At 33.4% G+C, this 108,535-nt stretch overlaps 4 protein-coding genes and 1 long non-coding RNA gene across 6 annotated transcripts; 1 reads left to right on the forward strand and 4 right to left on the reverse strand.

The window, feature by feature from the left end:
• Positions 1-32,042: 32,042 nt before the first annotated feature.
• On the reverse strand, positions 32,043-34,698 carry LOC105336962 (E3 ubiquitin-protein ligase TRIM71-like). Its single transcript, XM_011441478.4, has 2 exons — positions 34,553-34,698; positions 32,043-34,286 (listed from the first exon to the last, which is right to left on the reverse strand). Exon 2 carries the CDS (start codon positions 34,262-34,264, stop codon positions 32,597-32,599), a length of 1,668 nt encoding a protein of 555 aa, XP_011439780.3. The 5' UTR covers positions 34,265-34,286; positions 34,553-34,698; the 3' UTR covers positions 32,043-32,596.
• A 2,144-nt stretch (positions 34,699-36,842) lies between these two features.
• On the reverse strand, positions 36,843-83,189 carry LOC105348046 (E3 ubiquitin-protein ligase MIB2). Its single transcript, XM_066073016.1, has 19 exons — positions 83,038-83,189; positions 71,066-71,279; positions 70,722-70,893; positions 70,039-70,145; positions 69,295-69,501; positions 68,535-68,659; positions 67,455-67,565; positions 64,898-65,002; positions 64,184-64,388; positions 63,530-63,675; positions 62,761-62,909; positions 60,137-60,293; positions 55,111-55,268; positions 52,278-52,404; positions 45,821-45,923; positions 45,272-45,348; positions 44,294-44,445; positions 42,772-43,020; positions 36,843-37,414 (listed from the first exon to the last, which is right to left on the reverse strand). The coding sequence occupies exons 1-19, from the start codon at positions 83,044-83,046 to the stop codon at positions 36,991-36,993; spliced, it is 2,997 nt and encodes a 998-aa protein (XP_065929088.1). The 5' UTR covers positions 83,047-83,189; the 3' UTR covers positions 36,843-36,990.
• A 1,430-nt stretch (positions 83,190-84,619) lies between these two features.
• Positions 84,620-87,094, reverse strand: LOC117683487 (uncharacterized). Its single transcript, XR_004597483.2, has 2 exons — positions 85,936-87,094; positions 84,620-85,353 (listed from the first exon to the last, which is right to left on the reverse strand). It is a non-coding gene; the product is annotated as an uncharacterized lncRNA (long non-coding RNA).
• A 1,016-nt stretch (positions 87,095-88,110) lies between these two features.
• LOC105348036 (lysosomal acid phosphatase) lies at positions 88,111-99,456 on the reverse strand. 2 transcript variants are annotated; one of them, XM_034452713.2, is made up of 12 exons: positions 99,264-99,456; positions 98,323-98,418; positions 97,805-97,900; positions 95,017-95,166; positions 94,298-94,396; positions 93,822-93,908; positions 93,432-93,564; positions 92,560-92,645; positions 91,281-91,479; positions 90,375-90,500; positions 89,930-90,035; positions 88,897-89,118 (listed from the first exon to the last, which is right to left on the reverse strand). In XM_034452713.2, exons 1-11 carry the CDS (start codon positions 99,375-99,377, stop codon positions 89,947-89,949), a joined length of 1,275 nt encoding a protein of 424 aa, XP_034308604.2. In that variant the 5' UTR covers positions 99,378-99,456; the 3' UTR covers positions 88,897-89,118; positions 89,930-89,946. The 2 variants fall into 2 exon arrangements, with proteins under 2 accessions (XP_011455598.3, XP_034308604.2); XM_011457296.4 differs by lacking the exon at positions 89,930-90,035 and having other exon boundaries at positions 88,111-89,118.
• A 189-nt stretch (positions 99,457-99,645) lies between these two features.
• On the forward strand, positions 99,646-105,683 carry LOC105348024 (esterase OVCA2). Its single transcript, XM_066073153.1, has 8 exons — positions 99,646-99,696; positions 100,947-100,969; positions 102,295-102,365; positions 102,623-102,697; positions 103,080-103,198; positions 103,753-103,834; positions 104,113-104,253; positions 105,472-105,683. Exons 1-8 carry the CDS (start codon positions 99,688-99,690, stop codon positions 105,624-105,626), a joined length of 675 nt encoding a protein of 224 aa, XP_065929225.1. The 5' UTR covers positions 99,646-99,687; the 3' UTR covers positions 105,627-105,683.
• Positions 105,684-108,535: the final 2,852 nt, after the last annotated feature.

Here is a 108,535-nt window from a genome sequence, read left to right on the forward strand (position 1 = left end):
AGCATGTTTATTGCCCCCTCGAGAGCAATTACATCCCTCGACTTGTCTCGGGGGACAATAAACTTTCTATCGTCCTCATAGCCAGAAAATATGTATATAAAATACATCTGCACATGACCTAGGATGTCAATATCATCTGATTTTTCTCTACATTAAACTAAAATAAGATCATCCAAAAAATATCGCGTTTCTAAGTTTTTCGTCTATGGCTTTCGGCTAAAATGTTTGTTTCATAACACTCAATTTGTATGTACCAATTCGTCGCTGCATGAATGATATGATAAAAAACTATTATTGATTTTAAGGTCAATAAGATGATTTTGTTACATGTACCCTAAAAGTACCATATTCACCGAGCCGGAGATGATTTTGATACCCGAAAAGAAAAATATTCATCGAACTTCTGACTCGGTGAATATTGTACTTCTCGGGTATCAAAATCATCGTACTGACCTAAAAAAGGCAATAATTGTATAATACATTAATTGTATATATCAAACATCGTTGGTCCTTTAAAATCACATAGTCACCAATTGTTGTCAAAAATATAATTCAAACGATTTGGTTGATAAACATGTAAGATAAATAATTGCTATGAGGACCGGTTGATAGTAACAGAAGCAACGGTTCTATCTATACAGAATAAAATAATCAGATAGAAAAAATGCTGACTTTTCAAATTACAGAAAATTATTTTTATCGGGCAGATTAGTTGTTTAAAAGTGTTAATTTGGTAATTAAATTATCATGGTAACTACACTTAAAACATTTTTTCCCTTTTCTAGCTCACCTGAGCTGAAAGCTCAAATGAGCTTTTCTGATCAAACTTTGTCCGTTGTCTGTCGTCGTTGACGTTGTCTTTGTAAACTTTTCATATTTTCACGTTCTCCAGAACCACTGGGTCGATTTCAACCAAAATTGGCACAGGAATCACAAGTTTGTTTAAATGAAGGGCCAATCTTTAAATTCAGAATTATTAAAAATTCACTGGTATTTTTCAAAAACCTTCCTCTCAAAAACCATTTGGCCAGGAGAGTTTAAACTTGTGTGGAAGCATCCTCAGATAGTTTAGATTCAAATTTGTTCAAATCATGATACCCGGGGTATGATGGAGCTACATGTGAGGGTGGGGTTAAATTTTTACATATGAATATATAGAGAAAAATCTTTTTAAATCTTCTAGAAAAGCATTCAGTCCAAAAAGCATTAACTTTTGTGAAAGCACAGGTTGTGCAGATTAAAGTTTGATCATACTATGATTCCTCAGAAAAATGTGGGGCTTTAAAGTGGGATGGGACTGAAATAGAAATAGAGAAATTTTTTCTTAAAAATGATAAAACAACAAAAGAGGCTTGGTATTTACTATAATAATATGTTAGTAAAAATCGACAGAATTTTAAGTTTTTTGAGCAATATCTATTCTACTATACTTAATTGTAAAGATATTTTGATTTTGAAACTGTAATGCTGATTTAATCAGAATTAAGGCTATTGTTGCTAAGGTGAGCGATGTGGTCCCTGGGTCTCTTGTTTAAAACATTGAACACTTTCAATCTCTTCTTTTACTTTTGCAGCAAAGATTATACTATGAAAATTGTGGTAACAACACTAAAAATCATGAAAATCTGCATATTTTACGGCATTTTAGAAGACCTTTTTCTCATAACTGATGTTATATTTTATGCAATTTATTCTATTTTGTGGGTATTAATATAACGTATTCATATCATTAATATTTAGGCTGATATTCAAGGTATGAACACTTGGATTCATGCACTTAATTCAGATAAATTTATTCCCAACCCTCCCTCTCCCTATTTTCTGGACTCGCGTCTGTTTATTGACAAAAACGCAAAATATCACATTAATGTTTGTAAATCACAAAGACTGAAAATAAAGCATTGTTTTCATAATGATTGTGATGATCTGGCGATGATCAGTAACTGGTCAACGTAAAATTTTCCTTATCATGAACCTTTTCTGATAGGGCGATGATATATTGTAACTAAATATAGGGTCCTGCAAATGGTAAACTAAAACTGTAAGCGGATAATAATTCAGTTTTTCTATCTCAATATCACCATCATTGACATGCGCTGATGCAAAAATACATGCATGAAAATGAATCAAAATGAATTATATTGAACTCCTTTACACGCAACCCACATACGGAATCAGCTCGGCTTTTGTACAGTTTTCATGAGAAGTGTTTGCATGTGCACACGACCACCTTACTTAAATGGGTCAATCTTTAAAACGGAAAATCTAACAATGTCATTTTTAATCTTAACATGAAACCAAGAGCCCGTATATGTGAAACTTTGAAATCGTAAAGGTTTTATTACAAAAAATGGCGCTTCCCAGAGAGACAGAGAGACAGAGAGACAGACAGACAGACAGACAGACAGACACAGAGAGAGAAGAGAGCAATCACAAATTGACATGATTTCACACTTTCATAACTAGCAGAAGCAATTTGGTTAATATAATTAGATATAAGTATATCAGTTATACATTTTTCAGCATAGCTCAGTTTATTTGCACGCATGATATATTGGTAACTGTAATGTCAACGAAGCGTATACGTTCAACTGATTTGTAGCGAGCGGCTGACATAATTATACATGTATATGATACGTCGCCAAAAATCGGCGCTAACTAATCCGAAACAAAATATATTAGCTTGTTACACAGATACGCGATTATATTACTAGTGTTATGAAATATTACATTTCTTTTAGATTCACCTATTAGAATGTTCTAGTAAATATTGACACCCTGTAAATTTCTAAGCACGTTTCAAGTATTATGTTCATTATTGTGGTTATTCATAATGTATTGTTAAGATTTGTAAGATCCGTATCGAAAATTCACCATAAGCCGCATTATTCCAAGATGTTTATATTTTAGACTTTTTTTGTTCGCACCAGAGAATTGGCCAGGGTTATAATCAATTAAAGGGACTTTGACACGATTTAAGATCAACTTTTAAATTTTCATTTTTTATGTAATATAAAATGGTTTACTAGACATTTTTAAAGACTGACCAATTTTTGAATGTTAGAAATAAAGTTATAAGGGAGATACAGAGGTGAAAACTCATGGTTATGTATACAAAGCTAGAGTCTTATATTTGTTTACTAATAATGTAATGTGGAATTACCATTTCTTTGACATAATAACTCTTGGAATCAAGGCAAACCTATTCAATTGATTTATAAAATATATTAATAATAGAAGAAGCAACATTTGATTGAAACTTATACCTAAAAAACACATATGTAAACAATAACAAGGCTCGCGCATTGTTTACAAAACAAAGAATTCCAAACTCTGTATTTTGCTTTTAACTCAATATATGACTTTCAAATTTTCGCAAAGCATTAAAAATAACCATATTATCCATTCTAAACATTAAAACTGGAAAAATAAAATTTAAAATTTTGATCTCAAGTCCCTTTAAGCATACTTTTAAACAGGCATTTTTTGCATGAGTTATCAAAGAGAGTCGAAATTCGGAATAAACCCACAAAACTGATGTGTAGATTATAATGCTCTAAACGATGCATTATGATGAATGTACCTGTGCACGGGCATAATATTTGCTTTAATTTGATAATTCAAGCGATTCTTTCAGTGATTCTAAAATTAAACAAGCGTACGTATGGCATGTAGACAAGCTTCAGATTTATCCTTTCACCTCCTTATAACTCGGTTAAACGAATTTGTAATGATTACAGAATCCATAAATCTTAAAAATATACCGAGCCACCGTCTGTTATTGCACGGGTAAGCATCGTATTCAATATGTTAACTTTTTTTCAATTCATGCAAGCGTAATACCTTACATACGTATTTGAACCCACTACACAAATGGATTCATACATTATATCATTCAAAGCATCGCAGATCTTATCCTGTGGGTAAAATTTAAATCAAGGTGACAACAAAAAAGATTTAGTTTTGGGGAAAAGTAAGATGGTGCAGCATAGCTTTGATATATTTCCATTTCAAAATGAATAACAATACCTGGAAAAAGCTTTTAAATGTTCTTGATTGCTATGAACTGGTTATCGATTTTTTTTGTAAGAGATAGAGGCCAGATTTTCAGACTAAATGTATTTACTTAGACTATGTAAATAACTTTAAAGTGTCCTTATCTATAAAGGATCAAGAAAAAAAAACAACGAAACGAAGTTAAGATTATCATTTTTTTTATAAATTTAAAATGAAACTGCGCTATCCAATAAAGGTGGCATTTTCAGTTATAGTTTGAACGAAAAATTCGGTACAGGATATTTTAAATTATTTTAATTGACAGATAACTTCCATAGGCAATTAATTAAATTGTGGCAATGTACTTACATATAAATTATATTGTTCAATAAACAATTCGCGACGCTGGTCTATGTTCTTTTTTGCGATTTTGATAGACGGGTCGAAACAAGTATAACATCATGTTAATTCTTTAAATTAGGTTTCATGTTAAGATTAAATGATATGCATAGAGCAAGTATTCAATTAAAAACGAAGTCGAAATTTCGTTGCTTCATATCTATCACAACAAATCAAACCTATAAATTTAAGGTCTTCAGTATCCAGTGGCACAAAAGAGGGTGCAATCGTTACATCCGGTTTTGAATTCATCCCCTATCTAAATTTTTAAAGCCATATGTACTCCCGCTCTGACAAAAGTTCTTAGACGGTATTTGATCACTATGTAAAGGACAAGCCCCATTTTAATGGCGTCAAACGGAAACCCTTTGAATTTTGCACAACTGTATAATATATATCGTTCCAAGGCAAATACATCAACACAATTATATATGTTTTAAAACGGTTTTTAGGAACTGATGTCCATGTGAGCGATGTGGCCCATGGGCCTCTTGGTTTTTTTTATGGTAATTAATGGAAAGGACAGTAACTTATTTTATAAGTTATTTTCTAATGAAATTGACAGTTGTTTTCTCCATAGGATTGCGGTGCGCAAAAAAATTATGATTGCAGTAATAATACACTAAACAAAGACTTACATTAAACTGTAGGTTGCCTTTAAATTGACACATCTTGATACATAAACTGTTAAGATTTGGTATCCTGTAAGTCGAACGTATTTAAAATTAGTAGTCTGAAAAAAGTTTAAGTGATTGGCTTAGAAGTTCAGAATGTAGCTTTTAAGATGACACCATGATAATAAACTGACAAAGTGTGATGTTTCTATAATCTATTGATCGAAAATTATATAACTAGTTTAAAAAAATGCATTGAAATTAAGTTGTCATTATCCTTATATTGGCATTTAAATCACTTTGAATATAAAAAGCTGCAAACTTGTTAAAGCAGATCTACTATTAGATCATGAGGCCTACATCAGGATTTTAGATGCTCCAACTGCAAGTTTGATGTTTCTTATTCTAAGAATTTGCAAGTTTTTATAGTTTCAACAGTTTGTCTTAAGGTAGTCCTATACTCGGCACTAAATGGGCTCAATCATTCAAAAAGCTTACGCAGTACAGTTAAGGCGGTCAATAAAAATATGGGCAAATTTTTGTGATGAAAACACGTATACTTTAGTTAAACTGGCATGTCCTTTTTAAAATCAATAACAGTCACTCAAATGCAATATATTTCTGAAATATATATATATAACAGTACAATATTTTATGTTCATAGTGGTCACGTGATATGGCAGTCGCATGGTACAAGCAGATGTTTTTGTGGTTTTGAGGTCATTTAAAAAATTCAATATTGCAAGGGCATAATCATGTCAAAATTCACAACTGAATTATGAAATAACTTGATGTTATATCGTAGATTTTGAAAAACGGTGCGAACTTTTTAAGATAAGAATATTTGTTAGTAGAAACCGTAATTTATAATGCATATGTTGAATAATTTTGAAGGTCATAGGGTTAATTTCATTAAAACATAATTAATTTGTAAGATTTTACAAGGATCGTAGAAGTTTTTAAGTTACATAGCATATTTCAAATTCACATGTAAAAGTTTGTCGGGATCAGGTAAGTGTATGCCCTTGCAATTAAGTGATTTATTTAGGTACTCAGATTTTAGATATACGATATTTTATACAAAACCGAGGTGGCTTCTTTATACGATGCATACTTTTAACAAAATGAAAATAAGACAATATAAGTAGCATTCTACTACTAATAATTTTAAACAAAATATTCATTTATACTTTTCCGTTAATTTATGACATTTATTTTTCTTCGCTATAAAACTGCACGATAGCCTTCAATGATTTAACTTAATGCGTCATTTTGAAGCATATGACGTCATATTTTGTAGTACAGCGAGAACGACATCTCGCTTATTTTTCAGTGTGTACGATATAACGGACATCAAAATTGTAAGTTAGGGCATTTGTTGTTTTAATTAAAAGATTAGTATAAGTTAATTTTACTTATAAATAGATTAATAAGTATTTTCGAGGTTTGTAATATACTGTGATGTCATAATGCACATTTCCCGTACTTTTTGTCTGAATGGAGTTTATTGACAGCCTTAACTGTGCTGCGTAGCTTTAAATGATAAATATACATTCTAGCAATACATATACAAAAGAAAATATGTATGTTTACATGCTAGAATGTTTGTTATCACCTCTCAGACGGGTGTCCCCCTTGCGAAAATTATTGACAATTATGAAATTTGCCAGACGTCCGTTTTTCCTAAAAATAATTACCAATTTTGGAAAAATTAGAACTGAACATACAAAATAGAGTATAAATATTTTTTTAAGCCATATCTCATCAATAATTTTGCGCAAATTTTTGTAAGTAAGTACGCTTTATGGACCTGATGTATCAAAATAGAATACCAAAAATGCAATGCTAGTATCGCGTTTGGTAATATTTTTACTATTTTATGGACTCAAACTTAAATTCATGGTGTTTATTCTATAGATTGACATCTTAAAAAAAGATTTGGTAAAATAAATTATATGTTGACGGATTACTTTTCACGCTATAAGCTCTAAACCAGGTAGACCCTGACGAAAAAAATCCGTAAAAATCACATTTTGCTATAGTTTTCTGCCTATATCTGTCAACAATGTTAGATATCATTTAAACATTAATTAATTGACGATTGATTAAATTCGAAATAGCTTCTGTCTCTAAATTTAAACTGGCTTTAGTAAAAGAAAAAGAAAAATTCGGGGGGGGGGGGGTCAAAACAAAGAAGATATAAGCATACCTAAGATCCTGGTTAATCAGAAACTTCGTTTGTCATTTTACTTTAACAGAATCGAGTTTCTCAACATTAATCATTTCTATCTCTCATAGAATACATATATTACCATTCTAATTGCTTATTATTGCCATTGTTTACAAAAGCGATGTAGAGCAAAGTCAATACCGGGTATCAAAAACGCTTTGTAAAAGTCGAACCAATATTGTAAAATCCGTATTATGACGTAGTGCGATACTCGGACTACTTTAAAAGGCCATGAAACTTTGAAGGGACGCTTGTGTTATCCAATTGCTGTCATTGAATTTATTTCAACTTCCATGTAGGGATTATCTTTTAATAGGAAATCAGCAGAATCTTGTTTCCTAAAAAGCAATCATGCTACACCATTCACAGACCATCAATGATACGTGTTTAAATACTTGTGTAACAGTCGACAATAATTTATTTGAACCCAACAACAAATGGATTCATGGATTTTATCATTCAAAGCATCGCAAATTTTATTTCCTATGTCGTTTATAACGCGAGGTCTGATTGGTTAACAAGCCCGATATGTTTAAACCCCGCTTGGGACCCCAGCTTTGGTCCGAAGGTCACGATTTTTACAATTTGGAATCTTCACTACTTGTATATATCCAAGCTTTTGTGTATATATTTACATCTCTAGTGCAATGGTTCTAGCTAGAGAAGATGATTTTAAAACATTTGTTTACGTATTTTTATCTTAAAATTTGAACCACGCCTGGGGCCCAAGTTTTGATCCGGGGGTCACGATTTGTAGAATTAAGAATTTTCACTATATATACAAGCTTTTGTGTAAATTTAGCATTTCTGGTGTATTAGTTCTTGAGAAGAAGATTTTTTAAGTTACACTCCCTATACTCACTGTTTCGCAATTATCATTCTTTTAAAAGGGTTAAGCCCTTTATCTTAACAATTAAAAATCCCTTTCCCATAAAATTGCTTTGTAGTACGTTTGGTTAAGTTTTTAGAGAAGAAGTCAAAAATGTGAAAAGTTTACAGACGGACAGTGTGATCAGAAAAGCTCACTTGAACCCTCAGGTGAGCTAAAAATACGTGCCTGTAGCATAAAAATTCTTTTTAATGAGAACTAATGCAAAATTTATTTTATATATATATTATTATATATATATATATTAATTAGATTCAGGTCTCTATACACCGCGCCTTATAGTCTATTCGATTTTGAGTAATTCATAGAAAATCAACACAGTTTGTTTACATGTAATATTGAATTTTCTTCACTTTTCCTCTGGCCCATTCAGTCACAAAGAGGTTGTCTCTGGGGTCCACACATAAACCGTATGTACCCTCTAAATGACTGCTATCAATGTAACGGATTAACTGTCCGTTCTGATCCAGGATGTGAATACTATTGTGGTCAGCATATGCTGTGAGGATCCGACCCTGCCTGTCTGTTGTGATACCGTATGGATTGAATGATCCTTTGGTTGTAAAGGGAGGACCAGTGTAGGTAAACCGGAGTTTCCCGGCCTGATTAACCACCACTACTGCACGAGCTCCAAAGTCTGATACACGTATATCTAGGTTCCTGTTCTCACAAATGTATTTAGTGGAACCGTATGAATAGAGAGGTTGTCCTTTGTCATCGTATTGAATACATTGTTTTTCTTCATAGCCAGAGTAACGCACAACTTTCGTTTGTTTATCATTACTTTTCATAACAACCAGGAGCTCATCAAAAGAGGTAATACAGACACCGCGAGGACTCCACTCCTGTAGTGTGATTGTTTCTATGTGTTTATTCTTTACTTTGTTCACAGTTCTATCACTCTCATCAGTATAGACTAGATCCCCACTACTTGTCACTGAAATGTCCTGGGGTTTGTTCCCTGACTTGGTTTGGACTGATTTCACTAATTTTCCCTGCGGGTTAAAAAGTTTCATCGTTTTGTCATTGCCACAAGTCCATATGTCTTCATTTTTCAGACAAGACACAATGCGCAATCCATCAAACTCGGTGTTTATATCTCAGAATTCCTTGATGTATAGGCGGAGACGAGGCTAACATCATTAGACTCTAGCAATTTCTTCAGATCAGCAATGCACTGTTTGATTTCAGAAATAGTGCAAGTGATTTCGTTTTCCCGCTTATCTAGTATAGCCAAGTGTTTGGAGTCCATTTCATCAAGATCTGATATTAGTTTTTTGATCACTATGTCTATTTCTTTGTGAAAGTCATCTCCATGTTTGTTGATAGCTGTTGTTAATTTCTGAGAGTTTTCATTCAATTCAGCTTTTTGAATTGATAAATCAGATGCAATCTCGTGATATTTATGACAAATGGATTGTTCTAGCTCTTGTAAGTCTTCTAGTATAATTTCTTTATGGTTGTTTAGTATTTCTACCATATAAGCAAATTCATGACCTTTGTGTTCTTTAGATGAAGAACACTGAACACAAATAGAAATGTCACATTGTTTACAGTAAAGATCGCATATTTTGGATGAATGTTTTTGACATTGGACGCAGATACTAGCTGTTTAAATGGCACCAGGTTGTGTTGTGTGGATTCATCTTAGATATGTTTTCCAAAACAGGCTGTACAGAAATATAGATCACAAACGTCACAGTTTAAAGGGAGTACCGAACTCGGGACTGACACAAATTTGACACTTTAACACATCCTGGGCACTACGTCGAGAGTCCATTGTCAGACACTTTGACGGGTTTTAAAGAGAATTATGAGAAAAAAATTGTTGTGTTAGCTCGCTTATTATTTACACTGTTCTCAAAAAATCTGCAGTGATGTAATATATCCTTAACATAAAACGTAATTGCAAAACGTAAAATTGTTGAAATGCGCACTTAAATCAGTTTGTGTTCTTGATTATGAACTTTTTAAGATCTTTAAGCAACGTTTCTGCTAGTTTGGATATTTTGTTTGTCGATTATGATCAAAAGTTATACTACTGTGATAGAATATACAAAAACTTACTGCATATTATATCTGGAATGTCACTAACTTTAGAGGTCGTGAACAAATAACAATCCTGCAAAATACTATGACGAATTTGATATTTTCTCCTCCTATTCCTGCAAATTATCACGTGATTCATTTTGATTTATGGTAGTGCTGTATTTTAAGAGACTTCTCCCTAATGCACACATTTTCATCTTGCACAGAGCAATTGAAATGTAAATGTTGATAAAAAAAAGTTCTTGATATGGCTTTCATAAGATCACAAGCGTCTCCGTTTGCTTCTATTTTGGTTGTAGTTTACTGATCAGTCATTTGCTGGCATAAAATGCATATACCTTTAATAGTGTTTATACATTTTACCTTGAACATTAGTCACTTAAATTAAAATTCTGCAACCAACGCAAACGTAAACAATACTATTTCTCAGCTATTTGTTTACATGATATAACCTGATTGGTGCATTAATGGGACACAATCTCTTAATGTACATGATTGTACGTTAGTTTATTCCTCCTCATTGCACACAACGTTGATGGAAAATGCATTTAGAATTAACTTCTACTTCTTTTAGTAACTATTTATTTCAAGTTGTAGCTCTAATTTTCTGAGATGTTTACGATGACAATATGTACTTTTTGCTGTTATAGCCAAATTATAAACTCGTTTTATTATTGTGTTACAAAAAAACGTTACTCTGCATCTCATTCATATCCTTAACCTGTTTATTTTAGAGTTCATTTTCCTAATTATTGGATTTTTTGTAAATGTATATATTTTTGGTCATTCAACGGAAAAAAATGTCTGAATTTATAAATTTACACCTCAATCCACATGTAGACGATTTGCCATCATACCTTAATAACACTACGGGCTATCTCCATAAAACGCCTTCCTCTGGCCTTACAGACCATACCCTTCTCGTAACAATGGTTGCTTTTTGCACCATGCAAAGAACTACGAACGCTAACGCCCATATCACGCCTACATAATACATCCAAATATATTGGAATTTCTGTCAGATATTATAAAACAAAGTAATCTACTATAGCCTGTCCCAAGATAATTTTGCTACACATTTGGACGATTTTTTTTTATTAAAATACACATACCTGTGAAAAAAGTGCAATTGAAATCGATGAAAAAGAATATTTCCAAGACAACTTCATTCACACATTATCATTTTCCCCTCTTTATTCACAGGAACGAAAACAGATTTCCTACAAAGATTCATAATGGGGAATTCATAATGGGAGATCTTTTTTCCATTCGAAGTCAATCGGAATACCTCGCGAATTTTTTTCAACGTTATCATCCGGGCTTAAGAATGGCTGATGCAATGCAAAATCCCCGTAGACTTTCTATTTTTAGCCGTGTATTGAAACCTGACAAGCTAGAGGGGACATTTTGGGATTTTTTGATAATATTGAATGCACATCGTCTTAATCAAGAGGTATTTATAGATATTGAATACACTAAGAACATATGCAGCAAAAATATCTTGGGACAGACTATGAAAAGTATAATTAATTCCTAACTGATTTATGCTAGAATTATTCATTTTTCAAACGATAATTTTACTTACGGGTGGGGGGGGGAGGGGGGGGGGTGTTTAAACATTTCTTCAGTGAAATCGGTCTCTATGAGTGAAGGAAATATTTAGCAATTGATAGATGCATAAAAACTTAAATAGTACTTGCAGCCAAGCCGATGTGAAATTTATGTAATATAATATATTTACCAAAATTTAATGAAAAAACCCCCACATCGAAATCGATGCAAAGATAACAGAGTAACGCCGCTTCAAATTCGCTATTTTGGCTTCGGCCGATCACATTATTACTTATTAGGTTTGTTACTGACTGTTTTCAGAAATTGCTGGGGCCGGTAAAGTCCACAGGGTTTATTCCCACTTAGCCAACATTCTAAAATTCTCAATTCCCACTTGGCCAACATTTTGATTTTCACACCTGAGTGATCAGGAGGCTATAGTCTTTTTTCACATGTAAGTGTATTTGTTATCAATTACCTGAGAATAGTTTATTGAAAAATTGCAAATAACAAAATAGCATTTAATTTAAGCTATAACATGCATATGATATTTAAAATAAATAATTAAATAAAAATAACCAAAGCATATTTTTTTCCAAAAATAAATCAGAAATTTTCTGCAAGATTATTACGTAACACATTTTATATGTATTAACCAATGCCAGTACTTGCACGATTAAAACATTTATGTAAATTAACAAACTGTTTATAAATTGGATGTACATGTATATATACATTAATAAGATAGATCAGCAGTTTTTAAAGAATAGACTAGAAACATGTATTACTATGTCCTAATATAATATTATATTTAATCAAACTTTTGACATTACAATTTAACACAGTTTTGTACCTCATGTACATGTGTATTTTAATGGTTTGAGAGAATAAACAAATTGAAATTGATAAGCAATATTAATTATGATTAATTTACAGAATCAAAAGCCTGAAAATTATGACTTCTTATAATTGTTTTATGGACTGTTAGTTGAAAGATATAAAAAGTAAAAATGCCCGATATTCAGATGCAGGTCAACTTTAAAAAAAAACGACAAAAGATGATTTTATCTTTTTAACTAATGATGTATTTATCATCATACAATGAATCTTATAAAATGTGAAGTATCATCGTTAGGAATATAATTAAGGACTTAATTTACTCAAGCGTATTTTTGTATTTTGTTAATTTCATATTATCTAGATTGGAAATATTCAATATTATCATATAAACCAAATAAATTAAGAGGACGAATTAAGTTTTTATAACTTGTGCCCAATCCCATTGCAATATATAATGCAATAAAATATGTTCAAATCAAAACCAAAGAAAATTAAAAAAAAAAGAATTGAAATATGACCTATATGATTTATAGATAAAATTTTAAACGTGACTCTTATAATAACAATATGTTTCAATGCCATGTTTAAAAGGCAGCTTATATAATTATCTCAATAAATGATGAAAATAGACAAACCATGATATTTGTACCTTAATCAAGGGCATAAATTATAGGGGAATGTGTAACAGTTAATTTTTTAAAATTATATTTTCATCTGAATTAATTATATAATGTACTAGGACAGAATCTCAATTCATATTTATTCCTCTTTTATTTTATTTCTCCTACTTTTATCTGAAAACAGACTATAACTTAACTGTAATTAAATTCTTTTGTTCTCCACCTGCACCCCATTCCCACTTAGCCAACACAAATTTACCTGTATCTTACCTGTATTTTTTCAAAATGTTGGCTAAGTGGGAAGACACCGTCCACAGAAGGCAAGGTGGAGCTAAGTAATTCTTTTGTTTTGTCCAGGACCTAGAGTTTGATATGTAAACAAACAAAAGATGATATATATAACAATTAAATTCATAGCTTAATTTTCTAATTTTTAAAGCGCTAAGCATAGCTCAGCGCTTTATTGTCGTTAGACTGTGTAAAATAAGGCGTTCATGATTGTAAGCTAATCAATGTGTATAGTCCGTAGTCCAAAAATGACAAAATTTACAATTCAGCAATTTAAATCTGTTTCTATAAATGTAATCAAGCTATTATTTCGGAAGTAATTACGTTGATCTTCAATTTGGTCTTAATTTCTTATCTAATAAAGTGCAACTTTCTTTCGAGCGGTATGGTCAGCACTTATACTCCATACAGTTTAAATTGTTATACTGACACAGAATCATAATGAATATCTGAATAAACATTGACAATTTTGACAATTGATGTAAATAAGTGTAAACTGAAATTCCATTATCGTATTTTTAAAGAATACGAGACAGACTTCATCATGCAGCTATCTTGGACTTTCACCCTGATCCGTTTATGATCCTGTGTTTGTTTATATGCATGCTATTTTGATTGTTATTGGTACGAAATCAATATCAATGACTAATCGGTCGCATGGTTATAATTTTATGTCTCATACGAGGAATGAACCCCCCGTTACCGTTTACAAAATATGTATAAGTTATCAATATTATTGATGTCATGGAAAATCACTTGAAAGTACATGTATGACAATATTAACAAGTTTCTTAAAACAGTAGTGCTTTGATTGATTGTCATTTTGCAATATAGACTGAATTAATAGGCTATTTAAAGTGTGTTACATATTTGCTGCAGCTATAGTATGTGCAAAATTTAAACTTTTTCTCAACATATGGTTGTTCATTCATGAACCCTCTTCATATCTTTCAGATATTTAAATCTTCAAAATAAGTCTGCACTGCGCAGTTCGACGGCTCTTCTGAGTGATTAAAAGGCATTATTTTATTCTTGTTTGCATAATTTGCATAAACATCAACCATAAGAACCTTGTATTTATTGCTTTTTTTTTTATCTTTAACAGTTTTGGTCAGTACTGGGCAGAAACTAACCAGTTCAAGAAATGGTTACATTTTTATCCTCAAATGTACAAGATGGCCGCACATCCCCCTGAAGGTATCTGATCCATCCTAGGACCTAATTTTTCTAACCTTGAATACCCATCATGTATTAAATAGTCTGATTTTAGTTCAAAGCATTGAAGAGTAGTAAAGGATTTCCCGGGATGTAGAAGTTGAGAAATTGATTTGACAGCGTGTTATTGTTTATTTGTTTGTGATATATGGATGCATGGTACGGTGGCTGTCAAAGGACATATGCTTGAGATATTTTTTTTAAATTCGTGGCCACGAAATAAAAGTCGTTCCCACGAAATAAAAGTCGTGGCCACAAATTAAAAGTCGTTCCCACGAAATAAAAGTCGTGGCCACGTTGTGAAGTTGAAACTTCGGTCGAAGCGAAAACCGTTTTTGGTTCCGACATTTACACGTTTTCCAGAATCAAATTAGGAGGGCTTGTGAAGTGGATGTAGGCTATGTCTGTCCACCTCTCAAAAGAGAATATGGAGACAAGCACATTTTTTGAAGAAAAAAAATAATTACTAAAAATATTTTAAAAATGCTTCAGGGGAAAAGATGCAATTGATCATGAGGAATACAAAAACTATGGGAAATGAATTTTATACCGTATATTTTTTTATAAGTGATTTTTATATATTAGAAGCAAAGGAGGTAACTCTTCAAGAACTGGAAAAGGTCATTTATTAGGACACGTTCTGCTGTTACAAACTGATACTTAAAGATGAAAATTATGTCCAAGTATTCTGAGTATAAATCCAACACTATTACTTATCAGGTTTGTTGCTGACTGTTTACAGAATTTTGTGGGGTCGCGAAAGTCCATAGAAGGCAAAATGGAGCCGAGCCTTCTATGGACTTTACCGACACCTTAAATTTCTGTAAACAGTCAGTAACATACCTAAGAAGTGTTTTGTTTTGTCGAGGACCTAATGTGTGATATGTAAACAAACAAGGGATAATATATAATAATTAAATTCGTAGCTAATTTTCTAATTTTATTTATCTTCCTCGTCAGTCGACTGTGCAAACCTGGATGCCATTGTAGGCTCGTAATAAAACGTCAAGGGCAAAGGAGGGGGCCACTTTAGATATTTTGGGGATTGAAAATTAAAGGTATGGTTGAACGTTTGTGTAAAAAATCAGCTCAAATAACATATCAATTTTGATGCTCGCCGTGTAAAGAAATTTATAAGACAATCACTTGACGCGATTCATCCAATGACGTCGGGACATTCTAGTCCGAGGCAAAACAAATATTAGCTTGCCTCCAAATTCATTTAATCTGGGGCTATTATGGATCGGATACCTTAAGTTATTTCCTCTTTAACTCGTGCAATAAAAATGAATACTCACTTCTTGCATACATATAAGTAGTCGTACTGTCAGTTAGATCTAAAGTATTTTGATTATGTGAATAATTCTTTTAAGAGGTATGTTTGTGTGCCTTGTGTGAGGATCTTAGGTATTGTTTTCAATCAACACTTTACTATGGAGAATTAGGAATCCTCAAATGTCAAGTCGTATCAATCATTTTTAGATATGCAACTTCGGGCGTATACGGCGCTTCCTCACAAAAAAGCCTGCAAAACCATGGTTATTGCTGTAATCATCGCCAGACTGAACTACGTGAACTGTTTCTTATTTTGAGTTGCAAAGCATACCCTCAAAAAGATTAAATACGTACAAACACGGCAGCTCGTCTTGGTACGAGAACATCGAAACAAGAGCGTATCACCCATATCCTGGCAAATTTCCATTGGCTACCTGTGTACTTTCGTCCGCAGTTTAGAATACTGACAGTATATCAATCTCTCCACGGGTTAGCTCTTCGACAGCAAGGGCATAATACATGTACTGAAAATAAGCTCAGGAATCATTGCGTTCTGAGTCAATGTCAAGCTTTGTGAGTCAATAAATCCGAACAAAGACTAACGGAGAATCTCATCTCAGCTGGGTAGCAGCGCACTTGTCGAATACCTTTTCTGGTGACATAAAACAGGCGAAGTTTTTGAACATCTTTAAAGCTGACATTTTAGTTTTCGATTTCTATTGTTCTGCTCATCACTACGCTAGACACCCCCTACACAAGACCGAGAGCATTATGCATGCTTTACCGCATTCAGGTATTTCATACAGCCGAACACGTTACCTTAGATGAAATGACGTGAAGAAACGCGTTTTGAACAAAACTAATATGACAACTACTGCACTGGCAAGGAATATCCAACGTCGGAACAAGACAGACTGAAATCCGAAACTTCGAAAACCCTCGATAATATTAGACCGTTTTCCTGTGTATGTTATAACACCGCACATGCGCAAACCACACACTGTGGCAGGTCAAGCAATGTCAATGATCGCATGGAGTTTAGAAACGGTGCGTTTTTTTAGAAACGATGTTTTGTTGTTACTTTCTTGGATTTTTTATCATTTAGCTACTGTGTTCGATGTAGGGTTTTCAAAAATATGCAGACGTTATGCACTCTGTATAAATGACACACGTACATGTATTCGATGTGCATGCGAAGTAAGGCAGCACTATCTCTGCAAAATATTACCTTGGAAATTCTTTCAAAGAATAAATATAGCTTGTATTTTTCTAATTGTTTTCCTTTATTTATTCTTTAGTACAAACATTTCACTACAATCTGTATTTCATGCATTTAGAAGTCCGTGCAACCTGAACCGGAAAGCAACCGACTCTAACTTTCTCAACCTGTATATATACCCCAGTGGTAGTAGAGGAGTGATCGAAACTAATATGGCGACCAAAGGCTTATATGAATTCATGTCATCTTTAATAAGCATTTAAAGACACCTTTTTATAGCACAGCTTTTAAAAAACTTGTCATACCTATGTAATGCCCAATTCGCTTGGACTTGCATGCTTTCCAACAATTATTCTTTTTTTTTCTTTTACGTTATTATATGAATATGATTGTTAACAATTTCAACCGTATTTTTATAAAGTTATATATTTTATGTGTCCATTTACATATATTTTGATTATTCCTGATTCTTATAATACATTTTATTATGTCAGAACCATGTTTTACTGTATAAAAAGTAACAGTAAATTAAACAATCTGTTTTTATCTGTTTACTTGTTTAAATATAAACACATTTTGAAAGAATAACAGCAACATTTTCACAAAAACAGTCTGCAATTATAATGTACTAATACATTTAATTTTTTGGTTTGTATACATGTAACAAATTTGATATAAAAATCATCATGGTTTTTCGGTCATGTCGGTGACTTGTAATATTGTATTTTCTTCACTGTTCCTGTGATGGGCTCGGCCACAAAGAGATTGTCTTTGCTGTCTATACATAAATAACAAGGAGCCTGTAAATGACAGTTCTCAATGAAACGGAGGAACTGTCCATCCTGATCCAGAATGTGGATACGGTTATTGTCACGATCTGCTGTCAGGATGCGCCTCTGGCTGTCTGTTGCAATGCCGAATGAATTAAATGATCCATCGTTAATAGAGGAAGGACCGGTGTATCTAAACCGGAGTTCTCCGGCCTGATTGACCACCACCACTGCACAGGCTTCATTGTCAGCTACACATATATCTAGGTTTCTGTTCTCGGTTATATATTTAGAGACACCAAATGGATAAAGAAATCGACCTTTGTCATCGTACTTTATAGTTTGTTTCTCTATATGGCCCGAGTAACGCACAACTTTTGATTTATCACTACTATAATAGTTATGGTTGATCATAATAACCAAGATGTCACCATTGGAGGTACTACAAACACCGACAGGTCTAAATCCCCATGGTCTGATCAATGTATCTACCTGAGTATCGTTTATAATGTTCACAGATTTATCATTGTAATCACAATAAACAAGATCTCCACTGCCTATTACAGCTATATCTATTGGTGAGTTTCGTGTAACGGTTTGGATTGACTTCACTAATTCTCCCCGGCTGTTGTAGAGTTGTATCATTTTGTTAATACCACTTGTCCAAATATCTTCATCACTCAGGCAGGACAAACAATATAATGCGTTATTCGAGCCTTCATACTCTGTGTTAATATCCATGATGATCCTTGGTACATCAATGAATAGTCTGTCTAGGGAAGGGGACTCAGCACTTGGAGAATCTAATGTGAAGCTATCATCTTCTGTTTTGATCGATAACTCTGACAGAGAACCAAACTGTTGATAAATAAGCTCTTTGGTAATTTTCTGAGGGCTAAAACTTGGCAAGGTAACTGTAAGTTTTGGAGGCAGTATTTTGAATTCAGCATTTTTGGATTTGTAGGCAGAAACAATGCTAATTTCAGTGGAGCACAGTAGTTTCTTCAGATCTGCAATGCCCTCTTCTATTTCGTATTTAATGCGTGTGATTTTGTTTTCATGATTTTGTAGTAATTTCAGGTGTGTTAATTCTATTTCCTCAAGATTTGATTTAAGTTTCTTGATCATATTGTCTATTTCTCTATGCAGGTCTTCGCCATGTTTTTCAATAGCTGTTGTCATTTTCTTTGAGTTTTCTGTAAGATCAGCTTTCCGGACTGGAATGATAGATGCAATCTCTTGATATTTAGGATAAATTGATTTCTCAAGTTCTTGAAGATCTTTTAGTATAATTTCTTTAAGGCTCTCTAGTCTTTCCACAATTTCTACAATTTCATGACCTCTGTGTTCTCCAGACGAAATACACTGTACACAAATAGGAATGTAGCATTGCTCACAGTAAAGTTCACATATTTTTGAAGAATGTTTTTCACATTTAGTAGCAGATCCACGCTTTTGTAGTGGCACAACTTTGTGTTCCGTAGTTTCATCTAGGATATGATCCCCCACACAGACTTTGCAGAGTTGTTTGTGGCAAATGTCACAGTACAGAGGGGGGTCCCGGGATTCGCATAAATTACACTGTAACATACCCTGCGCACAAATCTTTGGGTCCATGCTAAGACACTTTGTTTACTGTTCTTAAATAATTAAAATAAACTCTAATTATCTTACTTTAACAGTTCTTATAAGATCTGCACTGATTTTCATTTTTCTTTATCTTTGTCTTGCCGTAAGTTTATGTAATCTTAAATTGTGTATGAAAAATCCGTTAACGTTTTTCATTATAACATTTATTGAGAGTTGTAATAGTGGATGTTTTCTCTTATATTGATTTCATTTATCATTTACTGAGCATACAGTTGATACCTGAGTATAATATGAACATACTTACATGTACAAAAAATGATTAGCTCCTTCATGAAGAAATTACAACTATCCAACACACTTAAACATGGCGGACTGGTATTTTTCCCCTTGACAACCTAACAAATCAACACGTGATGACATGATTTAAGAGAGAGAGAGAGAGAGAGAGAGAGAGAGAGAGAGAGAGAGAGAGAGAGAGAGAGAGAGAGAGAGAGAGAGAATAGAGTAAGAGAAAATGGGGATGGATGTTATAGTCACTAAATATATTTCCTTTGGTAAATTCATTTGGATCTACAATGCAGTTCACGGGGTTTAAAAGGCAAATGTTGAGATAAGAATGTCGCCACATATACAATAATAAATAAAATTCAAATACCGGGTATATAAACACAGTTTTTACTTTAAATTAATGAACAATTACAACGATTTGAAATTCTTTTATTTATATAAACATAATGTTTAAGTATACATTCAGTTTATTAAACTGTTTACATGTAAATTATGAAAATAACCTTTTTAATATCCATGTATATTTAAACAATGCAATTATTTTTATTTGATATAGGACATTATTACGCTTATATACATCATTGCATTTTCTTCACTTCACCTTTTTCCACTCAGTTACAACGAGATTGTCTTTAGGGTCAACACATTACCCCACGGCTGTTCAATCTCCAGATATTGAATAATTTGAAACATCTGATTTCTCTCTAAAAAGATCAAATTAAAACATGATTTACATTGATATATAGTTCTTGATCTAAAAGCAGTTATTTAGTATGCCTGGTTTATATATAATTTTTATTATGTACATACAAACTTTGTATTCCTCAATTCTATTTTGACTAAAGTTATTTACCAGATCAAGGCCTATTTTACAAAATATTAGAAGAACACAAAACTTAATATGTACATAGACTGTAGCATTATAAGCAGATTACATTGCTCAATTTTGCAATATGAACTTTGTATATAGCGAATTATCACATGAATTTACCCCCACCCATCCACCCACTTTACAGTACCAATTTTTACACTGAAAGTTAGTCATTATCTTGCTTTTATTTTCTTTTTTGTATTTTTTGTAGTCTCAACCTGAACACATCATTCTATGCTTCCTTTACCTATAAAATGTTAAATTAAGTTTTACATTACTGCATGTTATGCTTGTGTTTTACCTTTAATTTCTTTGTCGTGCGTTCAAGAAGTGCACCCCTGGTTAGCTTCTTTTTTTTCTATTTTAACATGAATTCAAGCATCATACAAAATCGTGTTAAATTGGTGTAGGTATGTCTTCATATTCATATTTTATTGTCAACTTAACTTTGTAATATGATTTTTATGGTAAGGACGAATTTGAATATTTGTGGGGGTTTTCTCCAGTTCCCTGGGCAAGTTTTTTTGTGTACTCTTGTCGAAATTAACCTCGTCTTGGGTTGCTACTGACCCCTTATCTATGATTTGTAATTTAAAACTTTTCAATCAGTTCAAGCATCTACGTCCTCACTAGATATGTTATCTGAACCAATGTTTGTATTAGCCCGTGTTTAACTATGTATCTAACTACCCTATCATTACGGTAAAGAAATTATTCAAAGCCACACAATCAACATAAATGATGATTTATACGTTTAGAGTATGTAGGTCTTAGTGTAGTTCACTATGATCTTCTTTAAAAGTTTATGTTAATGTATTGCAAATCTTGAAATACATTAACATCTTTGCCAGTTCCATTATTAATCAGAAATGCGTTTCTACGTCTCTCAGCCTTAATTATAAAGAGTTGACAGGATGTCATCAATGCATTTAGTCGACATAACATTTTGATTGTTTTTAAACAGCTACATGGATACAAAAATCTGCCGGATAAAAATACTATCGGATGCTTTCCTATCGAGACATTCAAATTGCATTGACTTCTAAACAATTGAGCTTTATATTGTATCAAAACGCAACGAATATAAAACAGAATAATAAATCTGTGTTCAAAACTTTTTTGCAATAATTGACAATATATATATCCATTTAATTCAGATTATCTTGCACGGAAACAGAACATTGCGTTACTTCATGTGCATATCGACCACTGCTCTAAGTCCAAGCAAGTTAAAACGTGTTATCTTTTTGGCGGTTTCTCTTAATAAACTTTTTTTTGTACGATCTGATAACAAACGTTACAAAACAGGTTACAAGAATCACCCTGTAACGAATATTCCCTGTCTGTTTTGTTCATTGTCTCATCAAAATGCATTTCAAGTGTAGAGGCTGTAACGTCTTAGTGGAAACGCATTTCTAAAATTCTTTGGCAATTTGGCTTGTGATTATTATTTATGCTATTTTATTACAATAAAGAAATCCAAATTGTTTACTTAATGGTAATCTGCAACATGTAGGTATATTATAAAGCACGTTTACATTTATATTTGCTTGCAGCAAAGTCAAATTAATATTTCTTAATCATGATCATTTTCATAATAATTTTATTCCACAGAGCTAATGATTTTCCGGACCACTACAAAAGAATTTATTATACATTTATATTCGAACTTTTCTGGTTATCTTAACTAAATATTTAATATATGTCCAATAACAAAATCATAATACATTGCCTGTTGTTTGATCTGGCAGCCTTGTATGAGTTTGAAGTGAATGGCACAAGCTACGACCTGAATTTAATTGCAAATCTCTTTTTTTATTAAATAATCCTTTTTTTAATATTCAAACTTAAATATGATTCACTAACATTTTCAATTAATGCCTCATGCTTCTGACATTGTTGTCAATTTTCATTCTTTAATATATATCTTTGAAATACAAAACAAGATGTCATCAAGCCTTGCTATTTGATTAATCTTGAAACATAAAGATATGTTTATCAAAAAAAAAGACAGCAGGATTTTCTTTTTGCCTGCGATCATTCTTTATTTATAATATTTGGTATACATTGGCATAGGATAGTAAAAATTAATAACATTGGCATAGGATAGTAAAATTTAGCAATTACTTAGAATACTAGTATGTGTTTTGATACATCTTCAAATCTTGGAAAATGGAAGAGTTGACAATTTCAATTCATAACAAGGGCGTTTCTAGACCCATTACCAAAGGACGAAACTATGCCATTCACCCGTCTGAAATGTGACTGAACTGTTAATGAAAGGTGACTTAATGGTATTATATCTTCCATTCAGTCACCTTTCAAGGCCTTTCATTTAACATCCAGTTGACTGAATGGCAGAGCTTTATCCTGTGGCCTCTGATCTTTGAAAGTTCTTGTCCAAATACTGAACTTTTACCATATTTACTTTTGCTGATTCTGCATGACTCTCTTTTCATGTTTGTTAAGTAGATATGGCTATACTACATGTTTTTCTAAAAGAGTGAACATTAATATGTGATGGATGTCTTAATTAAACCATTGAGTGCTCCCCATTGCTTGGACATAGACACAGAGGCTGGTGAAGATATTCGTTATAATCAAATCATGTGGTATTATCCAAGTTAATGTATAACAACAATTGCTATCCTTTAAATAGATAAAGGTACCGTGTTTTATCGTTCGAATATATTTAGGCTACCTTGTCTAAATACATCTTTGTTATGAAAAAGAGATTAAAAGAAGGAAATGTTAGTATATGTAGCATATTTTTATGATCTGAGGGAAGTATCTGTTTGTGTATGAATGTATGAGTATGATGTGAGTAAGAGTTATGGTTCTTTTGTGTGTATTGTTTGAGAGTATCATCCGGGGATTAAGCATGGGAAAATAGCCATGCTGATCGTGAGAGCATGATGTGGATTGTATACATGTTTCATGAATAAACCTATTCGTGAATTGATTTAATTCGTTATATTCTTCATTATATGACATTTCCTTTTAGATATCTACCTTTAAAACAGGAGTGATGATCTTTCTGACTCTCTGGAACTGTCATTTATTCTGTCTCCACTTGGTATTCCGTGGGTTTTTTTATGGCATTAAGAACTGATTTGAACATTGTTTTTAAAAGATATAAAACTGCCTGCAGATCAGGGTTGACAATTTTTACTTTTCATTACTATTCATTACTATTGATCGAGTGAATAATCTTACACGGCTGAAAATTGGTTCATTGTATGGGTTTATGCTATAACATAAAAACCAATATATTTTTTTTTTGATGTACTCGAATGTCTTTACATTATTCCTCCAAGGAATGAGTTGAGAAAAACAATCCCAAATATTTCATCAACTTTTGTGATAAAAAAAAACATACTATTCATCTTATCTGTAAAATTACATAATGTAAAGATATAAGGTAAAAATTAATAATTTTGCGACGCTTGCTAATATCCAAATAAAAACCAAAAGTGGTTATCAATTTAAAATTTACAAGCTGCTATGTGAACTTAAGTTTATTTTTTTTCTCTCAAATTAACTACGCAATTCAGTTTGTAACTAAAAAGGAAAAAACAAAGCAATAAACGGATATGCTTTCATGCGAAAAAAAATGTTAATCCTCCTAACACTAGTCTTTGATATCTTCTTTACTTAATCTCCAGGCAAATTAAATAATTGTTGGACAATAGAAGTGTGATATTATCGTAACAGCTATATGTGTGAATGTTTACTTTTCTGGCATGCCATTACTATCCCTTTGTCATAAAAAAGCAATGCCTGTCAAGAGAAAAATTGTAAGGTGGAATGGTTTAAGATCTAGAAGAGAACGGTTGGGCTAACTGTGCTGGAACCCCGCACGTTAGCATAGAGTGTTATGTTGGGTTAATTAACTGTGCTGGAACCCCGCACGTTAGTGGAGTGTGTGTGATATCGGGCTAGCTGTGTTGGATTTCCGCACGTTAGTGTCGATTTTGTGCAAAGAATTATATCGGACTGTCCGTGCTGGAATCCCATGTACCGTTTATTTACCAACTTAAATACAACTTGTTGAACTTTTGTTTCGTTTTGGATATTTTTATTCAGCGTAAACGTGAGCGAGTGTAACGAATTGAGCTTTCCCCTCAATTCACCATATGGATTTTAAGAACTTTTACATTTCAATTTACAGCTTACAATACAAATAAAATACAAGGTACGTTCGTGAAAGTTGGGTAGTATTTTAGTAGAAAGCCGAGTGGCATGCTACTGGGCTAACCGCAACTTCACGGAAAATTGGCGATAGAAACTTTACATTTAAAATTCATTGGTGAAATAAGTCTTGCATAAACACCTGTATATAAAAACCTCAAATGCCTATCAACTTTGATTTTATCTGCTAAAGAAGAGATACTCAGAAAATCGTGCAGTTGGACAGAAACATTACTAGCAAATTAAATTAATAAAGTAAAGATTTAGTCGATCGTTTAAAATGTAAGTTCAAGTGAGTTTTCTGAGAGACTGGCGATTGTATGTCTGTCCGCCATTCGATCAACATACATGTATATCCATTCATCTCTCAGCATTTTTACACTTAATATTCTTTGAACCACTGATCAATTTTTAACAGCTATAACACAACGTTAAGTTGCATTGTAAAGGGTCGGACACTAAGTCGCAGCTTCTTTCTAATGTAGATGAAAGAAATGAAAGTAAGCATTAAATGAACCAAATTAACAATATATAATAAAAATCATTGCTATTTCATATAAAAATGAGTTGCAATTGTTTCAAAAATGACCATTGGGTTCGGGAATGGACCTTTTTGTTAACATATTGATAAACAATCACATTATTAATCTATCAAATAATTTTACTTTCAATAATAAGTTTTGAGATGTCATAACACGATAATTCGGTCCTTTTGATGTTTGGTATGTTTTTAACAAAGTTGTTTACATGTAATATTGTATTTTTTTCACTTTATTTGTGTTGTACTCAGCCACAAAGAGGTTGTCTGTTGTGTCCACACATAAACCAAATGGATGGAGCAAATCACAATTGTCAATGTAGCGGAGGAACTGTCCGTCCTGATCCAAGATGTGGATTCGATCATTGATGCTCTCTGCTGTCAGGATTAGACTCTGGCTGTCTGTTGTAATGCCATATGGTCTAAATACTTTCCTGGAAGTAGAGGGGGAACCAGTATAGGTAAATCGGAGTTTTCCGGCCTGATTGACCACCACCACAGCACCTGCTTGATAGTCTGACACACAGATATCTAGATTCCTATTCTCGATGATGTGTTTAGGGTCACCAATGAGAAAAGAGGTTGTCCCTTGTTATTGTATTGAATTCTTTGCTTTTCTGTGAAGCCGGCGAAACGCACAACTTTTGTTTGTTTATCATCACTGTCCATGACAACCAGGAGGTCACCAGAGGAGGTACTACAGACATTGCGAGGTTTCCATCCCCGAAGTTTGATCACTGTTTGTATCTGTGAATTCTTTACTATGTTCACAGTTCTGTCATCTCTATCAGTATAGACTAGACCCCCACTATTTGTCACTGATATGTCTTCTGATCTGTTCCCTGATTTGGTTTGAACTGACTTTAATAGCTCCCCCCGAAGGTTGTACAGTCTCATCATTTTGTCATAACCACAAGTCCAAATGTCTTCATTACTTAAACAGGACACACTGTGTGATTTATAGGATGTGTTTATAGATGTGATGACCTTTGGAACATCAATTAGCTGTCTCTCCAGGGAAGAGAACTCAGCACATGGAAAATCACTTGTGTAACCTTGTTCTTCTGTTTTCGTAGATAATGTTGACAGAAAACCAAACTGGTAAAGAATCTGCTCTTTGTTTATCTGTTTAGGGGTAAAAGTTGGTAAAGTTACTGTGAATTTAGGAGGTAATTTTCTGAATTTAGCATTTTTGGACTTGTAGGACGAGACATAACTGGCATCATTTGAGTCGAGTAATTTCTTCAAATCAGCAATGCTCTGTTTGATTTCAGATATGGTGTGTGTGATTTCATTTTCTTGCTTATTTAGGAGAGATAGGTGATTTACGTCCATTTCTTCAAGATCTGATTTCATTTTTTCTATCATACTGTCTATTTCTTTGTGCAAATCTTGTCCATGTTTGACAATTGCTGATGTCAATTTCTGGGAGTTTTCCTTTAGATCAGATTTCTGATTAATGATGATTGATACCATTTCTTGATATTTAGGATGAATAGAATTCTCCAGTTCGTGTAAATCTCTCAATATGATTTCTTTATGGTTCTTCAGTTTTTCTACCATATCAACAAATTCATGACCTTTGTGTTCTTTAGATGAAACGCACTGCACACAAACAGGAATGGTACATTGTTTACAGTAAAGTTCACATATTTTTGAGGAATGTTTCTGACATTTGATAGCAGATCCCCACTTTTTAAATGGCACCACTTTGTGCTCTTTGGATGCATCTAAAAGGTGTTTTCCAACACATGAGGTACATAAATGTAGATCACAAATATCACAGTATAATGATGGGGCCGGTGTTTCGCAAGCTTGACAGGATAACAAATCCTGTGCACTACGCTGGGGGTTCATTTTTAAATGTTTTAAAAGAGCTCTGAAAAGAAACAACAATGAGTCAATTATCATATTTTTGACATGGGTTTTATATAATCTGCAATTGTCTAATAGAATACTACACCAAAGTTTTACTTTATTGATCGTTGAAGTGACGTGTGGTGATAACGAACAGTGCTGAAGGTCAAAAGTCCAAAGGTAAATTATAAAAAAGGGGGAGGGGGGCAGAGCGTACACGGACCTCTTTAAATAAAATAGAGGTAGGATCAGATGACATGGAGTAGAGAGCATCCTCTACTGATTGGTCGTTGTATCGACCATAGAACTTACGAAAAGTTCACTTCAAACGAGACTGTTGATTCCTGTTTTATCAACTGTTTTATCATTTCTGAAACATGTTCCGTTGTTCAAAGTGATATATATGATCTTAGTTATTTATACAAATGCTTTGTATTTTTATGAAAAAGTAAAAAAAAACACATTATTTTGGTCTATGTAACATATTGAAGAGTTTAACATTAAATGTGAATAAATGCAGAATATTAAGTTAGACTCTATTAAATCATGTCAAGTAATGTAAAAAAAGATTGTTTTCCTTTTATTAAATAAAACATTATATAATATATATAAATTTTTAAAAAATATTTTGTTCATATTTTGAAAACATATACATTAAAGACGCATCTTAAATTGAAGACATACGTTAGTTATTTATAAAATTGTAATCAAATTCAAAAAGTTTTAGAAATATTGCAAATTTCTTAAATTTGCCTATATCCTCTTTGGACAACAAAATCATGCGTTAGAAACAGTACGTCAACGAATCATTTAAAACAAATTTGGTGAAGCATTCCACCTTAAAATCAGTGCAAACTGTAACTATAGGTACGTAAATGAATTGACGTTCTTGATTGTGGCTTTTTTAAATAAGATTTTCAACTTTTTTGTTAGTCTTTAATTCATCAGAAGTTTACTGTTTACTGATCAAAATTTTGATTATTTTGATAAAATATACAAAAACTTACTAAATACATGTAACTCACGTTACTTCTTGAACAGAACCATCCTATCAACCATATACAATTCACAGGGCTAACTCTTTTTTTAAATTTTCTCTCCCTGGTCTACCGATTGATTATGTGATTTATAGAGACGGCTCAATTCTCCGATATTAGCAATAGTTTCTTTCAGAACCAGTTTATACAATGAAATTTATGGGAATCTTTATTAAGAGTTCTAATCTAGATGTTTACCTTTACCTACAAAATTGCCTTGATGCAAATATTTGCTGTTAGGTTTGTTTGTACATTGCTGCAAAACGTTTCTCCCATGTTATTCGATTTAAAGCATGTCAATAACCTATTAACCTTTCTTCATTGGACCAAACCTTAGCATCTTGCAAATTTCTGACATAGTTAAATGTGTCGTATTTTTTAATCATTAAATAATTTAAAAAATAAAAATATCTATGAATATTATTTTATTTAATGGATTCGTTACATACTTAGCAATAAGTTACTCTTAGAGTAGAAAAAATGTCAACACTCTCTTTTTCACTATCATGTTTTGGTCTGTTTATTTTTTTGTATTTATTTGCCAACTGTTTACCTTGACATATACATTTGATTTTTTCTTTTTTAAAAAAGGTCCGCGCCCAAATAGAAAGTCAATGCGCACCTGTAAGTTTACGGTACCTAGGTCGACTCGGCTTTATGCTAAAATGACCAGGTCTGCGTTTTACAAAAGAACTTACGATTTACGACCAAATCAATGAATGCTAATTAATCACCAATAATAAATGATTTATTCTTATGGCTGGAAAATATAATTATATTTATTTATAATTATATGGGGCATCCCCCTCTCTGTGGTCGGTTCCGCTGTACGTGAATTACTGGACAAATGCAAAATAAATTTGACTAGTAAAATTCTGTATGAAAAAAAATCCTAAATCCTATAGCAAACCGAATGAAAAGTATTCCAAATGGGACAAAATATATGGTTAAATATCTACTTTCTAATTGAAACATCTAGCTAACATTAACTACTGTGGGGGTATTCAGCTGTAAACTTTTTTACTTCGATCAACCAAAAAAAAAAACCCAATAAATCTCTTTTTCACAAATTTCTGGAAAGAAACCCTGATCACTCTCGCCCGAGATGTACATCAGAAACTTGTAACAGTAAGGCATGTCTCACTTTAAGCCGCAGAAGAATCTTACCACGTTTTGTGATATAGACGATGTGCTTTTTAACCTATCTGCAAGCTAAATATTTTTGGTGTTAAACATAAGTCGGCCTATCATGCCTTTAGCATGTTAAAGCCGTTAGCTAGATGCGGGGAATTGGACTCTTCCAACGTCATAAAGGATGCACTCCGAATTGATAAAAAATAAAATCCAGTGAACGGTTGGTTTACACCAAGGTATCCGTTATGGGAGAGATCTTGGAGAACAGTGTATGCAGGTACCAGTATCCAATTTCAATTTCAATTCCTTTATTGCAAAAGACATACGTCTTATATCACTTAATATAATGGTGAAAAATACAAACAAAGAAAAAGGAAAAAATGGACGGCCAGTCCTTACAAATGCTGTCACTTGCGTACAAACTCATATTTTATAGAATAATCTGTATTTGGAGAATGCCATACAGTTTGCTGAAAAAATACACACACAAAAATACATGGAAAAATACATGGCTTTGCGACCTTGTGCCGCTAATTGTGTTTGAGTGGTAAAACATTTACTGTTTAGGCGTTATAATTAAACAAACTGGTCCACAATTTCTAAATTTTCACCGTTATATCCCCACCATTTCTAGATATAACAACTTTAGTTTTATATACATTTATATCTAGGTTCCGTTCATTTGTATAGAAATGTAAAGTATTCAACATGCTCTGTAGCTCATCAATTGGTTCAGAAAAAAATACCATGTCATCCACATACATAAGAAGATTAAGTCTTAAAAACTGCAGGTCAGTAGGAGCAGTATCTTTTTTTATAAATTCATTTCTAAGATCATTAACATATAATACAAACAACATGGGAGATAACACTTCTCCTTGTAAAAGACCAATGTGATTTTCAAAGAAATTAGAAAGACGACCAGAAGATTTAACACACGTTCTAATTCTGGAATACATTGAACGAATTACTGCAAGTAACTTTCCCTGTATAGAGTAATACTTTAATTTTTTGTACAATTTCTCCTTATCGATAGAGTCAAAGGCATTTTTATAATCAACAATTCAACAATAAAACCGTTTTTAGTTTGAAGCGATTGTGAAACCAGACAATGAAGTGCAAAAATTGCTTCTGTAGAACCAAACATAGGTTGAAAGCCGAACAATGCATCTGTGACAATACTATTACAATATGCTCATAATATAAATCTACGATTCAATATTGAGGTATACAATTTACAAAAACAGCTAATAAGACTTATACCTCGGTAATTGGTATCAGCAGGGTCACCCTTTTTAAAAACAGGAACAATAACCGCATTTGACCAATGCGTAAGGAAATAACCGCATGATAGGATACGATTAAAAATACTATGTAAATATGGCATAAGTATACCCCAAAACTTTATAAAATATTCATTCAAAATATAATCAAAACCATGCGGTTTGTCTCTTTTATGATTGTCTATAGCATCCGATATTTCTTTTTCAAAAATTTCAATGTCTAATTCTTCAGACACGGTATTTCCGGTGTGCACCGGGGGGTCGCTATCTGTATTGGTAGTAAATGTAAATAAATTTTCAAAATGTTTTTTGAATAGTACCAGTTCAATTGATGTATGTTTAGGTTTTCTTTTCCGGAAATGCCAATAGAATATTTTGAGTTGTCTTTACGGAAATGATCAAGAAGGTTGTCTTCTTATCGAAAATACTGGCGTTTCAAGTTTTGTAATATCAAAACGGGTGAGTGTTGATGGATCTATCCTGTATTTTTTGGAGATCTTGTCACGGTCAGTATCCGTGACAAGCTATGCGTCTCAAAGCAGTCTACGACATTTGTCGAATCTACTTATGATACCGAAAGGGGCTCTGGTCTTGACAGTGATTAAACACGAAATAAAGGTATACTGTTAATTACTTATTTTACGCGACCACTTAATTCCACAATGCCGCTGTTTTGCATCAAATCGCGAGAATATGAAATCACGGAAATCAATTTTTGTCATAATTTCATATGGATCAAAACTGTCTGAAAATAAATACAAGATTTTTAAATCCACGAGGAATGCTTCTCGCGATTTTACGTGGATTTTAATCCTCGGATTTCATAAGGAATTTTCAGTATACCAAAATTTGAAAGATACAGAATATATAGATATCTTTTTTCTAAATAATAGTTTGTATATAAACAATTCATATCTTTAGAATTGAGATAGATTATGTTGGTTAATTTGTTGACCATCCAAATCCTGAAGAGCTTGTTGATATGTAACACACACAAACACTAAGTGTTTAAAGTACCACACTTTATCAAGGTTAAAATTATACTTTAATGACACTATACGTCACAAAATGATGATTTAAACGTTTTCTTAAATTGTATTATTTGCTTGGTTGTTTATATATATTGTGGTTTTTTTTAAAGGGGCATGGTCACGATTTTGGTCTAAATATATTTTTTTTTATTTTAATGTTTACAATGCTTCAGTAAGGCATTTTTAATATGCAACCAAAATTTGAGTGTCATTTGTTGAGTTATAAGCGAGTTACAGCGCTTACAATTCTTTGCTATGTAAACAAAGCGTTTGTTTACATTTTGAATGTTGTAGTAAAAAATTCCAGTTTTAGACCTCAAATAAATGTGTTAATCGTTAGGAACTGTTTATTATGCTTAAAATGAATAAGAAGATAGACAAGTCAGCTTGAAAAAGATTTTTTACTGGTATATTGAACCTATGTAAACAAAAACAGGACATGACCCTTGTGTACATGACGAAGAATTGTGAGCCCTGTATCTTGCTTAAAACTCATCGACTAGAACCCAAATTTCATTTGATCATTAGAAATTCATTCCTTAAGCATTGTAAATAATAAAAGCAGAAAAACAAAATTTGACCAAAATTGTGACCATGCCCCTTTAAAATCATAATTTGTTATCCGAAATTACATGTTTTCGGCCTTTTTGACTTATGTACGTCTTATGCATCATGCTATCTTTCATAATATAGTAATTTTCTACTGATTTGAGAAACAATATTAAAGGTGTTGTGAGTTCGAGCAAATTTATTAACATGTAACATGTAATTTAACATGGTCATTTAGCTCTTTGATGTAGGATATTTTTAACACAGTTTATTTACATGTAATATTGAATTTTCTTTACTCTTCTTGTTCTGTACTCGGCCACTAAAAGGTTGTCTCTGGTGTCCACACATAAACCCCATGGATACTCTAAATAACAGCTTTCAATGTGGCGCAGGAGCTGACCGTCCTGATCCAGGATGTGGATACGGTGGTTGTCACAGTCTGCTATCAGGATCCGACCCTGGCTATCTGTAGTGATGCCATATGGACTGAATGATCCCTTAGTAGTAGAAGGAGGAGCAGTGTAGGTAAACCGGAGTTTCCCGGTCTGATTGACCACGACTACTGCACGAGCTCCAAAGTCTGACACACAGATGTCTAGGTTTCTGTTTTCACTTATGTACATATTGAAATCAGATGAATAGAGAGATTGTCCTTTGTCATCATACTGAATGGTTTGTTTCTCTGTGTAGCCACAATAACGCACGACTTTTGTTTGTTTATTACTTCTCATAACAACCAGGAGGTCACCAGAGGAGGTACTACAAATACCGCTAGGTTTCCAATCCCGTAGTCTGATCACCGTCTGTACTTGTGTGTTCTTAACCATGTTCACAGTACAGTTATTTTCATCAGTAAAAACAAGATCTCCTTTTCTTGTCACTGCTATGTCCTCTGGCCAGTTCCCTGAGTTGGTTTTGATAGACTTCACTAATTCCCCCTGCAGGTTGTAGAGTCTAATGATGTTGCTACTGCTACTCGTCCAAATATCTTCATCACTTAGACAAGACACACTGCGCAATCTGATTTTATAGTTATTATGTTCGGTGTTTATGTCTGTGATAATTTGTGGTACATCAATAAGCTGTCTGTCCGTGGGACAGGACTCAGCACCTGAAGGATTAATTTTTTCGAAGTGTTCTTCTGTTTTGAAAGCTAATGCTGAAAGAGAACCAAACTGCTGATGAATACATTCTTTATTTATTCTCTGAGGATTAAAACTTGGCAGGGAAACAATGAGTTTAAGAGGCAATCTTCTGAACTCAGCATTTCTTGATTTATAGGCAGAGACGAGAGCAATATCATTGGAGTGCAGTATTTTTTTCAGATCGGCAATGCTCTGTTTGATTTCAGAAATAGTGCAGATGATTTCGTTCTCCTTTTTATTTAGTACAGCCAGGTGATTGGACTCCATTTCACCAAGATCTAATTTCATTTTCTTAATCACTGTGTCTATTTCTCTATGCAAGTCTTCTCCGTGTCTGTTAATAGCTGTTGTCAATTTCTTAGAGTTTTTATTCAGATCAGTTTTTTGATCTGCAATATCAGATGCAATCTCTTGATATTTAGGACAAATGGATTTCTCAAGCTCTTGTAAATCTTTCAATATCATTTCTTTATGATTGCTTATTGTTTGTACAACATCAACAAATCCATGACCTTTGTGTTCTTTAGATGAAGCACACTGCACGCAAATAGGAACGCCGCATTGTTCACAGTAAAGTTCGCATATTTTTGAAAAATGTTTCTGACATTTGATAGCAAATCCTCTCTTTTTAAATGGCACGATTTTGTGTTCTGTGGATTCATCTGAGAGGTGCTCCCCTACACAAGCTTTACACAGATGTATGTGACAAATGTCACAGTACATAGGGGGTCGCGGGGTCTCGCAGAGACGACACCGTAACACATCCTGAGCCCAATTACCCATGGGATCCATGGTCAGACACCTTGAGAAAATTCTGAAAGAACAATGAACTAGCTTACTTAATGAGTAAATTTTAATACAGTCTGCTGTAATTTAATTTTTTCTACTCTCAGAAATTAACAACGAAATCATTAAATGAGCCAGATATTACTTTAATAAAGCACAGGAAATCAGGTCGTGTTCTTGATTATGACGTTTCTCAATATCTGATAGGGCCTACTACTAATAATAATAATAATTTCATTTGTTGTGTAATTAAAAAACAAGGTTGACTACTGTGACAGATTACACGCAACTTACTTAATAAATTTTATCTTTAATGGTCGTTACTTCTTAATGAACAAATTACAATCCTACAGGAATTCAACATGGCGAACGTTCTATTTTCTCTTCTTGGTCTAGGTGGTGGTGGATTTAAAGGGGCGCCCTAGTTCTTAAAAGCCTTGGCTTTCTACTTTAAAGACCCAATTCTTTCACTGAATGTTTGTGAAATGTATAAGATTTAAATATTAAGCCTCAATTTATCCACGCCCCACGCTTCTGTAAATTGTGTCTATTCTTTTATTACAGATATATATCAGTCTGTTCTGTTTTATAGTATGACCATGTCTCTTATGATCATTCAAGCATAACTTCTTTATAATTTAACATGTTGCAAAATTATGACATTGTTACTAGTACTTTTTTAAAACCGTGTACGAAGAGTAAAAATTATATTTGGGATTTGTTATAATTGATTTCATGAATGTCACATAGCAGGAATACATTTTTAAACTGATTTTTTTTCTACATCTTCCTGTCAATTTCGAGAACTTGGTACTTTTTATCCAGCGCTTCCATTGTCGATATACAAGAACAGGTAATAAAAGGAACGCTACATAAATTGTCCAGCCGAGGCGGACGTGTAATGGTAACATTTAACATCCGGTGTAAAGAATAATAATGACCACCGTAGAATAATTACAACGTGGTTTAATTTTGACGTACAAAAAAGATTCCCAGTCATTATTTTTGTCTGTAGAAAAAGTGCCATATTAATTGAAATCAGAACATTCTACGATGAAAAAAACGACCCCTATTTAATAGGGACCCCCTACAATTAGGGGGTTAGGACAAGTTATAACCAAGATATAATCATCTGAGGTCACCTGCTCCAACTTAACTTTCACCAGCTCTAAAAACCTTAACCCTCTCCAGCATCCGAAACCTATGGCTCAGATTCAGCTTTCAAGTCTTTCAATTCAATGTGTAGGTCCAGATCGATGCATAATCCATGCAAGTTTGGTGAAGATAGGACAAGTATAACTAAGATACAGGACCTGCAACAAAAACCTTAACCAGGTCCAGATGCCGATGCCGACATCGGGGGTATAGCATAAGCTCCCCTCGACTTTGTCTTGGTGAGCTAAAAAGAAAAACAAGGTAAAGTAAAAAAAAAAAAGGACGAAGATGTCGGAATCAAGTCCTACAATTCAACACAGACGATATAACCAATGCAAACTAGATATCAGTTCCTGTGAACATAATTAGAAATTAACAATTTAAACATGATGTCAATTGATGCTGTCCAACAATGCAAATCGTCAATTTAATCGACAGTTAATGTGAACATACTTAGAAGTTTAATGTCAAAGAATGCGATTTTGACAATATGAAGCATGTGAACAAAAAGATGTAAACGATGATAGCATATGGTTTCAATTGATGTCAAACAATGTGATGTTGACAATATGAAGGATGTGAACTAGAAAAGATGTGAACAATGTAAAGATATGATGTCAGTTGATGTGCAACAATGAGATGTTTTACAATATTAAAACCGTGAAAAAGAAAAGATCTCATCGATGTAAACATATAATGTCAATGGATATCAAGCACGTGATGCTGACAATATAAAGGTTGTGAACAAGATAAGAAGTCAAAATATATACACTTTGTCGAATGGATAACGTCAATTAAGGTAAAGATCTAGTAAATGAAAGGTGCCTACAGGTTTATGAAATTCAAGATATAAATTCTTTTAGTGATGCTTCATAACAATATTTTTGTTTATAGGGTGTACCAGGGCTCAGTTTTTGGTAGACCCAATAAAAAATCATGGATTTAAAAAAATGGCATTAAACAAGCTATTGACCTCCTCATTAAAATGATGTCAAATTGAATATAGACACCGGGTTACTTTTCACGTGATAAATACAGAATGTCAAAATATTCTTTTATTTTCTACATTAATTCTTTTATAAAGCTGTAAAATACGAGAAAAGATTCTTCAAATCAATTATGACATCAATGGTTCTAGCTCCAAAAAGACTGGAATCATTTCCTAGATCTTGACCTTAAGCATTGACTCACTAATAATGAATGAAAATGGAACAATTAGAGAAAATTCTGCGAAGTTGAAAGTGTTTACAGATATTGTAGGATGTACCGGCCCACTTACAATATAGTTACTAAGATGACAGAAAAACAAAGAATTCTTCAGGATGTGCTACAGGAACTGTTAACTTGCAAAGAGCTAAAAAAAAAAATCAAATTACATTACATTCCCCACCCCTTACCACAACAAAACCCTCAAGAAATTGTAAAAACATTTTTGGTTGATATAGTTTATTTTGTTTTAAGGAGAAGCAAAATATACACGTCACAGACACTTTTCAGATGTTAATTCATCTTAATTTATCATGTTTAGAAAAAAATATTAAAAAGTAAAAAATAAAGCGTTTCCCATACAATTGAATTTATTTATATTTGATGAGGTACTGTGGATAGTACTGGTTTTTATCAAACACACAGAAAACTCGTGGATTGTCCACATTATCCACGCAGCAATCGTACAGTTCCGAAGTGGGATTTTTTGGATCGACCGGTGGGGGTCTGGCGTACTTTGTATCTCCAGGAGCACATTTACCACACAAGACTTTGACGAGGAACATGAATTTGTTCTTCTCTTTGTCGACTTGTGAATACAGGTCTGAATACTTGGCATCTATGGCAAAGTATGTACCCTTCCCAAACAAGGTGCCCACTCTCTCCCCAGCCAATCGAAAGTCCAGGTTGTCTTTACAAATCACCTCAACGTAGGTGGGAACTGTGCCGTGAAATAACTCCTTTTCGTTGGAACAGCCACTGCCTCCATACTGTTGCTCTAGCCGCAGTTTCTTCCTGTTAATGAAAGAAAAAAACGATGAATTGGTTTTAGAGATGTCTTGCATGAAAATCAATTTTGAAAAGTTTAATTGCCTTAACTACTAACTTACACCTTTCAAGACTGTTCACTAACAAACTTACACTTTACAATGACTAGCAAGCTGACACTTTAAATGACATATAAAAAGACACCTTGAAGGCCTCTTATAAAGCTGACGGCTTACAATGACTAACTAGCTAACATTTTACACTGACTAACAGACATCATACAATAACTAGCAACAGACTTGCACCTAACATTGACTTACAAGCTCACACCTTCAATGTCTGACAAAATAATATCAAACAACTAGAGCCGAGATCGTTGCAAGCAATGAGGAGGTCTTCTGTTACAGCCTCAAGTCAAGAAAGGATTGTCAATCAGTCTTAATAAAACCATCCCCCTTCTCCTTACACTTGTCAGGGTCTGACATAAATTGATAGGAGGTCATTTTCACACTAATTTTCACACCTTAACTTCTGACCAATCAGGGCTTTAGAAAATCAATTTGAACTTTTGAAAATTAGTTCATGCCTATTTTCTATGTATCAAATAAATGTAACCCCCAGACTACAGAGTAGTTAAGAGTTAGACCTCTAGTAAAACAGATAAAGGCATGTCTGTGATATTAAATTTAAAGTTGGGGATATATTTAGACAGAAAAGTATTAACAGGACTTTAAAACACTATTACGCACAGGGAGCTATTCCCTAAAAGCAAAATGAAAGCGGGTATGCATGTCTTCATGTGAAGCTTTTAACTATCATATTATGCAATATCCAAACAATACTATATTACAATTAGATTGATAAGATAATGAAGAATAACTTTTCCAGCGACATCAATAAAGTAGGATGTATCGTGTTTTAGTTATACAGCAAAGACTTTTCTGGCACCTAGATCCCTTATTTAAGGGGCCAGCCCATTTTTTCTGATCTCACACAAAAGCCCTTTAATTCACTTTTGTTCTACGTACATTTAGAAAATATTTCAAACTAAAAATTACGAAGCAAAAACATGAGTAAAATTTAGCAATTTTTAAAACATAAATTTCGATTATTTAATCAAATGTACAATTGGAAACATCTAAAATACAAAAATCAGAGGACAACATTCAAAGTGTCAATTTTAAAGATTTCTGACTTTGAATTATTTGCCACGGACCATTTCAGAGCTTTTGTCCGGAAACGAATGCCCTAAAAAAATTTAAAAAGGGGAAGAACTCGAACCCTGAAGTTACGATTTTTTCATTTTTTTTTTGTTTCTTAAAAACTGAATGAAATCAGATGACAAACAAAAAGGTTATTATGGTTTAAAAAACGTCTGGAAGAAAAATAACAACAGAATTACCACCAGAATGAGTACAAGGTCTTTCGGTGTAAACGGAAGACCTTAATAACTAACTAACAAACACGTGACACTTTGCAATGATCTGCAAGCTAATACCTTAGAATATAAGATGACTTTAAAGCTTACATCTCTTACAAACACCTTACAAAGATGGAAAAACTGACACCAAAGAATGACTTACAAATGGAAACCAAAAAATGACTGAAAAATGGACACCAAAGACTGAATAACAATGATGTACAAACTGACATCCAGCAATGACTTACAAATGAACAGCAAAGAATGACTTATGATCTTACAATGAATTGACACTTAACATTTACCCATAAGTTTGTTCCCTGAAATTAGTACAGACACCTTACAATGACTTAAACACTGACATCTAACAATGACTTACAAACTGCCATATTACAGTGATTCACAAACAGAACCATTGAATGCCAGCTGACATTATAATTACTTAATTGCAAAAACCGTGCAGTGACTCACAAGATGAAATCTTACATTAACTACCAATTATTCATCTAATAAATGTAAATAAAATCATTTTTTAAAACTTGCGAGAATAACTTGCTGACACAAAAGATGACAGCTAACAATTATTTTCAAGCCTATACTATGGAACGCCATAGCTGCCTTAAGGTCAATTTCATATATTATATGAACTGGTATTTCATTTATATGCAATAGTAATATCATTATATGCAGTGGTAACATCATTATATGCAGTGCTAACATCATTATATGCAGTGCTAACATCATTATATACCTTTATTTCACCATTATATTCAGGGGTAAAATCTTTATATGAAGTGGTAACATCATTACGTTATGTCGTAAGATCATTATGTGCAGTAGTTTATTCATTATATGCTATGAATAAATCTTTATATGATATGATAAACTCATTTCATACAGAGCTAAACTCATAATGAACTATTGTTCAATCGTAATGTTATATGGTACACTCTTCATGTGCATGAGTTGCAAAATCCTTTTATGCAGTGCAACTTGTTGACATTAGGTGATAAGTTCATTATATGCAGTACTAACATCATGTTATGGTGTATTAAAACCATTATGTATGGTGGTAAAACCTTTATGTATTGTGGTGAAAGCTTTACATGCAATTGTAAATCCTTTATATGATGTGACAATTTCATAAAATGCCGTTGTTGAGTCATTATATTATGAGGTCAGTTCTTTACATGATGTGAGCATTTCATTATATGGAGTGGTAACTTCTTTATATGCAGTCGTAAATCTTTATGATTAGGTTGTAAACTGGTTCTCGCTGAAAAGTTTTAGGTACATGTTTTATTTTGAAAAAGATGCCGCGTTCGTTGTGACGATGCGCATTTCCTGGTCAACTTGTCGTTTGTTTTGAAGAGAGAGAGAGAGAGAGAGAGAGAGAGAGAGAGAGAGAGAGTTTATGTCCTTTAACATCGAATAATATATCATAATATCAATTATTGAACCCATTCTGTGTGAAAAATCGAATGTATTATCAGAAGAGTATGCTTTTAATTTAATAGTAAAAGAACTTACAGAAAATGAAGCAAGCGTTTTAAAATCAAAGTCGAAAGACCTTTGCTTCAATGTACCAGGTAGATGCTACTCTGATTAATGCCTCCAACACAAAAGGAATAGACAGATTTTTATTCATAAACATAATTTTTTTTTTCATTTTTCTTAAAATTAATTTGATTTTTAAGAAATAATAAAGAAAATGGTTGGTCTTAACCTCTTTTTATGGTTGTTTCATACACTGTATAAAATTTAAGGTCACCGGGCATGTATTTTTGTATTTTAAATCCTACAAAGAAGGTGTGGCAGTTCCTGTGCTATTTTCCATAAAGCTGTTGCAGATATCTTCATATCATTTTTATAGGACAATTTTATACGCGGATCAATAAAAAATTTCCGGGGGGAGGGGGGGGGGTGCGATGAATACTGAAGTTTGTCGAAGGGGTGGGGGGAGGTGGGTTCGAGGCAAATTTTTGGTAATTTCATGGAAATTTTAAGAAATTTGAATTTTTCTGGGGCGGGGTCCTCCCCGCGACCCACCCCCACCCCCGTTCAAAACCCCCATGCATTGACAAAATTGTAAAATGGTTTCACTGAAAAATGTGACTGGTTTCATGTCATATCCTATTTTTGTTTCAAAGAGGCATATTTTTAAAGACTAAACTTCGAAAAAAAACCTCCGAAGTCAAAAAACGGTGTTTTAAATCTTAGCAAACTTCATCGTGTCTAGTATAGCCGAGTGGTTACGCAGCTGCAGGATGTCCGAATAATCACCGAGACTAACTGCTTGGTATTTTTTAAATTAATTTTTGCAAAGGTAATACCCCTATTCCGATGGTTTTGAAAATAAATGATGTCGGGATAAATAAGTTACAAAACGCTTGTCATTGTAATATTTTACACGTGTGCTGATTTTTTCAACGTTACCGACTTTGTTCACATTATTAACATAAAATGTAAGCATTTGCTGCTGAACGAGGAAGTAATGCATCATCGATAAAGTTAATGTATTTTTTTGTAAAATATGTCGTTTTCAAAATATATATACATATTGTTCGACATCGTTAAAAGCAAGCCGTGCAATAATGTATAAATCAGCAAAATACGGATAAGTTTGTTCCAAGCACCACGGTTTATATGGATGCTATTAAAATTATTTTAAGTAACAATCAAGAGCAAAGTAACTCCTCAATTTGAACGTTTTTGAAGAGACAGAATAACATTATTAATTCAAAAAGCTCCAAAGAATTACATATATATTTAAAACACGATAGCAAGTAGAATCAAATTGTTCTATGTTAATATCAAGATACAGAAAGTGATCTTCCTAACTGTATGCGCGGATCTAGAAGCAGAGGGGGGGGGGTATTAAATTGTTACAAAGTACAATCATTTTTTGAAATTTATTTTACTTTTAAAATTAAACGCGTACTCTACTAAAAATTCATTCGATTTATCACACATCGATGTATCAAGAACAGAGAATCTCTCTCTCTCTCTCTCTCTCTCTCTCTCTCTCTCTCTCTTCAAAACAAACGACAAGTTGACCAGGAAATGTGCATCGTCACAATGAACGCGGCATCTTTTTCAAAATAAAACTTGACCTCTTCCCCATTAAAACTTTTCAGCAAGAACCAGTTTACAACCTCATCATATATAAAGAGTTATGACTGCATATAAAGAAGTTACCACTCCGTATAATGAAATGCTCACATCATGTAAAGAACTGACCTCATAATATAATGACTCAACAACGGCATTTTATAAAATTGTCACATCATATAAAGGATTTACAATTGCATGTAAAGCTTTCACCACAATACATAAAGGTTTTACCACCATTCATAATGGTTTTAATACACCATAACATGATGTTAGTACTGCATATAATGAACTTATCACCTAATGTCAACAAGTTGCACTGCATAAAAGGATTTTGCAACTCATGCACATGAAGAGTGTACCATATAACATTACGATTGAACAATAGTTCATTATGAGTTTAGCTCTGTATGAAATGAGTTTATCATATCATATAAAGATTTATTCATAGCATATAATGAATAAACTACTGCACATAATGATCTTACGACATAACGTAATAATGTTACCACTTCATATAAAGATTTTACCCCTGAATATAATGGTGAAATAAAGGTATATAATGATGCTACCATTGTATATAATGATGTTAGCACTGCATAAAATGATGTTAGCACTGCATATAATGATATTACTATTGCATATAAAAAATATACATGTACCAGTTCATATAATTTGAAATTGACCTGAAGGCAGCTATGGCGTTCCATACTATACCTTTCCAGATATAATATATGACTAAATCTACTGAAACCTTTACGTATGAAGTACTAAAAGTGTAATGTATATTACAACGACTTTGAAAAAAATTCCCATGCACCCTATGATTTCACTAGCATTTAATGTCACTTACAACTGGTAACACTCCCAGTAATACGGGTTCTGAACTCTCTCAATCTGTAGGATTTTAGCCTGTCCCAGCGTCATTCTGAACTTTTCAGCCACCATTTGATACTCCTTTTCCATCATACCATTCCCACCATCTGACGAAAGTACAACAAGTTTGTACGATTCCCTGGGGTTCATTGGCACCCAGTCGGATGGAACCTTCACCCCCTTCCGCGTTGTCTGGAAATTGGATACCTTCGCTTTTTCAGCCAACCTATCATAATCATATGAGTTATTCAACAATTTGTTCATAAATTTAATGTAGATTTCTTACTAAACAGGAAGAATTAAAATCACCTTTTGCAGATTTTTTAAAATTTCAAATATTATGTTTCTGATAGACATAAACTAAATGAAATTATAATAAATTCAATAATAATGATAAAAAATTGTTACCAACCTTTCTGTAACAACCAATCAGAAACAGGTAAACTCAAATAAAATACTGGTATTTAAATGCTTTGAGTTTGAATTTATGTATATTTAATGAACTAGAAGACATAATTATAATTTTATTGATATCCTTATGTAAAGTATTGTTGTGCAAAATATGATACAATAAACAAACAATATAAATATTGTAATGTATAATGAGTATTTCCTGAGGTTATTTTTTTTTCTGTTGTATTTTTAAAAAATACCGAAAATAAAAGTAGCGAAATTTGGATTTTTAAAAAATGACCAGTTACCTAAAGACTCTATAATTACAATACTTTCTTGATAAATTCTCATCAACATATAAAATTACCACCAAAAAAATAGCACACTTTTTTTTAAATGACTAGATAAGTAAATATTCTTTGTTTTAAGTATTTTTGGTGCTAGAATCATAATGAGGTCATACCTGGAAATTGATTTAAAGAATCTTTTTTCCGTACTTAACAGCTTTAAGGGAATTGTATAGAAAATTCAATAGTGTCTTCACATTCTATATTTAATCATGGGAAAATTTATCCCCATACCTATCTTATATTAGACATCATTTAATAAGGGAAGTCAAGAGCTTGTTTAATTCCATATTTGAAGAGACTCTAGGCATTCTAGATATATTTTACTTTCATTAGTCAATAATGGACATAACTCCAAAATTTGTTCCTTATATTTCCTTCATATTTCATTGAAAATGACAGAATACAACATGCATGTTTTTTCATTGTGTTTACCAATGATTTAAGCCCCGGTACACCCTGTCAAACATCACTATTGTCATGAGGCATCATTGAAAGAATTTATATCCTAGATTTTATAAACCTGTTGCCACCTTTCACTAGATTTGGACCTTAAATATAACTAAGTGGTCTCTTCGTAGTATTGAGATACATGTATATTTTTTTTTTCCATTTATAGTTGAGCAAGATACAATACTTATGCCATGTAGACCATGGAAAAAAAATATTTTTTTAAAGATTGCAGGTATTTCTTTGTAGAATCAGTGAAAAATAACTATTTTTCTGTAATTCTATAGGATTTGCATATGCCAAACTTACATGATCATGAAGTGTTTGCTGGTTTCATCCTCCATCAGATCTAGAGGAGTTCTTCCCTCCTTGTTCTTGATGTACAGGTCAGCTTTTGCATCCAATAAAGCACAGATAATCTTTGTGCCAACATTCTTGTCTTCCGGTTTCATTTGAATAAGCTGTAATTATTAAAGGAAGAATTCAGGCTCTGGTTATCAATACTTCAATCTTTATCTTACAGTATTTACAACTTTTTTTATTTTCACTGTCTGTGACTGTAATAACACAATGAATCAATTTTGTATTAACAGTCCAGTAAATTCAAATGCCACATTGTTTGGGCGCAAGAGGGGTTTGCATAATTAAAAGAAATGAAAATCACAAAAATATGTCAGTATTCTAAAATTTAATCATGCAATTGCTAAAAATTGTTTAAAAATAAGTAATAAGGAATCTTCCTTTTAATATTATGTGGTGATATTTTCAGTTGGAGTGTGGTCTAATCTATCATAAATACTTGGGCTTTATTGAATTTTACCATGTATCAACCGAAATTGTCACCTATTAATACTCAAAGAATGATTCCTTATACATAATTCAGTCATTTGCTCTTGAATCAGATTTTGACCTTGACATGAATTCAACAATGAGTCAAGATCAATTTAACTTAAACATGATTTTAGCAGCCTTCTCCAAACCTTACCAATAACTGTAAGAAAATTAATGAACTGCATCCTCAAGCAAAATTTTGAAGAATTTATGGTGTGCCAAGTTCAAACTTTTTATGAAAGAGCAAGCAAATTATGGTACAAACTTTTGATCTCAAACAGGTTTATGCTCACTGCTTACATTTAGACTACCTTACATGTACTTTCAAGATAAACTTGTGAAGGTCTCTATGCAGAGACTTTTGAAAATCAAAATGAAAGGCTTGTTTTCTAATATTTTTAAACAATAGTAATGATTCTATAACATTGAAATAAATAAACCACATTGAGTATTTACCCCTGGTAATGACTTATTCATCTGAGCCACATGTAACGCTGTGTTTCCACTGTTGTCCTGTGCATTGACATTGCAACCTGTAACAGAAGGTCAAAAGTTCATGGGGCCATAACCTTTTTAAGCTATAACTTACAGATATGAGACAACAACCCTAACTAGAACTGTACTAATGGGACTTGTACCCCCGCAAGGCTAATTCCAAATTGGACAAAGGCCAAACCAATATAATTTCTTGGTCGTCCATTATCCAATGAAAAAAGATACGAGCGGGCAAGCAATTAAATAATAAAATTATTATTTTTTTGTAGGCAAAATGTTTAGGTGGTACAAAAATAAATTTGAAAAATATTTTTTTCAACTTGTTATTGATTTATAAATCAAAACTATTTAAAATGTGAACAAAAGAGTGGAACTAGAACAGAAAACAGTACAAAATTTGCTGGAGTAAATGGATTCATGTATATCCATTTACATATAGATTGTAAAATGCCAAAAGACAGGGAGATAGAAAAAAAGAGAAAGAAATGAAAGAGAAAGAGAGAGACTAACTTGCAGCTATGAGCACTTCCATAATTCTTGTGTGACCTTGGGATACACAAATGATCAGGGGTGTCCGTTTATCTTTGTCAGTGGCATTGACATTACATTGACCCTAAAGAAAATAAATCAATATTATGAATATCATTATTATGAAAAATCAAAGTTTATTCAACAATATTAATTGTTCAACATTTTTCCCCTAAATTCAAATTATGTTTCCTATAAATATACCGTCCAGTAATTTAAAAAATGCAGAAAAATCATATTAAAAATTCGATACAACATATTTTTTCCAAGGTGAATTTACAGTATGTTAACAATCTCCAGTCCTCAGCCATGTTCCATAACTCTAAATTCTTTATGTAAACAAATTTTATTAGTCTTCTGGTGTTGGTATTAAGATCTACATGTATATTTAGGTAAGTGTGTTTGAGCCATAAATGCACTGGGAAACCTATTTGTTTTATCTCAACATGTTTACTAATTCCATTATATCCATTGTGGGCAAATTTGCAATAACTATGTGAATGCGTGGATAAAATCTGAAAATTTCATTTTATTTCATCACAGTTAGAAAGGACAAATAACACTTTTATGATGTTTTAAACATACATGCAAATGGCATTTTTTTCTGGATATGAAGGCAAAAAAAACCCCCAAAATTGGATTTTATATACACAATAAATATTGCCCTCAAAATCAAGCATTTGCTGATCTAAAACATTACTAGTGAATTGATTTACTGTGGAATCATTTAAATTCATGGGGACCAATTTTTGTGTATTAAGGGATTTTTGCATATTCATGGGTATGTAAATTTCTGTGGATGCGTCAGTTATCAGTTTTAATTTAAAAACTAGAGATACTGTGAGCAAGCTCACAATTGATACCCCCTGCTAAGAAAAAACCATAACTCATGTATTTTTTCTATTATAGAAAATATTAGATGAATCTACTTCACTGTCCATTTTCTATAAATAACAACTGCTATATTTTTAAAAACTGTTAATGCTACAGACCCTGAAACGTACTTCTACACCACACGCTAGCTGCACGCTTGCTACACGCTCGCTAAACGGTTCACACGAAACGCTGAATGGTTTACACGAAATGCTGCAAGCTTTGCCCGAAACGTTAAACGATTTACACAAAACGAAACGATTCTCGCACGAAACAATTTGCTCGCTTTTCACACGCTTTGGACACCATCTGATCCATTCGGGTCCTCTCGGATTTTTACCCTGACTCTGTTAGTAAGAATTAATTTTAAGAAAACACAAAATAATAGAAATACTGATATTAGAAACATATATGTACATAAGTATTGAATTGATTAATTAATTAATTTGGTACTTATATTAAAAGCAAAAAATTATTTGTTCACAGAACTAGCCAAAAATATTACTTCTATAAATATATTTATTGCTCAAAAGAAATATCCATGATTCTTATTAGTCCCGTAAATAATAAAACTTCCAGAGAAAAAAGTTACCGTAACACAATATTCAATACCAAAAATAAAATCTGTATGATTACAACTGAAATCGGTTTTTCAGTATTCGGCGGGAGTTGTTTTTTCTTCTCACATTAATATTTTCATTGGTTTCAGAGAATACTATGTAAAAATACTAACTGTAAATAAACCTGTAATTATTTACATTGATAATTTGGTTTTTCAGTATTCGGAGGGATTTGTTTTTTCTTCTCACATTAATATTTTTATTGGTTTCAGAGAATACGATGTAAAAATGCTAACTGTAAATAAACCTGTAATTATTTACATTGATAATTTTGAAAGTAATGTAAAATAAAATTAGTCACATAAGTTAGAAAAATGCTATAAAACAACCGACTAATTTTTTTATGTCGAATCATTCGCGTAAATAAATGTGCCGTACATAATATCACAGAGAAAAATCAATGGATTAAACAATAAAGAAAGTTGTCATTACTATTTTGGATTTCGGAAAGAACAAAAAATAAAAAAAGATTTAGATTTTTGTTTCAATATTCGTATACATAACCGGCGCCCCGCATAACGGCGTACAATATATCTATCATAATCTATACTACTATATTAAAATAATAGACTCGAATTTTTGGTCTTTAATACCGATAAATCGAAAGAATACTGTCTTTTGTTTTATATATTTTAAACATCATTGGTACTTGAAGATCACCAATTTGTTTTTATCTTTTCTCAGTTAAGCTTCGCTAATTAATAATCAACGAAAATTCCTTAAAAAAATCCCGGAAATCATCTGGATTTTTTGGGATTTTACAATCTTGCGCTTGCGCAATGCATTCATGCTAATCTTAAGTTTATGTTTCCACAATTATCATATTTGCATGAATAAACTCAGAGATGATAATACAAATATGGGTAAATTTTCATGGGAAATTTGCTATATATTCTGTTCATATATAATATGTATTAATGATTTCTTATGAGAGAAAGTATAAAATAACAAATATACATTTCAACTAAGTACATGTACTTACTTTTGTTATCATGATGACAAAAAAATATTTGATAACATGCAAAAAAACTCACATTATATTTCTTACGAGAGTGAAGATAGAATATTGTTTTATCGTAAAAATGAATTATGTCCTACGGACCCAGTTTTATGATAGAATGTGTTCCGTGTATTGTCTCTGTAGCAAAGAAAATACGTGTACATTGATGAAAAAGTGTTGAATTCTTCTATTATATAGATTAAAATGTTTAGATGAAAGGTATTTACAGTCTCATAAAAGGTTTATTATGATGAATTTGACTATTTTTCTTTTTCAAGGCAACTTCATTAATTTTCTCCAAAATTGTTTCGGAGCGATTTTGCAATTTTCTGCTACATACAGGTATAAGGGAGGCATTCTAACTGTGGTGAGGACTTTTCCCGAGACACAGATTATTCAAACTAAGGAAAGTTTAGGGAAATTAATAGCATTATTGTAGGCTTATAGCTTTGTTATGTAAATGTCAATAATACGGTGTGTCGATGTACCTATTACCTAAATGTCCGATATGCAATATCAACCCGTGCACGCTCGGGTCAAAGTCTAGTCTATTTAAATTAACGAGGCCGAGTACAGAACGAGTACGCACGCTTTCGCGCAGCGTTTCATTTGTATTGTGACGTCATCTTTTTGCTTGGTTAACGCCATGGCGTGATAATTTCAACTGCAGATATTCAGCGAAATTTGTTGAAAATAGCTCGTTTGATGCGTAAAATTAATGTTATATTGTGGAATAAACATAAATGTCTCGAAGTATAAGCTATATCTGGGCTCAGAAGAGGGTTCTGCAAGCCTAGCCCTCTGTCACGTTTTCTTAACCCACCTAAATATAGCTTAATTCATATATTTCAAGACAGTAACCATGTATTTTGTATTAATGACCCTTATTATGTGATGTTATATATTTATTTATTACTTAAATATATCTGAATGTTCTAATAAATCTATAAAGATCACCATTTCCGCCTTTACCAAATAAAAAATAGCCATTATCTGACAAATCTAGGAAATTGGGCATACAAAAATCAACTTTGATAAGACCCCTGGAACAAACCAGAAGGTAAAAGGTTTTTTTTATTTGACCATTTGATGCCTTTTAGCAATAACTTTAATGTGTAGAACAGAAAAAGAAATCCCTAGGGCAGAAGTTTTAAAAAAATGTAAAAAATGTGCAAAATTGATACATTTCAAGCAAAATCCCATAGGGTCCTATGTTAAAAATTAACAAACTTTGAGATGACCCCTTAAACAAACGATGTGGTAAATGTCTTAATTTTTATCTTAAAATAATAATTATATTAGTAGAAATTCATGTAAAAAATTTCATTCAAAAATCTAGGGCAGAAAAAATTAGACCCGGCCTCGTTAAGTACCATGCATATAGATTCCCATAATAATCAATTGCATGTGTACATTTTAGGAAAATTTCAGTGTGTTAATTTCTTGTTGTTTTCCATTAACAGTGTTTAAATAATAAAAATAATAACTTGTAGAGATATTTTTAATCGGGATTCAGAAGAATTTACTTCCCGCATTTCATAGAAATGAACAGTATATTTTCTTTCTATGTTTACATTTAATTTTGTTCAAATTAATGTTAAACTAGAGGTACTGTGAGCACAAGCTCACAATTGATACCCCCTGCTAAGAAAAAAATCATAACGCACATATTTTTGCTATTATAGAAAATACTGGATGAATCTATTTTACTGTCCATTTTCTATAAATAACATCTGCTCTATTTTTTAAAACTATTAATGCTAAGGAGTAAACAAACCAATTTCTATCCTTTCATTCCATTTTATTTTCAGTTAACTGTTAATGCATGAGGACTTTTGCATCCTTCCGTTAACAACCATGACTCTAATCAAACGAAATCACCATGCCATTTAATATTTAAACATTTTGAATTATTGGTATACTGAGCCCGATGTTTTCCAATTTTTTTTCCCACATATTTTTCCCCCAAAAAAAATTTCATCGGGGCAGGCCATTTTCAGAGAGACGGGAATGAAAATCTAAAAATAATTTTATGTGGCCTGAGAAGAGCAAGATTTGTGTCAAATTTAAGCTTCTAATATTTCCATTAATACAAGACTTGACACAGACAGAATTTAGCATTTTTGAAACAATGACCTTGAACTTCCTCAATTGACCTTGGGTCAAGGTCATGACACACCCTTTGGTCATAAGCAATCTTTGTGTGAAGTTAGAACATTCAATGCTTCTCAATAAGAAAGATATGGACCGGACACGAATTTTGCACTTTTTCTGCCAGTGACCTTGTCCTATGTCAAGGTCATGACACACCCTCAGGTCATAAGCAATCTTTGTGTGAAGTAAGAACTTCCAATGTTTCTCCATAAGAAAGATATGGACCAGACCTGAATTTTGCATTTTTCTGCCAGTGACCTTGACCTTGCCCGAATGACCTTGGGTCAAGGTCATGACACACCCATAAGTCATAAGCAATCTTTGTGTGAAGTAAGAACTTCCAATGTTTCTCCATAAGAAAGATATGGCCGGACACGATTGCACACAGACGGACAGACAGACAGACAGACGGACGGACGGACGGACGGACGGACAAGGTGATTCCTATATACCCCCCCCCCGAACTTTGCTTGCGGGGGGTATAATAATCTATCATTGAAATTGTGTGCATCATCAAATACTGATCCGACTACCTTGAAGTCATTAAATTTCTATTGGCTATTGACAAAAAAAGAGACGCGTGACCATCCAATGAAAACGAATACACAGAGTTTGATTGACAGGTTCAGCCAGGTGCAGTTCTTACATGTACCCGATGTCCGAGGTTATGTGTACTGGTTGTACACAGCCGAATAGTCTCAGTAACTAGCTATATAGTCTTCTTTCAATACGCGTTATTTCTTTTGTTTGTTAAAAATGAATTCAATTTTGTAAAAAGATAAGTATATCATTTCTTATAGATTTTTTTCATGAGAATATCTCAAAGGAGTTTTGCCAATCAGTTTAAATTAATGTTTAACAAGAGCGCTATTTTGAAACAATTAAATTGTCAGAGAGTTCCGAATGAAATCTGATGAACGTTTCACACGGTTCTCGCACGCTTTGCCCGAAACGATTTACACGCTTTGCCCGAAACGCTGCACGCTTTGCCGGAAACTCTAAACGGTTTACACGAAACACTTCACGATTCACACGAAACGCTTAACGGTTTACACGAAACGCTTCACGATTCACACGAAACGCTAAACGGTTTACACGGAACGCTAAACGGTTTACACAAAACGTTTCTCGCACGAAAGTCGCACGCTTTCTTGGTGTAGAAGTACGTTTCAGGGTCTGTAATATGAGTACACAAACCAATTTCTATTCTTTAAATTCCATTTTAGTTCAAGTTTACTGTTAATGCATGAGGACATTTGCATCCTTATGTTAACAAACATGACTCGAATCAAACAAAATTCCACATGTCAAACAGCCATTTAATATAAACATTCTGAATTATTGGTATACTAAGCCGAATTTTTTTCTCAAACAATGACCTTGAACCTCCTCAATTGACCTTGGCACACCCTCAGGTTATAAGCAATCTTGAAAAGAATTAAGAACTTCCAATATTTGTCCATTAGAAAGACTTTCTCTGTCAGTGACCTTGACCTTGCCCAAATGACCTTGGTTCAAGGTAATGACACACCCTTAGGTCTTAAGCAATCTTTGTGTGAAGTAAGAACTTCCAATGTTTCTCCATAAGAAAGATATGGACTGGACACCAATTGAACAGACAGACAGATGGACAAGGTGATTCCTATATACCCCCCCCCCCAAACTTCGCTTGCGGGGGGTATAAAAATAAAACTATAAACATTTTTCATTGAGGATGTAAATTCGCAGGGAAGGGCTACCCACAAATACTACAAAAATTGAGCCATAGCAAATTCTAATGATTCCAAAGTACCCTGCTAATAAGAACGCTAGCTATTTCCACATGGTCGTTGGCTGCTGCAATATGGAGAGCTGTGAACCCTTCTGACATCTGTTCATTCACCATTGATCTATTTTTCTCAATTATCACATTCACAGCCCTTTAATAAACGAAAGAAGAATTAAAAAAAATATTTTTTTTGGAAAAATTCATCAATACGGGGGTAAATTCTAACCTAGTGTACAATAGAAAATACAAAGCATGAACAAGAGGCCAATGGGGCCACATCCCTCACCTGAGCAACAATGGGCGTTCAAAACATATTGTGCCATATGGCCCTTGGTAGAATAAAAAAAAAAAATATTGTAAAGTATTCAAATTTTACTCTTATTTTTGCATACACGTAATCTTTGAGATTGTACCTTTTTACACAGAATAAGAAAATCCTACGCAAGATATAAAACTAAATATTTGGTAGGGGTACACTGTTCTATAACTTCTAATTCCCTGTATTTTGGTTCTGCCTCCCTCCCCTACTTACACTTGTAATAAAGCGATCAAAATATATGAGAGCATATAGGTACATTTTCTTCCTCAACTACTTACTAGTTATTGTATTCTTTTTAAATATAATAACTATTGTATTTTATCAAAAAAATCCTACATGTATATATGTGAAGAAGAAAATTGCACCTCAATGCACTCAATTTCTCAAATTAAAAATATTCAACAATTTAATTTGTCTTCTCCATTATAATTAAATGACTGCTGTTTACCTCGCGTAAACTCGTGACTTTTATAACTTTACTCACACTTGATTGATGAATACACTTGAATGAAAAATGTTGTCACGTGACATGTTAAAGAGCTATAAAAATCAATGTTACGGTATTGACAGGCACATCACTCTAATTTACTATTAATGGCCCACCCATTATTTTCATTTTTATTCAAAAATAACAAATGGCTACAAACCAGGATAATTTTCCGCTGTAATATTTTCTTAGGAATAGTGATGATTCTTTTATCCCCGCAACAGAAATGTGTCAGAACTATGGAAACTGTTTTAACGATGTCGTTTTTATTTACATTTCACATTATTCATTGTATAAAGAGGGGGTCCCAGAGAGTAGTTATATACAGCATATCATTCTTTAATTTTTTTTGTACAAGTATTTAAGTTAACATACTCTAATTCATATAGATTCTAATGATCAACCAAAATGTCAGCGTCAATCGTAGAATTATAAGCAAGATGCAGAGCTCAAAATTTTGCTAGGTTTGAGTCATATTTTGTTCACATGAGTTTATTACATTCAGCTTTTTAACTTGGTATTTCCTATTCGGCATTTAAAATGAAAATAAATGAATGGCCTCAGATCTGCATGCATGTGTACAAACATAGCATTGTGAGCAAATCTCTGTATCTTGCTTAAAATTCGAAGGTTAACACTCCAATATGGTAAGTAAATAGAAATTGTAAACAATAAAACACAAGAAACATGCACAATAACAAATAAAGAACACAATTTATTTTTCAAAATGAATCATATACATGTATATACCTACATATTTCCGTCAGCGATTTTAAACTCTATCTAAACTGAATAGACTCGAGAAAATGCCGAGCATCCTTACAAAACATATTGCATTATTCTACCATTACGCAAAAGATGATACCGAATTACCGATAGCCTGAATGAATTGCATTTAAGTTCTTTCTTAATACATCAGATGTTGCTTAATTTGCGCAGGTAAACAGTAAACTGTTTGATTTACCGAAGTCTCTGTTTGATTTGATACGTAAAAATCAGGAAATACAAGCGACAGTTCCCAGGTTAACGCAAAGCATAAATGAAAACAAAACGAAAATCACAACAAGCTAACACCACCGTCATATGTGAAAACTGTCAACGAATTGAAATATTTAGCCTCAATTTACTTCACAAAATCAGCACCCATGTATTTTGCATGTTTCAAAGATTCCCTTAGTACACGAACTGATGGAATACGCATTATTTTGCAGCAATATTTACAGCGAATACAAATATACTGGTCAGTAAATATCTTGAAATTTTAATGAGATTGGCAGATTAAAAACTGTCAGTCTTTTGTTTTGCCCTGGCCCGGTCATGCCTACCTCATGGATGCTATAAATTGCTTGAAACACGCCTTTTCTTTCTTATTATTTTCGTAATAACTCAGATTTGAAACAGAAATAGCCCATAATTTTTGCAATTTATATTTTCCTTTCCATAAGGATTACTTATGCTAAATTACATTGAATTTGACTCAGTAGGTCTTGAGAAGAAGATTTTTAAAAATGCACCCCCCTTTTCTACAGTTTCGATGTTTTCTCCGCTCCGCTTTGAATGAAGATCTGTCTTTCATTTTTGCAATTTATATTTGCCTTTCCATAAGAATGCGTTGTGCCAAATTTGGTTGAAATTGGCCAAGCAGTTTTAAAGAAGAAGTTTAAAATGAAAAAAGTTTACAGACGGACAGACAGACGGCCGGACAGACGGACGACGGACAAAATGTGATCAGAATAGCTCACTTGAGCTTTCAGCTCAGGTGAGCTAAAAAGACATAGCATATGCTTAGTGTAAAAAGGCCATTTTTAGAACACATAAATCTACCTGAAAAGAAGAGTCTGTATAAACTTATAGGAAGTTTCAAATTCTAAATGTAAAATATATAGCGGTAGTATTGTTAAATTATACAATGTAGTTTATATCATTCAATAACCAATATTTAAAAAATTTATAGATCAATTGGGTAATTTGTTGACCACCCAGCTTCCTTATCAACAAAAAACCAAACCTTATATGGAAAATATCTTAAAATGCTGACTATATTTACTTACGGTCCAGCATCCTTCATAACTGCCCACTGCAGGACATTAAAGCCTTTAGAGTTGTTTTCTTCGTGTCTGGCTTTAGGACTGCCCAAAACAGCCTCAATAATCTCAAAGCTGCACTGCTGGGTGATAGCATCATGCATAGGAGTATCTTCATCACTGTCCTAAAGGAAGAAAATAGGGCATCACAAAATAAAGGTCCTTCAATCATTGTCTATCATTGAATTTAAACAAAGTATCAAACAAGAGGCCTAGTGGCCACATCGCTCACCTGAGCAACAATAGCCACAACTCTGATTAAATCAGCATTACAGTATCTAATTCAAGATATCTTGACAAGTCAGTACAGTAGATCTTGCTCAAAAAGTAAAAAAAAAATTATATTAATAAGTTAAATATCAAGCCACTTTTGTTGTTTCAGTATTTGTGAGAATATTTTTTCTATTCCTTTTTAAAAATCCCCCATCCTTTTGTTGCCCCACCCTTCCCAAAAGAATCAGAATTTAGACAAAACTTTAAATTGCACAACCTGTGCTTTAACACAAGTTTCAGTTTATTGGTTCAATGGTTTTCCAGACACATTTTTAGGACCTTTCTCTATATACTCCTATGTAAAAATTCCACCCAACCCCCACCCAAACCCTATTGTGGCCCCACTCTAAACCCAGAAATCTACACTACCCGAAGATGCTTCACAACAAAAAAATACAACTTTTCTGGCTTAATGGTTTTTGAGAAGAAGATTTTAGAATATTTTTACTCTATAAATTCATATGTACAAATTTGACCCCCCCACCCCCCCCCCCCCCCCCCCCCCACCTCGCAGCACAGTTAAGGCTGTCAATAAACTCCGTTCAGACAAAAAGTACGGGAAATGTGCATTATGACATCACAGTATATTACAAACCTCGAAAGTACTTATTAATCTATTTATTAGTAAAATTAACTTATACTAATCTTTTAATTAAAAACAACAAATTCTATTACTTGCAATTTTGATGTCCGTTATATCGTACACACTGAAAAATAAGCGAGATGTCGTTCTCGCTGTACTACAAAACATGACGTCATATGCTTCAAAATGACGCATTAAGTTAAATCATTGAAGGCTATCGTGCAGTTTTATAGCGAAGAAAAATAAATGTCATACATTAACGGAAAAGTAAAAATGAATATTTTGTTTAAAATTATTAGTAGTAGAATGCTACCTATATAGTCTTATTTTCATTTTGTTAAAAGTATGCATCGTATAAAGAAGCCACCTCGGTTTTGTATAAAATATCGTATATCTAAAATCTGAGTAACTAAATAAATCACTTAATTGCAAGGGCATACACTTACCTGATCCCGACAAACTTTTACATGTGAATTTGAAATATGCTATGTAACTTCAAAACTTCTACGATCCTTGTAAAATCTTACAAATTAATTATTTTTTAATGAAATTAACCCTGTGACCTTCAAAATTATTCAACATATGCATTATAAATTACGGTTTCTACTAACAAATATTCTTATCTTAAAAAGTTCGCACCGTTTTTCAAAATCTACGATATAACATCAAGTTATTTCATAATTCAGTTGTGAATTTTGACATGATTATGCCCTTGCAATATTGAATTTTTTAAATGACCTCAAAACCACAAATACATCTGCTTGTACCATGCGACTGCCATATCACGTGACCACTATGAACATAAAATATTGTACTGTTATATATATATATTAGAAATATATTGCATTTGAGTGACTGTTATTGATTTTAAAGAGGACATGCCAGTTTAACTAAAGTATACGTGTTTTCATCACAAAAATTTGCCCATATTTTTATTGACCGCCTTAACTGTACTGCGCTCATCCCCATTTTGACCCCACCCTACTGAGTACTCCCTGGGGATCATGATTTGAACAAACTTGAATTTACCCTACCTGAGTATGCTTCCACACAAGTTTTAATTTTTCTGACCATTTGGTTTTGGAGAAGTAAATTTATGACAAGAGGCCCACGAGCCACATCACTCTCCTGAAGAAAAATAGGTATGATAAAATCAGCTATCTGGACAATGTAGTATAATACATATAGATCCTGTATTAATAAAACTATAAGTAAAACCATACATTATAACATGTCAGCTTTCCTGGCTGATTAGTTTCTGAGAAGAAGATTTTTAAAGACTTACTCTTTATATTCCTATGTGAAAGTTTGACCCCCATTGTGGGGCCCCAAGCTACCCCTGGGGGTCATGATTTTAACAACTCTAAATCAACACTACCTGAAGATGCTTCCATGCAAGTTTCAGCTTTCCTGGCCAAATGGTTCTTGAGAAGAAAATTTTTGAAAATTTCTCAAATATGTTTAATAATTCCTAATTATCTCCCCTTGAAAAAGGGTGTGATCCTTTATTTTTACAACTTTGAATCCCCTTTACCTAAGTTTGGTTGAAAATTGGCCCCGTAGTTCTGGAGAAGATGTTGAAAATGTGAAAAGTTTACAGATGGACAGAAAGACAGAAGGACACATGGACAGACAGATGGATGACAGACAAAATGTGATCAGAAAAGCTAACGAGCGTTCAGGTGAGCTTAAAAAATCCAAACAAAATTTCAATAATACTAAATAATATCAAATTCTCCACTTTAAAAAAGGTGTGACCCCTGATTTGAACAAACTGGATTCCCTTTTCAGAAATAATGTTATGTGTCAAGTTTGGTTGAAATTGGCCCAGTGGTCCTAGAGAAGATGAAAATGTGAAGACAAGAGGCCAACAGGCCTTAGTGGTCACCTGAGTACCATAGCCCTTTCAAAGACATGTTAAGGAATCTCATATATGCATTTAGTTAAGTTTCATTCTGGAGTAACAACATTTAAAATGCTGTAATTACCACCCCTACCTGAAATCTTGCAAAAAGGACTATGAGACCTTTAATTTTGGTAAAACTTTAAGATAATAATAGAGTTCAGGACCTGATATTGAAAATGTGCAAAACTCAGATAGGTTTCCAATATTTGTTACTTTCAAGATAGCTTTTATTTGTATATCTTTTCATAAATAACTTGGATAAACTAAAGATGGCTAGTATACATCTTTTATCTAAAATAACCCCCACCCCCATACCCATGGGTCAGACAGAATCTTCTCTCCCCCAGGGCATTTGAAATAAAAATATGGCAATCTACTTCTTCACTCACTTCTAAGGCTTCATCTTTTTAGCATTCAACCTTTCAAACGTTGACACCATCTGGCATTTATTCAAAAAATCATTGTATATGTACAACAGTGAATTTGGCTGGCCAATTATTACTTTACTAATAATAAGTCAATTTGATTATCAAAAACTTCAAAAACTGTTTTTGTTTGATATAATAAAAAGACTTGTATAACTCTTTTAACCATTATACTTCTTATTTACATTATTTACAATAATTAATTATTAAATATAAACAAGCAAGGGAAGATAACTCTATTAACTGTTACAACCACCCCCATGAACTTTTTCCAAAGGCATTCACACTGTGTCAGTAGACAAAAAGACATTTTTTTAAACATTATATACATTAACTCTATCTGACTTTTGGCCCCACCCTTCCGTAAGACCCTATGGGTCATAAAATTTACAATTTTGATAGAGGGTTTTGTAGTTTATCTAAATATGTAGTCAGTTTTAATTCAGTTTTAGAAGAGGTAAAGAAGGAGATATCTAAACATTGTACATGTATATATTAACACTACATGACTATTTTGCCCCCTCCCCTAGAGTCAGAACCCTACCCCAATGGACATGAATTCAAAATCCTGGTAGAGGGCTTCATATTTAAAATAAAAATGCAGTAAGGTTCTATTCGGTATGTAACTAAAATGTAGAATGGTTAAATGAGTTATACAAGTATTTCATTGCCAGTAAGAGTAAAGAGGAATTACTTTAATCATTATTTATATTTACATTACATGACCATTTTTGCCCCCCCCCCCCTTGATTCAGAACCCCTACCTTAGGGGACATCAAATTAATAATTTTGGTGAAGGGCTTTGTTGCTTTTCTTGATACACAGTCAGTTTCTATTCAGCATCAGCAGAAGTAAAGAAAACAGTTTTTAAATATTAAATGCATTAACACTATACGACTATTTGGGCCCCGCCCTTGAGTCATAACCCTTACCCTGGGGGCATGAAAATTAAAATTATTGTAGAGGGCTTCCTGGTCTACACAATAATGAATTCAGTTTTCTTACAAGTGTGTGGGAGTAGAGAACAAGATTTTTAAACGTTATATGCACTAACACTATATTAACATTTTAGCCTCAACCTAGAGTCAAAACCCTACCCCGGGGAACATGAAAGTTACAGTTTTGGTAGAGGGCTTCCAGGTCTACATAATTATGAATTCAGTTTTTTTCTTACAGATGTGTGGGAGTAGATAAGAAGATTTTTGAAATATGGTCAAATTTTGACCATGTTTGTCCTGCCCCTAAAGCCCCTACTGGGCAATAGTCATGAAATTTACATTTTATGTTCCCCTTACATCATGCAAAGATGCATCATACTAAATTTGAAAACCATTGGAAATGTAGTTTTTAAGAAGATGTTTCATTGCCAACACACAATGCAAACGCATGATGATAGACATAAACCAATTGCAATAGGTCACCTGATCGACTCAGGTGACCTAAAAAGTTTACAACAATGATGACAACAGATATATTTTGATCAGAAAAGCTCACTTGAGCCTTCCAATCTGGTGAGCTAAAAATAGGAACTGTTACTATCAATGCCCCAAAGAAAGAATTTCAAAGAAAACACTAGGGTTATTACAGTTACAATAATTATTACATATACATTGTACAAAATATATTTTAAACAGGCCTCAAATGATGTGCAAGATGAAAGAACTTACATTTTTATAGACTTTGTATGTATTTCCTTAAATCTGAGTTTGTTGAAATTGTAATATTTTGCCAACAAACACTCAACATCAAGGATATCCCTATATCAGTGTTAATTGAACTAAATACAAATTAATGTTTTATTTGTACCTTAACGGATGGATCAGCATTAAACTTCATTAAGACCTTGACACACTCTGGACTTTTCTTTCCGACAGCAATGTGGAGTGGTGTTTGTTTTCCCTTGTTTACGATGTTGGCATTTGCCCCTGCCTTCAAGAGTTCCACCATTGTATTATGCTCAACTCTGCATTATTTAAAATCATACCCAAATTTATTGGTGAATACTGTATATAATCATTTATGAGTCGGTTTTGAATAAAAAGTGGATCCCGACTTATAGGCATGACATACAATCAGATAATTTTTCCACTGGATAAAACTTTGTTTTGGGATGCCATTTTACTTCCAAAATGTATCGGTGAATACCGTTACATGTATATTGTAAAAAAAAACATTTTCATGTGAAAATTCTTTGCAATGTTTATAAATCCTTATCAATGCAAATTAAAGAAGATGGGGGAACAAGATAGCGCAAATGCCCATTTGGTTTTGTCGTAAAAAGTAATTTCAAATTAATTTTTCCAACCAAATATACTAGATGATTTTATATTACAAGTTTACAAAAGCACAATTTCTAACTTTATTCAGATTTGAAAATTTTAACAAACGATAAGAAAAAAATAAAATCTAAAGTTTTGGTGGTGTCGAACCCACAACCTAAAAACCCTAGCTCTATAATGATACCTAATGTCTGGTGCTCTAACCAATGAGCCATTTCAGTCATAACAAACTTCATTGTTAATTTAAATGCTAAATGCAACTTCAACCACGAATTTACAGACTTGTAGAATTTCTCTAAAACGTTCAATTGCTGAGATACAAAATTACATTTTTAAAGTATAGTGGGTCATCTCTCCACATTTTTGTTGATTGAAATCGGTTTGATTCCTTTAAACCTTATTTACACTATGACAAAAATATGGAGCCCAGACCCACTCTATGAAAGATCTAAAAATGACACTATTTGGAGGTTTTGACATGCATACGCCAGTTTAAATAAACTTTTCTAAGTATTTAAGATATTTAAAGGTTATAAATCAATGTTATGGTAAATATACATTGTTTTCAATAATTTAGAAAGAAATTATGAGATTTGTTCATATTTTAATTTTATAGTATCTTATCTATCCCCATATAGGCAGTTTACATGCCTTATTCACCCATCTTCTTATTGATAATCATGGTAATACAAAATATAAAATTATAGTTGCTACAATGTTATAAAATCTTACGATTACCAAAAACATCAATTTATTTTAAACTTTGTTAATCTTTACTATAATCAGTCATTGCTAAGAGAGATAACTCTCAGTAGGATCTTTGTAAAATTATCAAGTTAAAGGGAATTTTGTCCTAATTGTATTCTGCATTCAATTTTATTTGAAAGATTCATGTAATTATTAAGAATTCATCATCACTATATAAATGGAAAATATAATTAATGTAAATTAAATATGGGTACATGTATGCAGCCTTAATGGGGCATGGTCACGATTTTGATCAAATTCTATTTTTCTGTTTTTATCATTTACAAAATTAATGCTTTAGGAATAGATTTTTAATGATTTAGTGAAATTTGAGAGTCACTCGTAAAATTATAAGCAAGATCCAGGGCTCACACTTCTTTGTCATGTAAACAGGGCTTGTGCCCTGTTTCTGTTTACATAGGTTCAATATACCAGTGAAAAAGTCTTTTTCTAGCTGATTTGTCTATCTTCTTATTCATTTTAAGCATAAATAATAAGCTCCTAACATTTTAGACAATCACATTTTTGTCTGAACTGAAATTTTTACTTTAACATTAAAAATCTAAACAAAAGCCTTGTTTACATAACAAAGAACTGTAACCTCTGTAACTCATTTATAATTCAACGAAGGACACTCAAATTATTGTTGCCTATTCAAAATGCCTTACCAAAGCATTGTAAACATTAAAATCAGAAAATGATTTTTGAGAGAAATCGTGACCGTGCCCCTTTAAAGTCTAATCTTTAAATTTTAAAGCCAACAGTACATAAATATAATACCACAGACATGCATTTAATTTCTTTTTTTTTATTGCAAGGTTGGAAAGCGGAAAGATTTAATTTTTAAAACATTTACTTAAAGATTGAAAGTTTTTAAATTCCCTTTTTCAATATAGCAAAAACATTTATACATGGAAATGCCGCAGCATTTCACCTATAGTGATGCCACAAAACATATTTTTTGGGGTCTACTGAGATTACGCAAGTACTTTATTTGGTAACTGAGCCATTTTGTATGAAATCCTGAGAATTTAAATTCATAAGCGCTAAACTTTTGCTGACATCATATATAGTACACAAATGTTATAAAAAAAAAGGAGGTAAATTGAAAAATTGCAAAGAATACATCTGGCAATTCTACATTACTGTAAACCTATTGCATTTGACTGTGTATTCTATTTAGCCTTTTTGGCGGAATGCGGCTTTGGCTAAATCAAGAACATTGCTAAATGCTATGCATATATGTATAGGAATAGTCAAATTCAGGAATACGCATTATCAAATCCACGCCAACTTGTTCAAAAACTATTTTCCGCCAAATTTCGTACACGCCAAATATAGTATGCTTACAGTATTTATCCCAGAGTTTAAATAGTAATTTATAGTAAATGGCAATCTTCTTACCCAAAAGCGCTATAGTGCAATGGACTATCCTCCTCTGAGTCCTTCAGATCTGGATTAGCTTTATTTTGGAGCAGAAACCTGACTATGTCAACATATCCCTCGTAGCAGGCGATTTGTAAGGCTGTCTTGCCTTCAATTTTTTTATCAATCTATAGTGGTAAAACATATTTTATGAATGAATCTCTTTAATTCACCATTAAAATGGATCTCTTGTTGTTTTGTTCTAGGAAGACTTATCTTACATGTAGTTATGGTATTTCAATTCAAAGGGATATACGCCAAAAACTTTCAGAATTTTGGAGTGTATTTTTTTCCTCCTGAACAGACTAATCAGTTACATTATCATATATTAATTTTAGCTTAAGCTTTCATTTTATCAAATTACTAATTAAATAGCATGTAATTGAATTTGGACAAAGTAGTCATTGCAATAAAAAATGTTAGCACTAAAATGAGTAATTTTACAATTATTTTTCTAATTCTAAAAGAAAATCTTCATCAAAGAATATATATTGTTACATCTTTATTAACCTTTTTTCAATTTTGAAAATGGAGAATAAAGGGTAGAAGTGAGAAAATTACAAAGAGGGATAAAAAAAGAGAATGAGAGAAAGAATGTATTGGGTTCATATTACTTTATAATAATTATTAAAGACAGAGAGATAGGGAGAGAGATGTTTTTATAGTACTTTACAATGAGAGAGAGAGAGAGAGAGAGAGAGAGAGAGAGAGACAAAGATAGAAAAAGAAAATCACAATTATGCTTCACCTTATCAGGATTATTTTTGACCCAGTCCTTGACTGCCTGAAGGTCACCTTGACCTGCTGCCTGCACAATACTGACCGCCCCCTCGGAGTGGCCTGGCATCCCTCGTAACATGTCCACGTACAGCTGTGCAATAGCTTCAGCCACATCTGCAATGAAAGTTTCAATTCAAGTGAGTCCAAATTTCAATCAGTGTACTGAAGTACTGATGTGAGTTAATTTTCTTGAATATTATTTATTTTTAAATCAACGATATATGTAATTTTGCATGGCAAGTAGTTTCTTAGTGGTATTTGAATAATTACGCACTTTCTTTTCTAAATATGAATTCCTGAGCTTTTTCTAGAAGAATTCCGAGCTACAGACCCATGGAACACCCATAGGAATCATGTAGTGTAATATGTAAAGATAGATTTAATGCCATCATACTCAACAATGCCTTTTGATTAGTTGTCGAAATACTTCTGGAAAATTGTAGCCAATAAATTTTTTAACAATGAAATAATAAGTTTAGTCTTAACAGTACTGGTTCAATGTTTAAATTGGATAGTCTACCCTTGATTCCAAATGCTACCGCTGTGGAAATAGTGCTTTAATTGAAAATCAATGACAGTTAACTACTGAACTATGGCATTAGAGTACATACATATGACTTACCATTTGACTGTGTATCTGCAACATCTGAATACACATCAGAATCCACACATTCAGCAGGCGGAATAGCAGGAATTTCTTTGGCAACTGCCTGATTATCCATCGGATTAATACAGACTGGACTAAAGATCCAGGTTTTGTCTTCAACCTTGATCCGGATATCACCATCTTGGTCTATTCTAACAATGCGGCCATTTTTTCCAAGCGCCTTAAAAGTAGAAATAATTACATCAAATGAAATCTTTTTTAATGAACTTAGAGGAACTCAAATTCCTTTCTCTTTACATCACTACCCTATTGCATCCTAGCCTGATTCACACTCTTCCTCTCCATTTCATACGATCATGCAACCCTCCCCCTCTCCCTTACCCATGAGTCCCCTCCCCAAACCCCATAGCACTTTTGCCCTTGCCCCTAAAAGATAATGACTGTCTTCATTTCATTGTTCCATCCCCTCCCCCATGACAGCCTTTACCCTTACCTCTAACTGTCTTCATTTCCATCCCCTCCCAATGACACTCTTTACCCTTACCTCTGTCTTCATTTCATACATCAAAATTTCATACATCCCCCCCCAATCCTAATGACACTCTCAACTTTTACCTTTTATGTGGACACTCACTGTCTTCATTTCATCACTCCACCTCCCACCCCCTCATCACATGACACCCTTTACCCCCACATCTCTATCACACCCTTCCTTTCTGAGACACTCACTGTCTTCATGTCATCGTTCCAGCCCCCATGTCCATCCTGCAGTTCTTTGACCTTGGTTGAGTCGGAGAGAATGGTGACAGCTTCCCCTTGTGTAAAGGTGTGGACCTGTCAGAGAGAAAACTAAACAACATCAGACACTCAGAACAGAGACATCAATGGTACGCCGCTATGTTAAGGCTGCCCAATTAATTTCACAGCGATATGTAGAAAGTCACTTGTCTGTACTTAATAAGATATGACGTCATAGTTAACTTTGACGTCACGATCTGCATTCCTTTTGATCGGTCTAAGGGAATGTATCGTAACGTAATAAGTGATATTCATTGTGCATAATAAAACCGCTTCATTCCTTTACATAGACACTGTTGTAAATACTAGTGATACTAAATTCAATATCACCAATATGGAGTATAAAAAAAATCAACAGTTTTTAAGCTTCGTAATAGGTAAATAACTATTCATAAACTAAATGGTTTTGAGACTCCCCCTGCTACGTGTAATCTGATGAATGGTGATATGTATATATGTATATGCATATAAAAAACGGCCTGGCACAAGTGAAAGATAAAAACAATCTTAGTACCGTAATCCGGTGAATATAATACGCAGTTGTGTACAATACGCACCCCCACTTTGGGCCTGAAAGTGGTGAAAAAAAGCTTGTTGGGATGTATAATACGCATCAAAAAAATTAACCAAACGGTAATCCTGAGTATCAACAAAGCAGTTATACTTTGTATGCAAGCTCAACTTCATCGTGGGAATACGGTACCGGAAATAAGAAAAACACAATATTTTCTTAGATACGGATTTATTGTAACCAATACATCAAGGTAATATCTTTATTTCATAATCAATGTTTTAAATAGACCAAGTATTAAATATTCTACCGTAAATAAAATCAACTACTTTTAAAAAGCGTTATAAAATTGATTAATCATTATAACCCCTGTGTAGTGAAAAACGGGCGGTGTACAGGTATAGAGATAAAGGACCTAATTAAATTCTTAAATGATGCCGATCAAAGTGATCAATTAGAGGCCTGGAACATAATAAAATATGTGCACAAATAGTTGTGTTGTGAATAGTACACATAGCCTAAGGGGAGTGTCTGAGATACCCAAAGTGTCAAGTGTTAGCGGGGGGGGGGGGGGGGGGGGATGGGGGATGGGGCACAACAATGGCTTCAATTAACGGAATAGGTTATAGAATTATTTATATTCATAATTATTTGCAATAAATCAATTAGCATTACATGAAAATGGTTAAAAATGAGCAAAATGATGCGTAAGCTGTTTTCAAAGATCCTGTGTATGCCGCCATTACAGCTGTTATTAATAGAATGCGGGCTTGGATGGCCACGTGCTATTCGTAACCGAGATAAAGAATAGGCAGTTCAAATTAATTTTTAAAGGCCATTTTGAAACAGTTTATTTATTAACAGACTTTAAGTATACATTTTCTTTAATTACACGCTATGACAATCATTTCCTAAGGGTTAAATAATAATATATATGTGATAATGAAGTATGTTACGATGTATAGTGGGGTATCAGGCTTATCTGTGAACAGCATGGGTAATACAGTAGTATGATACCCCGTGCTTCAGCTATAGAAAAAAAATCTCAAAATCCTATAGGGATGTATAATACGCACCCCTTCCTCATGTTAATAAATCCTGGGAAAAAAGTGACTGTGCGTATTATATTCACCGGATTACGGTATATTTTAAGTGAAATCCGGAGAGAAAATAAGTACCAATGTGAATCTTGCTGGGGGAAACCTACCAATTGACCTGATTTTGTGTAAATCGAGTCTAAAAGGTAAAAATGTGCCTAATTTCGATGGCGGTGCGAAATGTTTTGACAATATTTCAAATAAACGAAAAATTTATATGAACCCCCAGCAAGAACTGCAAAATACATTACTTATCAAAGGATTTTTTTATAAAAATATTTTTGATTTAATGTCATTATTCACTAACGCCGATGTGATTTTTATAGATTATTTACCGTGTTAGAATACACCGTTCACGTGCTTAAGAAAAATATATGACGTCACAAAAATACATCAAATATAGTGTTGGGTGTCCCTGTTAATTTATGTAATAAAAGATTAAAGAAACTCGCTCGGTTAAAGTATTTTTCGATAATTAAAATAGTATCATTTTTCGATATATATTTAGCTTCAGAAAGCCTTAACATAGCTTCGTACTATATTTTGAAACATGTTTAATAAATCAATTGATCTTCACTGAACGATTGGATGGTGTGCTCCATAATTTTTTTAAACAAAAAAGTTGTTGTAACAAAATTTCTATTTTTAGAAAAAACCATGAAATCAATACCTGATATCAATACATATTTTTCCAATAAACCTATAAAACCGATGTTTTTTGTGTGAATTTACATGTACATAAAAAGATATCTTTTTTAACTTGTTTTAACTCAGGCTTAAAGGCAGGCTTAAAAACCATTAAAAGAAATCTAACTGTTGATAAAAATTCTCTAAGCAAGTCAGTACTTTCAGTACTTTGATTAATCAATAGATTATCTACCCTTGTCAATGCAGCTCTGTTGATGTTCTCTATTTTGCCATTCATGTACTGTACACGGCAGGATTTTCCTTGGAACAACATCTGTACAATGGTTCCTAACTCCCCGATGCACTGAAACCAAGAAAAAAGATGGTCAAAAATTTATCCTTCAGATGGATCTACCTTAAAATTGAAAATAGAATAAATAAAAGAATTTTACTAAATATATTTCATATCCAATTCAATCAATTTTTTATTCAATCTTACATTATGTATCAATTGACATCTACCAGTATTTAAAGACTAATCAGAATGATTTTTTCATCTCCAAATCACTTTTTGCAGACATGATCAAGTTTACAGATGTTTAAAAACTCATTTATTATTATTTCAAAGGCTTAGTTAGGGGATTATCAATTCCTTAAATCATAGCTCCTTGTAAGCATTGTAGGAAAAATTGAGGGAATAACAATACAAATCTAATCCTCAATAGTCTATAGAAAAGGGCATTCCCTCCACACCCCCTCCCCCACCCCTTACCCATCAGTTCTACTTTAAGGATAAACCAGACGTTCCTCAATTTTACATAATTTTCCTTAATATTTTATTTCTTATTTATTAACATTTAAACCTGTTAATTCCCAAAAATTCAGGGTAGATTACCAGGCTTTTTTCGGAGCGAGAATATTTCGAATTTACCTTAAAAAAGCATGCAAAATGCATTTGAATGTTTATAAATAAAACCTTACTATACATTTTGAATTGAAAACTTTATATCTAAATAAAAAAAGAATCATATATTAACATAAAAATACAATTATAAAATTACTATGTGGAAATCTTCACATTGTGGAGATAGAAAAAAATAGAAAAAATGGAAGATAGGTCGCGCCTGACCTTAAATGCTAAGAAATAATTTTTCTATCTTTAAACTATTATTTAGTAATGAAAATTTTCTTCTATTTAAACTTAGAATTTCAATACTTTCTGATATATTTAAACAGTGCTCTTCTTTTCTTTTTCTAAAGGAGATAAATATATTCTAAAATGGCCACAACCATGCATTTACAACATTTCCTTAAAATTTAAACATGTACTGACTTCTTTCATGGAGTCCTTCCATCCATCTGCGTTGTCTTCTTGGAGTCTCTTGAAGTTGTCCAGAGCCAGATTGACTCGCACTTTGTCTCCAGGTTTGAACAGAATTTGTCCAGGGTTTACAACATCTAAAAGATGTAAAATCATGTTACAATCAAAATATTGAGAGTACTTAATGATCATACAATGATTCTTAAGGTAGTATGGGACACCTCTAGGTTGTGATGTACTATATATCAAAATATATAATTATATCGAGTGCAAGTTTATAAAGAGATTCTTTCCCCAAATTGTCACCTAACAGCGTAGCGCAGTGGGTTAGAGAGTGCACTACGAATCTGTCAGTCATGACTTCGAATCCTGCTGGGTATTTGAAAACTTTTAACTTTCGGAAACATTTTGAAAAGATATATTTTTGTTAAATATTGTAACATTTGGAAATTCTAAACCAATGAAAGTATTTTAATCATAATGTACTTTAATCCACATTAATATCAACAGATGTCCCATCCCACCTTAAAAAGATAAAGACTCTTAAAAAAACATCTCCCTCTGAGGGCAGAATCAGCTAATCATTAATATACCTGTTAACCTAGAAACCTGTCAATCCAACACAATCCACATTTCACCTTTACGACTATTATAATTACTATTCAACTCAAGTCTGTTGATGTTTAATTGTAAAATAAGAAATGAGTATAAAATTTCAGATATTTTTTTTTTGGTACAGTTAAATGTTACTTTTTTCAGTTTAAAATCTTACCAACAACAGGAAGATGATCTGGATAGTATACTCTTCCAGACGCGGTTCCCTTCACGCGGGTGTAAATGACATCTACGCACCCTTCTCCCCCGACTCTGTATGTTTTAGGGGTGTTGTCACTCTTCCATACCACACTGACGCCCCCTCTATGGTACTTCTTATCCCAGGTCACTACGTCCTTTATCATCCCCATGTCCCCTTCACCACCTATAATATAACCAATCAAAGTACTGAAATGATTGGTAGAGAAACAAATTACCATTTCCACTTCCCAACCTGTAATTTATCAAATCAAAGTACTAAAATGATTGGTTGAGAAGAAAATTCTAATGTCCCCTTCACCACATGTAATTCATCAAATCCAAGTACTGGAATGACTTGTGGAAGATGGTTTTCACATGACACATACTAATATAACTTAACACATTTTGTAATGAATTTATCTAGGTTCAGTTATCATTCTAGTTTAATTATTATAATATTTTTTCCTGACAAAATAAGTATTTTACATAAAGCAGGATCAACTGTATTAAAAATATTGAAAATACTAGGTGGCTGTTAAAAAAAATGGGTTTAATTGGTTGATAAATATATATCAAAGAGAAGGTTTAAACAGACAATCCTGACATTAGATCAATTTTCAGAATTTGAGTTTTAATATTCCTCCAAAATCAAAAAGAGAATTATTCAGATGGATAATCCACCTAATTGACTGTTTTATCGTTACGAAGTTGATAGTCATACCATCATCATTTTTCCACTTCCAGTGTGGTCCGCGGATGACCTCTGCCCCGGGGAACAGGCCCTTGGCTGGAATGGACTTACTCTTACTCCGTGGAGGAACTGGCAATCTGTGAACAAAACGGGCCTCATTCTCAAAACACAAATTCTATTAAATATTATGAGGATTCTGTCATTGAATTTATCCCCCCTCTCTTCCTGCTTTTAAAATATTTTGGAATTGATCTTCTGTACAAAAATGGGGCATTATTTTCAGAACACATTTCTAAACACAAAGGAGAAATACATCATTGAGTCTATATAATTCTGCTTGTAATACATAATTTGGTGGCTATTAAGTAGTTAAAAGAGAATGGTAACCCATTCTTTTGAATCATAACCTGGATTTGGGACAGTTTTTGCTGTCTCTATGTCCTCTCCCGATTTACATTTTTAACCTTTTATTTCTTTTCTTAATCTTTTCCTCATATGAAAAATCTAGACTGAATCTATTTTTATGAAATAAATTGGCAAACACCTTTATGAAAAAAAATGCTGGAAATTATTATATATTGGAGTTTTCATCAATTGCTTTTATTTGAAGAGGGCCCAAAAAGGTTGCTACAGTCAGAATACTTATATTGCCATAAAGAGTTGCAGAAGAAGACTCCTGTGAATAATAAGTAAATGAACAGCAGAAATCTTACACTGGGGAGGTGGAAGTGTCGACACGCTCGAACCCGTGGTTCACGTCATGCTTGTCGCTCATGTAGCACAGGCTACATAGATTCACTCCGCTACAGTTGGAGCATTTCCAGCGGATTCCTTTCAATGGCGAATCCTTACATTCATTACAGGTGACTCCGTCATGTACAATTCCTTGTGAAGTGAAAAGCAAAAATAAAGAACAGTTCATACTGCATAACATTTATAATTGAAATTATGGATCGACAGTAAATGTAAATGCTGTTAATTTTGTTTTGTTCAAATACATCATATGAAAACTATCAATAAAATGGCAAAGAGAGGTGCTTTAATGGAAAAGACTTACCTGCGGGGGCACAGTCGTACACTCGCAAGTCGTACTTCCCATTATGCCCTGCACGGTATCGGAGTTCCCGACCGGAGTCCCAGATCACAGTCACTTGGTTGTCACTTGAGCCCGCCTTGGGGACAAATATGATGGTGCCTAGAAACCCCTCACCATTGTCCTGCTTCTTTGAGGCCCAATCCGGGCCGCGAACAACCCGCGTCCCTGGTTTTATCTGAAACATGCAAACAGCTTTTAAATTAGGCTCCATTGTTATGATTCTCACTATGTAACTTAATAGATACTATTTGTTAAATTTAGGAGGCCGGATGGTCAAAAAATTACCCATCAAATCTATCATTATAGAACTTTAGTTATTGAATTACGATTTCTTCAGCCTTATGTTACCTTTTATTTGAATTAGTAAAGAAAAATTCCAAATATTTCACAGGTAAAATTAGAATACTGTATACATACAGGGTTATTTTCACCCTGTGTGTTTTTTGCCCTTTTTCACTTGCAAACAGGTTGGCCCTTCCTCGAATTCGTTCAGAAACACTTGTGTGTATAAACCTGCTGACAATGATGGCCAAAGGGGCGAAAATAAAATCAAAGGAATATTTCCTTGTATACAGTATTTCTTAGTATATTGTAACGGTGAAAGATTGGGCGATCGGTAACTTCAAAGGGATGTATCTGTAAGAGTATGAAAATTGTTGATTTGAATAAATAAATAAAGTTATTGTAATATAAATAGATAAAGTCATTATAATTAATACATCTAAACAGTACACGTATAAAAAGTAAGATCCACCCTCTCTTTTAATTCATACACATGTACATATACCCTTAGGGCAGTACTTGATCATGAGTTGGTCAGTGGATATTTGTGATCTTGGTTTTTATTGGTTGTTTGTGTCAGGTTGAATTTGGTTGGTTTGTATATTTTGCTTTATGTGTTTTACCGCCAAGTTTGACAATCTTTGTCTGGACATTGACCAGAACAGACTATATTTATATTGAGAAGTAATTTTATTTTGGACCAGACCTTGCTCTTTTTCTGGTAAGTTATACTAAGTATACTAATATCCTATAACACTTACTATTAATAAATTGATTATCCTATAAATTGCAGAAAACATTAATTAAGTCCATGATCACAAACTAAGGAGTATGAATGAATTTGAATGAAAAGATATTTTTTATATGGAATACAGTGTTGATTATAAAGATCAATATTTGGTTTATTTATTATAGTATTAATTGATTCTCAAATCAATTGTATATAAGAATTTTATGAAGATCAGATATTTGATTAAATTGGTCATTTATAAGATCAATTAGATTATATTTCAGTAATAAGTATTTTTAGAATTATTTTGTTCGAATTACAGAATCAGTCAATGTCAATTTAATCTCACCACGCAATCGGTGTATGAGCCTGTTCCCATAGAATGGTGAGAAAGTGTTTTTAAATATTTTTTTAATCTGATTAATATATTTTATGACTTATTTTGGAGAAATGTAATTCATGTACATTATAAGAGTTACCTCCCGCTAAATGTTTAAAGTACAATTATAGTAAGATAATGTAAAAATATTATCTTGATGGAAATACATATATATTGTACTAATGTTATATTTTGATATAAATTATATTATTGTTTTATGATATTTCAGGGCTTAAATATACATTGCAAATTTTAAAGTCACTGTGTCCGGATACGAATAAACGAACCATACAGATATCTTTGTTGTCAGTTATTTTAAACAAAGACTGTAACATTTTGGCGCCCACGTTGGGACACAGTGACTTTATATGTAATTGGAGCTGGAAAGACTTCACCAACCCTACCCAGTGAACTGTGAACCATGACGACCATTGCCAGTGTATTCCTATTGAACCATGACTAGTGTTCCGCGCCTGTGTTCCTAAATTGACTGGGATCCGCGCATCTATTGTTATTCCTAGGATCAGCTGTTCAACTCATTGACAGAGTACAACACGTGCAAACAAACTGTGTATCTCACCTGGTGAGTCGTATAGATATAAGACTTTGGTGCACCATATTGACATTAGTAATTTGTGTGCGCGCATGTATGCACACTTTACCTCAAGGTAGACAAGTCTTGATTTATCATAATTCATTAAACTGTTGAAAGAATTGGTATACCACAAAGCATGTAAATCTGTGATTTCTTTAGTTTGACAGTGCACTTTAGTATAAGTTATCCAGATTTAAATACCTGAGTAATATTGATTGAGACAGGGTTGCTTTTGGCCACAATCCTTAAACCATTTTTTTGTTGAGATATATTTTTGCCCTTTATTGTGAATTGATCATTTGAATTTGAAATTAAGAACAACAATAGCAAGAAAGGAAGTGTGGGTACAGTATAGTGTAAGTGAAAACATTAACAATTTGCGCACAACCCATATTGTTTTCCCCGTATTTCCAAATATACTAATTATAAAAGCTAATTAGAAAAATATTTGCTGTATACTCTCAAGACTTTTGACAGTTTATTGACAAGACTGACGTGAGATTTGGACTACTTTGCCGGTTGATTGAGTTGGTTTTGCATCATTGTTTATTTTGAGGACGAGTTCAGTGTTGAACAAGTTTTCTGTCGCAGAGTTGTAGTAGTATCAGTCTCAGTGGTTTCTGTGTTGTTTGATAGCTATACGCAGTATTTAAAACACACATTTAATTAATTTCCCCTTTAATTTAGTTTTAAGCTTTATCTCCATTGTTTATATATTATTTCTACTCGTATCTAAATCATTGGGTTCGGTTTTCGCCGTTCAAAAATCATCGGGTTCGGTTTTTGCCGTTATAAAAAAATCTAATCGGGCTCGAATTCCGTAATAATTGCGTTTCACCGGAAGTAAACAAAGTGTAATCGAGGAAATTCGCTGTTTCCATTCATCTCGGTATTTTTTCTCGTTTATTTCAATATAGAAAAGATTTATTGAATTCTTTCATCATTTGTTTATTGTTATCTTTATATTTGAACTGAATCTTATCTCTCAGGTAGAACTTATTTATTTCTTTGATTCATTTACTTAGAGAAACATTATCAGCTGTTGCTTGTAATAATTTATTGTGCCTTTTGCATACTGTCCAAATTATTTATGGTTCATTTTGAACTACCCTCCTGATTCAAAACAATTCACATTGCTGAATTTGCTATTTCTTGCAGAAAGTTATTCTGTGTGAAATTTAATTACTCATTTGCTTATACCAACATCTACTTGGATACATGCATTGTATTATTGCATGAAATTGTGTGAATTTTCTTTGATACATTCAATATTACTTGTGTTAGCTACAATCACATAATTTAACACCATGGCAGACACTGAGGAATCAATGTCAACAGAGGAGATAGCCAAAGTGGTATCTGCACTCAAGCAGCTAAAGATGAAACCAAAAGCTGATTCAGCTGAAGATTTCTTATCATGGATGTCATCTGCTGTTCAGGAGAAGAAGATCAAGGAAGAGGTTGTAAGTACTGATACTGCCTCTGCTTCTTCACAACCTGCCAAATCTCTACCTCCTAGTCAGTTCCCTAAAATTCCATTTTTCTCCGGAGATTCTAAGAATGATGCAACATATGAAGTTTGGAGATATGAGGTGGAATGTCTCTATAATGAGTCTTATAGTCCAGATGTCATTCATCATGCTATACGACGCTCACTTAAAGGAGAAGCAAGTCGAGTGGTAATGCATCTTGGACCAGGAGCACGAATATCCTCAATTATACAGAAGCTAGACAGTATTTATGGCACAGTGGCTGAAAAAGAGGACATTCTGTCAGAGTTTTACAGTGCTAGACAGAGAGAGGATGAGGAATGTGCGAGATGGAGTTGTAGATTGGAGGATATTCTGAATAAGGCCATACAGAAAAACCTCATTGACCGTAGTCAGTTCGAGGAGATGCTAAGAACCATGTTCTTTAAGGGACTGCGACCTTCACTTAAAGATATATGTGGACATCTATATGATAAATGCAAATCATTCGATGAATTGAGAACATCTGTGAGAAAATTGGAGATTGAACATCATCCACAAACTACAGAAAAGAAATCAGCTACAGCAAAAGCTGCAATAGTGAAAGATCAGTCAGCTGACAGATTCGATAGCATAGAAGCTAAGATTAATCAGTTAACCACTGAGGTCAGAAGTATAAAGGAAAAAGAGTATTCTTATACTCCTATTCCCCAGCCTTATAGGGCACCAAGACAACCATATCAGAGAGGCAGACAGGAAAGAGGATACAGAGGAGGATATAGGCAATATCCCAGATTTCCTCAGCCCCAAAGTACAGATGTTGCTAAGGAACCTCAGAGTTCCAGGGTAAGAGAACCCCCTACTTGTTATAGATGTGGACAGGTAGGCCATATCGCTGTGGGATGCAGAGTTTTAGTCAACCACAGGCGCCAGGCTTTAAACTACAACACGTCAGCACCTGGGGACAAGGGGTTGGCGAGAGGATCAAGAGTCCCAGAGAAAAACAACTAATTGGAAAACCAAATGAAATATCAGTGGCCATCAATGATGTACAATGTACAGCTCTTCTAGATACAGGAGCAACAGTATCCACTCTAAGCGAAGCATTTTATAATCAGTACCTTTCAGACGTAGAGCTTCATTCACTGGACGATGTTATCAATATAGAGTGTGCGGATGGTCAACTGATGCCCTATCTTGGCTATGTATGTGTTGATTTAACACCATTTGGTATTCCATCTTTGAACAAACTAAATGATTGTCTGTTTTTAGTTGTTCCCAAGAGCAATTATAATGCACATGTACCAGTGCTTATAGGAACAAACATCTTACAGAACCTGATGGATGTGACAAAACAGGAGTTTGGCTCAAGATTTCTGCAGGATGCAGCCATTTACACACCATGGTATTTAGCATTCAGATGCATTGCATTGAGAGAGAGGGAGTTACACAGACATGGCTATGTATTAGGATTAGTAAAGAGTGCTGAGACAGATAGAGTTATCATCCCTCCGAACAGTCATGTGACCATTCTTGGATACTTGGATAAGAAGATTCCTTATCATCAAGTAACTGTCATGATGCAGCAATCTGAAAAATCCTCCATTCCATCTGATGTAGACATAGAAGCTACACTGCATCAGTATGTGTATGAAGAGTGTCAAACAATGCCTGTTACCATCAACAACATAACAACCAGGACTATTTCAATATCCCCAAAAGGAGTGATTTGCGAAATACAGCCTGTTGCTATTGAGGACACAACAGTTGAGAAATCCTCTTTGTCAAGCTCAGAGCAAATTGAGGATATTATATCCAAAATTCAACTCCCAGATGATATTGGAGAAGATGAAAAACAGGACTGTTTGAATTTGTTGAATTCTTACAGGGATATATTCTCAACAGGAGCAACAGACATAGGTACAACGGACAAAGTGAAGCACAGAATTGAACTCCTTGATGAGATACCTTTTAAGCAGAAGTACAGGAGAGTACCACCAGCATTGGTTGAGGAAGTCCGTACTCACATCAAGGATTTACTAGCTGCAGGCATCATCAGACCATCTCATTCTCCGTTTTCATCTAATGTAGTTTTAGTTAGAAAGCATGATGGATCCTTGCGGCTATGTATAGACTATAGGTATCTTAATTCTAGGACTATCAAAGATAATTATGCTCTGCCTAGAATAGAAGAGATTTTAGATTCTCTTTCAGGTAACACCTACTTCAGTGTATTAGATATGAAATCCGGCTATCATCAGATAGAAATTGCAGAGGAGCATAAGGAGAGAACTGCCTTCACTGTTGGTCCACTTGGGTTTTATGAATTTAACCGCATGAGTTTCGGCCTTGCAAACGCCCCTGCAACCTATCAGCGTCTTCAAGAGCAATGTTTAGGCGACCTTCATCTAAAAATTTGTTTTATATATTTAGATGATTTAATCATATTTTCTAAATCTTTCAGGGAACATCTTAATCGCCTTCAGCAAGTTTTCCAGAGAATTAGAGATTATGGGCTTAAACTTTCTCCCAAAAAGTGTTCCTTACTTATGAAGAAGGTTAAATATGTAGGACACATTGTGTCCGAGCATGGGGTTGAGCCAGACCCTGATAAACTTGCTAAAGTTAAAAACTGGCCTATTCCACAGAATCCTGAAGAGGTAAGACAATTTTTAGGGTTTGCAGGATACTATAGAAAATTTATTCATGATTTCTCTAAAATTGCTAGACCTTTATTAGATATCATGGCCACAGGAAAAAAATCAAGAAGTAAGAAAGTGGATCCAAAGTGGAGGTGGGAGAAGGAACAGCAAACATCATTTGACCTCATTAAGCAGAAACTTACATCACCGCCAGTTCTAGGTTACCCAGACTTCGACAAACCTTTTAAGCTCCATACCGATGCATGTCAGACAGGACTAGGCGCAGTGCTATATCAGGAGCAGGATGGAATGGATAGAGTTATAGCATATGCTAGTCGAGGATTAAGTAGATCTGAAAAGAATTATCCTACTCACAAACTGGAATTTTTGGCACTTAAATGGGCAGTCACAGAAAAATTTTCAGATTACCTTCAAGGCAAAGAATTTGTAGTATACACCGACAATAATCCCCTTACCTATGTTTTAACTTCAGCAAAATTAGATGCAACTGGACATCGATGGATTTCAGCATTAGCTTCATTTAATTTCAAGATCATCTACAAACCAGGGAAAACAAATATAGATGCAGATAGACTATCCAGATTAAAGGAAGTGGAAACAGTATCTAGTGACACCATTAAGGCAATTTGCCAGCTTGCAACTGGACAGCCATATGCAGAATCTCTTGCTATAGATGATGCTATTTGCAACCAAGTACAACCTTGTACAGATATTGGAAAGTATTTGGATATCATGGAAATCCAAAACACAGATCCTACTGTTAGTTTTTGGAAAAACAAGGTACAGGAATGTATTAGACCCAAACGAGAGACACTCATTACTGAAGATGATTTTGTTTACCACAGGAACTTTGCAAAACTTAGAGTAAGAGATGGTATTTTACTCAGAGAAGTCAAAGTAGATGACAATACTCATCAGCAATATGTAATTCCTGCATCAGTGTATCCCACTGTTTTGGAATACTTACATAACAAGATGGGTCATTTAGGGCGAGATAAGACTCTCTCCTTAATTAGGCAAAGATTTTACTGGCCAAAGATGCAGCGTGATGTTTCTGATTGGATCAACTCCTGTGAAAGATGCATTAAGAGCAAGACCAGCAATGAGAGAGCAGAATTGGTCAACATCAGAACATCAGAGCCACTAGAGCTTGTATGCATGGACTATCTCACTCTTGAACCATCGAAAGGAGGAATACAAAACATTTTAGTCATAACCGATCATTTCACACGATATTCAATTGCCGTGCCAACCAAGAACCAAACAGCCAAAACAACAGCAGAAGCTATTTATAACCATTTTATTGTTCATTACGGGATTCCAGCTAAACTTCATTCGGACCAAGGGACAAATTTCTGCAGCAACATCATTAAGGAATTATGCTCCATATTTGGCATCTCTAAATCCAGGACAACGCCATATCACCCTATGGGTAATGGTATTACAGAGCGATTCAATAGGACATTATTATCAATGCTAGGAACATTAGATAACGCTCAGAAAGCTAATTGGAAAAAGCATATAAACACACTGGTTCACGCATATAACTCTACTAGACATGATACAACTGGGTTCACACCATTCTATCTAATGTTTGGAAGAGAACCAGTTTTGCCAGTAGATGTGGTCTTTGGATTTTCCAGCAGCCATTCTGAGGATAAGTGTACTTCTAAGTACATATCCGAGCTGAAGCAAAGACTGCAAGATGCTTACAGACAGGCACAAACAGCAATAAAATCTTCTCAGCAGAACCAGAAATGCCGTTATGACATAAAAGCAAGAGCCATCACTTTAGAGGAAGGTGACAGAGTTATCGTCAAGAAAGTGGCATACAATGGCAAACATAAAATTGCTGATAAATGGGAAGATGATATTTATGTCATTTTAGCGAAAGCAAATGATGACATTCCTGTTTATAAAGTCAGACGTGAGGATGGAGAAGGAAGAACTAGAGTTCTTCATAGAAATTTGCTTCTACCTATCGGAACAAAGCTTCCAAGAAGTACTTCTCCTCCTCCAGTTACTCCTAGAAAGAGAAGGAAGGCAGAACCAGTAAGCATTATTACTGAGAATGATTCTGATAGTGACAGTGAATTTTCTTATGTAGATAACTCTGCATTTAGAAATGAAAATTCCCAAGTTACTCCCAGTTTAGATGATGACGATCAATCTACAACTGAGGAAGCTTCAGCAGCTGGTTCAGGGGAGGACGCTTCCCATCAGGATAGAGAGCCTGAGAATCAACCTGAAGAGATCATCAATGATGATGAACCAGAGGATGATGTCAACAATGATGATGATGATGATGAGAATATCATCCATGATGTTGATAGCACTGATGATGACATCAATGAATCTGATGATTCTGAAGATGAAATGCCTTCCAGAGAAAATGACGATACACCTACTCCAGCCCCAAGAAGATCTACCAGACAAAGAAAAATGCCAGCATGGACAAAGGAGTTTGTCATGATGAACCAGACACAACCAGATTGGCTACAAAGAGCAGTATTTGTGAAAGGGTTGATGAATGATGGTTCATTACGAGACATTGACCGAAGTAGATGCCAGATGGCTTTACTTAACATTGTGTCTGCTTCTACATGTTCTAATACATGATATTTTTTTAAATTGTAAATATATGTATTTTATGCCATGTTACTTTTCAGATATATGCAGCTTCCGAGTTGAATGACGTGGAAGTCATTCTGCGACCGGGGGGAGAGTGTAAGAGTATGAAAATTGTTGATTTGAATAAATAAATAAAGTTATTGTAATATAAATAAATAAAGTCATTATAATTAATACATCTAAACAGTACACGTATAAAAAGTAAGATCCACCCTCTCTTTTAATTCATACACATGTACATATACCCTTAGGGCAGTACTTGATCATGAGTTGGTCAGTGGATATTTGTGATCTTGGTTTTTATTGGTTGTTTGTGTCAGGTTGAATTTGGTTGGTTTGTATATTTTGCTTTATGTGTTTTACCGCCAAGTTTGACAATCTTTGTCTGGACATTGACCAGAACAGACTATATTTATATTGAGAAGTAATTTTATTTTGGACCAGACCTTGCTCTTTTTCTGGTAAGTTATACTAAGTATACTAATATCCTATAACACTTACTATTAATAAATTGATTATCCTATAAATTGCAGAAAACATTAATTAAGTCCATGATCACAAACTAAGGAGTATGAATGAATTTGAATGAAAAGATATTTTTTATATGGAATACAGTGTTGATTATAAAGATCAATATTTGGTTTATTTATTATAGTATTAATTGATTCTCAAATCAATTGTATATAAGAATTTTATGAAGATCAGATATTTGATTAAATTGGTCATTTATAAGATCAATTAGATTATATTTCAGTAATAAGTATTTTTAGAATTATTTTGTTCGAATTACAGAATCAGTCAATGTCAATTTAATCTCACCACGCAATCGGTGTATGAGCCTGTTCCCATAGAATGGTGAGAAAGTGTTTTTAAATATTTTTTTAATCTGATTAATATATTTTATGACTTATTTTGGAGAAATGTAATTCATGTACATTATAAGAGTTACCTCCCGCTAAATGTTTAAAGTACAATTATAGTAAGATAATGTAAAAATATTATCTTGATGGAAATACATATATATTGTACTAATGTTATATTTTGATATAAATTATATTATTGTTTTATGATATTTCAGGGCTTAAATATACATTGCAAATTTTAAAGTCACTGTGTCCGTATACGAATAAACGAACCATACAGATATCTTTGTTGTCAGTTATTTTAAACAAAGACTGTAACATATCTAAGGAGACTAGAGTGGACTATCCCATAAAGCTGTTTACCCCTTTGACGGTTGGAACGACCCAATGTTATATAAGGATGCGCTGAGAGTTTCTCAGGGAGAATTGATATAACAGCTGAATAGAAAAGACGTCCAAGAAGAAGAAGCAAAATAGAAAGAAAGAGCAAGGGTTGAAGTAGCACCAGTGGTTGGAGAAGTCGAGAGGAATTGTGGTGGGGTACCAGAAGTAATCCTGAATAAGGGTGAAATAACCTGGTATTCCACGAACACAATAAGAACTCTGACAAGTAACACGGTGCAGGGTGCCCGGCTCTAGGACACATACACACACCTCGCCTTATATTGATAATTTTGTTGTAAATCCAATCATTCATACTCCGACAGAGTAAAGAAAAATTATTAATATATATATATATATATATATAACACCCTATTCTCTTGAAAAGAACCCAGTAGATAACACATTACAATACTTTGTTTACATTTATTGTATATAGTGCTCTTTTTCTCAGGAAGATTAATTTAATCTAATTAACTGGCCATAACTATACAGTCCTTTCTGTAAGTTAGTGGGCCTATAAAATATTCATCAGTTAATACTGGTATTGTTCAAAGTACTGACCGGCATTAATCTCATAATTTCATAAAACTGCATCTTATTTATCGAGTGTAACATAAATAAACCTTATAGCATCTCAAAACAAAACTGACATCACTATTAAAGGGGCAAAATCACAATTTTGGTCAAATTCTATTTTAAATTTCTGATTTTTATGTTTACAATGCTTCAGTAAAGCATTTCTATTAGTCAACAAAATTAGAGTGTCAGTCATTGAGTTATAGGCAAGATACAGAGCTCGCAATTTTTTGTTATATATATACAAAGCTCAAGTCATGTTTTTGTTTACATTTTGAATGTTGAAGAGAAATTTCCAGGTTTAGGACTAAAATGAATGTGACAAATGCACAGAACTAATTATTTTTTTAAAGCCTAATTAATATCATATGTGACGGTCAGACCGGTTCGAATACCGGCGCCAGATAGCTCAGTTGGTAGAGCAACTGACTAGAGATTCAGGGGGCCCAGGTTCAAAACCCGGTCTGGTCCGTCATTATTTATCCCATCCCGTTACATTTGGTGCTGTGACCAACCCATGGAACTGACAGGTGAACTCCTGCCAGGGGAAGAGCCTGGGGTGATCTTCGGGGACGAAGATCATTTAAGGGGGGAGGAATGTGACGGTCAGACCGGTTCGAATACCGGCGCCAGATAGCTCAGTTGGTAGAGCACCTGACTAGAGATTCAGGGGGCCCGGGTTCGAAACCCGGTCTGGTCCATCATTATTTACCCCATCCCGTTACATGCATATAATTGTTAACATAACAACCATTTGTGAGCTCTGTTCTCTTGTAACTTGACAGCTGACATTCAAATGTTCGTTGAGTATCAAAAATGCATTACAAAAGCATATAAAAAGTAAATAATAAAACAGTAAATTTTGACCAAATAGTGACCATGCCCCTTCAAAAGGCAATCAGTTGAAACTTGTAAACATTGGATGTGCAATGCAGCAGCTTGCAAACAGAACAAATACTCAGTACAGGAATATTTGGAATATTAAAAAATAAAATCTTCAAGTTTTCTTAACCAGGAAACTGAAAAACACATGGATGAATAATGAATGTAAAGCAATGAGAAAGGTTGTGGACAAATATTTTACTTCTTGTATATCATGTATATATGACGATCGATATCGCAATTTTTAACTATAAAGTGAGCCCCTGCGGTCAGGTTAATGTCATAAAAAAAGTTATGACAGCTTGAGCGCCGACGGTACAACATGACTGTCGTGTATAGAAGAAAACGAAAGTAGAATACACATTAATAATCAATATACAATTTCTTCCGTTCATAGCTAAGTGTGTCTATAAAACTATGGCTTAAAAAATAGAAAAGCTTTCTTTAAAAGTGACAAAACAAACGTAAACATTACTTACCGATGACATTCTTATATGCTAAACATAACTGGGCTATGTATAGACTCGGAGTGTAGTTTCCAACTTGTACTTCTCTTGGCCCGATGCCTTCCGATGCGTTCGGAACCTCAGATATAAAGGGGGTGTCGAAAATATATTAAATCCACGTGTGCGTGTTGTCAGTACGTGATAGAAACGCATTTTTTTTAATGCATATTAAAGACGTTTAGCATTAAATAGATAAATGTTATCTTTTCTCATAAAGCAGGCACGTGTAGCATAAGGGGGGGGGGGGGGGGGGGGGGGGGTTGGCCCCCCCACATTTTCTCGCAGCAACAATTTTTTTTAAATTTACATATAAAAAATTGAATTATCATGGAGTTGCCCCCCCCCCCCCCCACTTTTTTAGGAGTATGTAAAATATAGATATGAGAATAAGTAAATGAGGAGTGAAATTGAAGTTAAATACCACGCAAGCCCCCCCCCCCCCCCCCCCCCCGGATTAGGATTTTGAAGATTTTGGAAAAGTTTTCCTTCTTTTTTTTTCGGCTTGTCAAGATTTTTTGGATGAGTCTGCCCCCCCCCCTTTCAAAAACGATGCTACGTGCCTGTAAAGTGTATAGGCCTACTATGTGCGGATCCATGGGTGTTTTGTGTTTTCGAGGGGGTGGGGGGTAAGTGGGTGGGTGGTAGATTCAAATGACCTTTTGTTTGGGGTAATGCGAGGTATTTTAATATTCAATCCTACAATTGCTGAAAAAATATAAATAGTAATTGGTTATTATTCTTTGCCATATCATGAGATGATCAAATTTATTTCTATTGGATTTGATAACGCCCCGACCACAGTTATATATATATCTCCTCATAATACTCAAAGAATGATTAATCCAATTTCTGCAATAGGTAAATCTTTAAATCTTTTGAATAAAAAATGTCTGCATTTCATACGTACGGGCTCCGTCAATACCACCTTTGATATTGTGTTCATGACATATTTTAGCACAAGATATGAACTATTTTTATATGGATTTCCGGGGGGGGGGGGGGTATTTTATTTTTATCTATAGCTATTTTTATTTGCGTTTTAAGGTCATTTAACAATTATCTGCAAAAATGCTCATGCATATTGTTGCAAATGTTTCATGTCTTTAAAACCCCCAAAGATTAATAGCCACTTTCAATATATCGCATCAGTCGGTGCCTAGCATCGTCGGCGTGGCGTGGTTACCGACATTTTTATTTTTTATGGAACCATTGAGCCAATCTTAACAAAACTTGGCACATATCGATTTTATAGTTCCTGAGGTTCATGACAGTTGAGTGACTTCAGATTATTCAAATACATGTAAAGAGTCACATTCTTTTACAATGAGTAATGATTATATATTAATTTGTTTTGGCTTCTTCTTTTTTTAAATAAGGGGCGGGGTCCTTTAGAAATAGATGGATCTCCAAATATATATATTTTCATTCACATATGTAAACTCATGTACATGTATATCTAGAAAATTTCGGAGTAGCTACACTTCTCCCCGAATCCGCTAATGGTAAGAAAATATATACAATGAATATATTTTACACGTTCAAAAAGAAATCCAAGTTGATAAGAATACGTTTATTGTGCGTGCGTCCGCAGTCTGCCGAAAGCAAAATATTCAGTAAAAATATACATCATATCCACAGGCGCCTGGCGTTGAATCTATTTATTTTTATGATTAGGTTATTCCATGAAGTATAATACAATTCCCTGTCGCTAAAACATGTTTGTTTTTTTTTAAATATCATTTACTGTACTATAATGATTCTTAAAGTAAATTTTTATTTTAGTACAGAAAATAATCTTATCGTAAAAAGAACTATTTTTAACGTTAGGCGACTGGAATCATAACAGTTACTATGAAACTAATTAAATACAATCTGTTTCATTAGCAGTCGTCAGAATAAAAGAAAGATACATAAAATGCTACTATTTGGTAGTTTATATGTTCATTTAAGAGAAGCACTGTCAAGTTATGTTTTCTGGTTGAATGTTTGCAATATTATTGCTTTTACAGAATCTAATTAGTTTTACAAACACCGTTTCAAACAGGTTTCCGACCATTTAACGCAATCAAACGGACATTCTTTGTTGAATTCCCCCGATGGCAGCTTACGACATCCGTAGAACAGCTTGCAGTTGGTGTATTCTGTGCTACAATGCTCCCAGCATTCCTTTTCTAGTGACGTCATTGACTCGCGAGTTTCGACGCTTTTTGAAATGACGCTGGAAATTAGTGCCGTGACCAGGATACCAAAGATGATGGGCTTCATTCTCTTTATTTATATGCCGGAGATCTAAAAGAAACAATGCAACTGTTTTATCTAAAGAAAAGTATACACAATACTTAATCGGGAAGAAAAAATAGCATGTTTGGTGGGTTTTTCTTTAATAGTGATGGTTACATATCAAATACAATTCAAAAATATTATTTTTAAATTTTATGTACAAATATTTGATGATGAAATATTTCAATATTATGAAGAACTTCATTAGTGTATGTCCAAGAGTAAAATAAGTTCCTTAAAATGATTACATGCAATGTCAATTTAGTATATATGCAGAGAAGTTTCTTTACTGCGCTACCTATATGCATTCGATCAGCGTTTTCAAATTACAAAGTTTAGCCATCCACTATATCGAAAATCTGCGCGTCGTGAGCTTTTCTGTTGCAAGAAAAACCTTTAGTTACAACCTTTCATAGGTTCAGGAAATGAATTACGCATTTTATTTTTATCCTACCGTGCATTCATAGAAATCTACCAATATAATACAAGAAGATACATGCTTTTGCAGGACAATCCTGGTATTTGTGGGGGAAATGGAATTAAAACAGACTTATACAGAACATATCATTACATATACATTGAGATACTTACAGCTATAGAAAAATCAGAACCGAAGTGGAAATTAACTTTGCCAAACTTGAACAAGCAGCTCTGTAAAGTATTAAATGGTGTATAATAAACTTAATATATATATAGTGACCGAGGTCATTAAAATGAATTGTCTGCATCAGATAATGACGGGGTCATCTGCTTGCCCGACATTAAAAGTCCCCAATTGTCACCACTGCGTAAAAACTGCGCCAGCTGCTATTCTACGTCATCAAATGGCGGCATAATTCCAACAGAATCACTCACGTTACATGTATGTGACTTAATATTCTTATATGAAGTATTGTTGATTGTCCATTATGCACATGTGGCAATGTTGATGACATCGTATCATTTTTCGTTTCTCCTTTACCATACATGTATATGCTCATATACCAGATACATGTATGAAGCTTTTCAATGGTTTTACCATCAGTGATTTATACATTGTTCGTATGTATTTAACAACTATTACATCTGTCTTTAACTAATTGTACGAGGAGGGTGGTATAGATCTTGAACCTATTCTTTTTGTAATTAATATAATGATATACGATAAAATACGATCAATCCAACAGAATCACGATTTAGCTGAAAGGTCGTATTGACTATTACTAACTTTCTATGGCAAAAGCAGAAGTATAAAAAATATCGTTCGTGGTATTGCGCAAAATTACGACGACAGATTAAACTTAAAATCGCAAGTGCAATTAATTAAGACTTAAAACTGTGCCACTTTGTTTGTTATCGTATTTGCGCATGAGTTCTCCGCGGGGCAAACGTTGACTTCGCTTTCCATTCATATCTAATTACCGGCGGTATGGCTTTATTTATGTAGAAGTAACCCACGTTGCCTACATATCTATAATATTGTGGTTTTCCATAATTAATTCCCGCAAACAATGGTTGTTTATACCGATTGCAAAAAGGAGATAACCAAATTAATTCCTTGAAAAGATTGTCAAAATTGTAAATATTTGAATTAGGAAAGGACATGCTCTACAGCAATAAGATCAACGTGTAATCCATCACCTTAGAACATATATATTGTCCTTTCCGATATATTTCATTTTATCAAATAAAATATGCCTGTACGTGGCTACTTTAAAGAAGTTATGTTGTATATTTTACTTGTTAAAATGAAATACATTGGAAAGGACAATAGTAAACGATTCTAAAGATAAGAGCAAGCCCACGACCAAATTAATGAATGCTTAATAACCAAAAAAACTAAATAATATTACTGTCTACATCAATCTAGTTATAAAATAAGATCTTAAATCCGCTCACTACGATCGCTACACTATCTAAGATCTGACTTTTAATTAGATTGTGTCGACATGCTTTTAAAATAGTTGTGAAGGAATTACTAATTATATATAATATTTTGATCTTTAAAAACCATTTCATGAAACTGAAAATATTAGGCTTTGTCGCAAGTTTTTTTGTGAAACGCAGCCCATATCCATAATTATATGCAAGTACAGTTCGTTTGGGTGAAAAGAAGGAACATTCAAATATAAATGGTGCAGTTTAAGGGAAGCAAATATACCCCCTTCCCAATTATAGTAACGACAAGTCTGTTAACCCTGTTATCAAAGGGAGATAATTCAAGTCCATGGAATACACATTCTCTGCCAGCAATTAATAGTATCGCCTTAAGGTGGAATAACACACCTGGAAAAAGTCCCTCAAATTACTAAGAAATGTATTGTTAATTAAAGATATAATGATAAATAAACTGTACAAATGTCAAATAAGCGAAAAATATGCAGTTTGGGGATAAAAAAAAATGAATATCTAAAACAATTATTCCAGTAAGTAACAACAAAAGCCCCTGCGGGATTCAAACTCAGGATGTACAGATCACAAGTCTGACACATTATCTACTTGGCTAAGTATGTTACATGTTTCAGTCCATAAAATCCTTTTTAATAAAACGAAATGTCGTTTCGATCAGCGGTCAGCCATTTTGTGATGATGTGTTATTCCACCTTAGAGGAAGAGTTCAAAGTATAACTGAATTCTGCATAGTTAACAATATGGCAAATTAAGGGTGACAATTATTTCCTTTTCTCTTTTTCTCTGGGGAAATAAAAAGAGATCTTTAACACTTTCTTTTCAACCACAGTAAAAACAGTAAGTGAACAACATAAAATATAACAAGCAGAAATTGAATTATGACTTTTTAACAAATTTAATTCAATAATAAAACTCTTCAAATTCAACAAGCAATTTAGCAAGGAAGACAAGATCACAGAATGAAATACATAAAATTTAGTAAGAGTTCACATTAAAATTTCCATCACACATTTTAATTCATCCGCTCTGACTAGAAACACACATTTCACCCAAAGGCTGTCTTTCGTAGTCACCCCGTTTGATGGGCATGAGTATTGCTAGCTACAGTTCTGCAGCTAGAGTATTGCACATCTAAACTAAATGTGTGGACATGAAATTCCAAATACAATCTTAATTTTTAAACCAGGAGAAAATTAATATTAAGTTTAAGGACGATGATTAAAAGTCAACAGGAAATGAAATGAAACCTAATGAAAAAAGTTACCCTTTAATACCCGATAATATTTATTTATAAGGTAGAGGTTAGAGGTATATTTCGAAAATCTAATTATATTATAATAAAATATTATATAATATATTAACGTAAGGGGGTATATTTTTCATTATGTGTAAAATAGTCTTGAAAAAAAACACCTTTCTTTTGGCACTCTTTGCACTTGCATAGTTTCGTATATATAAACCTCATTGTACACCAATTAAGGACACTTGTCTGAGATCTCTCTCTCTCTCTCTCTCTCTCTCTTTCTCTCTCATTTTTTTTGGACATAAGTAAATAATGTAGTCTAGTCAAAACTCCTATAATCTCTTTTTTCTATCTCTCTCAATGTACATCAGTAATTGTTTTAGACTACAAATCTCTCTCTCTTTCATTCTTTCTTTCTCCTTTTCTCTCAGTGTTACAACAGTAAAAAAATTATGTTTAAAATATGAACCTTTAAAACTAATCTCTCTCTCTCTCTCACGGTTCTCCATTATCCTCTATCAATGGTATAGGACTGTAGGAAATGTTTTTGTTCCGTTTATAGTACACCCAGCATGACCCCAGCAGTAAGATCAACAACAGCCCGCTCAGCCCACTAAGGATGGCCACACCCACGTAGGAGTCTGCAACACAAAACATATTATACTATAAATATTTACATATCTCATATTACTATGAATTAATTTTGTATGTATAGTCCATGTGGGGATCTAGAGGGGGGTCCACTGCAAAATTCAAGTTTCTTTGAATTACACCACAAAAATATGCCTTGCCCCCCCCCCCCCTCCAACCTCCAATGGAAAAAATGTCTGGATCTGTGCATATATAGTTCAATACATTTCATCAATGACTATTTTGATATTTATTCATACAGCTGATGAAAAGTAATAGGGATTCATTCTGATCAAATATGATTGGGCGGGATCAAATCTATCATAAAGCCCTTCAGGATTTATTAGACTTGATCACTCCTGACCATATTTGATTATCTCACAATACTCAAAGAATGATTCCTTATTCCATAAATCAAATACATTTACATTCTGCAAAAATTTTGTTTGTAAAGTGTATGGAAAGCTAATGTATTAGACATTGCACAAACTTGGAGGTCAAATGTTAATTTATACATTGTTGAATGTTATTCAAGTGCAATGTTGTAAGTGAAAACTAAAATTCACAATAGCCTTTCCTTTAATTTTCAGTAACTCAGTTTATGTGTACACAGTGACACTGTTGAACCACTACATGTACGTACATCAAATGATGTGAGGCAAAAACCAACAAACAACTGAAAGATTTTAACAATGATTCAAAAGAAAACTTTTCGACCTAAAAATGCTCAATACAATGATAAGAAACATGCACAAATCTGTTTTTTTTAAGAATTAAAATCCACAAATAATAAACATCAAACGAACAAAAACACTTGTTTACATATTTTTGGGACTGATTTATCTTAGCAACAAGGTCAAGGATATCCCAACGCCCAAAACCATTAACATAATAATGGATGCTAATCCTTGGGAATCGCTCTCTGAAACTGAAATGTTAATAAAATATTATTACAATAGAAATAGCCTTGGTTTTCAAGAACTGCACTTTTGTCAGGAAGCTAATAGTAGAGGTTAACCATACAGCAGCTTATACTGTTGGGGGTGATTATTTTACTTTAGCCTATGAACAATCAGATTTATTGGATAGCCAAAGACGGATGTATGAAAGAAATGATGAAAACACAAAATGAATGTGCCATGAGAGAGAGAGAGAGAGAGAGAGAGAGAGAGAGAGAGAGAGAGAGAGAGAGAAATAAGTTGCAAAAAGACAAGCGTTAACACATAAGTAACAAATCAAGCATAACAGAATTCTACAGGTGACTTACTGGTGACTTGAGTTGTGTCGTTTTCTGCTGGTGGTGATTTCACTTGACATTCTGTTTTGATGTCAGTAACCATCATATCAGACAGCAGATTTACAAACATTGGAAAAGGACAGTCCAATTCACAGCCTTCAAAAGATATCAAAAGAGAAGCTAGTGTGAACCATGTACCTGATTGTAATGTTGATTCTAAATTATATGCAAAGAGTTAAATATATTACTAATAGGTGTAATAATTTGAGAAGCTTATTTTGCTAAATAATATAGTTTTTAATTTAGATCACTTTGAGATCACATAAAAATATAATACACATTGTCACAAAGTTCATATCCTGTATAGTTTGCTAAAAAAATCTTAAATTAATCTTTTAAAATCACAAGAACAACTGTTCCAAATAGGAGAGGTAATGCGGTATTTACCCCGGTCATTTCCCCTTTTACACAAATTTTAACCCCCCCACCCCCACCCCCCCCCCCCAAAAAAAAAGGATACATGATTAAATATTAATTATTGCAAAAGTTTATAGTAATTTAAGCACTGGTTATTCTACATTCTTATGATTTAAATTTTTTTTAAAATCAACATTGAGAGCTTCAAAACATTTTACACGAATTTAATTCAATGAGCTTTATTAGGAATTAAATTTATCATAGTACTGAGCCCCCCCCCCCTTTTTTTTTTAAAAATGTATCCAGAGAAATATTTGCCCATTATTTATTTTAGCCCCTTTTGCCCTAGTTATCAGCGGGCAAGTTAAGACTTGGCAAATCAAAATATTTCAAACTTTTTCTCTCTAAATACAGCTGTTTTTGGGTGAATTGAAGACAGGGCAAAACTGTTTGCAAGAGTACCGTAGAAGGGCGAAAATAACCCTGTATACCGTAACCTGGTTACGCTACAATTCTTACCTTGAATGGGGATGGGATAAAGATGCAGATCTGTCGAATTGGTTTCATTTCTGAGGAAGACTTTTACAACAAAATTTGTGGAGTTCATTTCATGCAGTTCTACGACTAGTGAAGTAGAGTACTGAGGCTGCACCGCAGGGAATTCTGGGTAACGGTAGTATTTCAAAACCGAGAGCAAACCAATGACTGTGTCATCATGCTGGAAGAAAATAATGATTACTAGTACTTATTCAGAGGGATAGATGGTTAAAAACGTGGGGCCATTTTTACACTAATATTAATCTCCTTAAAAAGAAGAGCTTTGTTTAAAGATTTAAGGACATATGAAAGTATTTAAAGAAAATTGTATGAAATTTCTCCTTAAAACTTTATGATATTTTATGGCTAAAAATATCATATCTAAAATTTTAAGATAGATCTAATTGGTAAGTTGACCTGATCCCACTTTCTTTGAAAATTAAGAGGGCAGTAGCTTAAACCTGAAAATGATGTAATTTAAGCACCCAGTGTAGACTCATTAACAAATGACCCCCACAACCCTTCAATGCTGTCAAGCCAGTCCAGGAGTTGACGTTGCTTGAGCAGTATGCATGAGCACACAAAGAATTGTAAACTTATTAGCATACAGTGTAGACTCATATTAAAACAAATGACATCCACAATCCATCAGCCATATTGTCAAGCCAAGATCAAGAGCTAGCTTTCTCCTAACTGAGTCTGTTTGGGCAGCATGAGCACATAAAGAATCGTGAACTTCGATATTTGTGCATCATCTGTGCCTATCTGTGGTGTCTAATTTCACCTGTTTAAATTTTGCACTCAAAATGCATCAGCAGTAAACAGCATGAGTTACATGTATGTAATCTGTGATTGGAATTACAAAGATAATGTAATCTTAGGCAAAAAAGTCTTTATAGACACAAAGGGACTGGTTCATGTCGAGATATACTATAAACCAACTCTTATTTGCATCGATTTTATTTCGTGATTACTGAAGATTCCCTAAGACTATTTTTCACGACCATGCTTTATTCACACTCATTTTGATATAATACCTATACCACAAAGACAAGTTTCAGGTGAGAAACATTTGCAACGAAGAGTTTCTCGAGAATCTCTAGAATATTTCTCGCATACAAATAAAAGTTGATTTACAGTATGTGAAATGAGATCACAAAGTTCTCATGAGATTGAAAAAAAAATGTTGTACTCTGTAAATGTTGATTTACAGTATATATAGGCATGATTAGATCAACATATACATATTATAAGGTCTTACAGCAGAGTAAAGAATGATATCTGTATCCATTGACGTGTTCTTCTGCTTGGCTTTCATATTGGAAATCATCTTTGTCAAAAGGACTCCTACAATTAAGAAAAAAATGCTAAGGAATCAGATTTCGTGGTGGCTCAATTTTTATGGAATTTGCATGTACCTATGATGCATGAATAAATAAATTAGGGTTATAAAGTCATATTTCCTTTTGTAGGTAAAAGTAAATACACGAAATTACGTTCCCACGAACCTGTTGCAAGACTTGAGAATAAGAATAACTCCAGTTGTGAAATAAAATATGTATTAAATGAAAATATGATGAAAACACAGAGTATGACAAAGACAATATATCTGACAGATGGACACACAATGGCTCAAACGACTAACGTCGATACACATTTATCACACGCGAACTCGCACGCGGCTCTCCTCAGCAATACCAAAAACCAGTCAAAACTCACATGTGACCTCTTGTCACACTAAGTACCAGATAACACAAAATACACACTTACACTGTAAAATTTAAGAAATCCATAAATTTAGCCTCCATGAATTTAAATGATTCCATAGTACACCTAAACAGATACCTACATGCAGTACAGCGCTCTCCTGACTTTTTGAGTCACTATCAGAAACATTTCTGTGCATATGATATTTGTGTTTCTTGACTACATATAAGTCACTATCACTATTTTTCTGTAAGCATCAGCATAAATCAATATATTAAATATTTTCAGTCTGTAAATTTAAGAACCATTATATTATCAGTGATAATCAATGACTTTTAAGTCAGTATCTTGACATTTTCAGTAGGTATCAGTCAATTTTAAGTGAATATCAGTGAATTTCTAGTGAGTTATAAGTACATGGCTCACCTGATCTAAGACGTGCCATCTGTTGGGTGGGGTACTGGAGACTGTTATGAAAGTCTCGGAGACCCATTATCTCATCAAATGTCCCGTTCACAGCCAACCATCCAACAGTTGGATCAATCTTATTGTGTCTGTTCTGCAACATGTACAAACAAGTAGTGTCCTTCTTATCATTGGAATTTATATACGTGAGGCCCACGGGCCATATTGCTCACCTGAACCACAGTTTTTAAGTGAGTTAAACAGTACAAGGAAAATATTACTTTCCAAATTATCTTGTAAATAACTCTTAACTTATTGCTTTGCAATCTTCATGATACCTGTGTATTACATATATTATATCAATTTTTTTTGGCCTCTCTCATAAAACAACCAATCACTGTTATATATTACCTCACAAAATAATGGGTCTTGAACATCAAAGAGACTTTCAATGGTAGGTGGAAGACCGGTATTCTTAGATATGTGATGTATCAACCACTACAAAAAACATTAAAATTTAATATATTTTATTCGACAGAACACCATCAGATACAATTCAAAATGAATAAAGCACAGTTTATGTTCAACAATCAGCCAAAAAAAAAATCCAAATTATGCTTTTCACTTGAGAAAATGTTTACAAATTACTGTCCAGGTATTATATTTGGCTGTTCACTCTAATGCATTTAATGCAAAATGTTAAGTACATCTCTAAATGCCAGGCATGTATTTGAAAAAATGTTATGATATAAATTATGAAATTACATTTAATGAAATCAATGATGTTGACAATGTACAAATATACCACCTGATTATTAAAATGGTTTCTTGAAAACTGCTTAGATTTTTATTGCTGACAACTGTAATATTCATATTAGAAAAATTACCTCTTTTTCTTTGGTGATATTTTTCAGTTTATGGTCTTTTGACATGAATTCTTGCTGAAGTTTGGCCAGCAGTGGACAATTGGCATGAGAACTTAGCAGCTTTGTAAACAGAACAATAATAAAGGGATGATTCTTTGTTACTACACACAAAAGTACCGGTACAAATTTTAACACAAACTAAACATCACAAGGAAATCTGTATTGTTAAACAACATCACAGCTAGATAATCAATTTGAAAAAGATTTGTGAGAAATTTTTGCTTAGTGATATGTTCATTATTATGGACAAGTGCAAATTTCTGTATGAAATAAGTAATTCGAAGCAGACAAACACAAAAGGCCAGGGCTGGGTTTTACAAAAGAACTTAAATAACATGACAATTTTTTTTCATACAGACTTTTTGAAGGATCCTCCACTCACAATATTTAAACAAGTTCATTTATTCTAAATGATTTTTTTCCTCTAGGCTATTTCGACATTTTAGAAGTTCAGCTCATGAGTGTAGCTGACAAATAATAAATTTATAAAATATATAGGGAAATGACAAAGTCCTGCTCTTGAGTGTTGCTCTTGAGTGTGAATTGCAGAGCCCGCCAATCAGGGAAGCAGCGGACATTGCAGGCCGTCCCAAGTAAATGACAAATGTTGTAAGTGCTGGTACAATTTCCTTTATAAAACACAACCCTGATAGACATTGCTAGCTAGCAGCTTGACCTACATAATCCTCTATAGGAGGTAGAGTATGGACAGGTATGGGCTGCCACGTGTTGTTCCAGGCCTGGGTGGGTGTTGGTGAGGGGTAGAGACCGGCTAACACACAGTAAGCACTCATCAGTGTCCGGTCCATATCTGTACTCCTCACAAACACCTGTAGTGTCAGAAATAAAGTATGTTACATATATATACTTAAGTCAAATATAATTCAACTTTAAAACTAAAAGAGCAATATTGAGATTTAAAAAATGAATTAACTTGTCTTTTCAGGAACAATTAGATACATTGTACCGGCAAATTTATCAAATTTATTCAATCATTTTGATTTTCAAAACAATGATCAACATTAATAAAAGTACAACTAAAACACTATATGGAAGGAACAAATACCATTGACCTATATATACGGTACATGTATTAGCGAGAAAATGTGACCTGTTCATTGCAGCTGTTGAAAGTAGAAAGTATTGCCAACAATGTTCTAAAAGCAATTTCTTGTTATTCTGTTACCTACAGTTTATAAGTTGTTTGTTAATTGTCTATGGTTTATTAGTAGTTGGTTGTGTATGCATGGTTTATTAGTAGTTTGTTACCAATGGTTTATTAGTAGTTTGTTGTTTTAAATAAGGTATTCGATTTATAACAACCACATTTTGTACCAAATAAATGAATGGTCCGATATTCTTAATCATAATATCATTTTGAAGGTGTTATCAAATAAAAATACTCCACCAAAGGAATTTTCAAAATTTTAATTACCAGTATGGTACTTGTGACTAATTACACCTTGAATTTTGCATTGAAGTCTATGGGCAATGTATGTTTTATCAAGATATAGTGAAAAGTAACTTAAAATTCATGATATGGATGTAGGTTGTTGGATAGTAGTTTGTTATAATCTCTTTCGCATGTGATTAGCTATATTACGTATATTTTAAACTAACTTTTAAGCTACATTGTACTACAGCAATTTGTTAATTATTTGTTCTAGCAGTAGTTTGTTTGCCTTTTATCTGTATGAGTATAATTATACAGATTAAGCACATTTTATATTTTTCTTTCTTTTTGGGTGTATTTTTATGTCTAAAGTAAATTCAACCCTGTAGCTAGTTCAACAATACTGGTAAATCAAATATACATATGTAAATTAAGTAATAAAAGTTCATAAATGATACACTGTGCATGGTGATTATTAACTTTGCTAATGTATTTCCTTGAAGTTCTTTTTGGGCATATTATGATATATTAAACTGTAAATCCAACCAATATAGTCTTCCTTATAAACAACATCTTCATCTCAGCTCATCAAGTTTATGAAAAAAAAGGCAAAAAAAAATCACTACATTCTTTTAAACAAGTGAAAAGTGTCAATGTGACAGCAAACCGGGTTTTCTTTTATGTGAACTGTATATCCATAATCCATGTCAACCCGTATCCAGTGAAATGGATAAGGTGAAAGGGTACCCTATATGCAATATTTTGCCAAAAAATGACTAAGTTCAAAAGCTAGTATTTTTTTCATTAATTATCAGAAATCTAAATCCTAGCAATCTGCACACCTCTGATATATGTACAATTGATCTATTAAAGAACAACTTCCTATCTTGAAAACTGTAGGAGGAGTTATCCGTACAATGAGGGTACCCTATATGCAATATTTTGCCAAAAAATGAATAAGTTCAAAAGCTAGTATTTTTTTCATAAATAATCAGAAATCTAAATCCTAGCAATATGCACACCTCTAATATATGTACAATTGATCTGCAAAAGAACATTTTCCTATCTTAAAAACTGAATGAGGGTACCCTTTTGGCAGCCGCCCGCCCACCCGCCCGCTCGCCATTTTAATAACCGGATTTTTCCGTTGGAAAACCCGATTAAAAATGCTTTCAACATGAATTTATGTATTTCCTTCTTTTTGGGCATATTATGATATATTAAACTGTAAATTCAACCAATATAGTCTTCCTTATAAACAAAATCTTCATCTCAGCTCATCAAGTTTATGAAAAAAAAGGCAAGCAAAAAAAAATCACTACATTCTTTTAAAAATGTTCTCAACATGAATTTTTGTATGAAATTAACCCTGCATTCATGTACACATACTTTAAACCAAATTTTTATTGCGTGAGATAAAATTTCGCAATATTCATGCAAACCTTCATTGAACCCATAGTTGGCATAGCATGTCTTGCTTGAGAATAACTGTGGACCTCATTTTCCCAAATTTTCGCACCAAAAATCTTGTACATTATGGTTAATAAAGTCTCTCCCATTTTTTAAAAATTTTAATAAAGATCACCAAGATAGCTGAAAAATAAAAAACAAACCAGTACTTCAATGAGATATTGTAAGCTAACTTTTAATCCCAGCAGAGAAATTTTAATGAGGTTTGCGAAAGCCTTATTGTCAAGAATATTTCTCCCTGCAACCAGTATTTGCCAAATACTGTGGAATCATTTAGATTCATGTGGACCAACTTTTGTGGAATGTGAGGTTTTTGCTTTTACGTGGGGATGTAATTTCACAGAAGCGTCAGTTTCCATTTTCAGTAAGAAAACTAGCTCTTTCATAGTTTGTTTTCCGTTGAGAATGAAAATTTGTGGATTGGGTCTACCCACGTATATCACAAAAATTGATCCACCACAAACTTTAATGATTCCAAAAAGTTGTTATTAAAAAAAGGTGTGGATGCGCTTGGTCATGAAAATTAGGTAAATCAAAAAATAAAGTTGTCAGGAAAAATAATTGTTTTACAGTAAATATCCCAGTGAACACCGGACAACCATTACCTTTGTCCTGTTGTAGTTAACTGGTAGAAAGCCAAGCTTGTTTATGTACAGATCACGTATGGACTGCCCAAGCCGAAACTCTTGATCCATACCTAGCTGTTCAATTAGAAAGCCATTCATAAATTAGAATGTACATGTTAAATACTGACACTGGATTTTTCTAAAATAACTAAAATAATTGTTATTAATACAATGTACTGTATGCATGGACATGCAGGGAAATTTGCCCCTTTTTGATCCCATTTACCCTCGTAGACAGTGAGCTTATTTAAGACTGGGTAAAATCAATTGTCTCAAATTATTTCTCTTTGAACATAACATTGTCTAGGAGGACAAAAAAAAAAAAAACATCGGTTGAAAAATAACACTGTATACACTATTTAGATAATTATCAAAAGGAATAAAAAACAGATTTTTGATATCTGTCTGTCAGAATGGAAAAACTGAAGAAAAAAATTTTTGTTTAAATCAGCTAGGACCCATTTCTTACATAAGTATTTACTATTTAGTTCACAAACCTTAGACAACTGTCCATACCCCTGGGGCCAATCACTCTCCTTGACAGGGTCCAATGGGTATCGGTGTGTAGGGCTTCTATCTCCATGTCGGTACACCTAGAATTTAAAAGTTTCCACAGGTAAATGTAGGGCATATCGGTAATATTCCTTCCATGTGGGTCCTGTAAAAGGACCATTAATTCTCAATTGAAAATTGACCTTTTTTCCCCAAAATCAAAATGATTGAAAAATTCCAAAATAACTGCGTCATATTGTTTTACAAAAAATGCTGAATTTGTACTATAATGCTGAGTGAGATATCCTCTAGCTGCAGGTCTGTAGCTACTGGTCTGAGAAAATTCCGATGGATGACCTGGGAGCTACTGTGCCACCCAATGAAAAAATTGTAGAGGCCTATTTATTGGGCACAAAAATCTACACTACATTAGGACTACATTAGGTAGGAAAAAAGAAGGGTGTCATAATTTAAACATAATATAAGCCTATTTTCAAAATAGTTTTAATTTCATATTGCAAAAAAGCATATGGTAATTTAATAATTCCATCAGACATCTTTAATCTTTAAAAATATAGATCTATATAATATGTACATGTAACAGCTTTCGATGAACAAGTTTTTCTGTAACCCTACTGTTCAGGTAATTGATAGCCCTGTGAATCTTCATTTTGTGATCAATCTTACAAACTGGTATGCTTATATTTCACAAATTGCACAGCTGTTGTAACATCTGCCCGATATATCTAACTCCTGAAGCTGTTTTACTATCACCAGATCACGGCAAGGGTGACATTTATATTGTCTATTTATTATTTTTCCATCTTAATTATTATCTTCTATCTATATAAAGGATACAAACATCATCCTTGCCTCATACATATAATACGGCTTATTAAAATCAGTTGGTGATAGAAATACACTATAGTCTGTAAGAAATACTTACGATGTGCACCAAACGTAGAGTAGACTTTCCATTACTTTTTGAATGAGTAGATCTAGATTGTAAACAAATTACCATCACCAAAGAAACACAAGACGAAAGAGAAGCCCATTTCATCTCCTCCACGGTAAACAATTTGTATTTTGTTGACAGAAAAAGTTTTCAGTTCTTCCATACGGAAACAAATATTATCTGAAAAATTCCAAAACGTTCCGGATTACCTGGTTTTGAAAATTATGCAAAAAAGATTCATTAGCGATAAAAAAAATTATATTCAAACTTCAGAAATTTTAATCCAATGTACCAATAACACATAGCCATTCCTTGAAAATTTTCTGATTTTTTTCTGCATGAACATTTATGTTAAAAAGAAAGCGGAAAGCAATACTTTCGACTTTTATGTTCTACTTTCGTTTTGTCTCCAAGCATGCTGAAGGTGCGTTTACGTTTGATATTATTTATACCAATAGTTTACTATTTTGATTAGCATAATCATTTCAATATAGATAATAGATATTAGAAAAATCCAAGATTTATATTGTCACACAACGATCAGTGAATAACAACTCTACAGACTGATAGATAGATGTCATAGAGAATGTTTCTAATTTGTTGATAAATAAAGCACATTGTTTCACGTTGTTACTGCCAGTGTTGAGTTTTGAACTTTGGAAACTAATGAGATTGGAAAATACACTTGACAAGTAAAGTACCGGTATTGTAGTAGTTCGGGCTGTGATTTGTGAATATCGGCCTGGGTACCTCAGTGGTAGAGCTCCTGACTAGAGTGAATCCGGGTGGTTTCGCTCCGATCGCTTGTTCGCGCTGAGTCAGAGTGGTTTTGCTCCGAATACATGTTCGCCTCGAGTGGATTCGCCCGGATTGTATTAATTAACACCACAATACACACTGCTTGTTGCTTTTACTTTTAAATACGTAATTTGAATTATTTCTATCTACCACCATCAATAAAACCGTTAAATAAATAGCTTTTATTGCGATCTAATTTGGAGAACTAAAAAAAATTAAAGCTCTGCAAGGCATAACTACATAATTAATTAAGAAAACATTGCAAGTTATATGAACATTATACATAATTAAGTGAAATCACGGAAAATTGGCAAAAAATGATTTCACTCCCAACATGACAAATGTCCATAAAAGCATTAAGAAAGCAATGTAAGTAATGTTAAAATTTTACAGAACTAAGTGAATTCACTGATATATAATGGCTCACGGAAAATTGGCTAAAAATGCATTCGCTACACAAATGTTTATAAATGCATTATAATTAAGACAGCTCGATTAGGTGTAATCACGATAATTTTAAATTATTCCATAAAACACAACATTAGCAATTATTTGGGGTTTGCTTTAGATCGATAAATAAAGGTAATCCTTGATCGTTGATAATATTTATATAATATATTGAAAAGGGACGAAACCACTCGGCGCGAAACCACTCAGCGCGAACAAATGATCGGAGCGAAACCACCCGTTACCACTAGAGTTGCAGGGGTCACAGGTTCGATTCCTGTTCCAACCATATGTTTAGAATGTATCTATATGCTCATTCCTCCTTTCCTATTACAAAATTAAATGGCACATGAAATTATTTTTGTAAAAATAGTTAATGATATGATGATGATTGTAATTTTTATTGAATGCAATTTTTTTTACTTTCAGATTTTATGCATCCATGGATACAGGTGGGATAAATTATCATTCAGTGAATTGAATCTTACTCAATCATTTTTCATCAATTGTTTAACATTTCATTGAAACAAATCAGTTTTTCATGCATATTTTCAAAGGGAAACAAAGCCATAATTGAAATGCACAGCGTACCTATGTGCTAGAGTCAGGTATAAGGCATTCCTACTAGCTCTGGCTAGTGGGTTAACCATTTGGCTCGATCGGTAGAGTGCTGGACTGGAGTGCCAGAGGATCCGGGTTCAAACCTCAGCAGAGGCAAAAAGTGTCTCTGTTACATTTGGTGCCCATGTTTGGACCCGAGTATTCTCTGGTGGGTGAGAGAGATTGTCTCCAGAACTTTGCCCCACAGGCATTGGCACTCTGGAAGAGTCGAGGACGACTCTTTCCTAGAAGGAAGACAATATGGTAGAGTCAGGTATATGGCATTCCTACTAGGGTTAACCCTTTAGCTCGATCGGTAGAGTGCTGGACTGGTGTGCCAGAGGACCTGGGTTCAAACCCCAGCAGAGGCAAAAAGTGTCTCTGTTACACCTATACACTGTACATGTATCTTGCAGACTTTGTGATAGAAGCCTTTCTGTATAAAATACAATTCTGTAAAGCATGTCAAGAATTAATGCTCATTTATTTTGGTGGCAAGATCAGATACTTTTCCAAAACTAAAAATCAGATACTTTTCCAAAACTAAAAACTGTGCACATTGGCCACTACCTTTTTTTTTTTCTTACACGGAGTGAACTCAATGATTAAATACTCCAGTAGTACTTATTCTTTGAGAGTTTCACACAGAAGCCTCTGTACATGTATTTCTTGAGTCTATAACTTAATAATCAGTTAAATTAGCTCCATCTTATTGTTCAGTTGCCACAGGTTGATTATTAGAACCATTTTAACAAGAGCTTGGACTTCGAGTAGTTGTGTCAAACAGCAATGTGACGTTTGCATGTCTTGTCATTGCTTGCCACTCAGCCATATGGCTCTTTGAAATCAACAAGATTTGTCTAACTTTTGAGCTAAGACTACGCAATCGGTGCATATTTCACTTGAAACCACATCATTTTTAACTTGTTTTAACGCAAGAAAGAGATACTTACGTCCCACCGAAAGTCCAAGGTGACTGTCGTGTTAAAATGGTTCTAAGAGAAAAAACAAAGCAATAGAGAAATTATTGCAGGACACCCAAGTATTTGGCTGAGCACAGAGAAATATTGTTCCTTTGACTTTTTGCAATTGGTCATGGGTGCTTGTCCCCATAAAGGGACACAATGTTTTGCAAGGTGCATTTAGACTTGAAGTTGCTTCTTTCTTTTTATTGTAGACAGAATGACCAGAGTTTCAGAGAAAGAACTGGAGCATTAAGAAAGGTGCTCAAGAAATATGCAGATCTAGGTAAAAATCAAATATGATTATGAAAATATTTCATATGCTGTGTACTTCAAAATTAACTACAGTAACTATATTTATAGGTTTCAAAAGCAAATGTTTAAGACCCAATAAACGATGTACACATTTTTAGAGAAAAAATTTAAACTGATCTTACAATTATTTTCCAGTCTGTTCTTAAATTGATTACCATGATCAGTGTCATCAAGATGAAATTTGATTTGATTTTAATTTTTTCCCTAATTCATGTTTTGTCTGTGCAGTTTTTATATCAGCTCCTAATCAAGTGCCACCATTAGAGGGTGCTGAGGAAGAAAATGGAGCCACAAACAATGCCGGTAAATCAAAACAACAAAATGGTCTAGCTCCTCATGCATCTATGAAAGCATGGAAAGGAAACCCCCCCTTAAATTATTAAGGATTCCCAATTTAAATTTCTTTTGGTATGCTTGCTGATGTAAGTTCACTTTGGTCACATGCCCATTTATAATTCATCAAAAGCAATACATTTACTTCATTAGATCTACTCTTGCGGCATCAAGAAACAATTTTACACCTCTTTGGATTAACCAATGACATACACTGTAGGAGAAAATATATTAATCCTGTATTTGGTATTATTTAGAGGATTAAATTTTTTTTTGTGTATTTATTGGCTGAGTTGTTGACCTCTGTGTATACCAGATATATTAGAGGAATGACCTTGACCCGTCATTGTAGATCAGCGAGGGTGGTGGTTCTCGGCTCCAGATGACAGCTACATGGCCCAGGACTACACAGAATGTTGTAAGGGGTATGATGAGTCAGTGGAAGTCATCAAAAAAGCCCTCATAGAACAGGTCAGAAAATGACCTTTGTACAGGGTCACAAAATGGCCTTCAATAACATTAGAAAAAAACCTCTTATAATGTTGAAGGGTCAGAAAATGACTGAAAGTGCTGTATGTTCAGGGTCAAAAAATTACTTCCTAGGGGGGTCAGGATATGACCTCAGTTAATTCAGGGTCAGATAAATACTTATGTACAGGGTCAGAAAATTACCTTCAAGAAGGTCAGAGAAAGACTTCTGTATATGTAGGGTCAGAAAATGACCTCTGTATGGGGCCAAAGAATGACTTCTGTACAGGGTCAGAAAATTACTTCAGTATGGGGTCAAAACAAGACCTTTAACAAGGTCAGAAAATGACCTCACTACATGGTCACAAAATGACCACTGTACAACTGATATACTTTCATGGATTAACTAATAGTAATAAAATATAAAGACTATGTTCAATAATAGGTTTGTTAACTTAAAGATATTTTTTGTATGAGTGGTACCCTTAATTCTTCAAAAAACTGAGCCACCACAATTTTATCAGTATTGATTTGTAAATTGATGTCATGTTTCACAGGGCCCCTTTGATGGTATTCTAGCATTCAGTCAGGGAGCGACCATGGTATCACTGATCTGTGGCCTCAAAGAACAAGAGCCAGGTAAGCTTGCTGAAAATCTTGACAGAAAGAATTTAATTGAATGTAGATCAAATGCTTGCTGTCCATAGTACATATAAATACTGAAGAACTAGAAAGTAGAAAACAAAATTTCTTGAAATTTTGTAGTTTATACACGCAAAGTAAGGACATAATGTGTTGGTATGTATATTTGCAAAAAAGAAAGAAAATGGAATTTGTTTAGATTTCTGGGAGTTATGGCACTTTTATTGAACTATTCTATATTAACTTGACTGTGTCAGTTGTTGTTTTATTTTTAGATGGTCCATATCAATTCGACTTTGTGATACTTGTGGCAGGATTCAAAAGTCGCCAGAAGCAACACGACAGTTTATACCTCAAACCTATAACCACTCCATCCCTGCATGTGTTTGGAGATACGGACAAGGTCATTCCCAAAGGTAAAAAATAAATGATTGACAATAAAATAACAGGCAAACATTGTTAAAGCAAAGCCCTATGGGCAACATTATTACCATGTCATGTTCATGATTTATTATATCCCTATAATGAATTAGTAATAATAAATAGAGAGAATTCGCTAAACATGTATACATTTTTTATTCAACATGACAACCATTTGTGTTTATTGAGGCATTATAAATAAAGTTACTTTAGCAAATCTAATGTATTTTTCATTATAAATTGAAAGATATTTGTAGACATAAATTAATTCAAACAATTATGAAAGTTGGAATTACATGTTCTGTATTGACTTTTAAAACTATAACTAAAAGACAGTTTGTTGTAAAAGATGTAAATTTTGATTTTCTCTTAACAGGGCTCAAAATCAATTTGTTGTCGAATCATATTTATAAACAAGATTTCTAAATTGTAAACCTTTACAAGGGTTTCCTTAGAATTTTGCTTGGGACTTCCTAAAACTTCACTATATCCAAAAATTTGCTATATCCATGTTTGTACTAATTAATATGTTTTACAGTATATAGGAATTAATGATTTTGTTGTTTCCATTGATTCAGAAATAAGTTTTTTCTGGCTGATCAATTTCAGTCCAATGTAGAGAAAATAAAATGTTTTATTATATTTCATGTTAAATACTCAATTCTGATTGGTTAAGGCGCAGTTGATAATTCGTTCTATTACTCTCCGCGTTAGCAACACACTTGGCAACGGGTAACACAACGAATTGTTACATGCGCGTAAATCATGCGCGTAGTTCGCCATAGAATTCACGTCATTCCTATATAAAAGCAGTAAAGTTTTCTTTAAAATTAAGACATTCAGTGTAATAAAATGAATAGTGCCTGTTTGGGGGGGGGGGGGGTAAGAGATAAAATTGACACCCCTCGAATACCACTGTCAACCTCCGCTTCGCGTCGGTTGACAATGGTTTTCTCGGGGTGTCAATTTCAACTCTTACCCTCCCAAACAGGCACTATTTATATAATATTGACCTCCTAGGTCAATGCTGGTGAATACAGCTGTTTAACATTCTATTTTTCTAGAGCGTTGGATATCAGCAAATGAGAGAGCTAGATTTTAATCAATCATATAATAGAACTTTTTATTTTTTTTTCTAGATTGTTGGATCAGAGAGCTAGGAATTCATCAATCATACGATAAATCTGTATATTTTTTCCTTTTATTTTTGGTAGAGATGAGCGAGGATTTGTTGCAGTATTTCGTGGAGCCCAAGGTTCTAGAGCATGCCGGTGGTCACTTTATCCCCGTATCAGGACCACAGAAAAAGGCCTACATAGAATTCCTACAACCATTCATTGATAAAAAGAAGGAGCAAGAGACTAAATAACTGAGGATTACTAAGTCTTGTGATTTTGTCATTTCTCGTGTATCTGTGTATGTTTGATTGTATTTATTTTTTTAAATGTCTTTTACACGTTAGTGATACTGGCATAAATAAGTGAGAAAAAATATAATTTGTTTGATTCTTTCACCCCATTAATGATGATTATTATATAGAGAAGACAAAAAGACGGGGATAGGGGACAATGTATTTAAGGAGGCTAGGAGGTCAAAATATAATATGATATTAAAACCATCAGATTTAGCTGAAAATTTTATATGTGAGTTCTGAAGTTGTCAACTACTTTTTAGTAAAGAAAAATTTCATATATTTTAATATAAAATTTGATCATTTTCCATTATCTTTATATGGAGCTCTTCTTTAAAAGGAGGTCAATATTGTCTAAAATGGCAGCCACCCCCCAGCCCCCTTAAAACATTTCAGCTCTCTATCTCAATGATACATGTACTCCATATGATGGTTGGACAAACATGCAGACAAAATTTTCCATCTCAACAGAAATAGCTTTGTTTCGATGATATATGGATTTGACTACTTAAACCTGATTAATTTTGTTGTTGTTGTTATTAAATAGGGATTTTAGGGATTAATTTATACCATAATTCAAAACATATCGAATTCAAATACCAGGAGTAAAACAAATTGTGAAAGGAAGGATCCAACGTATACATGGGTTGCGCACGACGGTATTTTAAACACGAATAGGTAGAGATTGATAGATTAATTTTTTATTCAGAATGTGCTGAAAACCTATTGATCATAAAATGATTTTTAAAAGTACAAAGAAGGGGAAAGTTATGTAACGGTTAGAGTGTTAGTGAAAATTGATGTATGTAACTTTGTCAACGCGTTTCATTATAAAACCGCAGACATGATGCAATTTCAGAGCCGACTGGAACCTAATCAGATCAGATAAATGTGCATCCATTTCTGGAAACCCGGATCTGGCGATTAATGCTTGTTTTCCACCGGCGTCGATAACACCATTGTGTGTCAAAACATACAACCATACAAAATAGCGAAAATGATTAATGAAGCGAATGACGTGATCAATTAATTAAGCAAAATTGTAAACAGAAAACAGGTAATATATATAACGTTACGTGTGGTTCTCATGCAAACCTTTTATATATATAAAGACAGGTGATATATTTGATAGGTTTGTTTATGTTTTTAATTTTCATGGACGGGTGGGAATGATGCCGCAGTGCACGTGGGAATGATGCCGCAGTGCACGTGCGCACGCATTTGGAGTCATCGACTTCTGTTTATGGCTTGTCCCATGGAGATTCTTGCGTGAGTGTCCTTGGCTTATCCTTGATGACTATCTAAGTACATGTACATTTGTAAATTACTCGCCAACAGAGCGCAATATTTACTGAAAATGACCTTTATTAACCCCGTCCCTGAAAATACCTTATGTAACCATATTTAACATCCCTTTGTACTCATTGTTACTTTTTATAGCAGCTATCTACTTTTTTCCTGCTATTTGCCTTGCTCTTCAGATTCTTGAGTTATATAATTAATGGTTATTTATACAGCTTTAAGGGGGATTAAAAGCGTCCGATTTTAAATGCGTAAATTGATAATAATGTGAATGTATAATAAAGTTAAAGATTGGCACGAAAGAGTTCGATTTGGTTTTCTCCAATATCCTAAAAAAAACACCGACAATGCAAATCAAGGTTTATCAAAGAGATGGAAAAAAGAGATATTAGACTAAATCAGAAAAATAAGAAATATAAAGTGTTGGTAGTCATCATAATTTTACATTTATAACTTTTTCTTTCATAATGCTGATTAATGGCACAACGAGATAAGCGCAATTAGAACTAATCTGTTCTCATGGCAACGCATCACGCAACATGGCGTTACTACGAGGCATTACAAGCGCATGCAAAAAAGCTCTCATGAATACTAAAGTTTTCTTTTAACAATGTTTTCTCTTTTTTAGTACTCTCAGGGGAGCCATTTATTTTGGTTTTTTGAGTAAATACTAAGCACAGATTTGGCTGAAAAGCGTAAATTGACGAATCAATGCATCGGTGCAAGTCGATGGGTATTTTCTTTCAGTGACTATCTATCATACATCCCACGACAAGTCTAAAATAAGATTTAATAATTTACGAATTTCATATAACCTGCTTCATTTTCAATGGATAAAATTTCTTTTTATCTGTGCCTTTTTTGTACTTTGGAAGTTGTTCTGTTCGAAAGGTTGTTATATACTTTTGAGTCCATTCGACGCTGAATAGGGTCAAACTGTCAAGATAATTATTGACTATTCTGTTAAATTTTACTCATTGCAAAAGCTACGAAATGGTAACATTTTCTGAAGATATTAAAATAGACACGTAACTAGGGAAAGTGTTTGTGTGGGTGTGTTGAGGGGAGAGGGGGTCAAGAGGGACTATGTAGCCAATCCACTGACTTTTTCAAAAACGTACAGGTACCTTGGATTTATTCATTAATCTTTGAGATTTTAACGTTACAAGGCAGTCGGTCCCTCTACCTTTTGTCTGGTACAATCTCTTGAAAAAAAACCAACTATGCTGTTCGAGAAATTGAAAACGAATTTCAAAATGCTTTCATAGCATAGTTTATGTAAATAAATAAATAGAAAAAACCATTCGTAATAAAACATTATAAACAATAAACAAAGCACAGCATAACAATTCATTTCAGTTTAGTGACTTAGTGATACTACAATTGATATAAACTTGAACTTTTGAACTTCGCCGCGTATGTTTTCGTGAAACTTCGGCATAGGACAAAAGGGAAAACCTGTGATGTATGGCCCACTGGTCCAAACATGGCGTGACGTCCGGAAGTTAACCACTGCCGTTTCTTCCAAAACATATTTACCATAGATCTACGGTGTAAATATGGCG

This window comes from Magallana gigas, chromosome 10, assembly GCF_963853765.1.
Source record: "Magallana gigas chromosome 10, xbMagGiga1.1, whole genome shotgun sequence".
NCBI lineage: Eukaryota > Metazoa > Mollusca > Bivalvia > Ostreida > Ostreidae > Magallana > Magallana gigas.

Excerpts from the sequence above, each read along its gene's own strand:
- LOC105336962 (XM_011441478.4), bottom strand. The coding sequence starts at position 34,264 with ATGGATCCCATGGGTAATTGGGCTCAGGATGTGTTACGGTGTCGTCTC.
- LOC105348046 (XM_066073016.1), bottom strand. Across the intron at positions 67,566-68,534 it reads GGAAGGACTCCATGAAAGAA|TGCATCGGGGAGTTAGGAAC; the intron begins GTCAGTACATGT and ends TCTTGGTTTCAG. Across the intron at positions 45,349-45,820 it reads GGAAGTGCTCATAGCTGCAA|GTTGCAATGTCAATGCACAG; the intron begins GTTAGTCTCTCT and ends CTTCTGTTACAG.
- LOC105348036 (XM_011457296.4), bottom strand. The coding sequence starts at position 99,377 with ATGAAATGGGCTTCTCTTTCGTCTTGTGTTTCTTTGGTGATGGTAATT. Across the intron at positions 95,167-97,804 it reads TTAACTACAACAGGACAAAG|GTGTTTGTGAGGAGTACAGA; the intron begins GTAATGGTTGTC and ends CTGACACTACAG. Across the intron at positions 94,397-95,016 it reads TACCTCCTATAGAGGATTAT|CTGCTAAGTTCTCATGCCAA; the intron begins GTAGGTCAAGCT and ends CTGTTTACAAAG.
- LOC105348024 (XM_066073153.1), top strand. Across the intron at positions 100,970-102,294 it reads TTATGCATCCATGGATACAG|ACAGAATGACCAGAGTTTCA; the intron begins GTGGGATAAATT and ends TTTTTATTGTAG. Across the intron at positions 103,835-104,112 it reads CCTCAAAGAACAAGAGCCAG|ATGGTCCATATCAATTCGAC; the intron begins GTAAGCTTGCTG and ends TTTTATTTTTAG.